At 41.0% G+C, this 144,179-nt stretch overlaps 5 protein-coding genes across 11 annotated transcripts; 1 reads left to right on the forward strand and 4 right to left on the reverse strand.

Moving 5' to 3' along the window:
• The first annotated feature begins 8,575 nt into the window (after window positions 1–8,575).
• RBIS (ribosomal biogenesis factor) lies at window positions 8,576–13,656 on the forward strand. The gene is made up of 4 exons (XM_061123838.1): window positions 8,576–8,732; window positions 10,994–11,110; window positions 13,145–13,261; window positions 13,528–13,656. Exons 2-4 carry the CDS (start codon window positions 10,997–10,999, stop codon window positions 13,597–13,599), a joined length of 303 nt encoding a protein of 100 aa, XP_060979821.1. The 5' UTR covers window positions 8,576–8,732; window positions 10,994–10,996; the 3' UTR covers window positions 13,600–13,656.
• E2F5 (E2F transcription factor 5) lies at window positions 13,641–46,380 on the reverse strand. Its single transcript, XM_061123837.1, has 8 exons — window positions 46,205–46,380; window positions 21,435–21,544; window positions 20,425–20,588; window positions 19,142–19,183; window positions 17,443–17,507; window positions 15,928–16,195; window positions 15,366–15,413; window positions 13,641–14,410 (listed from the first exon to the last, which is right to left on the reverse strand). Exons 1-8 carry the CDS (start codon window positions 46,340–46,342, stop codon window positions 14,301–14,303), a joined length of 945 nt encoding a protein of 314 aa, XP_060979820.1. The 5' UTR covers window positions 46,343–46,380; the 3' UTR covers window positions 13,641–14,300.
• A 9,055-nt stretch (window positions 46,381–55,435) lies between these two features.
• On the reverse strand, window positions 55,436–94,339 carry LRRCC1 (leucine rich repeat and coiled-coil centrosomal protein 1). 7 transcript variants are annotated; one of them, XM_061123840.1, is made up of 19 exons: window positions 94,153–94,339; window positions 91,651–91,856; window positions 91,331–91,396; window positions 85,070–85,237; window positions 82,969–83,144; window positions 82,669–82,875; window positions 77,384–77,580; window positions 76,966–77,113; window positions 75,712–75,860; window positions 68,585–68,789; window positions 67,698–67,837; window positions 66,596–66,797; window positions 65,825–66,010; window positions 64,906–65,080; window positions 63,804–63,967; window positions 60,610–60,818; window positions 60,384–60,521; window positions 57,478–57,613; window positions 55,436–55,639 (listed from the first exon to the last, which is right to left on the reverse strand). In XM_061123840.1, exons 1-19 carry the CDS (start codon window positions 94,239–94,241, stop codon window positions 55,517–55,519), a joined length of 3,084 nt encoding a protein of 1,027 aa, XP_060979823.1. In that variant the 5' UTR covers window positions 94,242–94,339; the 3' UTR covers window positions 55,436–55,516. The 7 variants fall into 7 exon arrangements, with proteins under 7 accessions (XP_060979823.1, XP_060979824.1, XP_060979825.1 ...); XM_061123841.1 differs by having other exon boundaries at window positions 68,585–68,678; window positions 94,153–94,336; XM_061123842.1 differs by lacking the exon at window positions 91,651–91,856 and having other exon boundaries at window positions 94,153–94,332.
• A 10,027-nt stretch (window positions 94,340–104,366) lies between these two features.
• LOC133042235 (solute carrier family 7 member 13-like) lies at window positions 104,367–124,272 on the reverse strand. Its single transcript, XM_061122770.1, has 5 exons — window positions 123,606–124,272; window positions 116,461–116,592; window positions 112,985–113,346; window positions 108,968–109,054; window positions 104,367–105,560 (listed from the first exon to the last, which is right to left on the reverse strand). The coding sequence occupies exons 1-5, from the start codon at window positions 124,270–124,272 to the stop codon at window positions 104,367–104,369; spliced, it is 2,442 nt and encodes an 813-aa protein (XP_060978753.1).
• Window positions 124,273–125,805: 1,533 nt separating this feature from the next.
• LOC133042236 (solute carrier family 7 member 13-like) lies at window positions 125,806–141,839 on the reverse strand. Its single transcript, XM_061122771.1, has 6 exons — window positions 141,155–141,839; window positions 139,098–139,229; window positions 131,312–131,673; window positions 127,512–127,579; window positions 126,316–126,375; window positions 125,806–126,022 (listed from the first exon to the last, which is right to left on the reverse strand). The coding sequence occupies exons 1-6, from the start codon at window positions 141,837–141,839 to the stop codon at window positions 125,806–125,808; spliced, it is 1,524 nt and encodes a 507-aa protein (XP_060978754.1).
• Between the last annotated feature and the right edge of the window lie 2,340 nt (window positions 141,840–144,179).

Below are 144,179 nucleotides of genomic sequence, written 5' to 3' on the forward strand. Positions count from 1 at the left end.
GGCCCATGTCCAAGGTGCTCTCACTTTGCACCCGTTTCCTTCAGTCACCAGTCCTGGGATTTGTGCCCCTGAGACTGATTAACCAAGAGACTGTCTTATCATTTGCTTTGTTTGATGTCTTGCAGAAAGTGTTGATTTTATGGAGCTGATATGGTATGCCGGTTTCGATGTCTTTAATTTTCCATTCCTAAGGTTATCCTCAGGTTAGAATTGCATAAGGCAGGCTCTCCAGGAGATTACACTGAGGCCCAAAGGGGCTAAAGGTCTTGTTCAAGGGATTGAGACTTCACACCTGGATGAGAACTCTCAGATCAGAACTGGAAAGGTGTCTATAAAGAGTCAGCTCTTAAGTCACTTCCCAGATTACAAGTTTCAGAAGCTAAACAGTTTGTCCCTTAGGATCAGAGAAGAGCACATTGCTAAAACCCTGCCTTCTACATTTTTGGTCTTTTGTTTAATCTCACAATGTTTTGTAAAGTAGTAGAAATGTATCCATACCCTATTTTATAGCATTTTGTGTCTTATTTGAACGTAGTATATAAGCAGATAAAGTGTGACAAAGGAGAGCCAAGATTACTTAAAAGAAAAGGAAGTTGCATAAACATCAGAAAGGTGTTGAAAAGTCCAGATAATCGACGCCAAAATAATTTAAGTGTCAAAGAATTTAGTTAATTATTCCTTGACTTTGAATAAGTCAATGTCACTCTATTCCTGCCAACATTTTGAAACATAATGACAGATAAATTCGGGTGCTAACAGACATTCTGTCATCAGCTCTTCTAAAGCTTATGTATCCTGTTCTGTCCTTTAGAAAAGGGCAGTCTATTCTATCAAGAATGGTACCCATAGCTCCATCCCAGTACCAAGCAAGGCTTGATACAGCCACACCTGGATCCCACCATTCCACTACTGAAGGTCTGATGCACTGCCCTTGCACACCTAACAAAACCTCCCACTCCACACACCATTATATCCTTCATAACCGACGTTACCAACCCCACGCCGTCATCATTGCCATCAGCATACTGAGTTCTAGAGTTTTCTCTCTTACGGGGAAGTTTCTCCCAGCACACACATAGAGCTCCCATTGGCTACCCATCCATCGTCTGGTGTTTCTTGGGTTTTTCTCTCTATGTGTGTTCAGTCACTCAGTCGTGTCTGACTCTTTGCAACCCCATGAACTGTAGCCCACCAGGTTCCTCCATCCTTGGAATTTTCCAGTCAAGAACACTGGAGTGGGTTGACATTTCCTTCTCCAAGGGATCTTCCTGATCCAGGGATTGAACCTGCGTCTCTTGCATCTCCTGCACTGGCAGGCAGATTCTTTACTGTGGCACCACCTGGGAAGCCCTTTTCTCTCTCTATTCAACTATACTAGTAAGTTTTATCCAGAGATACAGGACCACACAGTGCAGGTATGTCTGTGTCGTAAAGACATTTATGATAAGGAATTGGTTCACACAATTATGGAAGCTATTGCTGCTGCTGCTAAGTCGCTTCAGTCGTGTCCGACTCTGTGCGACCCCATAGACGGCAGCCCACCAGGCTCCGCCGTCCCTGGGATTCTCCAGGCAAGAACACTGGAGCTGACAAATCCCCAGATCTGCAGGATGAGCCAGCCAGCTGAGGACCCTGAAGAGTCAACGGTGCAGACGCAGTCTGAAGGCTGGCGGGTGTGTGACCCGGAAGAGCCAGGGTTTTGGTGCCTGGCCGAGGGAGGTGACAAGCTTATGCCGCGGTTCGTAGGCGGTCAGGCAGGAGGAAGTCTGTCTTCCTTGCGAAAGGCTCAGTCTTTTTGTTTTATTCAGGCTTTCAGTTGAAGGATGAGAGCCACACACATTAAGCAGGACAATTTGCTTCAGGCAATCTACTGATTTCAGTGACAACTTCATTCAAAAACATCCTCACGGAAACACCCAGGACAGTGTTTGCCCAAACATCCTGGCATCCTGTGAGCCAGTCAGGTTGACAGAAGAAACTAACCATCACACAAACCTTTAAATCTGGGGGGATTGGGTCTTCCCCCGGGATCTCTCCTCTCTCTGCACTCTCTTCCCAGGTCCCTCTATCAGTTTTGAGGATATCATCTCCAGAGATCAGATATCCACTTTTGCTAGATATACACTAATGATGGATAATGCTCTTCTAGCATGATCCACATTTTACATTCTCAGCTGTTTGCACTTTTTTAGAAAAGTGAAAATAAAAGTGACATTTGTTTAAGTGATGTGTCTTATTTAACTTGATATATCCAGAACCTTATTGTTTTAACATGAATTAATACAAAATTAATGTGTGCCAATTATCAATTTATTATTAGATTGATTAATATTAGATTAAATATCACTATGAAATTCAGCATTGAACTACCTGCTCTGTGAAAACAGAGCTTTAAAAAATCTCTTTGCAGCAAGCACAAGGATGTTTTCTCCATGGAGGGACACTGTAAGGGGGGAGACTGGCTTCCTGGTTCTGGCATGCTGCGTTTTTTTCTGTTTTCTTCTTGCTCCTCTTGGGCGCCTGGCAGGGACACGTGTGAGTGAGCTTGCACGGGCACCTTGCCCCAGCCTCACACCAAGAGCATGCACTCTCTCGGCAAGCCCACAGCCTCAGCCCCAGCCCAGCAACTGTCTCTCTGTCCCTCCTAGGACGGACCCCACGTGGCCCAGCTGCCAGGCCACCCTGTTGGCACAGAGATGCCCCCACTCGCTGTGCCCAGCTGCTCACCAGCCTTGGGCGGTCTGCACCACGGACAGCGTCCGCCACGGCGCTCTTACCAAGACCTGTTCCGCACACTCCAGGCTGTGTGTCGCCCTGCCAGAGCTGATTTCCCGGCTCTGAGTCCCTTTTGCCACCTGCACGCCAGACGTATTCCTCTGTACCCTGGAGGGGTGTTTCTGCTTGCCTGGCAACCATGGACCAGCTTGGTTCCGGGCCACCCTTGAAACTTCCCTTCCGTCCAATGGGTTGCAACCACGCTTCTCCATTGATCTGAGTCCTGACTTCAGAAAGGAGGCCAACCGCCAAGCTTGTCCTTCCTTGGAAACTCTCCCTTAGCCGTAGGGTGTTCCTGAGTGTTCTCTGACATCTTTAACTCCATTTTAGAGTTAATAATTCTTTACAGTAAACGTTTCCTGTTCAAGCGATTGTGTGATTTCTGTCCCCTGCTTGGATCTTAAGTGAAATAACATAGCTTTGACATTCTTTTTTCTTAGGAAGTCTTCCAAATCTGTTCTGTATTTTACTCTGATGGACTGTCTCTGTTCACCCCACCTCATTATAAGTGACCGCTGGCCGTATGCGGTCACTTAAATATTGGGCGGCTACTATCCTGGGCAGCACAGTTCTAGGTCCCCTGGACTGTACTCAGCTGCTGCAAGTTTATGTGTCCAGAAAGGAATGACTTACCCCCTCCTCCGCCCCATTCTCCTCCTCACAGATTTTGCTCTCTCATTAAATGGCGCTACCACACACTCAGCTGCGCAAGTCAGAAACTTGCTACTCATATTTCCAGCTTGTTTCTTTCTCCCCTCACCTCTAAATTTTGTCAATTTTGACTCCTAAACAACTTGTGGATATGACAAAAACAGAAAAGAAAGAAAATTGCCCTTTATTTTTTATTTTTTTGAAAACTGCCCTTTAAACATATAACGAAGTTCAAAAGACGTATAATTCTATAAAGGTCTTTATGCTCTTTCTTCCTAACCAAAACTTCAGTTTCTTAAAAGGCATCAACATTCCATATTCATAATGATGCTGTGAAACACGCATGTTCATACACTGTTTATAGAAACATAAAATACATGTTTCTATTTCTGGAAACAGTTTGATAACTTAAATCAAGTATTTTAAGTATTTATAATCTTAGATCTTATTCCTCGTCATGCTCTCCAAGAAAATGTTAGGAGATTGCTCAAAGGTTTATGCAGAAGGGTGTTCATCACAACGTATTCATAACAGAAGAAATCTACAAACAATGGAAATGCTAATGATAAGAATATTTAAATAATATCAAACATCAACAAGATGTAACTTTAGAAAGATACTAAGTATATTTTAAAATATGCTTAGTATGTATGTTTACATTTATAAATTATAAATTATCTAAAGAAAAATTCCAATTTTTAAGAAACAACATAGTTTATCTGTTTAGGAAAAAAGGCTGCAAAGAAATATACCTTTAGAAAGTTAAGTGGTGGAATTTATTCATTGTTCAAGAACATCTGTTGGGCTCCCTTACGTGCCAGGCACTGTTATAGGCACAGGGGATACAGCTGCTGCACTGACCAGCTTCCAAGATAGTCTTCAACGATCCTCACCTAGTGTTCAGCTCCTTCTGTAGTCTCCTCCACTGAAGAGGGCCAGCATGTGTAATTGTAAAAATTCAGTGGAAGCAAAGGTGTACAACTTCTGAGTCTAGGGCATAAGAGATATTGCAGTTTCTCCCTTGCTTTCTTGGATCATTCAGTCTGGGACTAGCCTGCTTCCACAGCAGAGGACCCTCAAGTAGCCCAGCAGGGAAGTTCAGGAGAGGATTTGGGGAAACCTGACAACAGCCAGCACCAGCTTGCAGCCATGTGAGTTGCTTTGCAAGGAAACCCTCCAGTCTCAGCCAAGCCCTCAGATGCCTGCAGCCTAGGTCAACATCCAACTGAATCTCGTGAAAGACCCTGAGCCAGAACCATCAAGCCAAGCCTCTCACAAATTCCATGCCCACTGAAATCATGAGAAAATAAATGAAGACTCTTATTTGGAGAAACTCAATTTTGGAGTGATTCATTATGCATTAGAGAACTAATACAGTAGCACACAAAACCAGATAAAATGCTCTGCCTTTATGGAGCTCACATTCTAGCAGGAGGAGACAGGTAATAAATAGGCAAAGTAAATAGCATGGGATGCTACGTGGTGATAACGGCGGAGAAGGAGGGCAGGGATGTGGGAGGACTTGGTATTTTACAGGGGTAGTCGTGAAGCCCTCACTGGAAACCAGGGCATATGAGAGAAGACCGGAAAGAGGGTCCCAGGTGCACAGAGGTGAAGAATCTGCCTGCCAATCCAGGAGACGCAGGAGTTGGGTAGGAGTTGCGGGCGGTGGGGGGGGTGGGGGGTGGGGAGCGGGGTTGCATCTCTGGGTCGGGAAGATCCCTTGGAGGAGGAAGTAGGAAGCCACTCCAGTATTGCCTGGAAAATCCCATGGACAGAGGAGCTTGGTGGGCTCCAGTCCATGGGGTTACAAAGGGTTAGACATGGCTGAGTGAGCACACACTGAAAGAGGGGAGGAGCTTTGCAGATATCTAGTGGGCGAGCACTCTGGGCAGAGAAGTAAGAAAACAGTCAGGGGTGGGCTGGGGTGCGGTGAGGGTGGGGAGAGGAAGGTTGTCAAACAGGGCTTCACAGGCCATTGTAAGTACTTTGGCCTTTATCCCGAGTGATGTGGGAAGTACTGGAACTTCTGAGCTAAGGAATGACATGATCTGATTAACATCTTAGCAGGATTCCTTCCGGGGTAGGTAGAGATTAAAGCAGGGGAACCGGTTGGGAAGCTATTACAGTAATCCAAACGAGAGAAAGACTGGTGAGTTAAGGCAGAATGCAGTAACTGCTGGCTGTTCACTTCCTTCTTTATACTTTTCTGAATTTTTTGAATTTCCTCAAGTACTCTTCATGACTTTTCTAATCCAAAAGGAAAAAAATCATGAAATCCTTATAGCCCTCAGCAATTTCTGTCTTATTTAACAAAATATAGATGATTATGTAATTCTTAGTAGGATTTCAGAACAACAGAGTTCTGAACAAACAATACACAAAGAGAGTCGGAAACTGTCGACTTTAATCTAGATATGATCTTGGGTGGCCTGGGCCTGAATGCCTTGGGGCAGGGCTGGGGTTCCCAACCAGAGATGGAGGCTGGGTCATGGCAGCAAAAGCACCAGATCCCAGCGACTAGACCAGCAGTTAGTGACAAGGGCCCCGTCCCTTTGGCATTGCAGAAAAGAACTTCCACAAAGACGGAAAGTGGTGAAGCAAGTAAAGTATTTCTTAGGAGGAACAAGTACAGTACATGCGGATAGACACATGGGCAGACTCGGAGAGAGAGCCCCTGAATCTCGCCCTTGTGGTAGTTTACATCACTTCTGCGGGGCATTTCTCCCAGATTTCCTCTGGCCGCTCATCTTGATCTGCCTGGGTTCACAGTCCATATTCAGTATATCTCAGGATCTTCCCACGTGTGTGCACGCATCTTAACCAAAAAGGCATCTGGGCAGAACAGCAACAGAGCCTTTTCTGTGCATGTGCGGCCAGGGAGGGTCTCCTGACTTTGGGACGAGAAATATGTGGTCTGTGCAGAGCCCAATCTCCTCCCTTTGATTGCCCTGCTATTCTTGTTTTAGAGTTTTGGTCAGTAGAGAATGAATCTCTGATTGCTTTACCCTGGGGGGCCCATCTGCCTCCTGCCTCATATAGACTCTGAACAGAACAATATCAATGGAAAAAAAATCTCAAAATCATTGCTGAACTTTATAGACAACTTGAGTGTTTACATTATCAACTAAACATGGTAATTACAAATCACAGCAGCCTTTAATTTTGCTTTAAACACTGTTGAAATTTGGAGTGCCAAATGATAATTTAATAGCTCACTGCCTCCTTTGCAGCTACCAATTTTCTGTTTTAAAAATGCATTTGCTAAATATTCCCCAATTCCTATAACTTTTAACCATTGCTTGCATTTTAACCTAGCATCACAAAAAATGTGAAAGGACTTCATGTACTCTTTGAATATCTTTATTGCCTTTGTGATAGGGATTTCACTGTTCCTCACCTTCAGATATTTCATACGCAAGCCATCCTTTGTAACTGTAATTAGCTCAGGTTCAGGATTTCTAGGCATTTTGCCAGGAGATTACTCTGAATAAAATCTGCTTAATTAAATTAAAAACATATTTGTAAAACACCTATCACTTTCAAGGAACAGTACTACAAAAAGCTAAAAAGAAGTCTTCTAGGTATTTTTCAGTCGTGCTAAAGACAGAGCTTTAAAGTCATTTTTAGTGTATTGGCTACAATCTCTTCTCTGCTTCTTATACTTAAGGAAATTTTATTTCATTCAGCAAATGTTTATGCCACACCTTCCATGCACTGGAAATACGGAATCCTGCACTGCAATATAAAGGTGAATGAGTAGTGAACCTGGCCCCTGAAGAGGGCATGTACTAGTTGAGAGACAAATGTACATACCAGTAATATGATATTTGATTTAAATTATAGAAAATAAATAATAAAAATACAAAGCCTGTGATTCACCTCCTACAGCTTCAGAATACCCTAAGGAAGTGTCGTTTTTCCTTCACTGCAGAGTGCTAATACAGATATTTCCAGGAATCTGACCTAGACAAAAAGATGGAAGGTCCTGTCTGCTCTGCTCTACTTTATTATATAGAATATGTTATAAATGCTTATTCCTAGTCTGAAAATAAATTCTTCTGTCACTGAGGGGTCAAAGGAATAAAAGACTCTGCATTCCTATAATCAATCATGAAACTTTTCATGATAATTGGCTCCTCACAAAAAATGCATTTTTCCTTGAAGGGTAGGTAGCTTTCAGTACTCTGGAGAGGGAAATACCCACTCCAGTGTTCCGGTCTGGAGAATCCCATGGACACGACTGGGCGGCTCTCACTTCATTCTTGCTGCACGGCTTGTTTACACTTTCTTGCGCGTCTGCTGTTATGTCAGAAGTTCTCATCTGCCTGAGGAAAGCACTGCAGCTCCGGCTCACTACAGTCTTCGCCTAGAAGTCCCAGTGCTAGCCCCGGATCCGCTCAGACCCTAGGCGCTCGGTGCCGCCCTGCGAGCCGGGGGCGCCCCCAGCGGCGCGCGTCCCGCGTCCCGGGAGCGCGGCCCCGCCAGCTCGCAGGACGCGGCCGAAGGCCGACTTCTGTGAGACCGCCCTCGCGGCTCTGGTGACCAAGAGGCGCCGGCTGGTTTCTGTACGCGAGTCCGCGCGAGCAGCTCGAGGCGCGCCGCGTCTTCCGTGTCTCCGCCGAGTAGAGATCCTCAAGGCAGCATTTGGCCAGAGACGCTAACCGGCGGGACTTCACACGGCGGGCGGGACTTCGCCCTGTGGGCGGGGCTGCGCGGCCTTCAGGGGCGGGAGCTCCGCGCGCCTCGGCCCTGTGGGCGGTCCTACGTTCGGTGGGTGGGAACCAGCGTGGGGCGGAACCACGCCCTGTGGGCGGGGCTTATATACGTCTGCAGCTCGAGCTCTGGGACAGGACTACTCTCTGTGGGCGGGGCTTATCCTGTCTACCCACCGAGCTCTGGGACGGGACCACGCTCTCTGGGCAGGGCTTACTCTGTCTACCCACAGAGCTCTGGGACGGGACTTCGCTCTGAGGGCGGGACTTCGTCCTGTGGGCGGGGCTGCGCGGCCTTCAGGGGTTGAAGCTCCGCGGGGCCTCGGCCCTGAGGGCGGTCCTACGTCGGGTGGGTGGGAACCTGCCCGTGGGTAGAACACGATCAGTGGGCGGGGCCTATCTCCCTTTACTGACCGAGACCCTGGACTGGACCGCGCTCTGTGGGCGGGGCTTCGCCCGGGGGCGGAACCGCGGCCAGAGGGAGGCCCTATGATAGGCCTTCTCATCCCGGAACTTCCGGGTGTCGCGTGTGTACATAGCGTCGCCTGGAACCTGAGAGGCTACACGAGGGTGTCGGAGGCCTGGTGAGAGGTTAGTGAAGGACACTTCCCGGGCGCTGGCGCGAAGCTTCGCTGGGCTGGGGCGGGCCTGGTGGGCCGCTGCCGTCCAGAGGTCGGCTCGGCCGCCCGCTGCCTTGGGCGGCTGTCCTCGGCCGCCGGCCCGCGGGCTCAGGCCGGAAGGCCCGGTGCTGGGCCCTCAGTCCGGGGCGAGGGACCAGAGTACAGTCGTTGTTTTGTCATTCGTCTCCACGGGGTCGTCACGGACAACCCCTGTACCCGCCTTGCCCCCCGCTGAGCTGTCACCTTCTGCACGAACCTTGCCCGAGTCCCCAGACCCGTTGGATCTTTCCGTCTGCTCACAACGCTTTATGTTACCAGACTCAGCCCCTGTCTATGCGTTTTGTGTTTGTATATGTTTCATATGATGCATGTGAGTTCTGTACCGAACTTGGCACGTAGTAATTCGTTAATGAATGATCGGATTCTGGTTACTTATTGGAAGGATTTTAGATTAATTTGGGGTGGCTTTTTATGTGTATTTTCTGCTTGTATAATACTCAGGTATTTTCTACTGTGTTCCTTTTTTTTTTTTTTAATTAGAAGGAGTACTATTCGGGTTCGGGAAGTTTTGCCGTCTCTGTTGTTTCCTTAAGTTGGACATTTAAGGAGGAGAGATACAGTGTGAGCAAAGGGAAGAAAGGAAGAATGTGCAAAGTGTCTTCAGAGATTAGTATTCTAAGGTGGCTACAGAGATATAGCAGAAGATACCTTTGACACATTTATGCTAGAATCAGCTTTCCTGCAACATGTCATGACAAAGAATATTGCTTCTTGTGGGTTGGAGGAGCCACTGAAGGATTTTAACATTGGGACGGTTCATTTTGTACCACTGTGCAGGATGGACTTGAATGCATGCATACGGCTTAAGCCAGGGCTTCACAGTCTTTCTTTAAAGGGCCAAATAATAAGAATTTTTGGCTTTTCGAGCCACAGTTGTGGCAGAAAAGCAACCACAGACAATACATACATAATTAAGTGGACAAAGCTGCATTCTAACAGTCATTTACAAAGACAGGTGCCTGACCTGATTTGGTCTGTGGGTAAAGTTTGTCCAACCCAGAGTCTAACCAAATAGTCCTAGGAACTAAAGCAATAACCCAGTCCTGAACTAGGCAGTACTAAATCGTGGTTTTGTGTTGCTCTTTATGTATTTGTGAGGCCATATCACATGAGAGCTCAGGATCTAGTCTTCCTGGCTTTGAACTGTGGCATACCCTGACTACTAACAGTGTGACAATGGGCAGATTAACTTCTCTTTGCATCAGTTTTTTTATCCACAAAATGAGGATGAAATAGTACCTCCCAAAGTGTTTTTGTAAGAAGTAAGTTAGTTAAAAAGCACATAAAATGTTAGCATAGTGCTCGTACATGTAGTCAAAGCTTAATAAATCTTAACAATTAATATTTTTGAAATTGTTCCTCACATGCATTGTTAAAGACAGGTTTGAGAGATGTTTCTGAAATAGAATTTATAGGCTTAGTGTGTTTAGCTGTGGAACAAAAATAATATGTAAAATTTTTAGGCAAGAGCCATTCACACAGAAGTGATATGGAAGTCATGAAAATAAGGCTGGGATTTGGACATGCAAGATTAAGTACTGATTTTGAGGAGCTGGGCTTCCCTGGTAACTCAGAGGTAAATAATCTTCCTGCAATCCAGGAGACCAGAGTTCAATTTCTGGGTTGGGAAGATCTCCTTCAGGAGGAAATTGCAACCCACTCCAGTATTCTTGCCTGGAGAATCCCATGGACAGAGGAGTCTGCAGGGCTGTAGTCCATGGGGTTGCAAAGACATGACTGAGCGACTAACTTTGAGGAGGTGCACACAGGAGTGAAAATGGGGCAAGTAAAAAGGAATGAAAGAAGGAAGAAGAAAGGAGTCAGTCTTAAGAGTATGAAAGGAACCCCAGTGGAATACCACCGTGTAAACTAGCGGAAGGATGGGTGGTGACGGTTAGCATTGTCAGAAAGTTGAAAAAAAAAAAAAAACAGTTGTTGTGTTGGTAATATTAGTTAATGACTCTAACTGGCAGAAATTAATGTGGAGCCTCTTACGGTCCAGGTGCTGGAGATGCAGAAAAGAATTAGATACTCTCTGCACTCAAACAGGAGAATCTGTAGGACCAAAAGACATGGAATTTGATACAAGTAGAAGTTTTAAAAATAATCTTTTAGTTGATTTACAGTTCATAAATGTGGGCAACTTAATTGAGCTCTTTCTTTTTTTCCTAGACAATGGCCAAGAACAAACTCAGAGGGCAAAAGTCCAGGAATGTATTCCACATAGCCAACCAGAGAAGCTTGAAGGTTAAAAATAAAGCAAAACCAGTTACTACTAATCTTAAGAAGGTGAGTGTCAATGAAGCACTCTGCCTTTGCTGCCTACAAAAGCAAGATGATTTTAAGTATTTGTTTTAAAAAAGAAAAATGATGAAGAAAAATAACATCCCTTTCTTGAGTCCAAATGTGTGAAAGGAAAACATTTTAACTGCAAATGTATGAGGCTCCAAGTAACAGTTAATTCTCAGAGACTGGAAATCAGAAAAAAACAAACAACAAAAAAAAACAAATGAACACATTATGGAAAAATTCTCTCTAAATTCATATATATTCAAGAAGCTCTCAACAGAGCCAGGACATGGAATGTCAGTCAGCACCCATTCTTTTTATCTTCAGTAATTCTTATTTCTCTGTGGAGATACCTAGAACTCAAATAAAAACCTGAAAATAGGAGATAAAATATTTTGTTTAAAATACAAAATGAAAAGAAAAGAGTTGCTTTATTTTTTCAAAATATTTGGGGAATGAGAAATTTCTTCAAGATTAAGTAGACGCCTTAAGAAGATTCAAGGAAATGTTTCCAAGCTTAAGTACTAGATGGAGTCAGCTCTCAAGGACTTACTAATTATTATAATGGTCCATAGAAATGTAACATTTTATCTTTCCATCTTCATGAACTAGCTGAATTAAACTTTTTGGTGGAGCAGTTTCATGTCTTTGGAAATGCTAAAAGGGAAATAAAGCTGAATGACATGACTGGAGTTTGGGGGTGACAAGTGTAGATAGGATTGTCTTCAGGGTTGATGCTGAAGCCAAGACCCGAGTGACAGGAGCTCGTGATGCCAAGAGCGGTGCAGTGTTGGAGCAGCAGCATGCTCTGGGCAGGAAGAATAGCAGGTACAAAGGCCTCCAGCTGGGGAAGAGCTTGGTGTATTTGAGAAAGATTACTCTGTTTAGCCAGGAAGTCCTAGAAACTTTGTGGATGCTACTGGAAAAGACCTGTGGGTAGGTAGCCTGGTTGGAGAAAGTATCAATTTTCTCAGAAAGTAGCTTAACTTATTAGGGTAAGATTGCCAGGCAGCACATAAAAGGTAAGTTGAACGGACATGAAGCCAGGCAGCCAGTTGTGATTTCCTACAGCTTCCGTGTCAGGCTCAGAAAAGGCTGATAGTTGAGTTTAACCAAGTTGCCACGCAAGTCTGATCAAGGGAGAGGAGGAGAGTTAAGAGCGTGTAAGGAGTGACTGACGAGTGGTCATGGGATCTGAGTAGGCTAACGCAAGAAGTGGAGATGGAAAATGTGAACAGTAGGCAACTTAGAAAAGGTTTCAGTGGGATTTAAGAATTACTAATAAACTAAGTGAACTAGAGGGACAGGGGGTGGTGCAGCCTAAGGTGCAGTGGTGGCAAGGTAAGTCATGGATAGATCCCTGGAGACGAGGACCTGAGAAGAGGAAGCGGCCCTGGATAGGTTCTTGTCGAAGCCACTAAGCAGTGCTGCCAGGCACGAGGCGGGTCAGTGAGCCAAGGTTTGAGATTGTTCACAGAGTCAGTAATCCTGGTGTTGGCAGGGGGCAGCAGTGAGGAGAGGGGGTCAGAATGTCCTGGCGACTAAGGTGCAGAGGAGTTGAGAATTTGAAGGAGGAATGCTCGGGAGCAGTGAAGACCAGAACACCGCCCCACCTCGTACTCAAGCACGGAGGGCTCCGGCCACGCTCTCAGGAGACCGCCAGGCGCTCCCGTCAGGGAGGGTCCGGAGGGGCCCTGCTGGGACCCTGGCAGGGTTCTATCCAGGGTCCTCGTTTCACAGATAAGAGACGGTAGCGTCATGGCCTGCAAAGATTGTAGGCACATGTTTTGGCCTGCTTATACCAGGAAAGTCAAGGTAGAAGGTATAGCTACATAATTCTTTTTTTAAAGCAGAACCTTTTGTCAAAAGTGTCTCAATAAGACTATAAGAATTTTAGTGTGAATTATCTGCACAAATTGGTAGGCTGGATAAGAGTTTATAGATTTGGGGGTTTAATAAGATTAAGGTTACCTGTATTTTATCTGTAATGGTTTTAAGATCATGAATTACTGCTCTTTTTTCTTGTTTTCAAAGATAAACATTGTGAATGAAGAAAAAGTTAACAGAGTGAATAAAGCTTTTATAGATATACAGAAGGAACTGGCAAACTTCTCAAAAGGCCTTTCCCTTGAACCTCTGCAGAAACAACTGGTGAGTAGAAATCACTTGCTCTTGTTCTGGCTAATAAATTCCAAATTTTCAAAGCCCATATTGATTGTAATTTTTAGTACTTGGCTCTGTAGTATGTGTAGCACATTCAGACTTTAAAACACTGAGTCTAAATATGGGAATTTACTGTTCTACTTCCAAAACTATGACTGGAAGAAATTATATTGGATAATAGATTATATGTCAGTAGACTGTGTCATTTTTGTTTGCAGTTCTGTAAATTTTTAAATGTAATTTCTTCTTTCTAGATATCTCAGCAGTGTCATGAAAATGTACCAGTTAATGTTGATGAGGCTACAAGATTAATGGCTCAGTTGTAATACACCAGTGATGCATCAAATTCCCCAAAAAGACCAATAAATTTAATCTTTTATACAGTTTTATTTAAAAAATCTTGTTAATGTACAGGCATTGGCACATTTTAAAAACAAACTACATAAACAGATCTTTCCTATAACCTAGGAAAGTGGAATGTCAGAACTCAACAAAATGTGATCAACTTAAAGTGCTAAACCAGAAGGCACTTCACAAACTCTGTTCACTGAAGCAGTTAACATATCCGAGTTCACACCCTTCACTTCATGAGTGGCAGTGAATGTCTGGATTGGAGGACACAGACACGGACAGTCTCGTGGCAGTAAAAATGGAAGACAAAACAAGTGATGAGCCCTTGGCCAACGTTCTTGTTTTTCACGACCTGAAGTCTGCTTTAACTTTCTTCTCACATAAGAAAAAAAAAAACAAGGGTTCAGAATGGGAAGAAAAGTTGAAATTTCAGAAAGTAATTACTTGAGGGTGGAGGGTTGGTGGATGTGAAATCATTTTTTCTCCTTAAACAGTCAGAATCCTTTGTTTTTATAGTTGAAGTTTTGTGAAGCAAAAAGAAAGTATTAGGGAAGAACATTTCAGAATCAGTGAACTAAAAAGGTGTTACATTCATTATTTTAAATACTTAGGTTATTAAGAAGTCTAAAATGTTACACAGTTAGAGGTAGATAACAGTCCCAAGTTTCCATGGAATCTAATAATTTAGTATCTGGACATCAAACAGATCACAGACGCCTTCATTATCATCTAAATTAAAGTTGTAGTCATCTGCTGGGGTCGGAGAAAGCCGCAAGAGTGGAAACACTGCAAGCGAAAACACAAATGCAGTGTTAAAGATGGTTTCTGCATACAGGTAATGATGTCTAAGATAAAATACTATCAAAAACATCAAGCCAAATTATGCTTCCCATGTTACATAGGAAATTAAAAAAAAATAGGAAATGTAATGATCAAATTAATCATTTGTATTTTGTGTGTATCTTCAAAGATTCTTATTTAAAGACATTTTATGCATTGATTATAGGTTTAGTTTGGGAAATAGAAGTTAAAATTTTTATTGGTTGAATTTATCACTAAAATGATTCAGAAACACTAGTCAGTATTTTCTCTGATCTGCTAACTAAGCTACCATTTTGAAAACAGAGACAGGAATCAGACATAAATTAATCAATATGCTGAAATTCTCCGCTTTTACAGAAACGTTTGCTAAGTCTCTTCAGTGGTTACTAGAACACTTGCTAATTTAACAGTTGCCGTGTGTGTTGTACATGTGTTAGGAATTCAAGAACAGGAGGGGGAGGCCCAGACAGTAACTGTTAAAGTAACTACAGTTTTATAATCAGTTGATTTTTAGGAATTATTTCAGGTTAGACGATGATGTAGCTATCACTGAAGTTGGCCATGATGGGCATATTTACAAAACTAAGTTTTCAGATTTCTTGTTGACTCAGATACATTGTTCTACTCTTCTTGGCCAGATTGTTCAGGTGTGAAAACGGCTAGTATGCCAACAGTATAGAAGTTTATTCTGTAAATGTGATTAAATATCCCCTTGTGAATTATTTTTCATAAAAATGCAGGCAAAGAAATTCTTCATGATGCCTGTAACTTAACTATAAATTTCATGAACCATCATAGTACATTAAGCAGTAAAAAAAATACAGGTTCTTCATGTCTTTTAAATCATAATGCCACTCATAAATTCTAGAAAAGCATTATTAATATATAAGGTTAGTTATTAAATTTTTTAACTACTTACCATCAGAAGACATTAACTCATCAATGATATCTCCACTAATAGATCCCGCTGGAAACAGAAATGTGATAAAGCTTTTTTACATTTCTTTTTATATATTTTAACAGCAAAAAGAACAAATAATGGTCTAATTCCAAAATGGAATCCTACGGAAAACTGTTTATACACACATATTTACCCAGCCTGTGAAACTAGTAGTAGTAGTACACAATTAAATGGAGAGGGAATTGGCAACCCACTCCGGTACTGCCCGGAGAATCCCACGGGCAGAGGAGCCTGGGGGCTACAGTCCGTGGGGTCGCAGAGAGTCGGACATGACTGAGTGACTAAACAACACAATGTAATTAAAGACAGGACCTGTTTTTAAATTTTCCTTCTAATACGTATTCCAGTGCTGGGCACGTAGGAGACACAAAATTAATACTTGTTGATTAGGTTTACTATTTTGCCTCCTATACTAGATAAGGGAATAACATCACAACTGAGAGATTCAGAAATGCTAACTTGTCCAATGCAGTCTTTGTATTTTCCCGTCTGCTTCTGAAAACAATGGCTCTGAACTCACCTGAAGACAAGTCTGTGGCTGGCGTGTGCTGAAGAGTCTGGCTTCGTTCGGAGACGGGTGGCTCAGGCGGGCTCTGAACGGCCGTGCTGGGCTTGTGCGGAGGCACTGGGGTGGGGGGCTGAGAGGGAGGCTGCGTGAGGTCGTCCGGCGGGGGCACGGGGAAGACCACGGGCTTAGCTGAGCTGGACTCTTTATTTATAAGCAGCACGTGGATAGGTCCTGAATGACTCTTCAGATTGATCTGGTATTTCTTTTGTCCATTCTGACCCTTTGAAGTTATTGGGCATAAACAAATGAACAAAGGTCAACATTTCTAACCAACATGAAACATTAAAAATAAGACAGGCAACTACTGTATCCTTCTATTTTTCTGTGTATTCATTCTAGAGAGTTTCGTGTTGAAACTCCCAACTTAAAGTCTTTATCTACTTAAAAAAATAACTAATGGAACATCCATACACAATGGAACTCTATGTAACCTTGTTCTGTATTTTCCAAGTCTACTATAAATGTGTTATCATATTTTCATTTAAAAAAAGGACAGGCAAAGCTACAGGGACTGACTAAATACAACAAAAGTCAGTAAGTCAAAATAGTGTAGAGACCAGAAGAATGGGATATTGAGGACTACAAAGCACTTGACCCAAAAAGTAAGCTTTTCTCAAATAGTGGTCATCAAAAACTCTCAGTTGTAGAATGCTGGAAGCTGTCTATTTTTGCTCTAATTATACACTCCGTGCTCAGAGCATTCCCCTCAGCTGTGGCAGCCATCTCCTTTGGCGCTGACTGCCATGCGTGTGGTGGTCATCTCAACATGTGGTCTTAAATAGCAAGTTTCGCAAGGCAAAATTTTTTTCCATTCAGCAAAGCACAAAGACAACTGATTTTTCCTACAGAGATATAAATGTAAATCCCCTCCATTTCAAAAAGGTAATTTGTATCCTGAGGCTTCAGAAACTATAAATGCCTAAATACAAACTTACAGAATAGCTGGGAGAAGTGAAGGAGGTAATAGGAGATAACAGTAATTTTTTTCTACGTTTTTAAATTGTTTTCAAATCTGTTTTAGGAAATTTGAAAATGAAAATAATGAAATTTATATTAGCAAAGAGTCAATAGATATCTTTGACTCAATAAGCCAGAAAATGTTTTTTAAAAGACCTAATTTAAAGCAGTATATTATTGTTGATACTTAAAGTGAACCTTTTCTTTAGGATTGTTACATTGGCTATAGATTGGTCAAACTGATTTTTTAAGGTTATTGACTGTATCATCACTCATTCCTTGATGTCTTCTAGCTCAAATAAGATTTTTTAAAAAGTAATATGTTAAATGATCAGTCACATCCATAATTTTGCAAAAGTACTGAAGACATCTAACTTCAGATATGAATACTTACAACTTAAAAGCAGTTACTTGAAAGTGTTTACAATTAGCTCATGTTCAGCTCCAGAAAATGTTTGTCCCTCGTGAAGCAGCAGATCCATTTTAACAAAAGCTATCCTACATACGTACCATTTCTGGAATAGGTACCTCCAGCTGTGTACCAGAAGGTGCTTGAATGGCCAAAAGTGTATCACCTGGTCAAGAAAAAGTTAAGAAATAGATTTTTACATTTTAGAAAACACTATTGATCTTTCAATACAATGGCCAAGAGAGTGGGCTGTGAAGTCAGAATGCTTGGATTTGGTGACGTGGGGTTCTGGTTCTTATTCTGTAAAATAGGGGTGACATAACTTACTGCACAGGGTTTTTGAGGGTTAAATGAGGTAATATATCTTGTCAGTTTTATATAGAGAGATACAGATAAATATATATAACGCCATTTAATCCTCAAGGGCTTTCCTGGTGGCTTAGATGGTCAAGAATCTGCCTGCAATGCAGGAGACCTGGTTTTCACTCCTCGGTCAAGAAGACCCCTTAAAGAAGGGAATGGCAACCCAGTCCAGTCTTCTTGCCTGGAGAATTCCACGCACAGAGGAGCCTGGTGGGCTACAGTCCATGGGGTCACAAAGAGTCAGACACAACTGAGCAACTAAACACACGTATGTGTTAGTAGATCTTACAACAGGGTAAATGTATTCACTCTATTCTCATTAACGAATTCTGCTCAAGTTAATTTTGCTTTCACCCAGGCTCATGTCATGTCTGAGACTCTCAAACTTTTAGCCTTAGTTAAATAACACTGTTTAGTTAAGTATTTATACTACTTAAATTGGTATGATACAGTGAAATCTTAAGCTTACATGAACTTTTGAAGCCAGATTCTACAGCAGTATCTGCCAGGCTGAACATTAAGAATATTTCCCCAAACTTTCTTTGAAAGCTTGGGAAATACGGTGACAAAGTAGAGCAGTGAGGCCGAGTATGAAACCAGTGCAGCCTGAGTCAGGTTCCACTTGGCAAAGCGTTTGGCAGATTTTTTTTTTTTTTTTTTTTGTATGTGCATGTTACAAGACTGTCCTTTTAATAGCCTATGCCTATTCTGTGTTATATATATTATGGGAATTCAGCCCCCACCATCATTTTAGTTATTCATAGTGGCAAAGATCCTGCCTGCCGGTGCAGGAGATGCAAGAGATGCAGGTTCGATGCCTGGGTCAGGAAGATCCCCTGGAGTAAGAAGTGGCAACCCACTCCAGTATTCTTGCCTGAAAAATTCCATGGACAGAGGAGCCTGGCGGGCTACAGCCCATGGGGCTGCAAAGAGTCGGACATGACTGAGCAACTGAGCACATCATCTTAAGGGGAACACATGGAAGCTGGGGAGGGAGTAAGGTGAGGAATAATTTTCCAGATTATAAATGGATGAACCTGGCTGTGTCCTCATGCTTCTTTTGAGCTTTTTTGGTGCATTTTTCACCAGCACATCTGCTACATACATTTTCATAAACAGTACCAATGAGAACCATGTTCTAGTTCAAGTTTAGTCATTGACTGTGATTCTGTGACTCTGAGGCTGTTATTTAATCCCTCTCTGACTTAGCTGCCTCTCCCACACAGAGTTTATACCTACCAAGGCAGGAAATGAAGTGAAAGCTGGGAAAAGCAGTTATTGTCATGAGAACAGAAATGAAAGCAGCCTAGTACTATAGAGGGAGACCAAATCCAGAAAATGATGACTTGAGGTGACTGCATGGGGAATTTTAAATCACATTACACTAAATAACATTGATCAAAGGAAGAACAAGAAAAAATATACAACAGTACTTACCATTAAAACAATTACAGATGTCTTCATGAGTTACATAGGAAAATGTACTGTCATAGAGTTAAGGAATAACATTTATATCAAGGCCTGGATATATAAATTAAGATAATTCTGAAGACCAAAGTGACCAAATGCATGAAGGGACTGTCATACATGGTCAGATAAAAAAGAACACAAGTCTTTTGTCTGAAAAGGCAATCAAATAAAGATCTGTAAGAGAAGTATCCATCCTTTGCTCTAAGAAGAAGCCACTTTGGGTTTGTGTCATCTGAGGACTCCTGGGGGAGGGAAGGAAACACATTCCATGGAGACGGGAGCTTCTGGGGGAAGGACCCTGATGGGGGAGGATGCTGTCGGAGGGACTGAAGAGCCAGCTACCGAAGTCGCTGCATCGAGACTTCTTGGGTCATGGTTTGGGGAACTGGGAGTGCCGCGATCTTGGCAAGTGGTGCAGCAAAGTGCGTGATCAACTAGTTCAATGCTTTTTGGAATCTCAGGGCTCCACAAGGCACAGCTGAAGACCCCCATTATTATCAAACTGTTAAGGAGTTCTGATTCTAGAAAGGAAATAACAAATGACATCATGGACTCATTCACCAAAGACAAGACAACATGAAAAATAAATTATATACACAGTCAAAAGTTCATGAGAGGTGGTACAAGATAAATGTAGTTAAAATGTTTCATGAGTACGGGTAAGTCACAAATCAACAGTCACATATCTGAAAGGACACAGTGGTCATAAGAAACACATGGAGTATATCACTAATGTTTTTCCCCAAACATGGCAGATACACCAGCCTTAGAACCCTACCCTCTGCTAAAGTTCTGTCTTTGGGTTAATATTAGGCAGAATGTATCCTGGACTGATTGCAGGCCTGTGATATTTCATTTTCAAACCAAAATTAGTTTTTTTAAAAGAGTTGCTGAACTTTTACCACTCTGAAACACTGAATGACTTAGGTTCAGGACAGTGACTTAACGACGACTTCCAATTCGCAGACCCCTTCTAGGCACACTTTGGCTGGTGTGTTGTATCCTGTCAATGGGCAGACCAAAGATAGGGGAATTTGCAACAGGCGCATCTATTTGATAACAGATGTACTATGTGACTTAAAAAAGTAAAAAATTTAAAATATTCATATAAATTAGAAGAGTGTTATAAAATTAAAATGTTATAATCACTTGCAAAACTGAAGTCTCTAAAAACACTAAAGTAACTGATGTTCAGACTGAAAGAACAGATAAATACATATTACATCTATGTATAGTTCATTTAAAAGGATATCTATTATTAATGGAGTCGTCCATCACATTTTTGATGCTTTGCTGTAGCCACAACTTCTGCTGATCAAGTTCTCTTTCCTTTAGTTCTAGGTCCTCAATTTCGGCTTTGAGATATCTTAATCTATCTATGACTTCTTTAGTGTTACAGCCAGCGCCTACACCTCTTAAAAACATATGAAAATTAATATCCCCAGTATCAAACCCAGGTTAACATCACTTAATTTTTATAGTAAAAATTGTAAAGCTCACTGAATATAGTCAAGACAAAAATCTTTACAGGCTTCTAAAATCTTTAACCATTAAAATCTTTAGAAAACGTAAACACCACACCACTGTCTAAACAAACACCCGAATTACAAAGTTCTGCATCTGTTCTGTTGTGCCCTTTGCCATCCAGAAGGCCGACTGGTGGCTGAGGCACCAAAGGATGCCAGAGTCGAACGGCCACACTGGTCGTCTCTACGTGGACTGAGACGCGGGTGAGACAGATTACAGTCTTTTAGTGTTTTGTCGGGATTTTTGGCTAAAATAAACTGAAAAGCTAAGGATAAGGGGGGCAAGTTTGTGGAAAAGAACGTGTTTGTCACAAACATACAAGTTAACAAATGACAACATGCATTCCCACTAATCATTATTTATAAAGTACATATTCTTGTATGTATGAGACTTAGTTCCTGTTTTCAAGGAGTTTATATTAGGTGAGTACCCAGAACACCCAGGCAAAGAAGGATTAATGATAGAAAGCAGGATGCAGTGTGTGCCAAGTAAGCAGCTGCAGGGAGAAGAGGTGAACTGTGAGAGTGTAAATTAAATAGCGGAGTGAGGCAGGGGCCACCCCGTGTCACACAGGAGGGACAGAAGCCCAGAGGTGTGCCCAGGGACACGCGAGGGGCAGTGTAACCAGTGTAGACGGCTGGGACAGAGGACTCGGGAGACATACGTGGCAGAAAGGTCAGCGTGTACAGAGCATTGGGAAGGAAAAGGTAGACTAGAGCGGTTTGTAACTTACTTCCATTGTATACTATTTTTTGACTTTTTTTCAATTAAGTCAATTCCTTCCAAGACATTGGTGATATCATAAATTCTTCTTTTTTGCCTCACAGCCAAAGTATCTGCAGCCTGTAAAAGGGGGGGGGGGGAGGGGGTAGGTGAACAAAGAAATAAATTACAATTCATATTTTAAGGCCAAAAAGGCTTTGGTTATTAAGGTCACAGCATGAGCGCCCAGTCTTAAATCTGACCCAGGCAGTTGCTTGGGAACAATAGCAGGGTATGTGCACAGCAACCCTCAGATACTGAAAATACCAAAGCAATGATTCCATTTAAAAGCCAGCAGATGCTGGAATGGAAAAAAAATGAAAAGGTCATGACACAAAGCCCATAAAAATAAAAGAACACAATGAGAATACTTCGTATCACCTTATGGGCTAATCCTTAGGAGGCGCTGCTAATTGTCTGCCCTTGTCACTTCCTATCTTATTTCTCTGTTCATGAACAGTCTTGTTTAAAGACAGCCTTACTTTTTTTTTGAAACGTTGAAAAATTATATCTCAGTGATTTTTAAATAGTGAAGTCAAGATACTTGGGAGAAAATTCTAAATTATACACACATTGTACAATACTTTGAAATACACAATCTGCATTTTCTAAATTCAATGATAATAAAGGATAATAAAGGAAAGCAAATACAAAAGCTTGGTAGTTTCACTTACGTCAGGTAAGACCAACAAAAATATTTCATGCTACCATGCATGTCATGAATGAATCAAGGAATGCTCTTATAGTTCCTCTAATTAGTTCTCACACACATTTCTTACATTTTCTTCCCACCAGTATAAACAGAACCTCAGAGAAGAGGTTACCTGAAAGCTCTTTTTTCAGAGTAGATTAGTCAATCGACTATTTTGAATGTGGAGTCACATTTTAAGATTCATGGTAATAACAAAAAAACACATGTACGTCCTTACTGACAATATCCAGTACATTATCTACAGAATTTAGTCTCAGATGATTAGTTACTGGCTACCCCAGGGCTTCACTAACTGCTTCATTCTATATATAAAAAGAGTTCCTCCAACAGAACCAGGGCAGCATCGTGTTTCCTTCCATGGGGAGCAAGTGTGACCAACAACGGCTCACTCTGCAGGCATCTGGAACCTGTAAGAGATCTGGTGGTTGCATTACCAGAAACACCAAGTGCCTGCTGCCAACCTCTGAGGCCTTCAGCAGGGGATTCAAGCCTTGGAGAGCGGACCAGAGGGCGACTGGATGTGGCAGAGAGAAAGAAGGAAGCAGGGTGTGAGGCTGTTTGAATCCCCAGCTCTGACTAGAGTTTGGCTCATCTCTTCTGGCCACGGTTTCTTTCACCCACACCCTCCTCAGTGTACTCGGCAGTTCCCTCCCTGTCTCATCTACCAGCAGAGTTTCTGTTCTGAGTGGGAGGCTGTCTTTCTCAAGAGTAATCGTCTGCTGCAAAGCTAAGTGTAAAAATCTTAAGTTGTGAATTCATGTCTCATTTCCCTCTTGAGAAGTAGCCAGAGCACTCCAAGCTCTGCGTCATCTGTAGCTAGGGACTCACACACCAGAGCCGTTACAACCTTAGCAACAGCTCACCAGGTATGAACCAGGTCACAGAGCTATTCTAGGTCACTAGGCAAAGAGCTATGAGATCTCAAGTTTAGTTCAAAATTTGTCAAAAGGATCTCATTTACAGTTGATTTGTTGTTATTGTTCAGGCACTAAGTCGTGTCCAACTCTGAGCCCTCCCGGCTTCTCCATCCGTGGGATTCTCCAGGCAAGAAGACTGGAGTGGGCTGCCATTCCCTTCTCCATTTATCACTGCTTAACAATTACAACTCCGGGAGTTGGTAAAGGACAAGGAAGCCTGGCGTGCTGCAGTCCATGGGTTCGCAAGGAGTCAGACATGACTGAGCGACTGAACTGAACAATTACAAAATTGAAATCCCTGGTTCCCAAAATGAAATACCATTTCTAAAAAATCTATTAAAGCATATATGAACCTAGAAATGACCAAAATTAAACAGGATCTCCAAGAGGCTTTTATTTTAGCAGCTGCATCAGCTGAAGTCTGGTTCTGGAGCTGGGCACACCAGTTCCAGATGCAATCCAGTCCTGCCACTTCCTGTCTTCAGCTGGCTTCAGGCTCTTTAAACCTCATTTCCTTTTCATAAAATGGGATAATAACATAGGCTGAATTGTGGGGGCTATGCAGGATAACCTTAGCACAGTGTCCTCTAGGTAATTTCTACTTAAATGTTGGTAACAGCCTCATCATCAAACAGAGGCTGAGACAAGGGATCAAGGGTAAGAGTTTGCGTGGATATGGACCTATAATATTTTTTATGTAGTGATTTAAAAAGCTGCATTAAATTCTTAATTTTATTAAGTAATTTAAGACCTTTGTATTCATAAACCCATACCATGAGTCATCACCCCCTTCATTCATGTCTTCAGCTCCCACGGGGTGCCAGGCTTGCTCTGGGTCTTGAGGACACAGCGGTGACAGAACAGTGCCCCTGCCCTCAGAAGGAGGCGGCGGCCAACAGCGCATTAACAGAAGTACTACCTTAGGAGGAAGGCATGCAGGGCGCTACTGTGTTTGCCGGACTGTTCAGAGAAGGGCTCCCTGATGGAGTGAGTCTGAACTGAAGACAGTGACCCCGGAACGCCTGGAAGAGGTGCGGAGGAGGAAAGGGAATAGTGCGGGACGGGAGGCGGGGGCAGGGAGAGAGGAGGGAGGGGGAGACAGGGAGAGGGAGACGAAGGCGACAAAGAAGGGGCGGCGGCAGGGGCCAGGGGTCTTCGAGCGGCCACTGTGAAGACGTCCGCTGTTACCCCCGCTGAAACAGAAAGCCACTGGAATGCTCTGAGTGCACGGCAGCTTGGCTCCACGTTTGAAAAGGTTCTCTGGGGCTGCTCTGGGTGAAGCAAGGAAACCAGTGAGAAGGTAGCGGTGACAATCGGTTCAAGAGATGGCGGTGGGGGCTGAGAAATGCTAACACCCCGGATCTGTTTGGAAGGTACGGGCAGCAGGCGATACTGAGAAAGGACTCGACAGCGACCCTTCCCTTTTTGACGCGGGCAGCTGGAGACGGGAAGGCCGCAGGAGGAGCAGGCTCGGGGTGCTGGAAATCAGGAACTCTGCTCTGGCCGTTTTGACACCGCAGGGGAGAAATCCAGACCACCACTGGACATGAGAAGTGTGTGGGTTAAGGGAGAAGTCCCAGTGGAGGTACAGGATCAGGAGGCATCAGTAAATAAGACACTTTAGGACACAGCCTGGCACCCGCTGGATTCGCCTAGAGGTGAGCATAGACGCGGAAGACGTCTAAGGGCCAACCCTTGGGTTTGGCAGTGTTTAAGATCCAGGGAATGAGAAGCAGGCTGCCACTGAAGTAAGATAAGTGGGTACAGCGGGGTCTTGAAAGCCAAGTCAAGAAACAGTGAGTGTGTTAAGTGCTGCTGGCAGGGGGACCCAGTTCTGCGAGACTGCATCCCTGGATTTGACTATGGAGACATCATGCCAACCTTGCAGCCAGTTTTGATAAAAAGCCGAAAGCCTTCTTGGAGAGATTGAGACAGAGTAAAGGAAAGCTGGAGTGGACAGCTGTTCTGAGGTTATTCACTGGGAAGAGGAAGAGAGAAGTGAGGCAGAGGCTGCAGGAAACTATGGGGCCTCCCCAGAAGTTTCTTCTTTCCTTCATCTTTCTTTCCTTTTAAAGATGGAGCGATTTCCACACGTGAGGATGCTGAGAGGAAAGACCTGGTCAAGGGGGAGGGGCATAATTCGTGATGCAGGAGAGAGAACGGAAAACCACCAAAGAGAACCGCAAGGTGGGCGGCGGGGGACGTAACCAGACGAGCGGAGGTGATCGGCCTTAGGTAAGAGGGCACGTTACCAACCGGAGCCCGGCCCGAGCGCGCGCGTGCGTGGCGGCAGATAGGTGAGAGGTTATACGGCAGTAGATACGGTGAGGGGTCAGGCACCTCCTTCTGGGTGTTTTTCCTCATCAGCGGAGAGGGGAGAGAGGCGGCTGCGAGAGGAGAAAGTGTGATCCTTGTCTAGCAGAGCCAAGGTAAGCCGTGGAGCAGCAATGCTGGGCCCCACTAAGGCGCCGTTGGACTCAGTGGTCCTGAATTTAAAGTGGGAGCCACTGGCATTACTGGGCATTTCCCTGAGGCCCTGCAGAACACCGGGTGTTGCCGAGGGGCAGGCAGAGAACAAAATGGGGGCGGCCTCATCCCACGCTGCGATGTAGCACTGAATAAACGCACATGTGTCAAATGCAGCAAATTTACTTTAAACGTTTACATTTACTATTATAACACCTGACCATAAGGGGAGCATAAGCCATAAAGGAAGCATCTACTAGATGCTTGACTTTTCAGGACAAACAGACAAACAGAAGCCTTTGAAAGACACAGATCTCCCCTCCAAATATTACATCTTTTTGTAAAAATGCCACCGCCAGTGAACAAAGCGATATCCACAGTTGGAACAAAACAAGAGCGTGAGATGCTTTTAAGTCAAACAGAACCCGGAGAGCTGACAGAGATCACGCCTAAGTGCAAACAGGGCTTCAGAAAAGTTCTGGCCCCGCCCCTTCACTTTGGCAGATGACTCCAGTAAGACCCGGTGCTAACTCGGGGGTGCTAACGAGAGATGGGGGTGCTAACGAGAGATGGCTGCTAACTTTATTTGGGTTAGGATTAGCTGCAGCTCATTTGCTCAAGGATGTTATCCCCATGGAGCCTGAAGCTGCGTTCAAAGGGGCTGACATAAACACAGTAAGGATGGAAACATACTGTCTTTCAGGTTCTCCATCTGCAAAGCAGAAACTTCACTCTCTTCAAGGACCACAACTGTTGACACACGTGCACTGTGCTTCAGAGACTAACATTACAGCGAGGAGGTCCAGATCCAAAAATCAAAACTGTGCAACAGAATCATCAAATTACAAAACATCAATTAATTATACACACATGCACCCAAACATGCACAAGTGATGGGATCCTGAAAATAAGGTAGGAGGACCTCAAGTGATGCATCAAGATGGCTTATAAAATATTTTAATGAGAATTTTTTAAAAACCTGAGTAAATTCATTTTCAACTGTGCTCGATAATGTTATTTTGCTTTATCTCATGATAAGATTACTCATTTCAAACATTGCTAAAGATAATTGAGATGTAAAATGTTTGATTTCAACCCACAGTTAAGAAGAACCATTTATAAGCCAGTAATGGGATAATTCTGTAATAGGATCTTGCACAGATATTATCTAATTTAATGCTCACAACTGCTTTGTAAAGTAGGTATCATTCTCCCTGTTTTTTAGGAAACAGATTCAGAAGGCTAATGAATAGTCAGATGGAATTTGGCATTAATTATACATTTATGAAACAAATTTGTGGCAAAATATTTCCACATGGGCTATCATTCTAAAAGACTCTAAGCACAGTGGCAGATAGTCAGAAGCTCCCAAGTATGCAGACGCACCGAAGCGCAGCTCAGGTGCCGCTGGTGGCCCCACTGAGGGCAAAAGCGGTCTGAGAAAGCAGAGGCCGTCATGTCCATGTACGCATTTACTTACTTAAAAATGATGACCAGTAAAAACATTATAAACACATTCAAGGCTTCGAGACCATGGCTACCACCTTCCAGAATGAGGCTGAAAAACTGAAACAGTTCTGGAAAGTGAAGTGTTACAGGAGATTGAACAGAGATTACTGAAGGTGGGGGCAAAAAGGACAGTTCCTGGAGGAGGCTGCTTTTGTGCTTTCAATGCATCTGCAGATGTTAAATCAAGAAGGAAATTAAACACCACAAAATAACATTCTTACTTTCAGGATACAAACCACTCCCTCCAGAAGCAGCACTAAGCATTAGGCAAGTGTTTCAACCTTTTCCTGAAGGAGTCTCTCCTTAAAAGTCTGAGGTGCTTTCAACCACCCCAAACTAACTGCTATTGTATATGATATTTCAAGTGCATAAGGCTTTAACTTTGTTCTAATTCTTAAAATGTTTTAACAGACTCTGCATAAGCCTTTAAAAAGAAGCTTAATTGTACTGTCTTACGAAAGTCACAAAAGAGTTCTCAAAAGGAAAAACAAGACAGTTGATAAAAATACCTATTTAAGTAAGAAAAGCCTACTAAGACTCAGTTCTAGAGATTGTTCGCTGGAGTCCCCAGCTGCATGCTTTGAAATTCTCATGTACGTTACGTTGTTAAACCAGGAACCAAACTAAGCAGCATCTGCTATTCTACCACTGGGCTCTGCATCTGTACATTTTTTATAGCCCTGATGGTTAGTCATGTATGGATGTGACAACTGGACTATAAAGAAAGCTGAGTGCTGAAGAATTGATGCTTTTGAACTGTGGTGTTGGAGAAGACTCTTGAGAGTCCCTTGAACTGCAAGGAGATCCAACCAGTCCATCCTAAAGGAAATCAGTCCTGAATATTCATTGGAAGGACTAATGCTGAAGCTGAAACTCCAATACTTTGGCCACCTCATGCAAAGAGCTGACTCATTTGAAAAGACCCTGATGCTGGAAAAGATTGAAGGTGGGAGGAGAAGGGGATGATAAGAGGATGAGATGGTTGGATGGCATCACCGACTTGATGGACATGAGTTTGAGTAAACTCTGAGAGTTGGTGATGGAAAGGGAGGCCTGGTGTGCTGCAGTCCATGGGGTCACAAGGAGTCAGACACGACTAAGTGACTGAACTAATGGTTAGAAGTTAGGAACCAGAGAAGTGGTGAAGAAGTCAAGGACATGGGCTAGGCTGTGAGATAGCAATTAAGATGTTGTGGAGAGTGAATGAGTATATCCAAAACACTTAGGAGACTGCCTTGCACAAGTATTACATCGTGTTAGCCATTATGACTATTATTGATCCAGTTTCTCACTTATAGTAAGAAAACACTGACCTTTGAAAAATGCATCATGGAACGTAAAGACCATCTTTATTTACCTGCAACTTTAACACTTCAGAACACAGTCAAGCACAATGAAGTAGGAGAAAGGACTTCTGTAGAAGCAAAAATAGATGCAAAAAGCTATGTTTTACTACTCAAAAGTAGTTCAGTCATTTGGATCCTATGTATTCCTCTTCTATGATTCCTAACAGTGGGGCTATTTAATTTCAGTGTGCATAAGAGAACTGGAAGTACCATCCAGGACACTGGTGAGGAATTGCAACAACAATCAAGAGATGTGGCAGAAATTATAGAAAGGATAAAAAACTCACAGACAAAGCTAAAGCCATTGGACACAGCAATAATCCACCATACTTAGAAAAGCTTTGGGGTTATCACCTCTAAGGGATACAAAAAATAATATTCATCATGACTAATCTGAGTTAGACTAAAACTAAATGCAGTCTTTTTAGCTTTAAACAGACATGTAATGGATTTTGGAAATTTTTCAAACCAAAATGGTTAAATGTTCTTCTATAAGAAATGTCATTAATAGACATAAACCCTTAGCTAATCAGAAAACTCCTGCTATGGACAAAAGTCTTATTATCTAAAGGATAAACAATGGTTTCAGAATACCTGGACTTGTCACATTCAAGGATACACTAGTTGGATTTTAAAATGAACCTAAAAATCTCAAAGGGATTACAGTGCATGTGACCATTGGCTGAGTTACACTCCACTTTCATGTCAGTTTCCTTCACAACTGTGACCGGCAGCCTATTCTGAAGACAGATTAACCCCCACCCCCAAGTAACTGGGGATCTGTCTCAAACACACACACACACACACACACACACACACACACACACCCAAAATGTTAAAAATATCCTTCACCGAGAACTTCTAAATGTCAAATCTACAGAAGAAATTAAAATGAAAAGATAAAGATTTGAGTATTTCAATAATTAAAACTAACATATAAGAAAGCATTAAAACCACAAATTAAAACAGACAAAAGACACATTTCACACCCCAAAATTAATAGCCTTAAAAAAGTTTTCAAACTTTTAAAGAGTCAACAAAAGAATAAAGAAATGCAAATTGAAACAAAATACACCTCTACACAAAGACTTGAACCTGAATAAAAGCCCAAAATTGGGGGCAGCAGGTGAATGGGTAAGCAAAGTAAAGTATAGGCACAAAACGGAATACCAATCAGGGACAGAAAGAAATGAACTACGGATACAGGTAACAGCAGGCGTGAGTCTCCAAAACTTCCTGATGAGGGAAAGCAGCTCAAGCCGGGGCGCATTCTGTGTGAGCGCACTCCCGGAAAGCTCTGAGTTTTAGTCCATGGAAAAGAAGACGGAGCGATGGTCATTAGTGGGGTGCGGAGGTCGGGGTGTGGCTGGGGGAAGGCAAAAGGGAGCTGCTTGGGGTGATGGACATGCTCTACACCTGGTTGTGGTGGTGGTTGCAGGTACAAGCATTTGTCGGACTCATTGTATCCTACACTTAGAATGGGAGCAAAGAGGCGGAGACGACGGAGCGACTGAACCAAACTGAATGGGTGGAAATCATACCTTTATAAAGCTGACAAAAAAAAAGCAGAGATATTATTATTCATCACCTTTCAAATCTCCAGAATATGAAAACATCAGAATACCCAGTTATCTACTTGGAAACAGCACTTAGAATGTGCCGGGCACTTTCAGTGTTTTAAAAGCAGGAACTCCCTTTAGCCATTCCTATAATAACAACCATTGTTACCATTTTTGTAAAAGCAGAAAGTAAACTCAGTAACTTGCGCAAGGCCACTGAACATGGTAAATAAAGGCAGGATGTAGGCTTCCCTGGCGGCTCAGATGGTAAAGAATCCACCTGCAGTGCAGGAGACCTGGGTTTGATCCCTGGGTTGGAGATCCCCTGAAGGAAGGCATGGCAACCCACTCCAGTATTCGTGCCTGGAGAATCCCATGGACAGAGGAGCCTGGCGGGCTGCAGCCCAGGGGGTTGCACAGAGTCGGGACACGATTGAGCGCCTAAGCAGGCAGGCAGACCTTTCAGCCACTGGGCTGTTCCTGATGTGGTGAGGGCTCCTAGTCATGACTATACGCTTCGAGTGGAGTATAAGGATCACTTTTTTGTAAAGCACTTTGGCAAAAGCCATCAAAGTTTTTTGCATTTTTAATATCCTTTGATCTAGTCATTGTTTAGATTATCAGAAGCAGAGATCATTCAAAATGTCTAAATGCCAAAAATGTTTCCTGCACGTCTGTTGCTAAATCCAAGGGATACTACAAAGTCTTGTACCCCCGAAGCACTTGACTGGTTCCCTCCCTCCTCACACACTGTCCCTGGCCTTGCTGCCACCAGTCCATAGGTTTTTTCCTCCTCGGTCTTGGGCTGTTTCCTCTCAAGTCTCCTTTTCTCTGGTGCTCCTGGGCTGTGAGTGTTTGCCACAATTCTGCTTAGTCCTCTGTCCACTCTAAACCTCATAAACCAATCATTTCCAAATCAAACTGGTAACCCTGGTCTCCTCCTCGGCTCCAGATTCATAAATCCCACAGGTCGCCAAATATCCACTCAAGGATGGCCTGCAGGCATCTCACACATGTCTAGAACTGAACTTTCCTTTCCTCCAAATTCCTTTTCTCTTTTTGTATAGTCTAAGTGAAAATCACCACCATCCACTCAGCTGACCATGGCATTACTCGGCAATTCTTTGCCTAGACTCAGCATCCCAGTTCTGTCCCTTCTACGATGAAACATTTCTCCGTTTCTTTATATTTCCACTGCCTGTACCTTAGTTCAGGCCTATAATCATGCCTAAATGACAACCATATTCTCTAAATGCAACAGTCATCTGATTTATAGCTTCTGAAATGTACCATCTCTTTCTCTGGCCTCTGGCACTTGCTGCCTTGCTGGGAATGCCTTGCCATCTAACTCAAACTTGATCACATCCATTCTGTTTGTTGGAAGCTGATGACAGACTGGCTGGATCAGTCCACGTACTGTGTGTACTGGTATTGTGTGTGCATAGCCCCGCGCCTCACAGAGCACTTGGTCTAGAGGGGAACCACAGGCAGATAAAGGAAGAATCAACCCCATTTGTGATAAAGAGTATTAAGAAAAAGAGCAGGTAACTGAGAAAGAGAATAAACGGGAACCCAATTCAGGCACTTGACATTAAGGGAGAAGAGTTAGAAAGTGCATCTGAGCCAGTCTCCTATTGCTGCTGTCCAAATCACCACCAATTTAGGGACTTCACCCAACGCAGATGTATTATCGTACAGGTCTGTAAATCAGAGCCCAAACATGCCTCCCTGAGCCCAAGATACGGTGAGGCTGTGCTCCTTTGGGGTGCTCGAGCGCAGACCCCGTCTCGGCTTCCAGAGTCTGAGGCACTCCTTGGCCAGTGGCTTCTCTCCTCCATGGCTTCCCTGGGGGCTCAGATGGTAAAGCGTCTGTCTGCCTGCAGTGCGGGAGACTAGGGTTCAATCCCTGGGTCAGGAAGATCCCCTGGAGATGGCAACCGGCTCCAGTATTCTTGCCTGGAGAATCCCATGGACAGAGGAGCCTGGCGGGCTACAGTCCGTGGGGTCGCAAGAGTCAGAGACGACTGAGTGACTTCACTTCCCTCTGTACTGCAGCAATGGTCGGGCGAGTTGTCTCCACGCTGCCATCTCTCTGGCTCCCTCTTCCACTTTTAAAGACCCTTGTAATTAACAGGGGGCTCAACTGCATAATTCAGGAAAATTTCCTCATCTTAATAATACCAGCTGATCAGCAACTTGAATTTCCCTTAAGTGAACATATTCATGGGGCTTCCCTGGTGGCTCAGCGGTAAAGAATCCGTCTGCCAATGCAAGAGACATAAGAGATGTGGGTTTGACCCCTGGGTTGGGAAGATCCTGTGGAGAAGGAAATGGCACCCCACTCCAGTCTTCTCGCCTGGGAAGTCCCATGGACAGAGGAGCCTGGCAGCTCCAGTCCACGGGGTCGCAGAGTCAGACACGACTGAAGCGGCTGAGCGCACAGTCACAGGTCCCGGGCATTAGGCCATGGGTGTCTTTCAGGAGTCATGTTCTATCTATCACAGCATCTAAGAAAACATTTAAACTGAGACCACAGGGTTTAGAGAATCGGACAGTGGGGGGGGGGGGGGGCGCAGTGTGTGTGTGTGTGTGTGTGTGTGTGAAAATGTGCTCCAGGCAGAAGGGAACGGGTGTGTGTGAATGCACTCCAGGCAAAAGGAAAGGGGGGGGGGGGGGGCAGTCTGTGTGTGCAAACATTTGCTCCAGGCAGAAGGGAAAGCCTGTGCCCACAGCCCTAGTGCAGGAGCAGAGGGCGAGGGAGGCCCCAGAAGGACTGTGGCTGGAGGGCCGGGTGCTGAAGAGGCGGGGGAAGGACGCCCCAAGGGGCCGGGGTCCTGGAGGCGCTGGGTGCTGCTCTAAGAAGAGAACTACCTGACCTTAAATGCTCCCCGTTCATACGTGAGAACAGCACCGGAGTCTCTGAGGCCCGTGGAGCCGGCTCGCCCCTCACTGCCCCCTGGAATAAAGCGGCTCTCCCGTCGCAGCCCCCGGGCTTAGCGGGTCCACACCCCTCTGAACCCTGAGAAGGGTCCAGCTCCCATCTCCCTCCCTCTGCCCCTCAGCTGTAAGCTCCAAGCTACTAAGGAAGGGGCCAGGGTGCACACTGGTTAACTCGTGTTTACTGAATGAAATGGAAAAACCTAGAATCAACTTACATACACCTACCTGTAAGAATGGTGAGTTTTTGAGGATAGCTCTAAACTGGGGCTCTCAAAATTTATGTTTACAATTTGAGAAAATAAAAGTTATCACCTCAGCTGTAAAAAGGTTAACAAATTGGAGAAATACTGAAAATTGAAAATAGTCGCTCACAGGGTAGTGGTGTACTGGGTAGTTTTCATTCCGGACTATATTCATTTTTTCCCAAGTTTTCTACTATTTGTATGCTATTTCAAGATATCAGTCAGTCAGTTCAGTCGCTCAGTCGTGTCCGACTCTTTGCGACCCCATGAACCGCAGCACACCAGGTCTCCCTGTCCATCACCAACTCCTGGAGTTTACTCAAACTCATGTCCATCAAGTCAGTGATGCCATCCAGCCATCTCATCCTCTGTCGTCCCCTTCTCCTCCTGCCCCCAATCCCTCCCAGCATCAGGGTCTTTTCCAATGAGTCAGCTCTTCACATGAGGTGGACAAAGTATTGGAGTTTCAGTTTCAGCATCAGTCCTTCCAATGAACACCCCGGACAGATTTCCTTTAGGATGGACTGGTTGGATCTCCTTGCAGTCCAAGGGACTCTCAAGAGTCTTCTCCAACACCACAGTTCAAAAGCATCAATTCTTCAGCACTCAGCTTTCTTCACAGTCCAACTCTCATATCCATACATGACCACTGGAAAAACCATAGCCTTGACCAGACGGACCTTTGTTGGCAAAGTAATGTCTCTGCTTTTTAATGTGCTATCTGGGTTGGTCATAACTTTCCTTCCAAGGAGTAAGCGTCTATTAATTTCATGGCTGCAATCACCATCTGCAGTGATGTTGGAGCCCAAAAAAATAAAGTCTGCCACTGTTTCCCCATCTATTTGCCATGAAGTGATGGGACCGGATGCCATGATCTTAGTTTTCTGAATGTTGAGCTTTAAGCCAACTTTTTCATTCTCCTCTTTCACTTTCATCAAGAGGCTTTTTAATTCCTTTTCACTTTTGGCCATAAGGGTGGTGTCATCTGCCTATCTGAGGTTATTGATATTTCTCCCGGCAATCCTGATTCCAGCTTGTGCTTCTTCCAGCCCAGCATCTCTCATGATGTACTCTGTATACAAGTTAAATACGCTGGGTGACAATATACAGGCTTGACGTACTCCTTTCCCTATCTGGAACCAGTCTATTGTTCCATGTCCAGTTCTATCTATTGCTTCCTGACAGGTTTCTCAAGAGGCAGGTCAGGTGGTCTAGTATTTCTATCTCTTTCAGAATTTTCCACAGTATATTGTGATCCACACAAAGGCTTTGGCATAGTCAATAAAGCAGAAATAGATGTTTTTCTGGAACTCTCTTGCTTTTTTGATGATCCAGAGGATGTTGGCAATTTTTTTTAATTAATTAATTTATTTATTAGTTGGAGGCCAATCACTTCACAACATTTCAGTGGGTTTTGTCATACATTGATATGAATCAGCCATAGATTTACACGTATTCCCCATCCCGATCCCCGCTCCCACCTCCCTCTCCACCCGATTCCTCTGGGTCCTCCCAGTGCACCAGGCCGGAGCACTTGTCTCATGCATCCCACCTGGGCTGGTGACCTGTTTCACCATAGATAGTATACATGCTGTTCTTTTGAAACATCCCACCCTCACCTTCTCCCACAGAGTTCAAAAGTCTGTTCTGTATTTCTGTGTCTCTTTTTCTGTTTTGCATATAGAGTTATCGTTATCACCTTTCTAAATTCCATATATATGTGTTAGTATGCTGTAATGTTCTTTATCTTTCTGGCTTACTTCACTCTGTAGAAGGGGCTCCAGCTTCATCCATCTCATTAGGACTGGTTCAAATGAGTTCTTTTTAATGGCTGAGTAATATTCCATGGTGTATATGTACCACAGCTTCCTTATCCATTCATCTGCTGATGGGCATCTAGGTTGCTTCCATGTCCTGGCTATTATAAACAGTGCTGCGACGAACATTGGGGTGCACGTGTCTCTTTCAGATCTGGTTTCCTCAGTGTGTATGCCCAGAAGTGGGATTGCTGGGTCATATGGCAGTTCTATTTCCAGTTTTTTAAGAAATCTCCACACTGTTTTCCATAGCGGCTGTACTAGTTTGCATTCCCACCAACAGTGTAAGAGGGTTCCCTTTTCTCCACACCCTCTCCAGCATTTATTGCTTGTAGACTTTTGGATAGCAGCCATCCTGACTAGCGTGTAATGGTACCTCACTGTGGTTTTGATTTGCATTTCTCTAATAATGAGTGATGTTGGCAATTTGATCTCTGATTCCTCTGCCTTTTCTAAATCCAGCTTGAACATCTGGAAGTTCACGGTTCACGTATTGCTGAAGCCTGGCTTGGAGAATTTTGAGCATTACTTTATTAGCACATGAGATGAGTGCAACTGTGCGGTAGTTTGAGCATTCTTTGGCATTGCATTTCTTTGGGATTGGAATGAAAACTGACCTTTTCTAGTCCTGTGGCCACTACTGAGTTTTCCAAATTTGCTGGCATATTGAGTGCAGCACTTTCACAGCATCATCTTTCAGGATCTGAAATAGCTCAACTGGAATTCCATCACCTCCACTAGCTTTGTTCCTAGTGATGCTTCCTAAGGCCCACCTGACTTCACATTCCAGGATGTCTGGCTCTAGGTGAGTGATCACACCATCGTGTTTATCTGGGTCATGAAGATCTTTTTTGTACATTTCTTCTGTGTATTCTTGCCACCTCTTCTTAATATCTTCTTCTTCTGTTAGGTCCATACCATTTCTGTCCTTTATCAAACCCATCTTTGCATGAAATGTTCCCTTGGTATCTCTAATTTTCTTGAAGAGATCTCTAGTCTTCCCCATTCTGTTGTTTTCCTGTTTCTTTGCATTGATCACTGAGGAAGGCTTTCTTATCTCTCCTTGCTATTCTTTGGAAATCTGCATTCAAATAGGAATATCTTTCCTTTACTCCTCTGCTTTTCGCTTCTCTTCTTTTCTCAGGTATTTGTAAGGCCTCCTCAGACAACCATTTTGCCTTTTTGCATTTCTTTTCCTTGGCTATGGTCTTGATCCCTGTCTCCTGTACAGTGTCACGAACCTCCATCCATAGTTCATCAGGCACTCTATCAGATCTACTCCCTTAAATCTATTTCTCACTTCCACTGTATAGTCGTTAAGAGATCTGATTTAGGTTATACCTAAATGGTCTAGTGGTTTTCCCTACTTTCTTCAATTTAAGTCTGAATTTGGCAATAAGGAGTTCATGATCTGAGCCACAGTCAGCTCCTGGTCTTGTTTTTGCTGACTGTATAGAGCTTCTCCATCTTTGGCTGCAAAGAATATAATCAATCTGATTTCGGTGTTGACCCTCTGGTGGTGTCCATGTATAGAGTCTTCTCTTATGTTGTTGGAAGAGGGTGTTTGCTATGACCAGTGCGTTCTCTTGGCAAAATTCTATTAGCCTTTGCCCTGCTTCATTCCATACTCCAAGGCCAAATTTGCCTGTTACTCCAGGTGTTTCTTGCCTTCCAACTTTTGCATTCCAGTCCCCTATAATGAAAAGGACATCTTTTTTGGGTGTTAGTTCTAGCTTGTAGGTCTTCATAGAACTGTTCAACTTCAGCTTCTTCAGCGTTATTGGTTGGGGCATAGGCTTGGATTACTGTGATACTGAATGGTTTGCCTTGGAAACGAACAGAGATCATTCTGTCGTTTTTGAGACTGCATCCAAGTATTGCATTTCAGACTCTTCTGTTGACCAAGATGGCTACTCCATTTCTTCTAAGAGATTCCTGCCCACAGTAGTAGACATAATGGTCATCTGAGTTAATTCACCCATTCCAGTCCATTTTAGTTCGCTGATTCCTAGAATGTCGACATTCACTCTTGCTATCTGTTTGACTACTTCTAATTTGCCTTGATTCATGGACCTAACAATCCAGGTTCCTATGCAATACTGCTCTTTACAGCATCGGACATTGCTTCTATCACCAGTCATATCCACAAGTGGGTATTGTTTTTGCTTTGGCTCCATCCCTTCATTCTTTGTGGAGTTATTTCTCCACTGATCTTCAGTAGCATATTGGGCACCTACTGACCTGGGGAGTTTCTCTTTCAGTATCCTGTCATTTTGCCTTTAGATATACTTTAACTTAAAAAAGGTAAACCTCCCTTGTACAAACATATTAAGTTTAAGACAGAAAGGGAGATCCATGAACTAATAATTGGGGAAATTCAGTCTTAAAATGGCAAAATCTAAAAGAAATGTACTTATAAGAAATATTTATCACACCCAAATTTACTATACTAATGTAGAACACATGTCCAGACAAATGCACGTGTGATCCATGTTGCTATGCACTATTTAAACAATGACTTTTACGATTCACCTTTGGATTATGATCTCTATCAGTTTATACCATTGAGTGCACCTGATATTAAGGTAGACTTTCTCTGGAAATTAGTACTTTTACTCCTGATTTCTCTTTGCCTGGTATACTACAATTAAAATTTTTGATTCCTTTCCTATGTTGGTGCTTTTCTTGTAGACAACAGATGCCTGAATTTTTTTCCATCTAAACCACCTTACTAAGAAAGGAATTGGATACATTCACATACTGGAGAAACTAGTAGGTTTCAATTATTACTCATTTGATGTTTTCTGTGTATTATGCTTTCATGCATTTTATCTTTTGATCCTTTTCACAGATTTGTTAAGCTTTCTGTTATTTTTTCCCCTGTAAGTGAGCTAGTAATTCTCTAGCTAGTGTGTCTCTAGTCTATTAAGTTACCTTTTGAAGAAGGAAACGGCAACCCACTCCAGTATTCTTGCCTGGAAAATCCCATGGACAGAGGAGTCTGGCAGACTAGTCTATGGGGCCACAAAAGAGTTGGATACAACTTAGTGACTGAACAACAGCAACGCTGCCTTTAAAAATTTAACAAGATACGCAAAATAATGCATCAAATTAACAAAAGCTCAATACTTGGGCACTCTGCTAATGAAATCTCTGTTAACTGAGGGTCTCAACTAAATCCTCCTTGCTCTTCCCCTAGATGAGAATATACCTAACATGTCTCCAGTTGTGCCTACACACTTCCCAGTCAAGGGAAGGCTCTCCCAGCAGTGGAGACCCTTGCATCATCTTGAGCATCCTTTCATTCACTGCTCAGTCCCCTGGACCACAAATGATGATTAGCTCCAATTATGCCAATCTTTTTCTTTTTAACAATATAAAATTTTAAATCTTAGAATTTTCCTATTCCCCAGTAAGTAAAATAAAATAGAATTTTACTGTAAAAGTACATTTTAATTTATTCCATTAAAGAAATGACTCTCAAAGCTTACTAATTTCCACTAGAAATTAGGTCCCTTAATTAAGATTTAAATGCCATATATGTGTGCATGATCAGTCGCTTCAGTCGACTTTGCGACCCTTTGGACTACAGCCCTCCAGGCTCCTCCATCCACGGGATTCTTCGGGCAAGAATACTGGAGGGGGGTTGCTATGCCCTCCTCTAGGGGATCTTCCTGACCCAGGGATCAAACCTGGCCATAATATACTGCTATTCAGACATAAGCAGAGACTATTCCAGAGTATATAAAAGAGGAATTTCTTCCATCCATAGCCTCCAACATTTCCCCAAGCGTAGCTCTCATCAGTCTTAGTGAGCTCCTAAAGGGTCAATTCTGTTCCAACATTAACTCCTTCTACTACCAGAACAGTGCTTTTTGATTCATGAATAAGGCAGAAAAGAAGAGGAACGAGAGTTCATTCCATGGTTCTCAGATGTCAGAATATATCAAAACTACCTGGGGGTATCTATGTAAAAATGCCAATTCCTAGGCTCCTTCTCTAGCGCTATAGAACCTGATTTCCCAGGTCTGATTTAGAATCTATTATCTTTAAAAATTCAGGAGAGGCTGATGCATTTGACCTTTGGTCTACACACCGGGAAAGTCAGTATAATCCCTTTCAAGGCCACCAGCTTTATTGAAGCACTGGGGAGGAGGGACTGTAGTTTTGCACAAAAATAAAATCTGCCTGGTGCATCTCAGTTCACAACTACTGCCACCACTGAGGATGGCTCATCCCTTCTTCCTCCTTCCACCTTAATGATAAAACAGAAAGGATATGGGACATAGCCAAGACACACTGCTGACAAGTGGCAGAATCAAGACCAAGAACTCATTAGCACTCTTTTAGCTCTAAGCCTGTCCAGAACTGGAAAATGAGATGGTCGGTTTCTTTTTTATTTTCTTGTTTTCTAGAAAAGTCATTCTTCACGTTATACCAAAACTTTGGAGGTAGGCAGGTACTTTACTTAACATGGCATCAGTTCTGACATCAGATTATTCGGCTTCTTACCTCCTTTTCTGCAGATACTGGCTGTGGCCAATTAACCTCATTAAACCTCAATCTCCTAATGAGCAAAATGAAGGTATAGTAACTCATTTATAGTTTTGTTACAAGGATGAAATGTGCTGTTAAAAGTAAAGCATCTGGTCTAGTGCCACTCACTTAGCATTAGCTATTAGTAACTGTGTGTATTAGCGCTGCAGAGCTTTAGTCTCCTAAGGACTCCCTTTTCCCATTTGGTCATGCATCTTGTATTCAACAGATGTTTAATAATTAGACCCTCGAATAGATGTATCCAGAGAAGCTTCCTATATGCATTTTAATATATTTTTTAAAGTAGCTTGAGGCTCATGGCAGAACTGTGTAAAACATAGAGATCTCCTGTATGCTTCCTGCCCCTACACATGCAGAACCTCCTTGATCCACATCCTCCCAGTGGTGCATCCCAACCGATGAGCCTACTCTGATCCATCACAATGACCCACATCCACAGCTCACATCAGGGTCCCTGTTGGCGTGGTGCCTTCTGTGGGTACAGGACACCAGTTTCACTGCCCTAAAAGTCCTGTGTTCCACCTGTTCATCTTGCTCCCTGAACCCCAGGTCTTTTCCTGTCTCCATAGTTTTGGCTTTTCCATATCTTTATATGGTAGGAGTCTTATAGGGCAGCCTTTTCAGATTGGCTACTCTCACTTCGTAATATGCATTTAAGGTTCCTCCATGTTTTTTCATGGTCATAACTCATTGTTTTCCAGCACTGAATACTATTCCATTGTCTGGATGTACCAGTTTATTCATTAGTTCACTTACGCAAGGACATCTTGACTGCTTCCCAGTTTTGGCAATTATGAATGAAGCTGCTATAAACATCCATGTGCAGATTTCTTTGTGAACATAAGTTTTCCACTCCTTTGCATAAATACCAAGTAGAGTGATAGCTGGATTGTATGGTAAAAGTATGTTCAGTTTGGTAAGAAATTTCTGTAACATTTTGCATTCCCTCTGACACCAAATCAAAGTTCCTACTGCCCCACGTTCTTGCCAGCATTTGGTGGTGTTAGTGTTTTGGATTTCTGCCATTCTGTTAGGTACACAGTGGTACTGCATTATTGTTTTGCCTTTTTTTAACTGCAGTAAAATACACATAATATAAAATTGGCATCTTAACCCTTTTTTAAGTGTACAGTTCAGTAGTTTTAAGTACCTTCACACTGCTGTGCAACCTATTCTCCAGAATTCTTCTCAGGTTGCACAACTGAAACTCTACACCCACAGTACTAGTTTGCTAGGGCTGCATAATGAAAATACTACAGACTGGGTGGTTCAAACAGGAGAAATTTATTTTGTCTCAGTCCTGGAGGCTTGAAGTCCAAGATCAAGGTGTGGGCGAGCTTGATCTCTTCTGACGTCCCTCTCCTCGGCTTGCAGACAGTGGCCCTCGCCTGTCCTCACCCGCTCTGCCGTCTGCACGGGCATCCCCGGTATCCGCGGGTCCAGCCTGCCTCTTCTCACACGGACACCAGTCAGATTGCCTTCGCTCACTCTAATGGCCTCGTTTTAACTGAATCATCTCTTTGAAGGCCTTGTCTCCAAATACAATCACATTCTAGTGTACCTGGGGTGAAGACTTTTACATAGGGATTTTGAGGGAGCACAACTGAGCCCCACAACACCCACAAAGCAACAACTTCCCATTCTCCCCTCCCCCAGCAACAATTCCTCTGCTTTCTGTCTCTATGAACTTGACTACGCCGGTTACTTCATGTAAGTGGAATCATACAGCATTCATCTTTGTGTGACTAGCTAAGGTATTAAAGGTTCACCTATGCATGTGTCAGGAATTCCTTCCTTTCTAAGGTCGCATAACCTTCATTATACATGTATATCACATTTTGCTCATCTAATTCATTTGTGGATGGACCCTTGGGTTGTATCCACGTTTCGGCGATTGTGAATTATCCTGCTATGAACATAGGTATACAGGTATCTGTTCAAGACCCTGTGTTCAATTATTTGGGGTACATACTCACAAGTGAAATTGTCCTGTGAAGATTTAAGCACGTACTAAAGTAATGGCTGTTCCACCTAAATCCCTCTCCTTAGGATAATCCTTGCTTTATTCTGTAACATCACATCTTTGCTCAATATCACAAACTAAGGCCTTAGAGTAAATCATGTATTTCTTGCAGGATGTGTATTAATCAGCTAATCATAAATGAGTATGAGTCAAGGACCTGTGAGATAAGAAACACCATAAGTATTTTATCATATGAATCCAGGTATCATTCAGGCAACTGATAACTTGAACAATTATAATAAAAGATAAGGAATCGAACATACTTTAAAAAGTTGATTATGGCATCAAAATGGCAAATATAAAAACCTAGTTATAACAGGAATTTTCAAAAAAACATATAGACAATCATAATTATCCTAACTTACTTAAATTCTTAGTTCTAGAAAAATAGAACTAGTTTAATTTATGAAATATTATGGAATTTGCCATCAATATCTTCATTTTCAATGCAGGAGATTAATACTTTCTGTTCTATCATGAGTAGAGGTATAATAAAAATAATCATGCATTTTTCTTTCAAGAAAGATTCCATGCCCTTATACAGATTTAAAACTTAATAAGAAATTAACTTTTTTAGGAGTACTGAAAGGCAGTATAGCACAGAAAATAAGAAAAAATGGTCTAGTTTCAAGTCACAGCTGTCCCTTTCTACTGTGTGACATTAGGCAAGTTACATAACCTACCAGTTTTCTCATCTGTGAATTGGGGATGATAAGCCCAAATTTCTAAAGTTAGGAGGATAGCATTAGTTAATATATGTAAAATGCCTGGCACATACTAAGCTTGCAATAAATGCCAACTACTAACAGCATAAATTGACAAACCACATAAATGGAGAGGACCATGACATAACTTGTCATCTCACTGGAATAAAGAGAGAGTAACTACCCCGCTCCCACTGTTGTAAAGGAGGCTATATGGTGGGGGTGTAGGAGGAAGACATTGAATAAAAATATCTTAAACTACTTCGAAGGTGTTTCCATTCCCTCCTTATGGTTAAATTATACTAGAATAGCCTTATTAGAATGTGTTTGCTTTGTTAAGCTATGTCCTCAATTAAATTACTAAGAAGAAAGGCATCACTAAGATATAGCATTATGTTCTTATTCTTCAGTAGTATATGTCCTAAGTTAGGAAAGAAACAGCATCTACGTGGTGTGGATATTTTATGGATATCTAAGACACTTGGATGTGATGGTTAATATTATTTTTTATAGTCATGATATTCACAGAAATCTTTCATTAATTGCTCTTAAAAAATATCAAGTGTATAAGGTTGAAATAGACCTCCCCCAAGTAAGAATGTAAGAAATACACTACTCCCAAGTAAGAATATAAGAGATAATGATTTTATAACTAATTTCAAATTAGAGAAACTTATCAAAGTTAATCCATCTTCAACATGTATCATCAAAAGTCGTTATGATCTTTTACAATGGTGCACAGTAAGAAACATCATTGGAAAGATTTCAATATAAGATTTTTATAATATAAGATTTTATACATATATAAGCAAATGTAAATAAATGAAGTTTACAAACATATTCATATATATGTTAAAAAGAATACCATTTTTTTCAAATTGCTTTCTACAAGTAAAAAGTCATTAATATAATGAGACCTACTGTTACTGCAGAAACCTTTGAACTTTTCGGAAAGTTTCAGGATGAATGAAACAAAGTTGTTATGAAATATTAAAACTCCACTTTCCACTCACTGCCTTTTTGACTTCTGGACAGCGAAATCTGACCACCGATGAAACACGAAGACCACAAAGACTTGAGGGAAAAGCAAGGGCAAAGTTCCATCCTATTCCAAGGAAGTTGTAGAAGCCCTCACAGTCAGCCCTCAGAGCTCAGTTTCATCTGGAAAACCCCAAATTTTCCTGATTCCGTACTGAAGGCACAGGCTACAACTGAATTTCTAGATTCTGAATAGCAGTTTGCAAGCTGTGTTGTGTAACATCCCTGGCTTTCACCGAAGACCTCATGATTTCCTGTGAAATTCTTTAAACAGAATCCAATTTAGTTCATAACAATTTAAATACTATTATATATGCCATAAACCACTTTGAGGGAGGGACAGAGCTATGGAGGAAAGAGCTGGCCATGGGGGGACGGCGGGGAAGAATAAGGACCAGAATTTCCAAAGGTGTGGGAAAATTCTAGGACTAACACTTCCAAAAGAAAAGACTGACTATAAATCACCTCCAAAAATGCAAAATTTGTGCATCATGCCTTGTTTGTGTAAAGTAGAACAATTCAGATAACTCAACAATCACTTACTGAACACCTACTACACCCAGGAGATGGAGAGGACATTCCAAGACACACCTCACCTCCTGGGGTAACCTGAGAGGAGGGCTCCTAGCAGGGGCCATCAAGTTGGCCTCTTTTTTTGAGTTTCAGGTCAGGGAGAACGAGAAGACCCTCTCTGCTCAGACGCTGCAGCCTACTTTCAGCACAGCCTTGATAACTGCAGCCTTCAAGGGAGGTTAGGTTGTTCAGCACTCCCTTAGGGGCTAAGACCAATCGCCCCGTGTCAGACCAGATTCAGGAGTAATGCTTAGGAAAAGCCTGCGATGCTTACTGACTCATTAGAAATGTTGGTTTGTTCTTCAAACACATGAAAAGATGCTCAACATCACTCATTATTAGAGAAATGCAAATCAAAACCACAATGAGGTACCATTACACGCCAGTCAGGATGGCTGCTATCCAAAAGTCTACAAGCAATAAATGCTGGAGAGGGTGTGGAGAAAAGGGAACCCTCTTACACTGTTGGTGGGAATGCAAACTAGTACAGCCGCTATGGAAAACAGTGTGGAGATTTCTTAAAAAACTGGAAATAGAACTGCCATATGACCCAGCAATCCCACTTCTGGGCATACACACTGAGGAAACCAGATCTGAAAGAGACACGTGCACCCCAATGTTCATCGCAGCACTGATTATAGTAGCCAGGACATGGAAGCAACCTAGATGCCCATCAGCAGATGAATGGATAAGGAAGCTGTGGTACATATACACCATGGAATATTACTCAGCCGTTAAAAAGAATTCATTTGAACCAGTCCTAATGAGATGGATGAAGCTGGAGCCCCTTCTACAGAGTGAAGTAAGCCAGAAAGATAAAGAACATTACAGCATACTAACACATATATATGGAATTTAGAAAGGTGATAACGATAACTCTATATGCAAAACAGAAAAAGAGACACAGAAATACAGAACAGACTTTTGAACTCTGTGGGAGAAGGTGAGGGTGGGATGTTTCAAAAGAACAGCATGTATACTATCTATGGTGAAACAGGTCACCAGCCCAGGTGGGATGCATGAGACAAGTGCTCCGGCCTGGTGCACTGGGAGGACCCAGAGGAATCGGGTGGAGAGGGAGGTGGGAGGGGGGATCGGGATTGGGGAATACATGTAAATCCATGGCTGATTCATATCAATGTATGACAAAACCCACTGGGGAAAAAAAAAAAAAAAGCATTTTGACAAATACCTTTGTGTAACAAAAAATAAATAAATAAATATCATGGGAAAAAAATAAAATAGAATAAAATAAAATAAAAAAAAAGAAAAGAAATATTCGTTTGTTCTTAAAGCTTTAGTTCTACTTAAACTGGGTGTGCTGGCTGAATTTTAATTCAAATGATCACATTCTCTTGCTCCTCAGCGCTGTGGAATCCTTCCAAATCCGGCCTGGAACGGTTAAGTCACTTTGTTCAACGGAACAGCTTTTGATGCATGTTGTTGTTTGAAAATTCTGAAACTGTAGTAACAGACCAAGCACACGGCCTCAGGAAACCGGAGAGTTTACAAGGCGCTTCCATCTCTTTTGGTGGAAGTTATTAAACATCCCCTCGTCGTGTGATGGCAAGTCTCACTTTTATAAGTGTGTATCAGATACCAAATTAAGTCGCAAATTAAACATCCCTTTTAGTCATCAGGGTTATGAAAAGAAGTGTAAGAGCGAGAGGTGTTTTTATTTACTATTATTATTTTAAGAGGAGAACTGAAGAGTTCACTTTGTTTTTGTTTCATCCAGGAGAGGTGGCAAACTCGGGTTTTGTTTGCTTGCTTCAGATACCAAATTAACTCACAAATCAAGCATCCTTCTTAGTCATCAGGATTGTGAAAAGTGTAAAAGAGGTGTTTTTATTTACTAAGAGGAGGACTGAGCGTTGACTTTTTTGTTTGTTTCATCCAGAAGAGGTGGCAAACACCGGTTTTGCTTGCTTGCTTCAGATACCAAATTAACTCACAAATCAAACATCCCTCTTAGTCACCAGGATTGTGACAAGAAGAGGGAGAGGTGTTTTTATTTACTATTATTATTTTAAGAGGAGGACTGAAGAGTTCACGTTTTGTTTGTTTCATCCAGAAGAGGTGGCAAACTCGGGGTGTGCCTGCTTGCGCGTTTTCAATAACCGACAGACGCCCTCACAGGAATCGCCCACGAAAGCCCCCAGTCTGCACCGGCGGAGACCCCCCGGGCGCCCCGGCCCAGGCCCGGCGCGCTGAGGTGAACGCCACGCGGGCGCCGCGGCTCTTTTGTCGGCGGCGCGGCGCGGCCCCTGCTCATGCCCCGCGCCCCTCATCCCCCCGGCCCTCCCTTCCTCCTCCTGAGACCGCGGCCCGCGCTCACCGCCTTGAGGTCCAGCACGCCATCCTTGGCCTCCTGCAGCAGCGACACGAACTTGGCGGTGAGCAGCCCCAGGCTCTTCTCGTGCCGGCTGCTGCCGGGCCCGGGCGGCGCGCAGCTCGCGGGCTCTGCCGCCGCCATCGCGTCCCCGCGCTCCGCCACCTGCCGGGCCGGACCCGCGGCGGCCCAGGCCGTCGCCGCCCGCCGAGGGCGGGACGAGGGTTCGCGAGCTCCCGGCAGCTACAGGTGCGCGGCGCCCACCCGCCTGGGGCCTCCGCCCCTCCCCTCCCCTCCCCGAGCCCTGGGCAGCTACAAGGGGGCCGCGACCGGGGGCGGGGTGAGAGCGCGAGCCGGCGCGCCGGGGGCGGGGCCCGCCTTTAAATGGCCGGAAGTGACGAGAGGCCCGCTGACGCTGGGAAACGCGCTTCTCCGAAGGCGGGAGGGGAGGGATGGGCGGGGCGATAGGGCGGGGTGTGAGGGGCGGGGGCAATAGGGCGGGGCGTGGATGGGGCGGGGCGATAGGGCGGGGTGTGAGGGGCGGGGCGATAGGGCGGGGCGTGGATGGGGCGGGGCGATAGGGTGGGTGGGGTGGGGCGATAGGTCGGGGGGTGGGGAGGGGCGGGGCGACAGGGCGAGCGGGGTGTGCCCGGTGGGGCGACAGGGCGGGGCGGGAGGCGGATCTCAAGACTGGGAAAAGGGGCTTCAGTTCAGTTTAGTTCAATCGCTTAGTTGTGTCCGACTCTTTGTGACCCCATGGACTGCAGCACGCCAGGCCTCCCTGTCCATCACCAACTCCCAGAGCTTACTCAAACTCATGTCCACTGAGTCGGTGATGCCATCCAATCATCTCATCCTCTGTCGTCCCCTTCTCCTCCCACCTTCAATCTTTCCCAGCATCAGGGTCTTTAACAATGGCTCAGTTCTTCGCATCAGGTGGCCAAAGTATTGGAGTTCCAGCTTCAGCATCAGTCCTTCCAATGACTATTCAGGACTGATTTCCTTTAGGGTGGACTGGTTGGATCTCCTTGCAGTCCAAGGGACTCAAGAGTCTTCTCCAACACCACAGTTCAAAATCATCAATTCTTTGGAGCTCAGCTTTCTTTACAGTCCAACTTTCTGTTTAACATCAATGATTTCCAATACCCTGTCTTCCAGGTTGCTGATCCATTCCTCTGTATTATTTAGTCTACTGTTGATTTCTTCTAGTGTATTTTTCATTTCAGTTTTTATATTCTTCATCTTTGGTTGTTATCTGTATTTTCTAGCTCTGCTGTTAAATACTTCTAGTTCTGCGCTAAAGAATTCCATTCTTTACCAAGTTCTTTGATCATCTTTAAAATCATTCATCCTGAGTTCTTTCCAGGTCGATTGCCTATCTCCACTTCTTTTTCTGGTGTTTTATCTTGTTTTTTCATTTGGAACATGTTCCTCTGTCACTTTATTTTGCCTGACTTGATGTTTTATTTCTGTGCATTTGGTAGGTTGCTTATACTTCCCAGCAGTAGCTTCTTGTAGGAGACACAGCTATGAGTCCCAGCAGTCTTCTCCCCTCTTGTCACAAGAGGTAAATGCTCTGGTGGTACCTCGATGTGGGCTGCTAGGGTCCTTCTGTTGTGGCAGGCTGATTATTGTGGGCAGTCTGCTAGGCTTGGTTAGTCCCTGGTCCAGCTGGTGGCCGAGCACTGCCTTGTGTGGAGGCTGCTGACCATTGGTTGTTGAGACCAGGTCATGAGGTAAGCTGGCTGCAGAAGCTCAGAGGACTAATACTCACTCACCAGTGCAGTGGGCTGGGTCAGGTTCCCGGAGACCCTAGTGTTGGTTACTGCCCACTGGTGGGTGAGGCCATGTCTTGGGGCTAATGCTAACCTTTTCGTAGGCATAACCACATCCTGAGGTCCACTTGCAGGGCCCGTGGAGTCCCAGAGCTGTTATTGGATAGCGCTGGTTCCTGATTCCCCTCTAATGTGTTCTGTAGCTGGTGTGGGCCTGCTGGTGGGCGAGGCCAAGGCCCCCCAGTCCCAGGGCTCGTGCTGAACTGTTGATGGGTGGGCTGGGCTCATCGACTGTGGGGGTTCAGTTGTCCTGGGGTTAGGATTAGCCTTCTGGCCTCTGAGGCTTGGTTCCAAGGCAGGCTCACTGGTGGGCAGGGCCAGGTGCCTGCTCATTGGTATTGGTGACTGAGGGCTGGTGGGTAGGGGCAGGGCTGGGTCCTGAGGCTTATGAGCTAGAGGGAAGATTCCAAGTGGGCACTAGGCCAGCAGCAGTGTCCATGGGGTAGAAATGAACTACCTAGAATGGCTTCTGCCAGTGCCTAGGTCCCTAGGGCGAGTTCCAGTTGCCTCCTCCCTCTCCAGGGAACTCTCCCAAGATCCCCATGCAGGTCTGACCCAGGCTTCTTTCAAACCCCTGCTTCTGCACTGGGTCCCCAGAGTGTATGAGAGTTTGTGCACACCCTGTAACAGTGGAGTCATTTTTATGTTTCTCTACCTTGGAGATGTGACTGTCTCTGCTGGCCCTCCTGGGTGTCCCCAGTGTCCTCTCCTCTCATCACCCAAAGGCTAGGGGCCAGCTGGTCCCAGGAAAGTGTCTGGCCTGCATGCGCGGACTCAGCCTGCAGGCTTTGGGACTTTAGTTTTTTTACTTCTGGTATCTGTGTCCCGGTAGTTAAGGCTGGTCTAGAGGCTTGTGCTTATTTAACTTGTATGCAGAGTACATCATGAGAAACGCTGGGCGGGAGGAAGCACAAGCTGGAATCAAGACTGCCAGGAGAAATATCAATAACCTCGGATATGCAGATGACATCACCCTTATGGCAGAAAGTGAAGAAGAACTAAAGAGCCTCTTGATGAAAGTGAAAGAGGAGAGTGAAAAAGTTGGCTTAAAACTCAACATTCAGAAAACTAAGATCATGGCATCTGGTCCCATCACTTCATGGAAAATAGATGGGGAAACAGTGGAAACAGTGTCAGACTTTAATCACTGCAGATGGTGACTGCAGCCATGAAATTAAAAGACGCTTGCTCCTTTGAAGAAAAGTTATGACTAACCTAGACAGCATATTAAAAAACAGAGACATTACTTTGTCAACAAAGGTCCGTCTAGTCAAGGCTATGTTTTTTCCAGTAGTCACGTATGGATGTGAGAGTTGGACTATAAAGAAAGCTGAGCACTGAAGAACCGATGCTTTTGAACTGTGGTGTTGGAGAAGACTCCTGAGAGTCCCTTGGACTGCAAGGAGATCCAACCAGTCCATCCTGAAGGAGATCAGTCCTGGGCGTTCATTGGAAGGACTGATGCGGAAGCTGAAACTCCAATACTTTGGCCACTTGATACAGGGAACTGACTCATTTGAAAAGACCCTGATGCTGGAAACGATTGAAGGCAGGAGAAGGGGACGACAGAGAATGAGATGGTTGGATGGCATCACCGACTCAATGGACATGAATTTGAGTAAACTCTGGGAGTTGGTGATGGACAGGGAGGCCTGGCATGCTTCAGTCCATGGGGTCCCAACAAGTCCGGCATGACTGAATGACTGAACTGACTGACTGGGAGGCTTGTGCAGGCTTCTAGGCAAAAGAGGCTGGTACCTACCCGAGGGTGGAGCTGGGTCTTGGTTCCATGGTGGGCAGGACCATGACTAGGGGCATGTCTAGAGGTGGCTGTGGGCTCAGGAAGTCTGTCTGCTGACAGGTGGGGCTGTGTTGTTTGGCCTGAGGCATTCAATCACTAGAGTCTACAGGCTGTTGGGTGGGGCCAGGTCTACTGATCCAAGCAAGATGTCTGCTTCCAGTGAATTCACGTAGATGAACACTGCCCTGTATCTCTGCCATCACTATGTATGTCCCCAGGGCGGGGCAGAGCTGCCCTTGCCTCCCTAAGAAACCCTACAAGACCAGCAGGTAGGTCTGGTCTTCAGTTCAGTTCAATCGTTCAGTCGTGTCTGACTCTTTGTGACCCCATGAACTGCGGCACGCCAGGCCTCCCTGCCCATCACCAACTCCTGGAGTTTACTCAAACTCATGTCTATCAAGTCGGTGATGCCATCCAGCCATGTCATCCTCTGTCGTCCCCTTCTCCTCCTGCCCCCAATCCCTCCCAGCATCAGGGTCTTTTCCAATGAGTCAGCTCTTCACATGAGGTGGACAAAGTATTGGAGTTTCAGCTTCAGCATCAGTCCTTCCAATGAACACCCAGGACTGATCTCCTTTAGGATGGACTGGTTGGATCTCCTTGCAGTCCAAGGGACTCTCAAGAGTCTTCTCCAACACCACAGTTCAAAAGCATCAATTCTTCGGCGCTCAGCTTTCTTCACAGTCCAACTCTCACATCCATACATGACCACTGGAAAAACCATAGCCTTGACTAGACGGACCTTTGTTGGCAAAGTAATGTCTCTGCTTTTTAATATGTTACCTAGGTTGGTCATAACTTTCCTTCCAAGGAGTAAGCGTCTTTTAATTTCATGGCTGCAATAACCATCTGCAGTGATTTTGGAGACCCCAAAATAAAGTCTGACACTGTTTCCACTGTTTCCCCATCTATTTCCCATGAAGTGATGGGACTGGATGCCATGATCTTAGTTTTTTGAATGCTGAGCTTTAAGCCAACTTTTTCACTCTCCTCTTTCACTTTCATCAAGAGGTTTTTTAGTTCCTCTTCACTTTCTGCTGTAAGGGTGGTGTCTGGCCTTGGCACCTATCAAATTGCTGCTTTCTCTGTTGGTCCTGGTACACATGAGATTTTGTGTGTACCCTTTAAGAATGAAGTCTCTATTTCTCCCCAACCCTGTGAAGCTTCTGCAGTCAAGCCTCAGTGGTCTGCAAAGCTGAATGCTCTGGGGGTTTCTCTTCCTGGTGCTGCACTCCCAGTCTGGGGGCCCTGATGAGGGGCTCAGAGGTCTCATTCCTGTGGGAGAACCTCTGTAATACAATTATTCTCTAGTTTGTGGGTGGCCCACCTTGTGGGTATGAGGTTTGATTATATCATGGGTCTGCCTCTCTTGCCAGTCTCATTTGGTTCCTTCCTTATGTCTTTAGCTGTAGAGATTTTCTGGTAGGGTTCGGTCTTTTTAAGTGATGGTTATTCTGCAGATTGTTGTGATTCTGGGATGCTCCTGAGAGGAGGTGAGCTTAGGTTCCCTCAACTCTACCATCTTGACTGCTTTTCTCCTGTAGTTTTCTAGTTAAGTTTTTAAATGAGGAAGTGTGAGTTTTCTAGCTTTTCCTTTTTGAAGATTGTTTTGGCCCAGATTCCTTGAATTTCTATATGAATTTTAGAGACATGTTGTCAACTTGTGCAAATAAGTCAGCTAGCTGAGATTTTGGTGGGGATTGCATTTAATCTGTAGATGAATTTGGGGGAGAATTACCATTTTGTCAATATTAAGTCTTCTAACCCATGAATACTGTCTCTTTTCAATAATGTTTTGTAGTTTTCAGAGTATGAGATGTGAACTTTTGTTAAATATAAACCTAAGAATTTTATGTTTAAACTTTATTATCAGTGGAATTGTTTTTTAAAAAAATTTAACCACTTTATTAAGGCATGATTGACATGTAAAAGCTGTACATATTTAATCTACACAATTTGATGAGTAGGAATAAGTATACACATGAAATTATGACCATCATAAGGAAACATATTCGTCAGCTTCCAAAGTTTCCTCCCCCTCTTACTGTTATTTCCTTGTATTCATTCTTGATTCTAGTCATTTAAGCCTTTTTTCCCTTCATTAATCTAGCTCAAGATTTGTCTATTTTTCAAAGTCAAAAATTGAGGTGCATTTTTTTTCAATTCTTTCATTAATTTTTGCTCTAATATTTCTTTCATTTTTTTTTTTTTTTTTGTTTTGGCTTTAGTTTGCTCCATTTCCCCCTGTATCTCATAGGTAGAGGGGCTTCCCTGGTGGCTCAGATGGTAAGAATCCACCTGCAATGCAGGAGACCCGGGTTCCATCCCAGGGTCGAGAAGATTCCCTTGGAGAAGGGAAAGGCTACCCACTCCAGTATTCTTGCCTGGGGAATTCCATGGACAGAGGAGCTTGCTGGGCTGTGGTACATGGGATCGCAGAGTTGGTCACAACTGAGTGACTAACATTATAGGTGGAAGGTTAGGATGTTGATCTCAAATATTTCTTCTTTTTTAATATAGTTGCTTGCAGATAAAAATTTCCTTCTAATTACTTTAGCTACATCTCGTATTTTCTATTTCCATTCGCCTCAAAGGATTTTTCTAATTTCATGATATATTCTTTGATCCAGTAGTTGTTCATTTCCACACTGTAAATTCCCCAAATTTGCTACTTTTCTAATTTCAGTGCACTGTGTTCAGAGAGCATACTTTGTGTTATTTCAATAATTCCAAATCCACTGAGGCTTGCTTTTTGATCTTGTATCTCATCTATACTGCAGAAGGTTCCAGGTGCACTTTGGAAGGACGTGAAGATTCTATTCTTAAAGTGTTCTACAGTTGTCTGTGAGGCCTCGTAGGTTGTGTTGTTGTCTTCCATTTTCTAGCCAATCTTCTGCCTCATTGTTCTGTCCGTTGTTGAAAGTGGAGTATTCGTACTGTTTCTTTGACTGCCCTGGGCCTTTGTTGCCGTGCATGGGGTTTAAGTTGCAGGGAGAGGGGTCTGCTCTCCAGTCGCAGTGCATGGGCTTCTCGTTTCAGACCATGATGGGCTCATAGTGCACAGGCTTAGCGGTAGCAGCACTTGGGTTGAAGTAGCTGTGTTCACCAACTCCAGAGCACAGGCTCGGTAACTGTGGCGCGTGGGCGTAGGTGACCTATGGCACATGGGATCTTCTTGGTCCAGGGATCAAACCTGCGTTCCCTGCATTGGCAGGTCAATTCTTTACCACTGGACCACCAGGGAGCTTCTGTGTTCCTGTTGAATAATCTTGTCCCTCACCCCACCCGCTGCCTTCAAGTCTTTGTCAGCTTTTCTTCATGAGTTTTGGGAATATGTTGTTAGGTGTATCCATGTATATACTTATTCTTCTTGATGAATTGACACTGTTTCATCTTTTTTCTTCTAGTACAATTTTTTAGTCTATTTTGTCTGATATTAGTATAGCTACTTTTTTGTTTGTTTTTTACTCTTATGGTTGCTGTCTACTGTCTTATGGTTGATTTTTTTATCCTTTTACTGATATTTCCAATCTGCATATTTGAAAGTGTTATATAGTTGGATCTTGTTTTCTTATCTATTCTTTTGATTGGATCACTTAATCCAGTCACACTTAATGTAATTATTGATGTAGTTAAATTATGCAAATTAAAAAATTTACCATGGCCATTTTACTGTTTTCCATCTTGTCTTTACTGCATTTAAAAATTGCTTAATACTTTATTGCTTTTTCCTACTTTTGTATTACACAAATATTTTCTAGTATAACATTTTAATTTGCTTTGACTATTTTTTGGTTATATATTTTGAGTTACATCCTTAATGACTTCACCAGTTTATATATACAACAGATTTATACTAACCCAATTTCAGTGAAATGTAGAAATATTTCTATTTAGTTCTACTTTCTTCCTCTTTTTGTTATGAAACTGTTTGGTTGTTGTATATAAAGTCTAAGTAGGACAGCAGGCATATATTCATAGTTAAATTAATTTTCATATTTACAACTCATTATTGTCCCTTGTTCCTATGGGTTTCAAGTTATACTATCTCCTATTTCCTTACTTCCCAATACAGCTTTGCTTCCATCCACCTTTGTGCTGATATGGAGAAATGTTACATTTTGTTTTACTTCCAATAATACAATTATATGCATTATTTTATGTATTTTGATTCTTTAATCAGTTAAGGGATGAAGGGAAAATATGAATTTATATTTTTTTATAATTATATATTTTGCTTTATGAGTGTTTCTTTCTTCTTCTCATGTTTATTCAAATTACTCTCTAGGGTCACATTCTGAAAGGATTTGAAGTAAGAACTTCCTTCAGCCTTTTTCGTTAAGGTGGGTCTGGTAGGAACATACTTTCCAGCTGTTAGCTGAGAATGACTTTATTTTGGCTTCATTTGAAAGACAGTTTTGCTGGATATAGAATTCTTAGCTGATTTTTTTTGTTGTTGAAAACTCTGTCAGCCTTGCAAAACATCTAGTGTTTTGCATTTTATTTTGAAGGATAATTTTGTTGGATGTAGAATTCTCAGCTTACTGTTATTTCCTGTACCTAAAATATGTCCTTCACTGCCTTCTAGTCTCCATTATTTCTCATGAGAAATTTCTCAACTGTTAATTATTCCTTTACATTAAATCATATTTTCTTGCTACTTTCAAGATTTCCCCCAACAGTTTGACTGTGAAGTGTCTAGGTGTGGTTCTCTTGTGTTTCCTTATCCTGGGTTTTACTGAAGTTCTTGAACATGTCGGTTCATCTTTTTCATCAAATTAAGGAAGGTTCCAGCTATTATTTTCCCCAATGTTTCTTGTCCTCCCATCCCCCCAGAGGCTCCTATTACATGTGCTGATATGCTTGATGTCCCACAGATTTCAGTATAAACCTTGCCTATAATAAATGGGGCCCTCTCTTTACATTTTTTTCTGATTGTAGTTAATTTTAAAAATCATAGTTCACTGGCTATTAGTTAGAGTTTGGTATTACGTTCTCTTTCTTTCAGAAATAGTAAGGAGAATAGTATTCAGATCTTTGTTCTGTATACACAGGAACGTAAGAGATGACAAAATTGAAATAGGAGTAAATGAACTGATATGAAATGGAATATAAGTGTTTTAAGTTGTAAAATAAGAAGTCTCCTCATAAACTAAAAAGGAGTCATTATGAGTGATGTGGAAACATACATATGCATTCTTAAAAATACCACATCTCTTATACAGATTTAAAATATTTTTTGGCTACACTTATGAGCATTTTAAAAGAATGGAGCTACCTCAACTAAAGGACAACCAGTAAGTATAATTAGTTCATCAACACAGTATGGTTAACAGTATTAAAATACTTTCCCTCATGTAGTCAAAAGACTAAATTTTCATTAACATACTTATAGGCAAATGTGTAATGACCAGACAATGTATATAGCACAGAAACAAGAAAAAGTGTTTTAAGTCTAGTTATTTTGATAGGTTTTTCTAATACACATAATTGTCAACAATTTATTATAAAAAAACCTACATATACAATTAATACTTGATCAAAAGTCTTTTAAAATATAATCAGAATGAAATGTGTAGAAAGAGACATTTCAAAGTCACAGCAGTTACTACTATTACAATATTTAATCATTTTTACAATAGGCCTGCCGATCCATTTCAATTAAATTTGTTCTCAGAACCATCAAATTTCTTGCTGAATTTGACTTAGAGCAAAAGCAAGTTGCTTAATTTTTGTTTCCATTGCTTTTTTGTTCTTGCATGTTTCTTCCAGAAGTCCACGCATTTCTTCTTCAACTCGATGAACCTAAATCAATATGTACATTTTATAACATTTAAATTTCTCAGTGAAAATGTATTTTAAAAAATGGAGAAAGTAAATTTATTTGTATACATTTTATAGTTTGTGATGTGATATTCATTTAAAACAAGAGGTTAATAAAATGTTAACCTATTCAAATACTAAAATGGAAAACAATGTCATACTGTATACAAAATATTCACACGTGTACCATCCATTTATTTCTCATAGGCACTTGTAATGAACACATGGTAATCTAACTATTTTGTAGTTCAGAAAACTTGTTCAAGGTTGTGGTGCTTCTCAGTAGCATATTTGGATGAAACCTAGTCTTCTGACTTAATCTTCTGACTTAACTGCTTTCTCATTCATAAGCAGTTATGAATGTCAAATCATGACTCTTGACTTAACCTTACAAACTTTCAAAACTGAAATCACCTCCCTTCCCAAAGAAACTCTTTAAACGCTGCATTTCTAAAACTGCTGGTGGTGGTTAAACATTATCATCTTTTTGAGAGGCAATTTTATGAGTTACTGTTAACCCATATTTATTCTCCTAGGATTCTATGTATTTGATACTATTAATTTCTCCTTGAAACATTCTCTCCTATTATACAACATTCCTGAGTGTACTAGCAATATAGTCATCCTTATCTGTCTACTTCCCTCTTCCTGATCTCTAACACAGACTTCCTAATTTTTTTTTTTCTAAAAACATTTCTCCTAACTTAAATGATCACTTGTATGTGATGCCTTTCTTCATGATTACCACATTTAAACTTTGGTGCCATTTTTCTAATTCCCTAACAAACACCTCCCTATGATATTACATCATACTGTAAGATGTCCAAAATCAAGCACAGTATTTTGCTTTGAGCTAAAGGCCTAATATCATACCTTATTTAATAATACCTAGTATACTCTTGTTCAACACTCAGTAGATTTTAAATATGTGAAACAACCACTGAAGTGAAATAAAGAACTAAATTGTGAACAAATTGTATTTCTTTATTAATTGTGATTATTTTCAAAGACGTAATTCCCGCTTTCTGGTTATACAGACTCCTTTAATGTCATTTAACTACACAACCTTGATTATAAAATATGAAGTATTCCTTTCCTTTTCTATTAACTCTTTTCCTTTTCTAGTTGCTGATTTCTGAATTTCCAGTCTTAAGGATATGTGTTTCTTATTAACACTTCAAAATCAGGGGAAAATGAAAGTTCATAACTGTCTCATTTAGTGGACCTTAACAGTGGAGTCACACGAGAATCACCTGTTGAGTTTTAAAAATATCTAGGTTTGAACCTAGTCTTGGTGAATCAAAGTCTGAGGGGAAAGCTCATACATAAGTATTATTAAAAAGCCTCATAAGTTAATTCTGATCTTTCCCTGTCATTTAGTATCATCCTAAACCCATTCATTTGTCAACAAGAAACTTGACAGGTTGAACCCTAATTCATAATAAAACAATCCTTGAGAACTTGTCCAAGGCAGTAACGGATTGTACTTAATACATTCACATTCTCACCTTGCCTATGTGTAACCAAAAGGGCTTCCAGCTGAAATTGGTGAGGGATATATCAATTTTTATCCAGAGCTCATGGAGCAGGTGTGTATCAGGATCAAATTTATAATCTTGGTTTCATTAAAATTCTGTTTTACAACTAATCTAAGTATTACCAACATGTTGGTCTGGCTTCATGATTGTATTAGTAACATTCTTCACACTATTTTGGTCATTCAATCATGCTGCCTTTTCTTCTTATCACTGTTGAAGATACAATTTACTTAGCTATAACAATTTAATACTGATTATCAAAGTGAATTTTACTTACGGTACCTTTAAATTTGCAGAATCAATACATTTCTGTTTTTCATTTGCCAGTTGTATTATTTCATTTTGATGAGCTTCAACAATTGCATCAACTTGTTTCTTAAAGGCATCATCCATACTATGAAGCTTTTCCATTGCATCCCTTAAAAACAAAACAAAACCACATATCTACCTGGATGTGTAAAAATTAGGATTTTTTGTTTTTTACATGGAAGCACTCATTCATATTTTAATGGAAGCATAACTCCATTGAATAGCAAAAGACTACCTTGGGTAACTAAAGTTATAAGTAGTTCATCATCCAACAGAATCTGTTAGTACCAGTTTAGAGTAGGGTAACCTAAGTGGAAGTTTGTTACATTATCCTCTGAAAGTTAGGATACATGGTTCTCACTTATTGTGAGTCTAAGGATATGCTTTATAAGAATCTTCACAGATGCTACTATCAATTTTTTTTTCTCCATGTATTAGCAGTATGATAATAATTTACAATGCAGGTTCAAGTTTATAATCATATGTCTGATTTTCCTGTTTATGCTTATCAGATAAAACCCTATGTTAATAAACATAAACAGTATTTACAAAATTTCACTGCTAAATGTTTCTTACAGGCAAAATACCCATTTCTTAATATTAAGTATGAATAATAATTCCTGGGCGTGGAAGCCTTTCTGTGTCCTCCGTTTCCTGTTTGCAGGGAATAGACTCCAGCCTCCAAGACTTTCCCTGAGTTTCAACGGGTAGATATGAACAGTCGCTTATCAGGGAAGGGAGGGGATGCAAAGATCAGGGAGTAGACCACCTTAGGCCTGATCAAAGGAGTACAGGCCCTGCACAGACCCTACTCTTTAACAGCAACTCCACCCCTGAACCACTGCTATGCTGCTGCTGCTGCTAAGTCACTTCTGTGCGACCCCAGAGATGGCAGCCCACCAGGCTCCGCCATCCTTGGGATTCTCCAGGCAAGAACACTGGAGTGGGTTGCCATTTCCTTCTCCAATGCATGAAAAGTGAAAAGTGAAAGTGAAGTCGCTCAGTCGTGTCCAACTCTTAGCGACCCCATGGACTGCAGCCCACCAGGCTCCTCCGTCCATGGGCTTTTCCAGGCAAGGGTACTGCAGTGGGGTGCCATTGCCTTCTCTGGAACCACTGCTATAAAACTCAGCAAATCCTCCCGCACTGGGACACAGGTTTTGAGGCACAAGCCTGCTGCGTCCCCCTTTGCCAGGCAAAGCAACAACGCGATCCTTTTCTACGTCACCCAAAACTCTGACACTTCGTTGGGCACAGGTGCAGGGAGACTGAACTTTCAGCATTATTAGGATCATGAATCAAAAGCCTTTCTTTTATTCCTGTTGCAACATTTGGTAGCTGTGTGACCAAGGGCAAGTTCACAACCTCTGGATTTAAAGTCTGTCAACTATAACACAATAATCCTGCCTGTTTGGCTAACCTCACAGCATTACTGCTGGGTTCAAAGTAAGATATAAGAAAAAAATCAATTTATATATTATAAAAAGCTATGCAAATACAATCTTTCTTATGAACAATGAGTTACTTATTTTATTAAAATTCCATTAAATTAAAAATCATACCTACCAATTTTAGTCATAATAGCATTAAGGTAAAAACCAGGCCTTTTTATTGTTTTGCTCTTAAAACCACAATAAACAATATAAGAGATTCTAAAAATTGTCAGGCTTTATGGTTTTTATTAAGTTTAGGAACTTCTAGTTATATGAAGTGATTGTGTCTTTTAGGATCAAAAGGACTTCACGCTGCAAAGCTGTGGCCAGCAGGAAAGAAAACAGGCTCTAAGTCGATGCTTCGTCGTATTCATGTTTGGTTGTAAAGCAAAGTATAACAGGGGCCATTAGCAGACAGCTGACTGTATTATCAATTAAAACTTCTGGGGTGTATAATAACACCTTTCACCTTTTCAGTTACATTGGGTTAAAATATGAAAAATCAAATTTTGAGGTTTTATTCGATTTGATATAATGGGGAACCTACCTCTATATGAAATTTTGGGGCTACCCACATGCCACATTATCTACACCATTCTATATTTTGACATGAGAACTGGTTACTAAACCATGCTACCTATTTTCTAGGTGAGTTAACTTTAAATTATTTTAACAAGTCTAGTCATATCGTTTATAAGCTAAAACCCTCATTTCCTCTACAGTATTTTATAAAATCCATACAACAATGGCATATGCGTATAGATTTTCTTCCCCTTACTTAAAATCAGCTCTCATCCTCAGCTGGTGCAGGCTAACTGCTACCAACATCTGTTTTAGATTCTTCAGGAGCTCTCTGTCCCTGGTAGTCAGTGATTGTTTTCCTCTAAACTTCACATGTTGTTGTTTAGTCGCTAAGTTGTGTCCAACTCTGCAACCACATGGACTGCCAGGCTCCTCTGTCCATGCGATTCTCCAGCCAAGACTATTGGAGTGGGTTGTTATTTCCTTCTCCAGGGGATCTTCCCAACCCAGGGATTGAACTCATATTCTTTAGTGCTGAACCACCAGGGAAGCCAAAACTCCACACACAACTCCACATACAACAGCCAAAAATATTAGCTGTTTCCATTCAAACAGAATTTGAAAACAATAATTCTAGTAATAAAAACTAAATATTTATATAGCAATTACTATGCATCAGGCACTATTTAAATGCTAAATAGCCCATACAAATCATATTCATGCATAAATACTCATATATACAAAGTTTAAACTTTCATCAAATATTAAGAGAGGAACTATTATAATCTTCATTTTATAGATGGAATGGAAACTAAGTACTTGGCAAATAACTATGTCCAAAATGTTTTTACCCTCCTCACACCTACCCATCCCAATTCAGTTTTCTTTAAAGATATCCCACATACTTAAGGACTCAATGCTTACTTTTGTAGTTCGATACTTTTGTCTCTTTCCGCTTTAAGTTTTCTTTCTTTGTTTTCAAAGTTTTCTTTCACTTCTTTTACTTGCATTTCAAGATGACATAGAAGTTCTCCTTTATCATGCCACTTCTGATTAAGTGTACTAATATGAAAAGAAATAATTAAAAAAAATGGTTACATGAAATTATTAAGCCACATGTTATTTCTCAATAGGAAATACTATATAATACCTGTAAGCTTTTCTGATTTCATCAAGTTCTAATTCCTTTACTTTCAACTGCTGTTTTAGTTTTTCTTTTCTTTCATTGTGTCTTTCTAGTTTCTCAACTATTTCATCCAGTTGTGAAGATTTTTCTTCAAGTTGTTCTTGAGTACATTTTTGTATTTCAGTGATTTTTTCATGTAATATTTTGATTTGTTCCTCTCTTTCCTGTAAACACTTCATTTTTACAGAAAATAAATCATCATTAAAAAAATATTTTTCTTAATCTTAAATGTCTTATTTCCAAATTCAACATGGTTTAAAATTATTATAAAAACTACAGAATACTATGGAATAGTGCCACCACTTTGTTTTAAATGCCATTAAGAATGATTCACTATCCACACTTTTTATTTCATTAGGTTACAACCAACCACACAAAGGGAGTACAGGGGAAGAAAAAGAGTACAATGGCAATTTTATTTAACACGGAATATAGCAAAGATTGATATTCATGATGCATGTATGACATAAAATACTATTTCTACTCTGCTAAACAAGTGTCTTCTGCATTAGAGTGAACAAATACTTTAAAGTATGACTTCATCACTATTGAAATGTCACATGAAAATAGGCTCTACCTTCCCCCAAACCTCCTTTCATTGTATCTCTGTCCTGTGAGGCCGACTGTATCCTCTATCTGCATATGACAAACCAGGATTAATGAAAGATCAAAACTACCTTTGGCACTGTTAAATGTTTGCAGGCATTGGGCCTCATCTGACTTATTTATGCCAACGACCGTATCTGCTTTAGAGGGGCATGGCTGGATGGATGGAACCCTGTAACATCAACTAGCGGTAACAGTCTCCACAAGTGAGAAAAAATGAAATTAGCAGTTCCTGCTTTCATCCTGTTTCCCCTGCTCCACCTTGCCTTTTTTCCCTTTTGGGAAGATGATGGAGGCAAACAAACAAATACTGAATGAGGCTAATTTAGGAATGAATTCATCAGTATTTTAGAAAATGTGGTTCAATTCCTCAGTGTATTATACATCTAAAAATTCTAAGCAACAATATCAGGTAGTCTTGACCAACATTTCCATAATTTATTTTCTCCCCACAACTCTCATACTTAAGTACTTAGGGGACAGCAGTCTTAATATATTATTAGGAATTCATAAAAGCTACCAAAGATTCTTATGAAATAACCCTGTTAATAAAAATAACATTGTAGCATCAGAGAATCTTGTGACCCATACTTAAAAGTACCAAAATAATACATATGAGAAAACCAAACCTCAAAAATCCTGTTTTAAAATCTACTTAATTGAAAATATCAAAGTCCAAATTCTACAGATTAGGTCATTATCCCTTTAAGTTATTAGCTATGGTGTAATATTTGGGCTTCCCTGGTGGCTCAGTGGTAAAGAATCCTCCTGCCAATGCAGAAGACACAGGTTTGATCCCTCGGTTGGGAAGATCCCTGGAAGAGGAAATGGCAACCCACTCCAGTATTCTTGCCTAGAGAATCCCATGGACAGAGGAGCCTAGTGGGCTACAGTGCATGGGGTTGCAAAAAGTCAGACATGACTGAGCAACTGAGCACATGGTGAATTTATTGCTATAAGAATTATACTTAGTTATCTCTGTATGTTCTGTGATGAGCTGGGATGCACCATTAATGCTCCTATGTTTGAGGTTGATACAATGCTCTTTAAAGTAAATGTACTAAATTGTGGAAAAAAAAGAAAAATGATGAGTTGAAAAACTGAAAACTTTTTTTTTAAACCAAAAATCTAGAAACTAAAAGTCATTTCCTTTTTGGCGCCACTGTGTTATTCATTACTAGTCATTTTCTCCCAAAACTCTGTTCAGAGACTGATAAGCAGCAGTCTTACTGCAGAAGTAGTTATGTCAAACATAGTGTTAAACTGAGTATAGAAAAAATGCTTATTGCTTAACAATTCTGAATAATTTTCAGTGTAGCTTGGCATGTATGACAGATATAATGTAAGTTTTGGTTTCATCCAAAAGCAAAAAAACAATATAACTGTTTAGGGTAATTATATTACCTAAACACAGTTCAAAAATCACAGTTCAAGCATTCATAGTCTAATTATGGATATAACAACATGGTGGTAATGTTTCTTTATTTTCTGTACTTGATGAAGTTCTGGTTCTTAAAAATGACTAAGGGGAAAAAAAATCAATTCTTAAGTAGTTATAATTAAAGAATGAGTTCCTTAAAAAAAAATTTAAAAATAAGAGAGAGAATGAGTTCCTAACTTTGTGGGTGATAATCACATTTAGAAGTTTCTTAAAATCTCTTTTCTTGGGCTATTTTTTTTACACCTTGAAGATAATCTTCAGAAGAAAATTTTGGAGTTCAAATTTCGTTCAAATTTTGGAGTTCACGCTAACTGTCAGAATATTTCTCTGGGAATTTTCACGTAATATACTTTGAAACAAGAGATCCTGTTAGTTTTCTCTAAAACAGGCCATATTAAAGAAGAGGGTAAAAACAGTGTCTCTTGGAAATAAGCAGGGATCTTTTACATTCTATTCATGGCATGCTTAAGTCCATGGGGTTGCAAAGAGCGGGACATGACTGGGTGACTGAACAACAAGGTTTTGTCACAGAGAATTCTGAGAATTGATTTAGCAATACTGGAAGATACTAAGCAACACAAAGTTTAAATAAAAATGCGGCCTTTTTTTATTCCTAACCCTTCATGGGGCTCTGAAGGCAAGCACACTGAGGTGGTTTGCCGTGTCAGGCCCTGCAGCCGCCGCCCGTGGCCAGACAACACGCCTGGCGCCCTGACGTCTCACTGCTGGTCCTGGCTGAGTGTGCAGAACTCTACCGGCCGCCGAGGCCAGGGAAGCCTGGTGTGCAGCGGAACACGGGGGCGCCAAGAGCTGGACGTGACTCAGCAACTGAAGAGCAACGACCACCCATTATGGACGCTAGTTTCAATTACTCTGAAGGGCCATCATAACACCCTCCATAAAATTTTGAGGTAAAAGTAATTTCAAGTTAATAAATGTTATATATAACTTTTAACAGCAAAGTGGCAAACATTATTAAAAAAACACGCTAGTATGGCTTAAACTCCACAACAGTTGGGATTCACAGAGACAAATATTTATTAGGTACTTTGATCCACAGATTTTCAAACTTTGCCTATGAGCTCTTCCTAAAATAAAATGTCAAACTTACTTCTTTTAATTTTCCAATGGTTTCAGTTTGGTCGTCTATGATTTTACATTTGATTCTGATTGTGTCACTGTCACGCTCACTTGCTTTTCGCAGACATTCATTCTCCCTACACAAACTTTCAAGCTGAGCCTCTACTCTCCCATGATTTTGGACTAGACAAGATCCTAAGAAACAGACATCACAGTAAAAAACTTAAGAAGACCTTAGAGATTTATTTTTAACAAGCATCTAATTTTACAGTGTATGATATAATAAATGAAAGAAGCTGAATAAAGAAACAAAATATGTAACAGCATAATATGAAGTGGAAAGAAAAGAAACAGGCCTTTTAAAAACTGTGGGTATTTGAGAACCTAAAACCACAGTAACCATGTAAGCAGTTACTTTTGTGAACAAGTAACTGAGACACAAAATATTTAATGGGTCATGTTATGCTGTCCATACAAACAAAATTAATTTGTAATCATATTACAGATTCCTACATGGAATGGTCAAATAAGCAATGTTCCATTTAGGCCAACATCTACTATTCATAATTTGTAAAGTCTCTGTTTTACAACTGTTTTATGCCTTAAAACAGTGTATATCTCTTGCTTTATGGTGACTGGAAAGGGAATGAGACTAAGGGTAAGTTTACCTGAACCTAAAATGGTTTTTATTCATGACTGATTTCACATTTCTCCACATGTAACAAGATAAATGTTAGCAACATTTATCTTGTTAGCAAAAAAATGAATGCTGCCTATGTACAAACAATTTAAAATCACTAGATAAGAAAGAACTGTTTTCAATAACTTATTCAGCTGTAGCATCATAAAGGTATACCTGTTCAGAAACATAACCAAATTATACTGGGAAGAAAACCAGAGACAGCAAAACATCTGAGCTATCACTATAAAATGGGTGTAATAAACTCCTTTTCAATGCCTTAGTATAATTTCATTACTATCTGACTGACCAATGGCCAGTTACCCTTCCGTATAAAGCATCACCTTCTTTCCTGGGATGTCTAGGAAGAGTTAACCCTCCCTTTTCTAATACACCGGTTTGGAGGATGAGCAGAATGGGCTATTTTTTCCCTTTGAAAATTTGAGAATTTTACCCTGTAGTGCCAACTCATGTCCCCATACTTTTCTTTCTGTTCTTAAACCATAAATTAGAGATTCCTTGGCAGCTAGCTCGGAAATAAGCTGCATTTTTTCCTGCTTGAGAAGTTCTATTTGAATACTCTTCTGCTTGTCATCTTCAATTAAAATTTCAAGTGTGTTGATTTGATTCTGTATACCACCAAAAAACATTGAAAAGAATGCAAAGTAATTATTATATTTAAGTACTTTTAAATTTTCTTTCTGTATTTTATAGTGAGAAAAAAATCTTATGTAAGCAAATACAAAGTAATGTTCCTAAATTTTACATAGAAAATGTTTTAATTTTATTAACTAAAAATAAATGTAGGTCATTAAATAAAAAGTCAAATTTTAAGAGGCTATTCCTGTAAAAACTCTGAATTTTATTTAATATTTTAAAAGAGCAGCTACACATTTATTACTCAAAATTTCTCACCAAGGATTTACATCAACAGTCTAAAGGTCACTTATATAAAGTGAGTCCTTTTGAGCAAAATATCACTAATATTTAAAACTGAGGCAACAGAAATAAAGTAATTAAAAATTATTATAGTTAGGTATATTAATATGTAAAGAAGTCTACTACCACAAAATTAATATCAATAATTCCTTTGATATTTTCCAAACTTCAACCATCTGTATCACTGTAAAACTGGTATCTATTTACTTAGTATGCTTCTTAAAATTAATTCACTTATTTAAATATGATTTTAGTATAAGTAGTACAACCTGAGCAGCCATGGTTTATCTCCTAATTATATTAGTCTTCACACACATAAAAATATACTTAGTGTTATCTAGTTTACAATTGTATACTTCCTAAAATTATCACAAAATACACTTGAAAAAATGACATAAAAGTTAAAAAGGAAATATAACGGTACAGTGTCTTACCTGTAAATTTGCTGCTGTTTCCTGTTTCAATTTAGAAACTTCTGCAAGTTTTGTTTTTTGTTCCTTCACCATACTGGTTAGGTCTTTAATTAAAGAGGAAGACTCATTTTCTTTTCGTTGAGCCCAAACAAGAGCATGCTTGCTCTTTGCTAATTCAGTTGCAACATTTTCAAAACCATCTTTAACCTATATTTTAAAATTGCATTATAAATAGCAGTTCTCCGAATATTTAGAAAATACCAGATTTTGGAAACAGCTTACTTTTTTCATTTTTAGTATCTGAGTTTTAGCAATAGAATGAAATTCACAGATAACTGGCTTCGCAGGTCAGCCAGGCCATATATGTTTATGTTTTAAGGTCTGGACCCTGCTATTTTGACACAAAAGCAGCCAGACACTGTGTAAACAAGTGAGCATGGCTCTGTTCTCATAAAACCTTACAGAAACAGGTAGCGGGCCAAAAATAGCTCAGAGACTTTAGTTTGCCAATCCCTGCTCTATAGCACTAGATTATTAACAGAGAACGCAGGTTTCCCCATTCCTATTTGAGTGCTCTCTTTACTTGACCATTTATAATGTCACTTAGCTTTGGCAACAGCACTGAAGATTAGCTATTATTTATGTGAAGAAATAAGGCTCTAAGAACCTAAGTAATCTGCTTTAGATCCTATAGACAGCATGCAAATACAGCTAGAATTCTAAAACATAGTCCTCTTATCAAATCACAACTTGCTGACTGTTTCCAATAAAAAGCTAGATGCCAGTTCTTACATCTTTAAATCTTCTGGCTTCAACAGTTAAAGCAATGCGGAATTCATTTTCTAAATCCATATACTGTTGATTTAATGCATCGATTTTGTCTTGATATTCTTTTATAACTTGCTCATGCTTTCTCTCTTCTTTAGCAATTTCTTTAGCTAAGGCTTCCTGGAACTCAGCTTCACTAAAAAACTCCCTTGTTTCAATGTCTTTCCTGGAATGAAAAACAAAAAATCACAGGATGCTATTTACATGGAAAGAAAAACTTTAAAGGCCTTTAAGTACTAAATATTCTATATTCCCTACTGTTAAAGATCAGCTCCTTACTTTCAAACACAAAACTGGGGACAGGATGGTAGATGCAGAAAGAATATGAGTTTTATTTGACTGTTCATTCAGTGGTGACAGGGATATGCCAAGTCTTAACTTCACTGAGAGAGTTCACAGTCATTTTATGGTTTCTAATATCCTTTGGGTGCATTCACAGGAGTCAGGTTCTGCTTCACTGCATCTTCTACGTTGCTTGAGTCTTTAATATACAGTAAATACAGTCTACTGGGCAAAACTACAGCCCTTGGACCAAATCTGGCCTGGTGCCCTTCTTGTGGGGAAACAAACTTATTGGAACACAGCACGTCCATTTGTTTACACACTGTCTATGGTTACTTTTGGGCGACAGATAGTTAGGCATGACCTGAAAAGCCTGAAATATTTTCTATCTGGACCTCCACAGGAAAAAGTCTGCTGAATCCTGCTTTAAAGGAGTAAAGTATACTGATAACTTAACAAGTAGTTACTTGGAAGTCAATTAAAACAGTTTTCTCTATAATGATCAACTTTTGGTTGGGCTTAGAGAAACGCAAAATGAGCTTCACTGCTGTAAATTCATACTTCAACCTTAACAAAGTCACTGATTTGTTTCTAAGTTACAAGTTCTTACAATAAGACTGATTCTAAAGTATACATAAACACGTCATTTTTCACCAGCTAATTCTGTCCGACTTCACCATTGCTGAATCACTGTCTAGTTCTGGGGGGAGGGGCAGAGAGAACCAAGTGACTTTTCCTGTTGTTAAATTTCCGTATTTTCCTGATATACACGTATTTCACTGACCTGTGTTCTTGTTCTTTCAATGCAAGCAGTTCATGAAGCTGTTGCACCTGTTCCTTCTCCTGATGAAGAGAACTCCTAAGTAAGTTTATTTCTCTATCAGCAGCGGCAGCTTTGAGTTCCACCTCTTGGATAAGTCGCATCTGAGTAAAATACACACAATTACAGTATTTAGATAATCTCCTCTGCTTCTATTGTTAATGTCAGTTCCCCAAAGAAAAGTGTCTTCTAAGTAACAGGACCTAGTGACTAAGCTGATTTCCAAAATGAACTAAATAACGGTGTGGTTACATAAAGTTAAGTCTTAGAAGCATCAAGGGTTTCCCAGATGGTGCTAGTGGTAAGGAACCCACCTGCTAATGCAGGAGACGTAAGAGAGGTGGGTTTGATCCCCGGTTCAGGAAGATCCCCTAGCGGAGGGCAAGGCAGCCCACTCCAGTATTCTTGCCTGCAGAATCCTATGGACAGTGGAGCCTGGTGGACTACACTCCATAGGATCACAAAGAGCTGATCACAACTGAAGCAACTCAGCACGCATGCAGACGCATCAAACGTATTAGCATGAAATCTTATTTGCACCATGAACCTTAAAAATTCTATTCAGAAAACACAAAAATTGAAAGCCTTCAAGCACCCCTAAGGAGTCATTTAAAAACTGGCTCTAATAAAACACAAGCCTAACAACTAGCAGTATATCCACCAACCCTTCTTGTAACTGCTTTGTGAATGCTGGCGGCCTTAATTCAAGAAATACTTCCGCAGGTTAAACGACTGGCACGTGTAACTTCTGCATCCAGCCCGACATCTCTGTCTGCGCATGGGGATGGAGCGCGTTTCGGGAGAGGCGCCGTGAGCGTGGGGCCCACGGGCGCGCAGACGGCAGAGCGTACCTGTGCGGCTTGCTGCTGCCCTTTCTGTCTCTCCATTTTCTCCAGCGCCTTCTCCAGCGTTCTCAGGTGTCTAATGTGGTCATCCTGTTGATCTCTTGCTTTAATTAATTCAATAGTTAGTTTTTTAATTTCATTTTGAAGTCTGTGAACCATAATTTCCAGCTGCAGCTTGGAATTTCTCTCTTTAAAAATAATTTCTTTTAGCCTAAAGCATAAATCACATTTTAAGTATACTATACATGTAAAAAAGACGAAAATTGTACTAAACACTAAGCTAAGAGAGTAAGTAAAGAGGAAGATTTGTAAGTAGGAACATAGCAGAGAGCAAGATTTGAAGTATCGTCCAAATTCTCATTAGATTAGAAAATGGCTGAAAAACAGTATACCATCCCCCTGATCCCTGAAACTAGCATTGTGTCAAAGGGAAAACATTTTACATAAATTAATGAATCTTTATCTTTTGTGAACTTTACTCTACTTGACAGCAAAACTTAAAAACACCTTATTTGTTTCAGGCATTGTGCTAGATGTGGGCTTAAAAGCAAGTAAGATAATAGAGATACAGCCTGGCCTGCAAGGAGCTTAACATCTGGCAGAGTACACACATTCATTTATAAAGCTACAGAAGAGAAGCAATTCTGAACAGAAGCCTGCAAGTCAACTCTGACTTTCCTGCATCTTCCCCAAACATTAAGTACCACATCCTAGTACTATACTAGCTCTGTGTTACTCAGAGTCTTTTGACTGAAAATTCTCAGTTTTAGGAAGAAAGGAGAATTTAGTGAAACATGTAACTAACAAATTCAGTGCCATCAGGCAGGGATGGCACTATTCTGAGGGACCACTGAAAAAGGATATGAATACCATAAGGTCTCTCTGATTCCCTACAGGCTGGTCTGAATTCTTCCCATGGTAGGTTTTTTATAATGCACTCAGGGGAGACAGGGAAGGCTACAAACATCTCTAGACTCATGTTCTGACAGCAGTGAGAACCAAACAGAAGAGATTACCTTTCTCTAGCTCAACTTTGAACTGAGTTCTGGGAAAAGCCCCGGTTAGTCCAATTTGGTTCATATGCCCGCTTCATGCACCAGTCACTGTGGCCATGGCGAAGGTTTACCTTTACCCATTGTGGTCAGGGGTTCCTCTCTTGACCAATATTATAGGTAGAGAGGCAGTTCATGACAGAATAGGAGTGTCTGAAGAGGGGACAATGAATAGCAAAGACAGAGCCTCATGAAGGAGTTTCTGAGCCAGGCAGCCACTCCAATGTGTAATTTCCAAGTCATAATTGAGAAAAATCCCTGTACCTATCAACTCCTATACAAGAGTCACTGCTCCAATTTTCCTTCTTAATATCTCTCCTCTTGCTTTTGAGAGTGGTCTCCAAACTGGTCTTTCAACTTCAGTTTGGTATGTTATGAGAGAATATCAGACTTTAGTCTGTGAAATATATGGTGGAAGGGGCAGAGAAGCTACAAATCGAAAGAATTATAGTAGTCCTCTGAGCAGGAGATAAGGGCCTAAACTAATGCAACAGTTTGGGGATAGAGAGAAGATGGTTCAACACCTTTTAAGTAGAATGAAGAGGGTATCAATTCCTACTGGTAATGAAGTCTGAGAAAGGAAGGAAGCAAAAAAATGATTCTGAAATTCCTAGCTTTGGTGGCTGATGATATGTAACGTCATTTATTAGAACAAGGAATATAAAATAAGGGAGCAGGAAAAGTTGACCTAACGATATGTTGATCTTAGGAACTTAAAGCAAAGTACACAAGGAATTTTTAGTAGATGATTAGATGTACAATCTGTTAATCAAGGAGGCCTGGATAATAGATAAGAGATTTAGGAGTTTATAGATTAGGTATTAAAAGGCATCAGGTCAGTTCTCAGTTGCTCAGTCGTGTCCAGTTCTTTGCGACCCATGGACTGTAGCACGCTAGGCCTCCCTGTCCATCACCATCATTACTCAAACTCATGTCCATCGAGTTGGTGATGCCATCCAACCATATCATCCTCTGTTGTCCCCTTCTCCTTCTGTCTTCAATCTTTCCCAGCATCAGGGCCATTTCAGATGAGTCAGTTCTTCGCATCAGGTGGCCAAAGTATTGGAGTTTCAGCTTCAGCATCAGTTCTTCCAATGAATATTCATTGGAAATCCTAAATTTCTTAAGGATTGATTGGCTGGATCTTGCAATCCAAAGGACTCACAAGAGTCTTCTCCAACACCACAGTTCAAAAGCATCAATTCTTCTGCGCTCAGCTTTCTTTCGTAGAAGGCAGTGGCAACCCACTCCAGTACTTTTGCCTGGAAAATCCCATGGATGGAGGAGCCTGGTAGGCTGCAGTCCATGGGGTCGCGAAGAGTCAGACACAACTGAGCGACTTCACTTTCACTTTTCACCTTCATGCACTGGAGAAGGAAATGGCAACCCACTCCAGTGTTCTTGCCTGGAGAATCAATCCCAGGGACAGGGGAGCCTGGTGGGCTGCCATCTCTGGGGTTGCACAGAGTCGGACATAACTGAAGCAACTTAGCAGCAGCAGCAGCAGCTTTCTTCATGGTCCAACTCTCACATCCATACTTGACTACGGGAAAAACCAAAGATTTGACTAGACAGACCTTTGTTGGCAAAGTAATGCCTCTGCTTTTTAATATGCTGTCTAGGTTGGTCATAGCTTTTCTTCCAAGAAGCAAGCGTCTTTTAATTTCATGGCTGCAGTCACCATCTCCAGTGATTTTGGAGCCCAATAAAATAAAGTCTCTGTTTCCATTGTTTTCCCACCTATCTGCCATGAAGTGATGGGACCAGATGCCATGATCTTAGTTTTCTGAATGTTGAGTTTTAAGCCAACTTCTTCACTCCCCTCTTTCACTTTCATCAAGAGGCTCTTTAGTTCCTCTTCAATTTCTGCCACAAGGGTGGTGTCATCTGCATATCGGACATTACTGATATTTCTCTTGGCAATCTTAATTCTGGCTTGTGGTTTATTCAGCCCAGCATTATGCATGATGTACTCTGCATATAAGTTAAATAAGCAGGGTGACAATATATGGCCTTGACGTACTCCTTGCCCGATTTGGAACTAATCTGTTGTTCCATGTCTGGTTCTAACTGTTGCTGCTTGACCTGCATATAGATTTCTCAGGAGGCAGGTCAGGTGGTCTGGTATTCCGATCTCTTTAAGAATTTTCCACAGTTTGTTGTGATCTACACAGTCACAGGCTTTGTAGTCAAAGTCAAAGGCTTTGGTGTATACAGTAACGCAGAAGCAGATGGTGTTCTGGAATTCTCTTGCTTTTTCTATGATCCAATGGAGGTTGGCAATTTGATCTGTGGTTCCTCTGCCTTTTCTAAATCCAGCTTGAACATCTGGAAGTTTGCGGGTCACATACTGTTGAAGCATGGCTTAGAAAATTTTGAGCATTACTTTGCTAACGTGTGAGATGCGTGCAACTGTGCGGTAGCTTGAGCATTCTTTGGCATTGCCTTTCTTAGGGACTGAAATGAAAACTGACCTTTTCCAGTCCTGTGGCCACTGTTGAGTTTTCCAAATTCGCTGGCATATTAAGTGCAGCACTTTCACAGCATCATCTTTTAGGATTTGAAATAGCTCAGCTGGAATTCCATCACCTCCACCAGCTGTGTTCATAGTGATGCTTCCTAAGGCCCACTTGACTTCACTAGGTGAGTGATCACACCATCGTGGTTATCTGGGTCATGAAGATATTTTTTGTATAATTATTCTGTGTATTATTGCCACCTCTTCTTAATATCTTCTGCTTCAGTTAGCTCCATACCATTTCTGTCCTTTATTGACCCCATCTTTGCATGAAATGTTCCCTTGGTATCTTTAATTTTCTTGAAGAGATCTCTAATCTTTCCCATTCTATTGCTTTCCTCTATTTTTTTGCATTGATAACTGAGGAAGGCTTTCTTATCTCTCCTGGCTATTCTTTGGAACTCTGCATTCAAATGGGTATTTCTTTCCTTTCCTCCTTTTCTTTTAGCTTCTCTTCTTTTTCAGCTATTTGTAAGGCCTCCTCAGATGACCATTTTCCTTTTTTGCATTACTTTTTCTTGGGGATGGACTTGATCACTGCCTCCTGTACAATGTCATGAACCTCCATCCATAGTTCTTCAGGCACTCTATCAGATCTAATCCCTTGAATCTATTTGCCACTTTCACTGTAAAATCATAAGAGATTTGATTTAGGTCATACCTAAATGGTCTAGTGATTTTCCCTACTTTCTTCAATTTAAGCCTGATTTTGACAATAAGGAGTTCATGATCTGAGCCACAGTCAGCTCCCTGCCTTGATTTTGCTGACTGTATAGAGCTTCTCCATCTTTGGCTTCAAAGAATATAATCAATCTGATTTCAGTGTTGACCATCTGGTGATGTCCATGTGTAGAGTCTTCTCTTGCATTGTTGGACGTGGGTGTTTGCTATGACCAGTGCATTCTCTTGGCAAAACTTTGTTAGCCTTTGCCCTGCTTCATTTTGTACTCCAAGGCCAAATTTGCATGTTATTCCAGGTGTTTCTTGCCTTCCTACTTTTGCATTCCAGTCCCCTACGATGAAAAGGACATCATCTTCGCATGTTAGTTCTAGGTTTTATAGGTCTTCATAAAACCGTTCAGCTTTAGCTTCTTTAGTATTACTGGTTGGGGCAGACTTGGATTACTGTGATATTGAATGGTTTGCCTTGGAAATGAACAGAGATCATTCTGTCATTCTTGAGATTGCACCTAATACTGCATCCCAGAGTCTTTTGTTGACTATGAGGGTTACTACATTTCTTCTAAGGGATTCTTGCCCACAGTAGTAGATATAAGGGTCATTTGAATAAATTTGCCCATTCCAGTCCATTTTAGTTCACTGATTCTTAAAATGTCAATGTTCACTCTTGCCATCTCCTGTTTGACCAGTTTCAATTTACCCTGATTCATGGACCTAACATTCCAGGTTCCTATGCAATATTGCTCTTTACAGCACTGGACTTAAGTTCTATCACCAGTCACATCCACAACTGGGCACTGTTTTCACTTTGGCTCCATCCCTTCATTCTTTCTGGAGTTATTTCTCCACTGATCTCCAGCAGTATATTGGGCACTTACCGACCTGGGGAGTTCATCTTTCAGTGTGCTATCTTTTTGCCTTTTCCTACTGTTCATGGGGTTCTCAAGGCAAGAATACTGAAGTGGCTTGCCATTAAAAGCACAGTAGAGATCAAAGATTTGGCTTCTCAGGTGGCTCAGTGGTGAAGAACCCGCCTGCCAATGCAGGAGACGTGAATTTGATCCTTGGGTTGGGAAGATTCCCTGGAGAAGGAAATCGCAACCCACTCCAGTATGCTTGCATGGGAAATCTCATGGATATAGAGGCCTGATGGGCTATAGTCCATGGGGTCACAAAGAGTCAGATAAAACTTAGGGACTCAAAACAATAGAGAAGATTCAGCTTTTGAGATAATATTGTACTCATAGCTTGGTACCTAGATGTCAGACCCTGTATAGGTATGAGGAATACAGAGTCCCTACCAAGTCACATAAGGGAATAGGAAGACTGGTAAGGGTCTAATCTCCAAAACCCATTTTGGGGGATAGATGAATCAGTACAAACTGAAGCTAAGTTTGCAAGAAAACGATGAATATGTAACATTGGAAACATGACACAACAACAGAGAGGTTGAGGAGGATAAAGATGAGGCATGTCCAAAACTTTCCAATTAAAATAGGACCTGGCTCGAAATCCCAGACACAGCTTCCTTTAATATTCCACCGGATAATACTTACAAAGCGGAGTAAAACAAAGCTGCACCTACAAATGACTCTAAACAAGAGAAACACAATGCCAAAATCTGGGAGGAATTTCAGTACTAAGCAAAGGAAACTAAATGAAAAAGGAAGATAAATCCCTCTCTTTCATTGTCTGATTGTGACTCATCAAGTCACACAGTCTGTATATATCTATCATTAAACTGCTGGCTACCTATGCACCTCCTGCAAATAAAAGTGCTGTTTCTTCTAAGTGGTTATAGGACTGTTACTCACCCATTCTGTTGTTACATTTGTCCAGCATCTTATTCTATCAGGAATAGCAACCTCCAAAACATATAAGGTAAGAAATTGATGGGTAAGTGGTGGATTGTCTAGTAATAGCATAAAGAATCATAGTTTGCCTAATTACAGAGGTTTTCATAGAACACATGGTGCGTATTGAAATTTTCCTTATATTCCACAGGCACAAAGAATGAGAGAATCTGCTAGAAAATACCACATCAGGACCACAAAACTTTACTAGTTATATGTATAAACAGAATCTGGGAATTGGGCTGGGGCCCATGTACACAAACTTACTAATCAATGAAGACTGTAGAAAAGGAATTATCTACTGTATCCGTAGGTAGGAAATGGAACCAAGAGCAACTTCCTAATGTCTATTTGTTGGCAAATACCAAGTCTAGAAATCCGGTGCTTGTTCAAGGGTAAGAAGAGATAAAAATCAAAAGGAACTCCATGGACAAAATCTTTAACCTTTTGAGAAAAAGCATAACTTTAGAAATAATTGCCTACAGGAAACCGAAGAAAAAAGTTATTGTCATTTCAGAAAAACTGTGTGGTATTCTCACATATTAGAATAAGACATTCCTGTATTACCTAATACAATACAGAAAAAAAAGGATAAAATGGGAAATGAAATAAGACTGAATAAAAACATTAGAATTAAGAAACATGGGTTATCTGATACCAAAGTCCACTGTGGAGAATAGCAGACAGAGACTGATCATGACCCAGAAAATCTACAGAAAAAGTATGCCAAGACCTGTCACTTACAGAACAAGTCTGCCAATCCTTGCTCTATGCTTTTCCTGTTTTTCACTTGTAATACTTTATCTATCTGACATCTCCCACCTTGAGGGCTCAAATTAATATCCTGAATCCTTTGTTTATATAAAAAGCTGATAAAGCTCGAAGTCTTTAAACAAAACTCGCTCAATTCAAATTAAAACCACATGCAGTTTTCGATCATACTGCAGCTAGTTGAAGGCATTTCCAGTTCCAAGTTCAACACTTTTTTGTCCTACGAGATAACCTTAGGTGTACAGACTTTTCCCTTACCTGTCTGTAGCAAGAAGAGCCTGGCTATGAATATCTTTTTTTTCATCTGCATGTTTATGCAGTTCATCAATATAATCCATAAGCTTCTTTTCAGTTTGTTCAGCTTTCCATCTCTTCTCTCTCTCTTCATCTAGTTCCTCAACAAGTGCCTAAAAAATACACCAATATATTTGTTATGTGAACTCAGAAAAGTTACGTAGCCTCTCACTGCCTCAATTTTCTCATTTATAATATGGGAGTAAAAGTATCTAACTCAAAGGGCTATCATGAGAATTAAACAAAAGATGGAAGTAAAGCATGCAGAATAGTGGCTGGCATAAAATAACCACTCAAAAAATGTGTGAATGTGTGCTAAGTCACTTTAGTCGTGTCTGACTCTTTGTGACCCTATGGACAATAACCTGCCAGGCTCCTCTGTTCTTGGGATTCTCCAGGCAAGAAATACTGGAGGGGGTTGCCATGCCCTCCTCCAGGGGATCTTCCCAACCTAGGGATGGAACCAGCATATGTTACATCTGTACTTGCAGGCAGGTTCTTTCCCACTAGCACCACCTGGGAAGCCTTCAGTAAACGTTAACTATTATTACTGTCATAATGACTATTACTATTTTCTAAATACTAAGGCCTTTATAACCGAGAATAAGAGGAAAAAACCAATAGCATAATATTGGAAGTAAAGTGTACTTTACAATGAAAAGTATAACCAGCTGTTCACAAGTAAAATAAGGGAAAGTAAATAAAAATTATAAAATAAATCAATGTGTACTAAAAATTCCTAAATGACTCTAAATCTGGAAACCATGGGTCCAAAATTGGGTTTCAAAAGAGTCCATGAAAACCCTGAAATTATTTTCAAAATATTACTCAAAATACTTTATGAGTTTCTCTAAGAAAGTTTCTCTGAGAAGACTTATAGATTTCCTTAGATACTTAAAAGACTCTAAGACTCCTAAGTTAGGAATCACTGTTTTAGGAAGAATTTGAAAATTTAGACCTATTTTCTCCTTCTGAAGCATATGACAAAATGATTTCATTAAAATCTGATCTAAAATGTGTAATTTCCATTCCTTTAAAAATTATAAAAATAGTGACATTATGCAAAATCTGGAAATCAGGACGGGGAAAATAACCCAACTTCATCCCCTCAATAAAATATTTTGTGCTCAAAAAAACACGCATTGTTTTTCTGGGACTAACTTGTATTTAAAACTAAGATTATTCATATTCAATTTCTCTTCATCTCTTGAATCATACCCGGTAAGTGGCACCTTCTGAGCCATCGTTGTTTACTTTCATTATTTCAGTCTTCTGGTTTTCTGAGTCTTCTAATGTACTATTGTTTGGCAAAGATGAACTTATATATAATTCTTTAAGGAAAGGTGGTTTCATTTTACGATTACAACTGCGAATAAAAAACACAGTTAATAACCCAAAGAAATGTATGACACTTACAGTTTTTACAACTTAGGTAATGACAATCTAGCATAAAGAGATCCTTTTATATACATTTATATGAATATACTGACCAAACCTGAGCTGGCAAGACTGAAAAGTCAAATGTTTGACATTAGGAAAGTAAAAAGAAATAAGACCACGAGGCAGCTTTAAGGAAGGAATCGGGAGTATAAACGTCTGTGTGTCTTATCTGAATTTCTAGAACTAAAAGAAGTACCTTATAAAAGTACTGTTGTTTTTACTGTGGTGTTTAATAGTCTGAATAGTTTTGGAATAATAGGGGATTTTTGATCTTCGAGAAGTTTTCTTACTACATTCTTTTCTGTTTCCATAGTCACTTTCAGAAGTTACATCTGTGTCTCTTTTTGGTCTGGGATCTTTCTCAGGAATATTATCTATTATAGAATTAGAAGTCTAGAATAAAAAAAAAAACAACAACAAAGTGTTTTAAAAATTCATTTTGGTATAAAAGAATATAATTTGACATTTTCTAAAATTTTTAAACTTTTTATAAGTTTAAGGGTTTATAAACTAGGTATGTTTGCAATTAAAGACAAGAGATTCAGCTTCTAGTATGGACAAGTATGATCCTATGAAATTTGATTCTCTCAAGATCACAGTTACAAACCAGGGCAGAAATACAAATGAAACAAAAACTACTTAGAGATCCTGGAAAGTGAACAAGAGCAGGCTTATTCTAAAGAAGAGCTGACTCTTGAAAAAATGACCAGAATTAATTGTTTCTGCCTTATGGTTTTTAGCCTAAGAACATATCACAATTGGCACTATGTAGGGAGTCTTACAATTCAAGTGGAAAAACCACAAACTTTACAGTCTGAAGAATTAGAGAGTATGGAGTAGACTGTAGGAAGTTCAGTAAAGGATTCAAAAGAGCAGCAGTTAAATCAAAGCAAATTAAATGCTTGTTATAACAAAATTATTAACACTCTTTGGAGGCCTACAGCAGCATCTAAAGTCTCCACAAAATGACATTCACTCTGTCCAGGACAAAATCCAAAACTACTCACAATAGGAAGAACCAGGAAAATATGACCTATTCTCAGGAGAAATGGCAATCAACAGAGACCTAAATGTTAAAATAAGCAGAGAAGAACTTTACAATACTGATCATAACTATGTTCAATGATATAAAAAATGCTTATCATGAATGAAAAGAAAATTCAGCAGAAAAGTAAAAATTATTTAAAAAGTGGAAATTTTACAACTAAAAAAATACAATGTCTGAAGTAAAAACTGACTGGCCACACTACAGAGAATGAGATGATAAAAGAATATGTAAACTTGAAGATAGTTCAGTGAAATTATTCAATATGAAGAACACAGAGGAAAAAATTAATAAAATGTACAGAGCCACAGGGGACTGTGGGATACATCAAAAGGCCTAAATGAAATTTGAAAGAAGAGGAAGAGAATGGGACAGGAAAATATTTGAAGCAATGATGTCCAAAAATTCCAAAACTGAGGAAAGACATAAATGTACATTTCAGAATGATAAAAGGGGTCAGTTCATTAGGAAGAAAAAGTAGCCATAAATGTGTATGTGCTTAGTAACAGAGCTTTAAAATATAAAAAGCAAATGTTGAGAGAATGCCAGGAAACAGATGAATGCACAAATAGACCCAAAAAAAATCAGTAAAATTAAAACTGCTGCTTATCAAAAGACCATTAAGGAAATGAACATACAATTCACAGATTGGGATAAAATGTATCTGACAAAACATTAGTATTCAAGATACAAAATAGATTCTTATAACCCAGTAATAGACTAACAACTCAATAAAAATATCAGCAAGATTTTTGAACACTTCACAAAAAATTCAGTAAGCACATGAAAAAGTGTTTAACATCACCATTCATCAGTGAAATGCCAGTTAAAATTACAACTAATACCAGTGTACGCTCAGCAGAATGGATAAAATAAGATCAGAGCTGACAGGAAGCCTGCTGAGTATGTGGAACCACTGAACGGTCAGTCATACACTGCTGGTGGGTGTAGGATGGAACAGTCACCCTGGGAAAGCACGTGCTGCTTCTTATTTAACTAAATAAACACCTACCCTGTAATCTAAAGTCTGGTTCTAGGCTATTTACTGAAGAGAAATGGAGCACAAGTTCACAAAACGACTTGCACTGTATTGTTCAGTTTTATTCACAAACCTTGAAAGAATCCAGTGGCATATCAATAGAGATAATGGAAAAATAAACTTTAGAATACTCATACAACAGAATACTATACAGCAATAAAAACTACTGATACACGTAATAACAGACTGATTTCAAGGTTATGCTGAGTGAAAGAGGCCTTACACAAAAGTGTTACATACTGTATAATTACATTTACATTAGGTTCTGGAAGAAGTATTAAATAACCTATGGTAAAAAAGAGGAGAAAAGTGATTGTGTGGTGGGGATGGGGGTGGAATGCAAGAGAGGACTGCCTGTGAGAAGCAGCGTGAGAGGACATTCTAAGACAGTGATGTTTATCTCCACGTACGTCTGGGAAACACGCGGTGTCACTGCTGCTGTTCAGTTCCCTTCCTGGACCACATCCCTGTCATGGCAAAGGGCGTGGTGTAACTCAAGGAAGCCCTCGGCCACGCAGGGCCACCCAAGTTGAACGAGCCACCGGGAAGAGTTCTGACAAGTGTGCTCCACTGGAGGAGGGAAGGGCAAACCACTCCAGTTTTCTTGACACAAGAATCCCATGAAACACTGTGAAAAGGCAAAAAGACATGACACTGGATGATGAGCCCCTCCAAGGCGGAAGGTGTCCAATATGCTACAGGCAAGAGTGGAGGGCAATTACTAACAGCTCCAGAAAGAATGAGGCGGCTGGGCCAAGGGGAAATGACGCTCAGTCATGGATGTGTCTGGGGGTGAAAGTAAAGTCTGATGCTGTAAAGAACGGTATCTTCGTAGGAACCTGGAATGTTAGGTCCATGTTAGGTCTAAGCTAAGTTGGACGCAGTCAAGCAAGAGATGGCAAGAGTGAACCTCGACATTTTAGGAATTAGGGATTAAAATGGAAGGGAATGGGCAAGAATTCCTTAGAAGAAATGGAGTAGTCCTCGTAGTCAACAAGAGTCCAAAATGCTGTACTTGGGTGCAATCTCAAAAACAAGAGAATGATCTCGGTTCACTTCCAGGGCAAAACATTCAACATTATAATAATCCAGGTCTATGCCCCAACCACTAATGCTGAAGCAGCTGAAGTTAATCTGTTCTATGAAGACCTACAAGACCTTCAAGAACTAATACCAAGAAAAGATGTCCTTGTCATCACAGGGGATTGGAATGAAAAGCAGGAAGCCAAGAGATCCCTGGAGTGACACACAGTTTGCCCCTGGAGTACAGAACGAAGCAGGGCGAGGCTAATAGGAGTTCCGTCAGGAGAACACACCGGTCGGAACAAACACCCTTTTCCAACAACACAAGAGATGCCGCTACATAAGGAATCACCAACGATCAACACCAAAATCAGACTGATTATACTCTTTGCATTAACAGGCAATTCAGAGAATTGTAGGGCCAATTCAGAGAATACAAACGTCTCTATTTTACATCAGAAGTAAAAAAAAAAAAAAGTAAATGTAAATACTTTAAAAAAAAACACTGAACTCTATAAAGATATAGAAGCTTAAATAGAGGGAAGAATACTGACATGTGCAATTCACTTTGAAATGTGTCATAGAATAATAGTTTGATAAATGGATAGACATATGATGAAATAAATACAGTAAAATGTTGATAGTGGAATCTAATTGGTGGATATACTGGTATTCACTAAGAAAGTCTCTTATATTGCTCTAAGTTTTAAAACATTCATAATAAAATGGTGTTGAAAAATGAAAACCTAAAGACAAGTCTTTCACAGAAAGAATTCTCACAATTAGTATAATGATTAAAGTACAATAATTAGGAAGAATAACTGTATTACAGCACATTTTCAGTAACTTTATGACTTTACTTATAATTTAAGTGTATATATCAACTGAAATTCAAATTGCATGTTTACCCTTTATACTTAGGTAGTGAAAAAGAAGGGCTCCCCTGGCAGCTTAGCTGGTAAAGAATCCACATGCAATGCAGGAGATCTGGGTTTGATTCCTGGATCGGGAAGTTGCTCTGAAGAAGGGATAGGCTACCCACTCTAGTATTTTTCGGCTCCCCTGGTGGCTCAGATAGTCAAGAATCCACCTGCAAGGCAGGAGACCTGGGCGCAATCCCTGGGTTGAGAAGATCCCCTGGAGGGCATGGGAACCCACTCCAGAATTACTGCCTAGAGAATCCCCATGGACAGAGGAGCGTGGCAGGCGACAGTCCATGGGGTCACAAAGAGCCGGACGTTATTAGCCAGCTTAGCACAGCACAGCACTGCACAAGAGGCCCTTCTCGCAAACATTTTTACACGTGTAGCAGCAAATCATCCTCTCCCCCGCTGCCCCACTGTCCCCCACAGGCTAGACTCCTATTCTCACTCATAAAGGAGGAAGAATGACCACTGAGACGCATGATTGTGGAAAGGATACCAGAGTGGGTTTTAGGACATTTGAGTTTGAAGTTCAACTCTGCCTCGCTAAAATAAAGGACTCAAATAAACTGAGTTTCTATTCTATTTTACAATAACAACATATTAATCCTTATCTCCTTGATTGAATTGTCATGAGAATGAAATGAGGATGGCCTAAGAGAAGCTGAAAGTTCACTTCGAATGAGGATGTTAAGCTTAAATCTAAGCTCTGACACGGGCAGAAGAGGCGGCCATTAGAAAGGATGGAGGACGAGCTCTGAGGAGACGAAGGTCCTACCAGCTCAGTGGGGTGTTATCAGTGATGCCAACGAATGCATCTGCCAGCACTCCCGTCCTGGCTCTCCTCTGACCTACCTCTGTGGCCCCAGCTGAAACCTCCAGGGATTTCTGGCACATGGGATCCTTACAGTCTTATGCACATACTCACTTAAGGTAGCTCTCATGTTTATTAAGCATTGCTAGTGTTAAAGATAATAGTTCAAAACTATTACAAACCAGTGAACTATAATCATTCCATAAGCATTTTCTATTACCCGCTCCCAGGAACTGAAGCAGGAATTTTAACTTGCCACTTAGGTCTAAGTTCTAGAAGTGGTTTTGACTATAAAAACAACTGAAGAGAAAGTAGAGGCCAAAAGTTGCTCATACATCCTCTGTGTTAGTAAGCACTGAATCCAAAGGTAGGTGGGTGGAACTAATGTGAAGTACAGCAGAACACCCAATGAAATTACATACGATTTGAAGATCATTGAGGAAAATGAGTGAAAAAACTGTGTTACCACCACTACTACAACAGAATCCTATTTTAAAGAAAAAAAATAAACACACACACCAATGCAATAAATACAGATTGTTTCTGGTTGGTCAGCTTGTATGCAATTTTATTGCCCATTTTCTTAATTTTTTTCTTCAACAAACACACTGCTTAGAAAAGCAGGAAAACTACTTACTTCACTGAGAAGCTGTAAAATTTGGTCATCTAATTTCTGCAGTTTCATCTCATTCTGAAGATCATTTTCATGACTGACTTTCTCTGGCTCGGAAGAGGGACACACAGACATGAGCGATGTCAAACCGGTATCTGTTGGTGTGCTTGCAACCTGATCCAAAGGCGCTGCCTCATCGATGGGGGGCGCCACTGGCATCCCGTCAGCGATCTGGGACACGGAGGCAAACCAGAACCCTTTACACTTACATTTGTTAGAATCTGAAAACATCTTTTACATTAGAAAAACAGAACAGTACTATACCTCATCTTCACTTATGTTTAGGGGAGAATCAGAAGAAACTAAATTATCCAAAAGACCTTCAAAGCACTGTAGGTGTGATGAGTTTATTTCTGCCATGTTTATTGGCTCACCAAATATGTTCTTACAATCTAGGATTCTGAGCTGTGGCAAAGTCTGGAGCATAACTGCTCTGTATCCTTGGAAACAAATCATTCAAATGAAAACTCAAGCATAAAAAAAAGGTTAATTACGCTTAGAATAAAGTAAACTTATCAGCTACCACATATATCACCTGAATGATAAAGTAAGTTCTGGAATGCAACTAATAAACTAACAAAAAACTACTCAATTCTTCTCCAGTGTGCAATCATTAAATACAGAACAAACAAAACTCTATGCCCAAATCCCTCCCAAACAATCCTCCTGATGAAATCAGAAAGTTAGTATCATTTCTGCATTGTTCATAAAACTGCCTTAAAGGTATAAATATGCATGAAACCAGTAGCAATGTACTCTAGACAGGAGGCCAAACATACCCCTTGCTTATCCGTAATACAACTAGTACAGATGTAAATCAGGATGATAAGAATAACAATCAGAGATCAAAATTTTGCTAGTGAGGCTGTAAGTATTAACCAGCTTACACATTTCTGCTTTCTTCTCTTACACTACATATAACTAGGATTAAAACAGGCAATCTATTGAGTATTTAAAAATACGATCATCTTCCTTAAGTACAACTAAATAGGAGAAATCTGGCAAATGAACATAAATTTGGTTTTTAGGCTAACAAAAATGTTTTAATTAATTTTGCTCAACTGCAAGTAAAGTGGTTGGATAAAACTCCAAAAGAAAGAAGTCTAGCAAATTAACATTAGAAATTTTAAGGAAAGAAAAGTAATTTCAGTAATAAATAACTCTGGGGAGTGAGCAACTGTGTTCAGAGAAATACCTCGTCTAGGAAAGAAAGTGAAAAACAAGGGTTCAAACTATTGGAACTAGAGGCTCTTGAGATGAGATTATTAGAAAAAATAAATCCAGCTTCTGGGTTAGTAAAGGAAAATAAATTGTCTTAGGGATAAGGTTTTCTTCTAAGAAAAGGGTTTCCCTCCCAAACAGAAATCTGTTCTGATTTTCAGGGAGATTCTATTATTCTGTGGGCTTAGGAAAACAGGTGATCTCAAACCTAACATAGTCTTCTGAAAGTAAAACTATGAAAGCAGGTTTCCATTCTGGGAAAAGCCTTCTTATAACTGCATATTAATGAGACTACAGCCTCTTCAGCCAACTTCTATCCAAAAAGATCTTAAGAATGTATGTTCATATTCTACATTTGAATCCTATTGTTAGGTTAAGCAATTTGAGATAAATGAGTTCTAGAAATGGCAGTCTGGTCCACTTTATCTTCACAGATCTCAATGATTTTGAATAAGATCAAATGGCATTTCACTAGCATCTTCTATACATCATATTAAGTTTAAGCTTTCTTCTTAAAAAAATCATTTACTTATTAATAATTTAAGACATTCACATGTTGTAAAATTCAGAAGACAGTAAAAAGTTTTTCTAACATTTCCTGATTTTCAGCTGCCCTTTTCACATTTCCTGATCCCTACCCACCAAATACTGAAGCTAATTATTATTATCAGTATTTTTGTGAATCCTTCTAGCTATTTTATATGTATACTCAGCAAACACACAGTTATCCTTTGCACACAAATAGTAGCCTATTATACACACTGCTTTGCAACCTGCTTGCTTTTCTTTCTCTTAACAGTGGTATATCTTGGAGATAACTACTTATCAATAGCTATAGAAATTCTATATTCTTTTTTTGTATGGTTGCTTAGTATTATATGAATATATCATAAACACAATTTAATTTTGAAGCATCATTTATTAAATATAAAACTGTCTAAATACAATTACTTATCTGTTCAGTCTGTATCCCTCTTTTAACAGTAATTTAGTCTTAAAATAATTTATTTGTAATTATATTCTTCCAAAAATATTAAGCTGCAAAGTTTAAGACAAATTAAAGGAGGTCATAAACAGTAGTTGCAGAAAATAAAGAACCTTTTAATATCATTGTTACAAAAAGTATTAAGTGAATCATTCATACCTGGTAAATGACAGACAGGATTATCCTCTCCATTTTTTTCCAAAATAAGATTGGTCAAGAAGTGTAATCCTACTGTACACTGAAGTAGGTGATGGATGCTATCGATACAGTTACTATGCAGGTCAATATATCTAAGTTTATGTTTAATTCCATGAAGAGGCATCAAACCTGCAATACGAACAATGCTCTTGTGATGTCACAGCAGTCATTTTTCTAACAACTCATTAAAAATAACTTTCATATTCGTTCTGTTTCAAGAGGCAAAAGAGCTGCATTAATAAGACTCTGCTGCAAAGAGTTATCTAGTGAATAGGCTATCAGCAAAGTGAGCTGTTGTTTTGAAGAAATGAGGGTTTGGCATCTCTTGAGGCCAGAGCCTGGGGTACCTAGGCTCTGGTTCTCTTCCAACCAAAAAATGGGCCTCCCCAGACCCATGCACTTTTATGAGAATAAGAATAAGGCAATGGCTTCCAAGTTCTCAACCAACACATCTTTTTAAATGATCAGACATAAGCTAATACTCCAATTGTATTGGGTTGAGTATAAAACAAACACCAATAGCATCCCTTTGATTTAGTTCTCACATAAGCTCACCTAGAGCAAGGTGACATCATAAACCAGGTTCGCAGTAGAGGCTCCTGGTGCCGGCACAGCCCCTGGCCAGCCTGACTTCAGCCGCAGCTGCAGCACACAGGGGTAAGAGTTCTACTCAAAACGGAGTGTGCTGAGCAAGGCTTAACCCCGAAGTGTGAGGCAGTCAAAACACCTCCAGGAGCACCCCTCAACAAGAGGAGAATCACCTGCGGCGGCAGGCCCTAGCTTCCCTTCTTTTGGAAGGGCCATTCTTTCAAAAGGACCTCTCTACTCTGCTCCACTGAAGGTCTTAGTGTTCAAATTTTGCCTGGCTTAGTACTCTCCATTCATAATTACACAAACTTCTAGTTGTTTGAAAACATTAACACAAATAGGAAGAAAAAATATAAAAATTAATATAAAAACTGCCCTAACATAATAATAAAAGGATAAGTACACAATATAGTACCGTGCTTAATTGCTCAGTCATGTCCAACTCTTTGTGACTCCAGGGACTGTAGCCCGCCAGGCCCCTCTGTCCATGGGATTCTCCAGGCAAGAATCCTGGAGTGGGCTGCCATACCCTCCTCCAGGGGATCTTCCCGACCCAGGGATCAAACCCAGATCTCCTGCATTGCAGGGGATTCTGGAAGCCCATTACAGTGGTATACTAACACTATTGATAATAATGTAAGAGGACTCACCTTTCTTTTCTTCCATTTCTTCAACCTGACTGGAATACTCTTTTCTCCTCAATGATCTTTGTTTCTTGCTAACTTCTACTTATCTTTTTTACAGAGCTGCCTCTTTTATTTTCTTCATAGGCTTTATCACTAACTTCTGTTCATCTGTCACACCCTCAGAAGTCTTCTTTGACCACTCACTACAAGATCAGATTTCCTGTCATGTATTCTCATGCGTACTCAACATTTCTTCTTAATTTACCGTCACATTTCCGAGTTCCAGTTCCCTGTTACCTGTTCTTTCTCTTAAGTTGCAACTTCACACCCTGTTTATGTTTCAATTTTAAAGTGCCCCTAGGGGCTCATTTCTGGTCCTCTTTCTCTAGCCACAGACTCTCAGAATCTCCCAGAGTCATGACAACGAAGACCACTGAAGTGCCGAATCTACAACACCCACCATGATGCCTTACCCCCAAACCGCAGATCACACACACACACACCCCCGATGAGGTTCTCAAATTTAAGACAGAATCCTTAACTCTTCTTACCCCTGGCACACGTTTGTGTGCGCACACACACACACACACACACACACATATATATACCTCATGAGGGTCTCAAATTTGAGAATCCACAATTCTTATCCCTGCTCCAATCTTTGCCATGTCAGGAAATAGCACCATCTTCCACTCATTATTACAAAGAAAACTCTTAAAATACCTTTTGATTCCTTTTCCCTTCACTTCCTCATCTTAATCAACAAATTCTATGAACTTCACATGCAAAACCTATTATTTACTTCTCTATACTATTTCCATACTAGTCCAAGGCCCCGTCATCTCACACCCAGACCACTGAAAGAGCTTTCTAACTGGTCACTGGCCTTTCACTCCTGTCCTACTAAAGTTCATTCTTCTTCACTCACTCAGTAGCCAGAGTGATTCTTTAAGCAGATGGATTAAGCACTTACTGATTTTTTAAAGCCTTTCAATGGCTTCCTATTGTTCTGAGAATAACGTCAATTTCTCACCCGGCTTATGAAGCTGCATGTGATATGATTTCGCCTCTTTCCCAACTCTTTTCTTAGTACATTAAGCCACCATTTGCTACGCTGTAGCTGCAGCAGCCTTTTTCCTGTTCCTTATCCTGGCAAGCTTGATCACACCTTGGTGTCTCTGCATGTGCTTAATAATATAAACTGTCATTACCTACTGAAGTGCTTTTAAACATATCATTTGAAGAATTATCTATCAGAACTTATAGTTCTGCATATTATACTTTCCTTTGGACTGCAGACAGATAAAATTAGTCAATCCTAAAGGAAACCAGCCTTTAATATTCATTGGATGAAATGATGTTGAAGCTGAAGCTCCAATACTATGGCCACCTGATGTGAAGAGCCAACTCAATAGAAAAGACCCTGATGCTGGGAAAGATTGAGGGCAGGAGGAGAAGGGGATGACAGAGAATGAGATGGTTGGATGGCATCACTGACTCGATGGACATGAGTTTGAGCAAGCTCTGGGAGATGATGAAGGACGGGGAAGCCTGGTGTGCTGCAGTCCATAGGGTCACAAAGAGTTGGATACAACTGAGCGACTGAACAACAACAAAATTATATATTCTATGCAGAAAATATATAAATAGAATTTGATGTGCTTTAACAAACATATATGGTTATGTTACCCTTACCATGGAGATGAACATTTTCATCACTCAAAGCACTGTGTCCCTATGTAAATCAATCTTTTCTTGTCTTCAATACCTGGTAACTATCTCATTTCTGCCTCTGTCAGAATATCATACACATGCTGCTGCTAAGTCACTTCGGTCGTGTCCGAATCTGTGCGATCCCATAGATGGCAGTCCACCAGGCTCCGAGGTCCCTGGGATTCTCCAGGTAAGAACACTCGTATGGGTTGCCATTTCCTTCACCAATGCATGAAAGTGAAAAGTGAAAGTGAAGTCGCTCAGTCGTGTCTGACTCTTCACCACCCCATGGACTATAGCCCACCAGGTTCCTCCGTCCATGGGATTTTCCAGGCAAGAGTACTGGAGTGGGGTGCCATCGCCTTCTCCCGATATCACACACATAGGATCATACAATATAATCTTCTGTGATTTGCTCCCTTCAATTAGCTTGAGTTCATTTCAGTCCCTCACTGTGTCCAACTCTTTGCAACCCCATGGACTGCAGCTTTCCTGTTCATCACCAACTCCAGGAGCTTACTCAAACTCATTGAGTTGGTGATGCCATCCAACCATCTCATCCTCTGTCATCCCCTTCTCCTGTCTTCAATCTTTCCCAGCATCAGGGTCTTTTCCAATGAGTCTGTTCTTTGTATCAGGTGGCCAAAGTATTGGAGTTTCAGCTTCAGCATCAATCCTTCCAATGAGTATTCAGGACTGACTTAAGATTGACTGGTTTGATATCCGTGCTGTCCAAGGGATTCTCAAGAGTCTTCTCCAACAGCACAGATCAAAGGCATCAATTCTTTGGCACTCAGCTTTCTTTATGGTCTAACTCTCACATCCACACATGACTACTAGAAAAACCACAGCTTTGACTGGACGGACCTTTGTTGGCAAAGTAACATCTCTGCTTTCTAATATGCTGTCTAGGTTGATCATAGCTTTTCTTCCAAAGAGCATCTTTTAATTTCATGGCTGCAGTGATTGTGAAGCCCAAAAAAATAAAGTCCATCACTGTTTCCCCATCTATTTGCCATGAAATGATGGGACCAGATGCCATGATCTTCATTTTTTGAATGTTGAGTTTTAAGCCAATACAAGTCTCCCTCACTGCAGGTGGATTCTTCTCCAGCTGAGTCACCACGGAAGCCCAAGAACACTAGAGTGGGTAGCGTACCCCGTCTCCAGGAGATCTTCCCGACCCAGGAATTGAACCGGGGTTTCCTGCATTGCAGGCGGATTCTTTACCAACTGAGCTACCAGGAAGTCCTCACTTAGCATAACTTACTTAATATTTCTAGATTTACCTATGTTGCTGCATATATCAATAGTTCACTCTTTTTTTTTTGGGGGGGGGGGGCTGTACATGTGGGATTTTAGATCCCTCATCAGGGCTCCAACCCACACCCCCTGCACTGGAAACATGGAGTCTTAACCACTGGACTGCCAGGGAAGACCCAATAGTTCATTCCTTTTTATGCCAAGTAATAATCCATCCTGTGGATGTAACACAATTTGTTTATCCATTTACCAGGTGACAGACATGTCGGTGTTTTCTAGTTTTGGAGATTATAAATAACCATATAAACATGATAATTTAAAATAGAAATATAATCATTTTACCATTCATATACAAGTCTTTATAGACATGTTTTCATTTCTGCTGGGTAAACACCTAGGAGTAGAAACGCATGATTATATGCTTACCTTCAAACTATTTTCTGAAGTAGTTTTACCATTTTGAATTCTACTAGTAATGCATGCAAGCTTTAATCTATCTCACCGACATTTTGTATTGTTAAGTTTTTCAAACTATATCTAGTCTAGAGGTATAAAATGGATCTCACTGTGATTTTAATTTGTATTTCCTTAATTACTAAGGATGCAAAACTTTTTTTTTGGTGCTTGTCATTTTGATATCCTCTGGAAAAGAGTCTGTTCAAATCTTTTGCTTATTTTTTTTAGGGGGCTGACATGATCTCATTTATTTATTTCCCCACTATAATGTAAGCCCTATGACAAGAAACTTAAATAAATATTTGTTGAGTAAAACTATCTTATCCAAGATTCACATTTTTAAGTTAAGGAAGCTGCATCCAAAGAACAATATACTTTGCCCAATATCACACAGCAGAGACAGAGCTATGGTTAATACTCAATTCTAATACTTTCACATTTTGGGGGAAAAAATGTTTTTACAAATTAAAATATTTTTGCTGCTTTGCTTAAGGGTAGGGACTAGGTCACTGTATTTTATTTTTTGTGTACTAAATTCTTGGCATAGGATAGTATTTTCCTAGCAGGGGAGAAAAGCAAACAAATGAAATAAGACTGCTTCAAATACAGTATTGATAAGGATTATGAAGCTAATTAGGGGCTTCCCAGATAGCTCTGTGGTAAAGAATCTACCTGCCAATACTTGAGATGCAAGAAACGGAGGTTTGATCCCTGGGTCAGGAAGATCCCCTGGAGGAGGGAATGGCAACCCACTCCAGTGTTCTTGCCTGGAGAGTCCCACCTACAGAGGAGGCTGGCGTGGACTGGGTTTGCAAAGAGCTGGACGAGACTGATTCACCAACAGACAAGAAGCAGCATGAAGATAATTACAGAATTTCCCTGGTTCTGACAGATTATTTTAAGAATCATCATAAAACTTTGCTCACTCTGTTAGTGTATCACTGTAAGTCATTTAAAAAAGATTAACAGTTTTTAGTGTTCTTAAGACATGGAAATGTCAAAAAGAAAAAACCCTTTGTTTGACAGTCAATTTGCTATAGCCTTTGGAATGCTACGCACCTATGTTACATTGAGCATGGTAGTGCTAGCCACATGTGGCTTTTTAAATTGAAATAAAAATTTAATTAAAATTAACTAAAATTACAAATTCAGTTCCTCAGTGTACTAGCCACATTTTGGGAGCTCAAAGGCACACCTGTCTATTAGCTGCCATACCTGACAGCACACACACAGAGTGTTCTCATCACTGTGAAAAGTTCTATTGGAACTGTTCCTCTCTATATACTGGTAACAGATAACTCATCAATTCTCTAAGATTAAAAGTACATCCCTCCCAAAGTATGTCCTTTTAAACCAGATTTTTTTCTGTAACTCATTACTCTAGTTTTTATTCCTGGTTTTTTATTCATCTATAGCTTCAGCTCCAGCAAAAAAAATATGACTGAGAAACACTCTCTAGATGAGATTTTAAGTCAAAAATTATTTTATTATTCAGTTCTACAACATGCAGAGCTGTATCACTCATTACATGTGGTCAATATTCAGCTTTATAGAAAACAGAAGCTCATCTACTTACCACTAAGATCATTTATGTGGTTGTAAGATAAATTCAGTCTAGTCAGATTACTCAGTGCTTCAAGACCTAAAATAAAATAAAGTCATTATAAGATTCAAATAATCAATTAGGATTATATAATATTACAATACTATTTCAGATTGCTTTGAAGCAAATCTACAGTCTGATAACAATGAAATCAGTTTTACTGGTACTTTGCAAAATAATTTTTTAAAAAATTGGTAACGTTTTTAAAAAAACTTTTTATATAATGACTTAAAAATTTATGAATATTTATCATCTTCCTTACACAAAGTAATACATGAAAAGCACTTACAAACCTTCTATTCTTGTGATCAAATTACAGGACAAATTTAAAGTGCATAGTTTTGTCAGAGTGTTTAGTCCTTCAATTTGACTTATTTGATTAGATGACAGATCTAAATGTTGTAAATTCCAAATGTGATCAATGGATGTGATCTTTGAGATGTTATTGCAATGCAGATTGATGGCATGAAGAGCTGAATCTAAAGATAACTCTGATATGCTACAAAGGAAAATATATAATATTAAAAACAAGTAAAAAATGGACTTAAAAATCATGACTAAAAAACTAAAATTAACCAAAGAGCATGTAGATAATATGCAGGTACTCTATTCATTCTATAATAAAATTTTTCCTACTTATGGTAGCTTTGAAATGTCTCATAAGGTGCAATGTTTACAACCAGCCAGTATTTGGTACTATTTATATAGATAAGTAACTCAATCAAGAAAGGAAAGGGATGCTGGGCATTTCTCGGTTTTATATGCAGTCATCAGTATAAAGCAAAAGCAATATTTATAAAAGTTCAAATCTGCACTTTTTTTGCTATGTTGTTTGAGTAAATGAATTAGTCTCTCTAAACCTGTTTCCCCTTGCTCATTTAATCCTCACAACTCCAAGCAGTAGGTATTTAAGGATACAATTTATAGAAAGTAGGTAACTTGTCCAAGTTCTTGTGCAAATTACCTAATTGAGCCAGAATAAATATGGATCTGACACTTGAGTTTACAATCTTACTCTCATCACTGTCTGCAATGTCTGTTTAACCCAGAATGTAGCTGATTTCAAAATAAATCACTAGCTACAGCCATTCGTAGTGAAAAAGTCCCTGTCCTCCCTTGCTGAAATTTGGACCGCATCTCCTCTAGACAGAACTCATCTTTTCATTCTCTGAATTGCTGCCATTTTTAACTAGAGTCTCTTCTGAAGATAGGAGTTCCAGGAATATAAGCTACAGTAAACATAATTCAGAGATGCTGGAACTGGGGCACACAAAATCAGGGGCATCTCTTCCATGTTTTGTAGAAGCCACAGTAAAGCTGGAGGAAATCTCACAGCGGGAAAATGAGTTAGCAGTCAAAGAGTAAAAACGGAAAACAAGGAATTCAGGTTTGCTTGCAAATTAGTATTAAGAATCTCAAATTTAAAATTGAAACACATAAAGTTTGAATACATTGTAAGATCAGTTTATGCTTTACTCTTCATACTGAAGCTCGTAAGAACCCCTGGCAGAAAAAGATTATGTGTTTCTAAATTTCATATAGCACTCTCTGCATGTAGCTATTTCTAATATTTTCCAATTATCTAGCTTCTGTCATTTACTGGGTATTCCCTGGTAGTTCAGACGGTAAAGAATCTGCCTGCAATGCAGGAGACTCAGGATGAGCTATTATTTAGTGCCAGACCGGATGCTAGTAACACATGCTGTTAATGACAGCCATTTATTTTCTGAAACATTGTTTCTGGAAGATAATTTGTGCAGATATCTTAGTATAGTTATCTGTCTTAAAAGCAGACCGTGAAATTAGACAGAAATGATTTTGAATTCAAACTTAGTCCACCAGCTGCATGAAGTTGGGAAAGTTATAAAGATCTTCTGAGTCTCAGGTATGTCCCCTGTAACATTACTACCTTGCACAATTCTGAGGATTGATGATAATACAGTCACACACATACATGGCATTCAACGTGGCAGCTATTATTAAATATAAATAGTCCTTTGGAAAAAACACCTTCGTGAAATTTTCTGGCAAATTTTAGATCGAGATCCAGAACAAGCTATTTTAATTATCAGCAGGGTGCGCACAGAGCGCAGGCAACAAAGAAACCACGTTTGGGAAAGGCAAAGACAAGCCCACAGTGGCACAGAACTGCCTGCCTGGGGCTTTAGTGTGGCTAATTACAGGGTGTCAAATGGAGAAGGGGAGAGGGGTGAGAATGAAAAAAAGCACAGGGGCCAATTAGCAACGCAAACCAAGAGCCTACCATCGTGCACACGTCTGGGCTGCATGAAACAAGGAAACGGTAAACTAAATAGGGTTAGCATTTTCAAAAAGCGTGAACAATACACGTATCACAGCGCTCTGCAAAGGACAAATCAGAATGGGGGCAAAGAGAACCGAGGCAAAACCAATGAAGAGCAGCCAAGTCTCACTTCACAGCTGCCAGAGACACTCCGCTGCCACTTTCTGTCACAGGGAAGGGGCAGAGAGGACAGAACCCGAGAGGGCCAGGAACGACAGAGCGAGCAAACGAACAGCAGCGGTGAAGAAAGGACCCGCAAAGGCTGGCAGGGACGCGGGCAGTCCCGGGAGCGGAGGGCGGGCGGCCCGCTGGACACGAGCCTGGCTCCTCAGCAGCGCGGCTGTGGCGCGGAGCGGCGGGCGAAGCCAGACGCCTTCGGCCGCTGCCTCGGAGAAGCCCCTCCGCACCTCCGCTCTCCCCCGAGGCCGCCCGAGGCCCACGACCCCGGCCCGGGGCTGCGCGGGCCGCTCCCGGCGGCGGGAGCGCCCTTTACCTCCGCAGGCCTTTGTCCATGAAGCACAAATCCCCGCAGGTGCTGTCGCCGTCCTCATTCTCGACTTCCGCCTCCCCCGGCACCTCCATGGCACCGGCGAAGGGGAGCGGGGTCGTTACCGGCGCCCAGCGCAGGGCCGAGAGCCCGGAACACGCCTCCCGGGTTGGCGGAAGCCCGGCCCGAAGGGGCGGAGCGAAACCCCCCTCTCCAACCGACGGAGAGCCCTTTCCCGCCCGGACGGCGTCGTGAAGCCGGAAGCCGGAGATTCTCGCTAGAGGGCGTCCTTCCCTTTTACGACATCTATGGCGAACGCTTGGGACTTGCCGTAAAGCGAGACATCTTGCGGGCCGTTAGGTGTTTGGGGAAAGAATAGGTCTTTTCTGTGTGGCTCTTCTGTATGGTTTTTGCACTGTGGGCGATTGACTTCTGAAGGCGATTTCACAGCATCTTGTTCTTACAGATGTATAGGCTTTCAGTTCAGTTCAGTCATTTCAGTCCCTCAGTCGTGTCCGACTCTTAGGGACCCCATGGACTGCAGCATGCCAGGCCTCCCTGTCCATCACCAACTCCCGGAGTTTACCCAAACTCATGTCCATCCAGTCGGTGATGACATCCAACCATCTCATCCTCTGTCGTCCCCTTCTCCTCCTGCCTTCAATCTTTCCCAGCGTCAAGGTCTTTTCCAATGAGTCAGTTCTTTGGCCAAAGCATAGGCTTCCATATCTATAAGTTGTTCCCCGGGGGCAACTGGCTCTCCTGTTGATTCCACAGACATTTGTGGGATTCCTTACTTGTGCTAATAGAGTTTTGTCAAGAGAACGCACTGGTCATAGCAAATACCCTTTTCCAACAACACAAGAGAAGACTCTACACATGGACATCACCAGATGGTCAACACTGAAATCACATTGATTATATTCTTTGCAGCCAAAGATGGAGAAGCTCTATACAGTCAGCAAAAACAAGACCGGGAACTAACTGTGGCTCAAATCATGAATTCCTTATTGCCAAATTCAGACTGAAATTGAAGAAAGTAGGGAAAACCACTAGACCATTCAGGTATGAACTAAATAAAATCCCTTATAACTCTACAGTGGAAGTGAGAAATAGATTTAAGGGACTAGATCTTATAGACAGAGTGCGAGATCAACTATGGACGGAGGTTCATGACATTGTACAGGAGACAGGGATCAAGATCATCCCCATGGAAAAGAAATGCAAAAAGGCAAAATGGTTGTCTGAGTAGGCCTTACAAATAGCTGTGAAAAGAAGAGAAGCGAAAAGCAAAGGAGAAAAGGAAAGATACTCCCGTTTGAATGCAGAATTCCAAAGAATAGCAAGCAGAGATAAGAAAGCCTTCCTCAGTGATCCATGCAAAGAAATAGAGGAAAACAACACAATGGGAAAGACTAGAGATCTCTTCAAGAAAATTAGAGATACCAAGGGAACATTTTATGCAAAGATGGGTTCGATAAAGGACAGAAATGGTATGGCCCTAACGGAAGAAGAAGATATTAAGAAGAGGTTGCAAGAATACACAGAAGAACTGTACAAAAAAGACCTTCACAACGCAGGTAATCATGATGGTTTGATCACTCACCTAGAGCCAGACAGCCTGGAATGTGAAGTCAGGTGGGCCTTAGAAATCGTCACTAGGAACAAAGCTAGTGGAGGTGATGGAATTCCAGTTGAGCTATTTCAAATCCTGAAAGATGATGCTGTGAAAGTGCTGCACTCAATATGCCAGCAAATTTGGAAAACTCAGTAGTGGCCACAGGACTGGAAAAGGTCAGTTTTCATTCCAAACCCAAAGAAAGGCAATCCCAAAGAATGCTCAAACTACCGCGTAATTGCACTCATCTGCCACGCTAGTAGAGTAATGCTCAAAATTCTCCAAGCCAGGCTTCAGCAATACGTGAACTATGAACTTCCAGATGTTCAAGCTGGATTTAGAAAAGGCAGAGGAACCAGAGATCAAATTGCGAACATCCACTGGATCATCAAAAAAGCAAGAGAGTTCCAGAAAAACATCTATTTCTGCTTTATTGACTATGCCAAAGCCTTCGACTGTGTGGATCACAATAAACTGTGGAAAATTCTGAAAGAGATGGGAATACCAGACCACCTGACCCACCTCTTGAGAAACCTATATGCAGGTCAGGAAGCAACAGTTAGAACTGGACTTGGACCGACAGACTGGTTCCCAATAGGAAAAGGAGTACGTCAGGGCTGTATATTGTCACCTTGCTTATTTAACTTATATGCAGAGTACATCATGAGAAACGCTGGGCTGGAAGAAGCACAAGCTGGAATCAAGATTGCTGGGAGAAATATCAATAACCTCAGATATGCAGATGACACCACCCTTATGGCCGAAAGTGAAGAGGAACTAAAAAGCCTCTTGGTGAAAGAAGAGAGTGAAAAAGTTGACTTAAAACTCAACATTCAGAAAACTAAGATCATGGCATCTGGTCCCATCACTTCATGGGAAATAGATGGGGAGACAATGGAAGCAGTGTCAGACTTTATTTTTGGGGTCTCCAAAAATCACTGCAGATGGTGACTGCAGCCATGAAATTAAAAGACACTTGCTCCTTGGAAGGAAAGTTATGACCAACCTAGATAGCGTATTAAAAAGCAGAGACATTACTTTGTCAGCAAAGATCCGTCTAGTCAAGGCTATGGTTTTTCCAGTGGTCAGGTATGGACTGTGAAGAAATCCGATCACCGAAAAATTGATGGTTTTGAACTGCGGTGTTGGAGAAGACTCTTGAGAGCCCCTTGGACTGCAAGGAGATCCAACCAGTCCATCCTAAAGGAGTTCAGTCCTGGGTGTTCATTGGAAGGACTGATGCTGAAGCTGAAACTCCAGTACTTTGGCCACTTTATGTGAAGAGTTGACTCATTGGAAAAGACCCTGATGCTGGGAAAGATTGAGAGCAGGAGGAGAAGGGGACGACAGAGGATGAGATGGTTGGATGACATCACTGACACAATGGACATGGGTCGACTCCGGGAGTTGGTGATGGACAGGGAGGCCTGGTGTGCTGTGGTTCATGGGGTCACAAAGAGTCGGATTCGACTGAGCGACTGAACTGACTGACTGACTGACTGACTTGTGCCAGGTACTTCACCTTGTGATAAGGAATAAGATGAAAACCGTTTTCGTTCCTGGAAGCATTCATATGAAGAACTGCTGTGCGGCAATGCTGTTGCTTGGAATAGCAAAATAGCATTTACGGCCAACTGCACATTTCCTGTGGGTAGTGGGGAAATTTTCTAAAATGAGGTCATCAGTAGACACCCGAGCAGGATCTTACTAGGTTACAGTGTGTTCTGTACAGAATGTCATTCCAGGTAAGCAAATAGGGCCCAGATAAGGTCAAAAAACACTCCTGGTTATTCTATGTGGCATGGGAAAAATTTTGTTGCTTTGTGTTCAGTCACTCAGTCGTGTCTGACTCTTTGTGACCACACAAAGAGCCCTCCAGGCTCCTCTGTCCATGTGATTCTCAGGCAAAAATATTGGCATGTATTTCCACGCCCTCCTCCAAGAGATCTTCCCAACCCAGGGATGAAACCTGCATCTCATGTCTCCTGCAGTGGCAGGCAAATTCTTTACCACTGTGCCACCTGGGAAGCCCTATACAACCATAGTATAGCTAAAATGACCATGAGATTCAGTTCAGTTCAGTTCACTGCAGTTGATCGGTGTGCCTAGCTGCTTCAGTTTTGTCCAACTCTGCGACCCCATGAACTGTAGCCCATCAGGTTCCTCTGTCCATAGGATTCTTTAGGCAAGAATACTGGAGTGAGGTGTCATTCCCTTTTTCAGGGATTTTCCCAACCCAGCGATTGAACTAGCATCTCCTGCATCTCTTGCCTCGGCAGGCAGATTCTTTACCACTGTTCCACCTGGGAAGGCCACTGGGAATATCTTTAAATGGAGACAAAAGTTATAGCTCAACCCTGGACCTGTCACTGTCCTGAACTAAAATCTTCAGTGATTCCTCATTAGTGATGGAAGAAATTTTCAAATATTAAGTTATGCAGAAGTCATTCCGGCTTTTATATGATTTGTCTTTATGCTAACTAGAACTTCTGTGTTATGTCAAACATGCAGTGTACATCTGCTTTCACCATTAAATGAGAGTGTGTTTAAAAATCGAAATGGATTAACTGATTCAGACAATCAAAATGGAGCTGAATGGCCATTGTGGATGTGGTTTCAAACACATTCCTGCATCTTTAAGTATTTGAATTTTCTGTGCTCTGTCAAACTCTAGGACACCACCAGTTGTTTTCAAAACAGTATCTGCTACCAGCTACCAGCTGCAACATTATGGTCACAAGTCTCCCCTTGTAACTATGCAACCACTTCAGACCCCAACCAATCCTTGTTTGTTAAGCATCCATACTTCTTGCCAGCTCCAATCCTAATTCTGGACAAACAATTTATATAATTTTGCTGTTTTTGCCTATATAGACTTTCCCCATTTTGTAGCCCATCAGAACATTGTTTAAGTTCTTCTTGAATCTGTGCCTACTGAGCTATAGTCCTTAGTTTGGTTGTAATAAAACTCTTTCCTATTCTTATTATAGATCATTTATTGATTATCAGTGTCAACATTGGCCATCTAAATAAAGGCCTAACTTTCTAATCTAAAATGCAAAATATTTACAGACGTAACTGTCATTAGTCACACACTGTATAGGTGTACCTAATATATTCTAAAGCTTGTAGCAACAATTAACTGTGTCTTACAGTTATGCACTTGACCGTGTGTCCGCAGCTCCCCTCAACAAAAGGTGGAGGTATGAACTCTTTACTAGCTCCTTGATTCTGGGTTTATATGTGACTTTTTGTTTTAGTCAGTAGAATTCATTGAAATTGTAGTGCTAGTCCCAAGATATCAAGTGCTGGGCCTCAAGATGTCTTGCATGCTTCTGCTCTGTCTCTTGGAAGACTGCCTGAGCTGCATTTGAGCAAGCTACCTGGAGCAGAAATAAGTCACCCCAGCTAAGGACAGACAGATGCATGCATGAGCCTGGAAGCACTTAGTTGAACAAATGCAAATTGCCAAATACTGGAAATAGAAGCTAAATAAACAGTTTTGTTTATAAACAGTTTGTTTAGGTCAGTAAATTATGGAGGAGCTAGGATTAGATGACACATAAGTCACTTATACAGTAACTGAATATCAATTAAAATAGAGATTTTTTTCAATTAGGATAAGTACTATAGTCTAACCTTAAACAAACAACAGATATAAGAAATAAATCACTTTAAAATTATTTTAAATGTACCAGATCTTTCCTCCAAAATTAAGTGCACAATTAATCAAGATATTTATTATAGTTAGTCAATTTTAAAACTTGTAGATTGTATCTGAATTGCCTCAGCACTGAAAGATTGATTTTTTTCAGAATGATAATTTGGTGAATTATATTTCTATTATTTGCCTGTTAAAATCACTAATTCTTAGAAACCTGAAGTTTTGCTTTTCTCTATCTGCAAAAAGGATTGTTAAAGTAGTTTCTATAGGATATCTCAGTTCTAAAATTCAAAACAACAATATCATGGTAAATAATCTGTAATCAACTCTTTTCAGTAATGACACTGTAATTTTATTTTATTTTTTACATTGAAAAAAAATTCTTTTCAGAGAACATGTATTTATTTGTTTATTTTTGGCTCTGCTAGGTCTCAGTTTCAGCGTGTGGGCTTCTCATTGCTGTGGTTTCCCTTGTAGAGCACAGGCTATAGGCACACGGGCTTCAGTAGTTGCAGCACACAGGCTCAATAGTTGTGGATTGTGGGCTCAGTAGTTGAGGCTTGCCAGCTCTAAAGCCTTGCTCAGTAGTTGTGGCACTTGGGCATAGGTGCTCCACGACTTGTGGGATCCCCCTGGACCAGGGATTGCATCCCCTTTCCCCCACTGGCAGTCGAATTCCCACCCACTGTATCACCAGGGAAGTCCCTATATTTTACATTTTTGAATTGCACTTCAGTCTGCCTTTTACTTGCTTTACATGATATCTATGAAGTGTTTTTGGTTGCAAAATGGGCAATATATTTGGAAGCAATCTTATCAATGTGTAATCAAGCAAGAGATAGGCAGTCAGGTTGATGAGCTGGTATTATGGGAAGGTAGAGATAATAGTATCTATTCTGTAAATGATAAGTTATGTAGAAAGGCTGGTGTGTGATGAGGGTTTGTCTGTTTGTGTATGTGTGTGCATGCAAGAGAAGGCAAGAGATGAGGACAGAAAGGTAGAAAGTTAGGCTTGAATCAGATCTTGGAGAACCTACAATGGTCAGCTTAGGAGTTGATATTTGGTCTGAAGAAAGGTGATGGTGTGGTGGTTGCACAGTTGTGAGTGGGAGAAGATGCAACAAAATGAGAAGGTGGAATAGTTAAGCAGGAAGGTGATAGGATTAGATTTATGTTTTATGATATGTATAGAAGTGGAGTGGAGGCTGGATCGAAGGGAAAATATTGGTTGCGGGTGCATAAATTAAGATACAGTTGCATGAACTAGGTGAGAAAAACGAAAGCCAGGTCGAAGGCACTAGGGGTGGGACTGACAGGAAAGAAAAAGACCCGAGATGTTACAAGCTTTGTTGACTGATTTGGATGCAGGGTGTAAGACAACTATAGTTGTTGACTTTTTCTTCATCTTGATAGTTTTTAAATCCTCTTGTGTTTTACCGCCTTCCTATGAGACCAAAATGTAATGGTGGTGTTACACATCCTGTAATTTACATTTGTCTTTTTCTGGTTAGACTCTACTGGCACTTTTATGATAATTTTTTCAGACAAGATACAAAACCATTTTTCTTTTTAACCACATAAAATGCTTACAAGCTTTTTGCAAAATAAAACCCAAAGCTTTTAAAACGTTATGATGACGTGATACTTCCAGATCGCAGTAGAGAACATCAGGTCAATGACATGGGCACAGAAGATCAGTCTCCTTTGTAACTTGTGGCCTTGAAAAAATTTACATCACTCAATGAATTCTAGTTATGCTTAGTTGTGTACATCACCCCCTCCAAACAATGGACAGAGCATGCCAGAATATCCTGGCCTTTCATGGAGCTGCTAGAGGGGCTGGCTTTGGCATTCTTTGTGGGGCGGGGGTGGGGTGGGGAGCTAAGAACAAAAGAAACAAGACCAGAGGCTTGTTGTGCACCCAGGCACAGTTCTGCTAGGCTGGGAGAAAGCCCAGACTTGAGGCTTCTCACAGGAAGTGAGGAGAACTGTGCAACTGCCTTCCCAACCTGGCCTTCAGTTTGTACAGAGGTCATACACCAGAGGGAGTAAGAGACTATGGGCTCCTGAAGAAAGAGAACTAGGGACTAGAAAAACTGTAGGAAAACTACAAAACAGAGTTGGTGGTTTTTTGTTTTTGTTTTTGTTTAAGATAAAATAGAGAAACTGTTGGACTAACAGAAAAAAAGAGGGAAGACTCATTAAGCTAAAAATGAGCAAAATATATCCTACATTAGTTGATTAAGAAGAAACCATAGTTATCTTCAGGGAGCCAAGGGTTGTTTAGTAGATTCAATATTTTTTCATAATTAAAATCTTAGCAAGTGAAGAGTAGACAATGGTATAGATAACTAAACAGCATTTTCTAAACACCTATAGCAAATATCATGCTTAATATGAAACATTAGAAATATTTTTCTTTAAAGTCGTGAGCAAATTCAGGATTTCTGTTTTTCTTTTGAAATTAACTAGAACTGATTCTGTAAGAAAGAAAAAATGTCTTAAGAATTTAAAAATAATAGATAAACTTCATTTGCATAAGATATAATTTTCTTGGATTTTCTAAATCAACATAGCAACTAAAATTGTAAGCTGTGACATAAGTCTAACGGAAGTATGCAAAGGTTTGTGTAAGAAACTGAAGCTTAGGAAAAAGCTTCCCCCTGCTCCCTCAAAAAGTTTAATCAAGAGAAACCTTTAATCATTACAATAAAGGTGTCAATTTTCCCTAAATACACTTCAAATAAAATTCCATTATGAGAGTCCCAACTGAATCTTTTATGGAACTTGACAAAATTATTCAAAAATGCATATGGTTTCAACTAAAGAGCCTCTTGATGAAAGTGGAAAAGGGGAGTGAAAAAAACTGGCTTGAAACTTAACATTCAGAAAACTTAGATCATGGCATCTGGTCCCATCACTTCATGGCAAATAGATGGGGAAACAGTGACAGACTATTTTTGGGGGCTCCAGAATCACTGCAGATGGTGACTGCAGCCATGAAACTAAAAGACACTTGCTCCTTGGAAGAAAAGTCATGACCAACCTAGACAGCCTATTAAAAAGCAAAGACGTTACTTTGCTGATGAAGGTCCGTCTAGTCAAAGTTCTGGTTTTTCCAGTAGTTGTGAGCTAGACTATATAAAGAAAGCTGAGTGCCAAAGTATTGATGCTTTTGAATTGTGGCATTGGATAAGACTCTTGAAAGTCTCTGGGACTGCAAGGAGATCCAACCAGTCAATCCTGAAGGAAATCAGTCCTGAATATTCATTGGAAGGACTGATGCTGAAGCTGAAACTCCAGTACTTCGGCTACCTGATGTGAAGAATTGACTCATTTGAAAAGACCCCGATGCTGGGAAAGATTGAAGGTGGGAAGAGAAGGGTTTGACAGAGGAGATGGTTGGATGGCATCACCAACTCAGTGGACATGAGTTTTGAGTAAGCTCCAGGAGTTGGTGATGGACAGCGAAGCCTAGCGTGCTGCAGTCCATGGGGTCACAAAGAGTCGGACATGACTGAGAGACTGAACTGAACTGAACTGATATGGTTTCAAAAATTAATTTTGAAGCTAAAAGAGATTTCATATTGAAAATGAGCGGGTAAAGAATCTGCTTGCAATACAGGAGACACAGGAGATGTGGGTTCAACCCTGGGTCTGGAAGATCCCCTGGAGAAGGAAATGGCAACCCATTCCAGTATTCTTGCCTGGGAAATCCCATGAACAGAAGGGCCTGGCGGGCTACAGTCCAATGGGTCTCAAAGAGTTGGACACAAGTGAGTGACAAAGCACACACACTTAACATTTTAATTCAAAAACTTTTAATGGTAATCTCTTCAAGTTCTTACTGGTTACCATCAATGAGAAACCTTGCTCACATGAGGAAACAGTAAAATAACTTTACAAAATTATTTTTGTCCCCATCTTCTGTTGCTATACTTTTCACTGCTTCCCTATCTGTGCTCCATGGACACCTAGACCCTGTCACAGACATTGGAATATATAGCAGATGGTAATAAGGTTTGAGCAGCCATTCTTAAGGGCTAAACAAAAGTTTGATCCAATAACCAAGGAAAGCAACAGAGGATCCAAAAGATCTTTTGAGGAAATAATACTGTGCTCCACTTCTAGGGCAGGTCATCCCCAGCTCTGTGTGGCTGAGAGTGGAGATCAAAGTCACACCACACAAGCTGCCCAGATACTCAGGGAGACAGCTACCTTCACTAAGTTTTTTTTTTTTTTTCAATTTGGGAAACCTGGATTTAATGTAGTTTACTTCCCTGGTGGCTCAGATGGTAAAGCATCTGCCTATAATGTGGGAAATCCGGGTTGAGAAGATCTCCTGGAGAAGGAAATGGCACCCCACTCCAGTACTCTTGCCTGGAAAATACCGTGGACAGAGGAGGAGCCTGACAGGCTACAGTCCGTGGGGTCGCAAAGAGTCGGACAAGACTGAGCGACGTCACTTTCACTTTTCACCTATAACAAAAGGGTATTTTATGTTCCTGTAGGAATAGAGGGCTCCCCAGGTAGCTCAGTGGGTAAAGAATCTGCCTGCAATGCAAGAGATGCAGGAGATTCAGGTTCAGTCCTGGATTGGGAAGGTCCCCTGGAGGACAGCACTGCAACCCACACCAGTATTCTTGCCTGAAGCATCCCCATAGACAGAGGACCCTGGCGGGCTACAGTCCATAGCATTGCAAAGAGATACGACTGAAGCAGCTGAGCCCACACACAGTCATAGGAATAGAAGACCTGTACACTAAAAAAATAAATAAATAAATAAAGGTTTTACATCCCTTCCTCTTCCCTTTCTTTCTAAAAAAATAATTTTAATTTAAATTTTATTTTTAATTAATTAATTATTAATTTAATTTTGTACTCGGTGTTTGTTGCTATTTGGGCTTTTCTCTGGTTGTGGTGAGTGCTGGCTACTTTTTAGTTGCGGTGTGCGGACATCCCCCCGCGGCGTGTGGACTTCTCCCCGCGGTGTGAGGACTTCTCCCTATGGAGTGCGGCCTTCTCACTGAGGTGTGCGGCCTTCTCACTGAGGTGTGTGGACTTCTCACTGTGGTGTGAGGACCTCTCCCTGAGGTGTGTGGCCTTCTCACTGAGGTGTGCGGACTTCTCCCCGCGGTGTGCGGTCTTCTCACTGAGATGGGTGGACTTCTCCCCGCGGTGTGCGGGCTTCTCCCCGCGGTGTGAGGACTTCTCACTGTGGAGTGCGGCCCTCTCACTGTGGAGTGCGGACTTCTCACTGAGGTGTGCGGCCTTCTCACTGAGGTGTGCGGGCTTCTCACTGAGATGGGTGGACTTCTCCCCGCGGTGTGCGGGCTTCTCCCCGCGGTGTGAGGACTTCTCACTGTGGAGTGCGGCCCTCTCACTGTGGAGTGCGGACTTCTCACTGAGGTGTGCGGCCTTCTCACTGAGGTGTGCGGGCTTCTCACTGAGGTGTGCGGGCTTCTCCCCGCGGTGTGAGGACTTCTCACTGTGGAGTGCGGCCCTCTCACTGTGGAGTGCGGCCCTCTCACTGTGGAGTGCGGACTTCTCACTGAGGTGTGCGGCCTTCTCACTGAGGTGTGTGGGCTTCTCACTGAGGTGTGCGGGCTTCTCCCCGCGGTGTGAGGACTTCTCACTGTGGAGTGCGGCCCTCTCACTGTGGAGTGCGGACTTCTCACTGAGGTGTGCGGCCTTCTCACTGAGGTGTGTGGGCTTCTCACTGAGGTGTGCGGACTTCTCCCCGCGGTGTGCGGGCTTCTCCCCGCGGTGTGAGGACTTCTCCCCGCGGTGTGCGGTCTTCTCACTGAGGTGTGCGGACTTCTCCCCGCGGTGTGCGGGCTTCTCCCCGCGGTGTGAGGACTTCTCCCCGCGGTGTGCGGTCTTCTCACTGAGGTGTGCGGACTTCTCCCCGCGGTGTGCGGGCTTCTCCCCGCGGTGTGAGGACTTCTCCCCGCGGTGTGCGGTCTTCTCACTGAGGTGTGCGGACTTCTCCCCGCGGTGTGCGGACTTCTCCCCGCGGTGTGCGGGCTTCTCCCCGCGGTGTGAGGACTTCTCACTGTGGAGTGCGGCCTTCTCACTGAGGTGTGCGGACTTCTCCCCGCGGTGTGCGGACTTCTCCCTGCCGTGGCTTCTCTTGAGGTTTCCGGGCTCTAGTGCTCAGGCTCTATAGCTATGGCACATGGGCTTCGTTACTCCCACGTGGCATGTGGGATCTGTCCAGATCAGGGATCAGTCTTGTGTCTTCTGCGTTGGCAGGAGGATTCTTTTAACTGAGCCACGAGGGAAGCCCCAGTTGAAATTTTTTAAATGGGAGTTAATTGCTTTCCAATGCTGTGCCGATTTCTGTCGTGCAGCAGTGTGAATCAGCTATAAGTAGACATATATCCCCTTCCTTCTTAAGTCTCTGTCCCATGCACACCCCCAACCCATCCCTCTAGGTTGGCTTAGAGCACGGAGCTGTCAGTAAGGCATATTTTAATACACCTTTGGAAGACACAAAGATTCCTGCTCCTGTTGCTGCAGTCAACACTAAAATTGCCTTCAGGAGTTGCATGCTTTTACCTTTTGCATTCCCCTCCTTTTTTTAAATCCTGAAAAATAATTTTAAAATTTCGTGTAAGTTACTGTGTTTTTACATTTTCCTTTCACATTCCTGGAAGGCACCCCAAACAGGGACATTCCCTTAATTTCACCATCTCATCCTTACCCAAGCATTTTATTATTAAACCTTACTTGGTTTAAGACATGATTGACTTGCGAATTGTTATAGGATGTTGTGACCTCTTTGAAGGCCAGAGTTAAAATGTTTCTCATGTTAATTATTATTTTTTTTAAATGACTTAGGCCGCTGAAAAAGTTAGTCACGGCTAATTAAGAAAGGAAGATTTCAAAAGTTCTGGGTGGAGACGTCTGCTCCGGAGGTATAGCAATGATATTTAACTCTGAAATAGTCCTTTGTAGATGAGTATCTAGGGAAGAAGTTGTAGTTTAAAGGAAAGAATGTAAGCTTTGCATTCAAGTCAGCAGAGGTTTGAATTCCACTCTGCCATTTATCTGCAGCATGGTTTTCAGCAACTTGTGTGTTTGTTTTTTTTTTAAGAATGCACATTTCATCATCCATGAAATGAGGATAACACTTTAATATTGTAGGATCAGCTCCATAGTATTGAATGAGATAATATATGTGACATACCTACTAATTTCCTCACATAGTAGAGATAATTACTCCACAGTTAGGATTAATTAAAATATCTTTACTGGCCCTGAGGATATATGCACACCAGTCTAGTATTAAATTTATGTAAGGCTACTGCTGCTGCTGCTGCTAAGTCACTTCAGTCGTGGACTCTGTGCGACCCCATAGACGGCAGCCCACCAGGCTCCCCCGTCCCTGGGATTCTCCAGGCAAGAACACTGGAGTGGGTTTCCATTTCCTTCTCCAATGCATGAAAGTGAAGTCTCTCAGTCGTGTCCGACACTTCTCGACCCCATGGACTGCGGCCTACCAGGCTCCTCCGTCCATGGGATTTTCCAGGCAAAAGTACTGAGTGGGTTGCCATTGTCTTCTCCAGTAAGGCTACTACTCTTCCCCTAATATATATGTGTTAATTTAGCCAATGTGTATTTATTCATTAATTCAAACATTTATTCCTGCCCTAATTTGGTCGCAGGATCAGCCATAGAGAAATTAAGGTGTACTGATGTTTTGTCCATTTCACTCATGTTATATGAAGGAGCCAAAGGTGACCCATGCATATTGGATTCTAGGTTGTTTGGTTCCTTGTAGCAGGCTGAGACCCAGTAGCCCTAAAGCCAGCAAGCACCAAACTCAAGCTTTCAAACATTTGATTGCTTAACACATAGCCCAAGAAAGGATAGGTTTAACCATTTAGAACTTGCCTGCTTTGCATGCCCCTTGAAACTGCACGGCACATCTGTAAGCCACAAGTAGGATAAGCTGAGGGCAGTAAAGACCCCCATCACTGCTGCCCCCGGGGGCTCTTTGACGCAGAGACTGCCTGCTGCGCTGCTGACTGACGCCTTCTAGACAGGCAAGCCCCCTGTCGGATTCTCCCTCCTCCCAGGAATTGTCTTGATTTCCCATCCTCCTGCATGGTGACTTGCTGTGGCCTCTGGCAAATGTCTTGCAAGGCAGAGGATTGCCCCAGTAAGGCTTGTGTGTGCTATCACAGGCTGCAGGCAGTGGCAGGCAGATTCTTTACCACTGAGCCACCCGGGAAGCCCATTCAACAACTTAAAAATGTTTAAAAATAGCCTAAGACAATAAAAAGTGCAAGTAACTCAGAAAGGTGCACTTTACCGGATATCCAGTAATCCTCCTCTCATCCCAATTTCAAAGTCTTTACCAAGTTTTCATGTCACTGTCCCCATTTAAAAATATATATATAATGTTTTATTTTAGTTTATAATAGAAATAGAATAAGATAAAGTCATGGTCAATTCAGTGTTATCAGACTTGAGAAGCTTTAGTGTTGTTATGTTCTTCTCTTCCCCTTTCAATGCCACTTAATGCATTGATTTTAGGATCCCACAGAATTTGGGAAACATTTTGACAAACTTCTCTTACTAGTTATGAACTTAATTCACATGGGCATATTTTTGAGGGCCATGATTTAGCGTTTCCTGCTTTACAAAGGCTGAACACAGAGGCCTAAATTAAAATATTTTCTTTTAATTGGTATCACTGTGAAGAGTTTAGACCAGTGAGTAGGAAGCAATATATTTATTAATATAAATTTCAGATTTGCAATATTTTCTGTTAGTTTTGCAGATACACCTTACATTCATTCATTCAACAGATATTAACTGTCTGCTGTATACTAAGTACTGTTCATCAACGAACTTCTCTTACTGGAACTGATTCTTTGTGTTTTTTTCTTGCTTGCTTATTTGTTTATTTTATTGATATATAATTGACATACAACATTTTATTAGTTTCAGGTATACAATATGATAATATTTCAGGCATACAGCGTTATAATATTTTCTACACACAGAAGTAGGCAGTAATTAAGTGATTAAGTCATATTATGCCCTTTTAACTTTGTGTGTGTTTGTGTGTGCATGCATTCATTTAAAATTTCTGACCAGGAAAATAGTGGTGAGAAACATACTGGACACTAAGGAGCTAAAGCTTCGATTACAAGGGAAATAATTTGAACTGTAAAGAATTTGAGCACATAACCGAATGGGAGGTAAATCGGCTACGTGTAGCTGGGAACAGGGCAGGAGGTGGCAGGCTTTGTGTTTGTGAGTGCATAGTTTAAAACAGAGCTTACCTTTAAGAGTGCATTCATTCACTACAAATTTTACATTGCAAAATTTCTTATCTACAAAAAGATTTCTTTAAGATCATTTTTTTCTGTTGAAATGCCTTCATTGTGGTCTTCAGGTGGTGAAACATTAAACAGTAATTGTAAATAACAGGTGACTTTGACAAAACACACAGAATGTTGATTAAGATGAACATGAATCCAGTAACACAGGAGTCCACTGAATATAAAGATAAGCCCATAGACATGTTCCATTTTAGGAGTTTTAATCAATGGCGTCAAAATCAGAAACAAAGATATAGCTATGGATCCAAATATAAATGGCAAAGGCACCTGAAAGTTAAAAAAAAAAAAAAAAAAGGTTAAGGTTAGTGATGCCATTGTCTAAAAGTTTCTATAAACAACATGAAAAAAATCTCTTTCTTTTGGAGCAAGTGTTTCCAAACACCAGAGAGAAAACTACAAATATATTTTCAAATATATTTAGAGAGAGAGTGTCAGTATTACATTATAAAAAGTAAAGAAAGTCAGACTGAATGGAAAAAAGTTATTTAATTTTATTCATTTTATACTTATCAAGAATGCCTACTCTAGCCATCAGATATTGTCATTTATTTACTAAGATTAGTGCTTTATTTTCAAGCATAGAAAAAATACATTTTAAGCATCATCATCATAGACAAAAATTAGCTGTGTCATCCTAGTGTTAGTCATTGAAGCACTTCTACTTTTGGGAATATGGAAACCCAGTCATGTCATAACTGTAATATTTGTTTATAATGCTTCTTTAATGGGGCGTATGCCAGTCTTTCTTAGTGAAGCATCAAGTAATAGAAATAGCAGGAACGCTGGAATCAGAAAAGTCTGGTTAGAAATGCAACCTCTATTACGTTAATTGCTCATTCTTTTGAGAAGTATTCACTGAAATTCTAAATGGCACATGCTGTGCTATGGATTATTGTTATTATTGTTTAGTTGCTAAGTTGTGTTTGACTTTTTGCAACCTCATGGGCTATAGCCCGCCGGGCCCCTCTGTCCATGGGATTTCCCAGGCAAGAATACTGGAGTGGGTTGCCTTTTCCTTCTCCAGACATATTTAAAACAGATAAAGAAGGTTCTTCTCCAGGGAGCTTAGTGCCAGTATCTAGCAGTGTAACTTTGGTCTACCTAATAATCTGATCTTCAAACCCATTTGCAGAGAAGAGCCAACAGGTGGCTCCCCAAGTGTCCATCCCAAGGAGACCCCAAACACGGCACAGTGAGATCCTCAGGGCCTCACGTGCCCCCAGCCCCTGAAGAAAAGACGTGGTGGGTCAGCAGATGCTAAGGGATAAATATGTTCAGGGGTTTTCAATCAAATATTCGTGAAATGTGTATTTTGTGTGGAGAAGGAAATGGCAACTCACTCCAGTGTTCTTGCCTCAAACTTCCCATGGACAGAGGAGTCTGGTGGGCTACAGTCCATGAGGTTGTAGAGTCAAGACACGACTGAGTAACTAAACACACACACACACCATTTAAACTCTGAGTTTCAAAAAAAAAAAAAGAGTCCTCTTAGACCCATTTGCAAAATGATTTTTTTCTGGTCTTCTAAAGTCTTTGTCAGAATTGCATACAGTGTACTTCAACAGAATGTGCTCAACAAAATAACATTTATTAATTAACTTTATAAAAATAATTTGTATACACTTCTTACTCTTCTATGAGACTAAGAAGATTCTTGATGAAAGATTCATCTTTATTTTTCTGAACTGCCTAATAAAGTAACTGATACACAGCAGGTAGTCACTGCGTATTTGTTGAATAAATGGATGACTGAAATCCAAGATATTGTTCACTCTTTTCAACATGAAGCATGGCCAAGAGGGATCCATTGGCAGGGGAAGAATGTCAAGATTGTCTAAACAAGTGTTTCTTAAAATAGGATCAGTCGACCTCTCTGCATAAGAATCCCCAAGATAATTGATAAATGCACAGATTCCTAAGGCTCGATTAAGATCTACTAAATAAGAACCCCTGGGGTGAGTCTGGGAATTCAGAAATCAGTAAACATACTCAAGTGGTTTTATGGTCAGTGGCATGAAATAAGGGACTATCATTTTATTTTCTACACAATCTCTACAACCAGGAAGTATCTTAATTATATTGACCACTGGATTATAATTATAACACAATTAAAAAGTAAAACAAAGACTACTTGGGGACCTCCCTGGCAGTCCAGTGATTAAGAATCCACTTTCCAATGCAGGCCACGTGGGTTCAGTCACTGGTCAGGGAACTAAGATCCCGCATGCCAGGGGATGTAACCCAGTACGTGGCAACTGGAGAAAGCCCGTGCACTGCAATGAAGACCCAGCACAGTCAAGAAACCAAACAAAACAAAGCAGAATATTACAAAGACTGGTACCTTTTAGGATTTACTTTATAGCAAGGTATGGCTTAGTTTATACCAAGGCGAAATAAATGAAAATAAGAAAGAGAAATGAGGGAAATAAATATGGGTAAAGAATGAATTTGGCTCACAAAATGCATGCCACGTAGCCCCATATAGAATCTGGAAGCAGGCCACCAAAAGGCATAGGCTAAACTGTTGTTTAGAGGAGGCCCAAGTATTCCTGATGCTAAAATCAGAGAAAATTTCCTCAGTGGATCTTTCATAGGATACAGATTTCATCACTATCTTTTCAGTAAATATAACAAAATTTTGGTTTCTGAAATCAGAACGTGTGGTTTAAATCCCATCCCTGATCCTTTCCACTAGGGTAATTTACCTAGTCTCTGAGCGCCAGGATTCTCCTGAAGTTAAGTGGAGTAAAACTAAGAAAACCTACGCCAGCTGTTTGACCTGAACAGGCCGTGCTCATGCCTCCTTCTAACACACTTCCTACACTATTGTCAGAATGGGCTTTTTTCCAAGTGGGGGTTTGATTTTATTGCTTTTACATATGGCTGCTTGCATGCATGCTCAGCCGCTCAGTCATGTCCAGCTCTTTACGACCAGCCAGACTCCTCTGTGCATGGAATTCTCCAGTCAAGATGACTGGAGTGAGTAGCCATGTCCTCCTCCAGGGGATCTCCCTGACCCAGGGATCGAACGAACCCACATCTGCTGCATTGGCAGATGGATTCTTTACCACTGTGCCACCTGGGAAGCACATGGTTGCTTAGGTAGCTCATTACTCATACCCCGCTGAGGGGGCAAAAGGAAGCTGTTATCTAGCTCGTGCTCTGCTCACCAGGCTCTGTGTCTGGGCATGGAGCTGTGTCTGCCTAGAAGCAGGGGTGCTTTATTGTTTTTTGCACAAAGACACTTTAGGAAGCTACAGTAGCCCTGCCGACATTACTTACAGGATGGTGGTTGCATTTTGTTAGCTAAGTTCAGGTTCAAAATTTTTAGAATCAACTAAACTGAGGCTTAGAATACCATCTTGTTGGATAAAATGAAGACCCTTCAAGGACATACTCAAGAAGAGAATGCCATGTCATGGGTCGTGGGTCGACCATGGTTGACATTGGGTCATGGACTGAGGGGATGCTTTTGAACAGGGCCAGGATTCTTCCCTCAAAAGTGTTATTGCCTAACTCCTGAAAGATGATGAAAAGGATAACATTTATCTTCCTCATAGAAAATCAGTTTCGACATTATACTCTAGAAAAATCAAACCAAATGCACCCCATACGGCCAATTACACATTCAGTTCAGTTTAGTGGCTCAGTCGTGTCCGACTCTTTGTGACCCCATGAACTGCAGCATGCCAGGCCTCCCTGTCCATCACCAACCCCTGGAGCTTACTCAAACTCATGTCCATTGAGTCGGTGATACCATCCAACCATCTCATCCTCTCTTGTCCCCTTCTCCTCCCACCTTCAATCTTTCCCAGCATCAGGGTCTTTTCCAATGAGTCAGTTAATTACACATTAGTAAGCTGGGAACTGTAGGTCTGGTTCAGATGTTTCAAAGTTTGACTCATGATTGGTTAGAAGCATCCCATATAGAATAAAAAAGGCTTCCCTGGTCCCTCAGATGGTAAAGAATCCGCATGCACTGCTGGAGACCTGGGTTCGATTCCTGGGTTACAAAGATCCCCTGGAGAATACCCAGTCCAGTATTCTTGCCTGGGAAATCCCACGGACAGAAGAGCCTGGCAGGCTGCAGTCCATGTGGTTGACTGAGTGACTAATGCTAACACTTAATATAGAATAAAAATTATATTCTTAAAAAGAGAATAGAAGTTTAATACTAAGTTTTTAGACTTGATTTACCTTGTAGGGTCTAGGTAGATTGGGTTCCTGGTACCTTAGTTTAAGTAAACCTATCATATGTAGCCCTCTTAAAAACCATAATGCTAATCCTGAATATCTTATTAAATTGATTAAATCTGAGGTGATAATAACAATGGAAGTTAAGATGATTATCTGGCTCACAGCCAGGGTTGGACAGGAGTGGTTATTGAGCATTGAGAAGATCGAAGGCAGCTGTCCTTCTTGGCTTGCTGTGAAGATCATCCTTGACGCTGAAAGCACTGTACAGCACATGTTGCTAAATACTGAAGTTGAAATCCCAAAAGAAATGACCCACTGCATGGAAGGGATGATTTTGTCCGTCCAGGTGAGAGCAACAGCATCTACAAAAATTTTAGACAAATTTCAAAATGGTCAGTCCCTTTGCTTGATTGGAATTATGGCAATAATTCTTCACTTCCTCCTGCATCCATACCCTTTTTAATAAATCTTGTCGCTTATTCTAAGAAAGGGAGTCTCTTTACTTATTCTTGAATACAGTTTGACCTTGTGGTCTGCTTTTGGCCAATAGAATGCATTGGATGGGGTAGTTTGCTTCTGCAGTTCAAACTTTCTAAGACTAGCTTTTGCATAAGATTTGGGAGGCACTTTTCCATACTTTTCAGGGCTCAAAGTGTATTGAAGTGAAAGTAAAGTGAGTGTTAGTCGCTCAGTTCTGTCTGACTCTGTGACCAAACGGATGGTAGCTGGCCAGGCTCCTCTGTCCATGAGATTCTCTAGGCAAGAATACTGGAGTGGGTAGCCATTCTCTTCTCCAAGGGATCTTCCCACCCAGGGATCGAATCCAGGTCTCCTGCACTGCAGGTGGATTCTTTACCATCTGAGCCAGCAGGGAAGCCCGAGTGTATTGAACTTAGAATCAGTCTTATTAGTGGGACATCAGGCAGGAGATAGGCATCCCACTCAGGCTGAGGAGGGTGAGATGACATTGTGGGGGAGGCAGAGAGTATCTGTTCTGGAAACAGCAAACTGTTCAGAAAGACTGTTGTGTGGCCAGGGTGTATGTGTGCACAAAGAGACAAGAGTTGAGGATGGAAAGTTAGGCTTCACTCAGATCTTGGGGAACCTGCCACGTCAGCTTAGTGAAAGTGAAGTCGCTCAGTCATGTCCGACTCTTTGTGACCCCATGGACTGTAGACCACCAGGCTCCTTCATCCATGGAGTTTTCTAGGCAAGAGTACTGGAGTGGTTGCCATTTCCTTCTCCAGGGGAGCTGATACTTGGTCTGAAGGAAGGTGATGATGGGGTGACAGTGAGCTTAGGAGGAGACGTAAGAAAACAAGATGGCAGAACACTTAAGCAGGGAGGTGACAGGATTACATTTGTGTTTTGTAGAGCCCCACTTTTTGTGACCCCATGGACTGTAGCACTCCAGGCTCCTCTGTCCATGGGATTCTCCAGGCAAGAATACTGGAGTGGGTTGCCATTCTTTCTCTGGGGGATATTTCCAACCCAGGATTGAACCCAGGTCTTCTGCACTGCAAGCAGATTGTTTACTGTCTGAGCCCCTCATAGAATTATTTCTTGAGATTGAGTGGAGGCTGGATAGAAGAAAGTTAAAGGTGAGGGTGTAAATTTAGAGGTTGTTGCTGCGAATGAAGTGAGGAAAATAGGGGCCTGGGCATGTGGGGTGGGAAAGAAAAGGAAAGAACAGCTGAGGAGATGTGAGTGAGGTAGGTCTTCACACAACTGGCAACCTGGTTTGGAAGTGGGGTGAAAGGCAAATTATAGCTCTCCCCTTCAGTTTAATAGTTAAAAGAATTCTCCTTCAGCGTGTTACTGTTTTCCTGTGAGACCAAGTTGCGGCAAGGAGCACGTTTTTTGTTTACTTTTAAAAATTTATATTTCTCTTTTCCTTTTAGAATCACCACATTATTTTTATACTCATCCCAGAGAAGATGCAGAAATACATCTTTTGGTGCTTTTGAGCTGTGTATAGGTTTTTTGTTTTTTAAATGAATTTCAAATCTTCTGATTTTGGTGAAGGCTTTGAGTGCGGACGACAGTGGGGAGCTCCAGTTCAGAGGGGCAGCACATCAGACTGATCCTTTGTGGCCTCTGCCTTGAGACCACACCCAGGGCAGGGGACCCAGGTCACTGGAGTGACCCCGTCAGCCCCTCCACGGTCACACACACCACACGTGGGCACCTATGCCTGTCTGTAGGTACAGTTTTGTAGTCTGTGTTTTTGTTGATGTGTTATTTGGCCTTTATCCAGAATATTTGAAGAGCTAGTCACTATCAATAAATGAGTTTTCTAGATAACCAAACTTCTTTTGGGAATAACTATCTTTTCAAAATTAAAATTTGGTGAAATTTTTCTAATATATTTCAAACACTACTCGACCTTTTTAAAGTAAGATGAACATAATTTAACACTTTTTTGGGGAAGACCCAATGTTGTCATTAAAAATCATCAGTTAATTCTGTGGAAATATAATTATCTAGTATTAGAAAAATGATTTTTTTTTCTGATCATAAGATGCTAATTGTGGGAAATATGAACAGTATAAAAAAAGAAATAAAAATTTCTTATAATCTTACCATTCAGATGGCACCATTTACTATTAACTTTTTGTTATATTTCCATTTAGTCATGTCTGTGTGTGTATGTTATAAAATTATATGTATTAATAAAATTTACCACCTGATGTATATTAATATGTATTCATACGATTGCTTGCTTTGCTTTCATTTCACTTGCTTATAGTGAGATATTTTAGTATGGTGATTGAGAACATAGTTTTTGGAGTTAACATGGATTTGAGTCTGTCTTTTTCAGTTACGAGCTGGGCAGCTTTGAGCACCATAGTGGTAGAACTGGGAAGAATATATTTTTTGAAGGTCAGATCTTGTGAACTGCTGTCAAGATTTACAACCCATTGCTAGCAATAAGCTGGACAAGAAGCAATCTTTTATCATGAGAAGGGCATGACTGAAGCCTACATTTGAATCCTATCAAGTTTGTTCATTACTTAACTCCCAGGCACTACGGTTTTCTCATCTGAAAAAAGAAGATGACACTGCCTGTTCCAAATGACTGCTTTGGGGGTGGTTATCCGGGCGCACCCTGAAGAGTGGAGCATCTCCTAACAGAGTGTTTCTTCTCTGCCGTCTCGCCTGGCTGGCTCCTGTTGCTCGTTTCTCTCTCTCCTCTATGTCCCACTCCTTCTCTTTTTCCACCTCCTTCTCCTCTTTCTCTTTCCAGTTCTTATTGTTTCACAGTCTTCTACCCTTTGATTTTGGTCTTTAGCATGTACTCATCTTTAATAGATTTTTAGATTATTGTTTTTCCTTTCCTTATAAAAACCAAAGCAGGAACCCATTGTATTCGTACTCTTATGGGTGTACTGAACAAACCAGTACTATATAGGAGTCCTTGTTTATTCAGAACAGACAGTAGTGACTATTTCCTCTTTGTCTAGATACATTCATACCTGCAGAGACGATTTCCTTGGGAGTCAAAACTGCCAGGTAGGATACATTGGCCAGTAAGTAAACCACAGCCACCATGGGAATGGCAGTAATCAGAGATTTGGGGATGTTCTTACCAGGATTTTTTATCTCTCCTAAAAAACACAAATAAACTCATCAGAAAAGGACATATTATGAGACTTTTGAAGACTTTGTGATAAAATGTATGAAAAAGTATTATTCATGTATCTGTTGTTTCCTTATCTGCTTGACTGTTTCTACATTGGTCCTGTGCAAGTTTTGCCCGAAAGCTTGGATTTCTCACCATCTTATACTAAAAATCCAATTATTCCAGTCATTTGATGATTATGGGTTTACAGTGATGGAAAAGACCATGTAGTTAGTACAAGCTACTGTGTACAAAATGATAAGCTACAAGGATATGTTGGAATGTAGCCACTATTTTAGAACTATAAATAGAGTATAACCTTTAAAACCCATTCTGTTGTACACCTGAAACTTCTACAATATTGTAGATCAACTATGCCTCAATAAAAGAGAGAAAGAAATGAAACAGAGATGAGAGCAGAGTAGGGGAGAAAGTTTGCATTAAATGAGACAGTGGGGAAATGACATTTGAGGGAAGATCTAAGGGAGGTGAGGGAGGGAGATATGTGAAGATCTCAGTAGGGAGCCTTCTACGCAAAGGGAACAGTAGGTGCCAGAGGAAAACAACTCCCCTCCCCCGCCTCATCCCAGCAACTTTTTGTGAGCACTTTTATGTCTGCCTGTCACAGAGGCTTCCACCGTGTGGTATTGAATACCCGCCATAGCGTTAAGGACATATTGGGCTGTGTCTGCATTTCAAACACAGAGGAAACTGCAAGGTCTCAGAGAAGTTAAGAGACTCGCCCAAGGTCACACAGCCACCAAGTGGTGAGGGAAGGATTTGAAACCGTTTAATCTGACACCAAACAGTAAGCACTGCGCCCTCCAGCCTGGGTGTAGCTAGATCTCTTGGACCTTGGGGTGATGGGTTTCTTGGACAGAAGGTGCAGAGTCCATTTTGACACTTACTCCCAACCTCTTGGATAGAAGTCCTCAGTTGGGAAAATCCTTGAGCTCTGATACATAATAATGTTTCCAAACCAATAGTAGGGATGAGCTCAAATCACCCAACAATGTCAGTTTCTGTCAATCTCAGGGGCCTTATTTCAGGGGAGGACACACCACATCACCAGTGAATTCTGGAAATTGGCATATGATCTCAAAATTTCTAGAAATCATACTGTTTTTCTTAAAAAGGAAGTTCAGGAAAGTAGTTAAGAACATAGGCTCTGGAGGTAGTGGGTTCGGGGCTCGAACCTGGCTCTAACCCTCACTAGTTGTTGGACCTTGGGAAGCAGGCTTCGCAGTTGGCAAACAAAGATTGCCGGTTCACAGATCTGTGCAAATAAAAAATGTACAACTGTTAAAGACTCTTTAGTATGTAGCCTGTCTCTTCATCTCGCCTGAGATATGTCATTTTTTCCCCCTTTTTTCAGAAGTAGTGGTTCTCTTGTCATCTTTTTCCCTCAAGCAAATAAATGGACCTCTGAGGAAGTTCCTTTCTCTCCCTTTCTCTCCCAAGCAAGCTTTTCTTTACCTAGTCTTAAGTGTGAATGGAATTCATCTTATGGAATATGAATGAAATAAGAAGAGGAAAACAATTCAGAGCCCATTAGGCAATCAAGAGGTTGCTTGAATCTACTCAAGTGGTGAAGGAAATTTGCTGTAAGCCATGCAGAAGAGTCTGTCCACCCAAATTCCGATTGGGAGGAAATCAGGAGATGGTAATATGAAATCAATGTTAGGTGACTTGTGAGTTCTCGGGTTCCCCTATTACCATAGCAACAGGGTGACGGAACCAGTCTGTGCATATGCGACCTGAGGCCTGAAGTGCTCGGATCACATGTTCCGTCTGGAGTCTGGGCGGTGTAAGTGACTGTGTGCGCTGGCTTCTCCCCACGGCAGCTTCAGTCACCGGAAAGTGACCCTGAGCCCCGGCGTGAGCAATGACTCTATAACACGGCAGGCAGGCGCGCCCCTCCTCCAGCTTCAGGGAGCAACGGCTGCTGGCTCCCCACAGCTGACCCCTTCTTCTGGGATTTGCCCTTGGTCCTTGGGTGGCTTGGCAGGGATGGGTAAGCTGCCTTGCTTAGAAAAATCTACAAGTTTACTTTCTCCCATCAGAGGCAGCCCCCAGTCATTGATTAACTGATAAAAGGTACAAAAGTCCATCCCTAAGGCCACTACTTGGGAACGTTTTGCATTTTTCCTACTCTAGCAGTACTGTCTAATCAAAATATACTGTGAGCCATTTATGTATTTTAAAATTTCTAATGACTACATAAGAGAAAAACAGGTGAAATGGAATTAATGATATATATTTATCCCCAAATATCCAAAATGTCATCTTTGCAGTATGTAACATTTGTAAAGAATTAATGAGCTCTGGACAATGGACAAGGTTTTGTTCATTCAAGATTTTGATTTCTGGTGCGTATTTTATGTCTGTGGAGCCCCTCGGTTTGGCTGACTACATTTCAGATGCTCACTGGCTCCGTAAGACTGGTGGCTACCAGGCTGGGCAGTGTGGCTCCGTAGGATCTGGCTGAGGCTAGACTCCAGCTGAAACCACGTCCTCAACAGCTCTCCTTGCCCTGTCCTGCTTCCCTCGCTCCTCGCGGCTGTCTCTGGGAAGCAGGTCCTCAACAAAGTGCTGGCACAAGGATCCCCATCTCAGGCTTTGCTTCTCATTAACCCAATATAAGATGGGAATGTGTCAAATTAAATACAACAATGATCAGCCCCTGACACCGTTTATTTTCTGCTAAATTATACAAATTGTGCCAGTGTCTAATCTTTATGAGAATCTCGCGTGTTAGATAATCTGAAAGAACAGCCTTGTTACTTAAATTTGAAATGTAAATAAATTTTCAGATGTGCGATTTAAAGTTGCAAGTATAGGAGACATTAAGTTTATAAACCATATTTAAGTGTTTAAGGAAATAAAATTCATCTTATATGAGGCAATATTTTAGCATTACGGGATATGAGATTAGAAAGGTTTTTCGAGTCAGACACTTAAAATGCTTAAAAATTAAGTACATTTTAACACGCAATTGAAAGAGTTTAAAAGAATGAGGTTATATTCTTTAGTGAAATTTAATATGTTCAATATATTAGTCAACCACTTAATAAAGAACAAGAAAAAGTGAATTTTATGGAAAATATTTAGTTTTATATATGTATATCGTTATTTATAAGTTAATGGTTTATGAAAACTTATGATTTTGAATTTATACTATAAGAAAATTGACTAACAATTTTAACTCTAACTTTGGGAAGTTCTAAAACTCACATTAACATCTAACATGGATTTTTTTTTCTTTGAGAAGGGAAAAGTAAAAGATAAGAAAAATTTAACCTGTGCCTTTAACAGTTCTTTCTTCTTCATCCTACCTTTTCCCCACCATAGTTCAGATAAACAGCATCCTTTATAAAGAGTCCTTTGGGAATACTGTCTCTTGGTTCAGCCTGGCTGTTTTTAGTGTGGAAAATTCCTTGTCCTCCCAAACAGATCCCAACTTTGCTCAGATCCTTAGGACCTGGGAGTATTATCAAATTTTAAGTATGTCCAGGGAGGTGGTAGACTCTTTAGGTTGTGTTTCCTGCCATATTCCTGTCTTGAGTGTGAGCTGAGACCAGGGCCTCTGATTTCCAACCATAGGAGAGGGGATCTGCCTGCTTAGACCTCCTGCGTGGTGGCCCATAAAGGGAGGGAAGATTAGGCCTAATGAGCCTTTTTTTTCTTCCATGTGTGTACAACTTCAGTTTCTGGAGGACTAACGGGTCCTCTTGAGGGTGAATGAAGTCTGTCATAGATTTCCATCTTGCAGCAAATTAAACAAGAGAATGGGTGCTTCAGGCTCACCAGTCCCCAAGAAGTCTGCCTTTCCCCCTGAAACTGACATACTGCACCCCACACCCCCCACATCCAGTTTCATGATCGATGGTTTCATTTACATGCAGTTAACCACAATCTGAAAATATTAAATGGAACATTCTAGAAATAAACAATTCATAACTTTTAAATCGCATGCCATTCTGAGTATCATGGTGAAAGCACACGTCTTCCTGCTTGTCCTTCCCAGGATGAGAATCACCCCTTTTTCTAGGGTCCACACTGTATATGTATTGACCTGATCCCTTAGTATAGCAAAAAGCATAGTATATTTAGGATTCAGTATTAGCCATGGTTTCAGGCAGCCACTGGGGGTCTTGGAACGAATCCACCGTGGATAAAGGGGAACTACTGTATATTGCAACACGCTTAATGTCAGGAGGAGGGTTTCCTGGTATTTCTGTGTATTCTGTCTCTGAAAAGTTCCTCTAACAGGCAGCCAATCAGGGTGTTGGTCTGGTCAAACATGAAGTTGTTTTGGGCAACCTTGTGTGCAGCTGGGGAACTAGACTTTTCAAGTCTGCTTTCAGGGCTTTGGAAGAGGAGTGGATGCAGATCTAAGCTAGTGGGGTCATTATTACTGTAGCTTTCTCTAGGGGTCAACCAAAACTGCAGCTATCAATTTCTCCTCCTAAATTACCTTCACTAACAATGGTAATGCTGGGCAGCTTATGAAATCTGAGGCTCTCTTAAATTGCTCCCAATATTAATGTATTTTATGTGATCCTGATTTTCTAAACAGCATACCATGGTTCCTCGCAAGGATTGTTCCTTGCAAAAGTCACACAAGTCATGTTACAGAAGCAGACCTTCTGTCCTTTTGTAGTTGCATGGATAGAACTCAAGTCCAGCAATTTTCTACATCACTAGAGACTTCTCTGAATATTGTCAGACCTGCTACTGAGGTGGCTGCACTGATGGCTTTGAGACCTAATGAAAGTGAAAGTGAAAGTCTCTCAGTCATGTCCAACTCTGCAACCCCATGGACTATACAGTCCCTGGGATTCTCCAGGCCAGAACACTGGAGTGGGTAGCCTTTCCCTTCTCCAGGGCATCTTCTCAACCCAGGGATCGAACCCAGGTCTCCCGCATTGCAGGCGGATTCTTTACCAGCCGAGCCACTGCGGCCGCTGCTAAGTCGCTTCAGTTGTGTCCGACACTGTGCGGCCCATGGACAGCAGCCCGCCAGGCTCCTCTGCCCACAGAACTCTCTAGGCAAGAGTACTGGAGTGGGTTGCCATTTCCTTCTCCACGCTGAGCCACAAGGAGACCTAACAAAATTCCTTATTTCAGAATTAAATATAAGGATGTCTAGTGGTGCTTGGGATTCAGTGTTATTCCTTCAGGAGGCCCTGGCACAAGAATCTAGATGCAAGCTGTCTATTCTGTTTATACTTTGTCAGGAATATGACAGCTCAGAAACTCCGAGAACCAAACCTGAGGCAGCTAGTTCTTTCTAGCCAGGATCACCCTATTTTGACACAGAAGAAGCCAGATCTCTAAATTTGGTAAGTTAATGAAGTGCTGGTTCTGCTAGCCAGCCCCACTCAATTAGCCCCAAGTTCTGACCCTATTACTGCACTCCTGGCATTCGACCTTCTGCTCTGAGAGTCAGACCTTACTGAGTGACTGAGCACACACTACTCGTCTGCAAAAAGTTCACCGGGCCTTTCAAACACAGCCACATTCACCTGACGTTGCTCACATTTCTCTGACCGGCTCCAGTTATGAGATTCTTGTCCTACATTCAAGGTTTCACTTGTTTGATGACAAATCCAACCAGGGAGCAGGAGGAGAATGAGCTGAGTACTGCAAACAGAACTGAGTCTCAAGCTGCACTGTGCTGTGTCTTTAGGCAATAATCACTCTCAGGAACACCTCTGCTTGCTCCCATGTGATACTTTTCTTCAGAAGGGGTGCTCCAACATCTCGGTATTTAATTTTGCAGAACCGCACCCCCCGCCCCCCACTGACCAGGTGTCCTCTGGAGGAAGCAGTTGAACAAGCAGTGACCTGTGAAACTCTGCCTCCATGTAGATCCAGGGTTTCCACTTTCTACTCAGGTACCTTTTAATGGCCAAGCTAGCAGCAAGGTGATTATGTCATAATTAATTTGTGCTAGGTAAATTCAGGTCTCATCATTATTTGAAAAGCCTTGATATTCAAAAATCCATTAATTTTATAGTGAGAAATTTCAACATTACATTTGCCAATTAAAAAAGAAAATGTTAAAGTACTTAAGAATCATATCAACTATTAAATTTTAGTAACCTACATGAATGAACAAAGCATCTCATTGACCAACATAAAAAACATAAAAAAAACATAAAAGTTTCGGTAATTCAAAGACTGAGAGTTTGTATAAAGATTTTGTTTGGAATTTTATACAACTGTGGTATGTAATATGTCCTCAATATTTTATATTCCTATAACCAAAAAGTAATATAAAGAATTATTTTCTGTTTAGTTCTTTTGTTTACTCTAGACAGCTGTGTAGGTATTACCAAAGTATTTTGGCACCATGATGTCAGGGGAACAGTACTACCCTGCAGAAACAACAGTGCATACAAACAGGGAAGCGTTGGTATTACACCAGTCCTTGTAATTATGAAAAACGGGAAACATTTCAAGCGTCCACTATTGTGAAAGTGCAGCAAAGCCATTCTAGGAATATTATGCAGCAGTTAAAAGAATGCTGGGTGACTAAGGACTGCTATGGAAAGTTCTCTAAGACGTACTGTGGATTCAAAATTAGGACGCAGCATTTTACCAGTGCAGTAGGGGATGTATAAAATCGGATGGTTTCATTTTTTAACACTAACATTATATTAACATATTTCTAATATCATTGATATTTAACTCAAAGTGTCTTGAAAAATTGCTAGAATAAATTACAGTAGAATCTGAGAGTGATCTTTTCTCCAGCAAACTTTCCCCATGTTTGTTTAAATGGGGTGACCAGAAAAGCACTAGATTCTCAGTATTTTAGGTAGATAATTATCTGCCAAGGCTTAATGATGATTAAACTGTGCTACTTGCACGTAGTGCAGAGCAGATTCAATTCAGTGTCTCCCAAAGAAACAAACTGGGTATTGTTTTTCTGCAGAGGGTTGTAGACAAAACTTCATGCCTACAGCAGAAGTATGTCAGAAAGGGATTTACCTGCCATGCTGTTTAGGATGGACGTGCCAGAATACGCAAACAGTCCTTGCAGGAAGGCTTCTGCAATCTGTGAGACGTCAGGAAGCTCAGCGTCCAAAGCGTTCTCGAACCTGGCCACATTCTCCTTTTCCCCCATCCCTAACAGCACAATCCCAGTGAGGCAAATGAAGCAGAGGACAGTCATCTTCGCCAATGTACTGACAGTTTGAAGCCAAGCCACAGTTTGCACCCCTCGAGCATTTAGAAGTCCCAAAGACCACAGAACAGCCAATGCTAGACATCTCTTTGGTAGCTCTGGAGCTGGGCACCCAGCGTAGAAAGGCTGAATTGTATAGGTAGATAATAACAAACTTTCAGTAGCTAGTCTTAAGGGATGAGTAAATAGTTTGATCCAAAGATTGAGGAAAGCAACAGAGGAACCAAGAGATCTTTTGAGGAAATAATACTGTGCTCCACTTATAGGGAAGGTCGTCCCCAGCTCTGCATGGCTGAGGGCGGAGATCAAAGTCAGCACCGCACAAGCCGCCCAGATACTCAGGGAGATAGCCACATTCAGTGAGGAATATTTTAATACCCCTTTCGGAGACACAAAGATTCCTGCCCCTATTGTGGCGCTTAAGATTAAAATGTTTCCTCGGAAGAATCCTATTGCCCTCAGGAGTTGCATGTTTTTGCCTTTTCCCTGTTTGTTTTCTTAATCCTGAAAAATAATTTTGAAATCTCATGTGGATTGCTAACTCTTATACATCCCTCTCACGATGCTTCTGCACCATGCTTTCGTGATTTAGCCATGGTCCTTACATAAGCATTTTATTACTGCACTTAACTTGGTTTTAAAAATGATTAACTTGTGAAGAGTTCTAAAATTTTGTGACCTCTCTGAAGGCCCAAGTTAAAATGTTCCACACGTTAATTATTTAAAAATTCAGTTATGCCTGTTGACGGTTGCACAATGCTCTGAATGTGATTACTGCCACTGAATCGTACACTTCAGAGTGGTGTACATGTTGTGTTCTCTGCATTTTGCCACAAGTTTTAAAGAGTCATAACATACAAAAAACCCATACAATTGTACACTCTAAATGGGTGAGTCGTTTGGTGTATGAATTATATCTCCACCACAGGCAACCTTGAGGGAAGTTTAGCCCTGAATTGAACTTACTGCAATTGGAGCTAAATGAGGTTTCTATCTACTGATTCCTGATGCAAGGATGTTCCTAAGCATGCAATAACTGGCTGTCTGGATCATCTATTGTGTGACTTGTAGTTTTGGAATTATACCTTCATTTTAGGAAAGGAACTGAGGATGACCACTCCAAGTACACAGAACTAGCAGGTATTTAAGCTTAGGGACAAGAATGTTGGCACTGGAGGCTTGAGGTGATTAGACTCTTGATAGACTTTTGAATTAGATGTGGGGGTGTGAGAGACTGATAGGAATAAGAGTCACCAAGGTGTGTGGGCCTTGCAACTGGAAAAATGAAGATGACTTTACAGTTTTCTACTTACATCTATGTAAATAGAATATAACTGCAAATGTAATTATAGATGTTACATTTACATGCTATGTCTATAGAATGTGTAGTTTTCTATTTATATTTATGTAAATAGAATGGAATTACAAATGTAACTTCATTACATTTATTACATTTACTTCTGTGTCATTACAAATATTACATTTACTTCTATATCTATAGAATGGATCTATCTGCCTTTTGATAAACTTCTTTTCACTACTAAATTCAGTGTGGCAGGAGCATTCTTTCTTCTGCCAGGAGCATAGTTTCTTCTTTAATATATGTTGATTTTATCTACGATAATCATTGGAGAAGGCAATGGCACCCCACTCCAGCGTCTGCCTCCAATGAGGGAGGCCTGGGTTCGATCCCTAGGTCAGGAAGATCCCCTGGAGAAGGAAATGGCAACCCACTCCAGTATGCTTGCCTGGAGAATGCCATGGACGGAGGAGCCTGGTGGGCTGCAATCCATGGGGTCGCGAACAGTCGGACACGACTGAGCAACTTCACTTTCCCTTTTCGCTTTCATGCATTGGAGAAGGAAATGGCAGCCCACCCCAGCGTTCCTGCCTGGAGGATCCCAGGGACGGGGGAGCCTGGTGGGCTGCCGTCTACGGGGTCGCACAGAGTCGGACACGACTGAGGCGACTTAGCAGCAGCAGTTAGTACTACTTTGCATTTGCTCATGCCTGCTGGACCGACGCCTTAACTGCTAAGCTCAGAGTCCTTCTACACAGGCGGCTCTGCTCGCTCGCAGCCTCCCTGTGGAAGGCCAGGCGGAGGCCGTCAGGAGTCTCCCAGAGCGGGGCCCTCCGCGCCTCCAGCCCGCTTCTCCTGGCAGCCAGGCGCGCCTTGCTGGCTCTCCGGAGTGCGCGTGGCCGCCCGCAGTCCGCCAGCCTCCTGCCTGCGAGTTATCGTGAGTCTGCAAGGTTTTCCTCTGACCTGCGTCCTACAAACCAGACTCGCTAGCTATTTAAAATGTCAAATTTTAAACTCAAAGGCCTATATTCTAGAACATTTGAATCAACTTTCAAACAGATTATAGACTACACACCGTTCAGACACCTACCATGTGTGAGTTTCTTTGCCAGACACATTTTGTCAAAAACCTCATTGAGACAAAATTTGAATGGAAGAGAGGGCTCTGTCTTATTAAGTGTCCACTGGGTCGTAAGTGAGTATATATGCTATACCTAGTTTTGTCCTCAATTACCCACAGGTTGTTTTTTTTTTTTTTTCTCAGCTTAGGTTCTCTGTTACCTATTTGCCCTCTCTAGGATTTCATTTTCATTTTGTATGAATCCTTTCAATACTATCACTAAAAATGGTTTGCAGTTATGTTTAGAATAGTGATGTCAGGTCCCCAGAGACCATTGTGATAAATACAAATGGATACATTTATGTTGACACTGGTAGGGTCATATTGACAAAAGCAGTTTCAGAGAAGTCAGGTAAGAGGTGAAAGAGAATAAATATTTGATAAGAACTAGTTAAACTCTTCTTTGGTACTGTCTCTATATAGCGCTCCAGCCTCAGTCATGCCGAAATGTAGAGCTATAATCATTAATGGAATACTTCTGAGGTGCTGCCAAGAACCCAAACTGAGACAAGTGATCAAGGGAGATGCCCTCTACAAGGATGTGTCCTGACAGTCCATTCACTTACTCACTCACTTGCCTGTGCATTCAGATATTTATTTTATAGGCTGTCTATTTTTATGCACACACTGTCTTAGGGAGAGAGTATACAAATTTAAACAAATGAAATGTAGTTAAAAATTTTTAAATGGCTAAGGAGTAATCCCTAGCTTTAGGGCGCTCACTGTCTTTAGGGAAAAAGTAAGTAGACAATTAAAAAAGGGTGTGGACTCTGACATATTAATAATAAACTCAGAAGCATTAGTGCACAAAGAGGGACATCTACTACACTCTTGGGAAATTGGGAATCGGCATGATTTATTGGAGAAGTAAGGTTTCGTTTACAAACAACAAGAGTTAAAGTGTTAAAGTTCTGGACATTAAGTATTTTGTGCTGGTTGGGTGTTACATATGTGGCATGTGTATACATATGCATAAGGAGTATGTATATGTATTAGGAATATTCTAGTTGAAAGGGAAAGATACTTTTAATAAGTCAATAGTTTGCCAAATATGCATAATTTATTTATTCTTTTTTGGTTGCAGTTGCAGGTGAATTTTTCTGTACATTTTCTCCTATTGAAATATATTCATCAATGTCATCAGTAGGTGAAACATTTAGTAGTAACTGTAAAAAGCAAGTTATCTTGTTGAAGTATGTAGAACCCAAATTAAAATGCACAAAAGGCAAATAAAATAAAAGTCCACTGAAGATAAAAAGAATAACATAGATATGGTACATCTGAGGAGACTTGATGATGGGTGTCAAAACCAAGAACAAAGACATGGCCATGGTTCCAAATACAAATGGCAAGCGTACCTGAGGACAAACATAAATTTGTGTTAGAGTGGACTTGGAAGTGATTACAAATAATAATGTGAAATATTTTATATACAAACATTTGTTTAATATGGAGGAAGTTGGTTTCATTGATAAAAAAATATTTACCTACCAGGTCTTCCTTAGTTTTATATAAGAGAAAACAATCTGCTGGGAATCTCCTCAGAGTGTGAAGTAGCAGAAGTGAAAGCTTTTTCCTAATAGTTTCACCATTTTCCTCTCCCTTTGATTTTTTTCATAAGTGCGTGCCACTTGTCCATTTAGCTCTCTTTATTTATTTTGGCCGTGTGGGTCTTCGTCGCTGCATGCAAGATTTTTCTAGTTCTGGCGAATAGGGGCTGCTCTCTAGTTGCAGTGTGTGGGCTTCTTATTGTGGAGACTTCTCTCATTGCAGGGCACACAGGTTTCAGGCAGTTTTGGCACACAGGCTTAGTGTTACAGCTCGTGGGCTCTAGCACACAGGCTTAGTTGCCTTGTGGCATATGGAATCTTCCTGGACCAGGTATCCAACCTGTGTCCTCTGCATTGGCAGACAGATTCTTAACTACTGGACCACCAGGGAAGTCCCATTCTGATCTCTTGAATAACGACCCTCAGAAACATTCCATACTATTACCATAAAGCATTTTTTCATTATAAATTTTTTTGAACTTTTTATTTTTAAGCAATATAAAAATTAATATTTTTTGTACCTCAATCATAATGACATAATATACAACCTACATATAACCTAATATGACAGACTTCATTTTTGGGGGCTCCAGAATCACTGCAGATGGTGACTGCAGCCATGAAATTAAAAGACTCTTGCTCCCTGGAAGTAAAGTTATGACCAACCTAGACAGCATATTAAAAAGCAGAGACATCACTTTGCCAACAAAGGTCTGTCTAGTCAAAGTTATGGTTTTTCAGTAGTCATGTATGGATGTGGGAGTTGGACTATAAGAAAGCTGAGCACGGAAGAACTGTGGTGTTGGAGAAGACTCTTGAGAGTCCCTTGGACTGCAAGGAGATGCAACCAGTCCATCCTAAAGGAAATCATCCTGAATATTCATTGGAAGGACTGATGCTGAAGCTGAAACTCCAATACAGAATATGCAGAATATTCTACAGACAGGCCACCTCATGCAAAGAACTGACTCACTGGAAAAGACCCTGATGTTGGGAAAGATTGAAGGCAGAAGGAGAAGGGGACAACAGAGGATGAGATTGTTGGAATACATCACCGACTCAATGAGTTTGAGTAACTCATGACATGAGTTTGAGTAAACTCCAGGAGTTGGTGATGGACAGGGAGGCCTGGCACACTGCAGTCCCTGGGGTCCCAAAGAGTTGGACACAACTGAGTGACTGAACTGAATGGAACCTATATATAATTCCTTTGGGGAACGTTTATATCGTAAAAGGACCACAGGTTTGGATTCATTTTCTCTGATGTTCACTTTTTCCTTAATATGGATCTTAACAATATATACCTTTCAAATTTGTGTATCTTAATTTGGATAATTAAAGAATACACAAGCATGCACATTTATACATAATTAAAGAGTGGTAATTGCAAACAGTAAAATGCTTAGTTAAATGCTGTTGATTCTTGCCTATTACTGTATTTTGTGTAACTCTTCTCTCTCCTATCAGACTAGGAAGTTATCGATGCATTATTAATGGGCAATTTATCCATCTATCTTTAAAGTGTTTAGACTAGTGTCTTCCACATAGTGGTTCCTTAGTAGTTGCTTCAGTATTTATTAGATCATTAAGTGACTCAGATGCAAGATTATCATTATCTTTCCTTCTTTTCAATCTTGAAATGTGGATTTCTGGTCCTCACCCTAAGCATTAGAATCCCCAGGGGTGATGTCTAGGAATCTGAATTTATACAAGAAACCCAAAAGTTATTCTTTTTCACAGTAGACTTTAAAAGTCTAAATTATGAAACTGTGTTGATTTTCTTTTTTAACCTTCTACTTGACCCCACAACTTTGTATACTGCTGAGGTATTTCTGCCGGTATTCTGCTACATCCTTTTACCTTATACAAGGTCCATAATAAAAAAGGCCCCTTGATTTATTTAGAATATGATTCATTGATAAAACAACGATTATTTGAAACCTACCCCCTTTAAAAATGACTTATAGGCCTAACAATAAAAGGTGATATAGCAAGACATGCATGCCATAAGCTGACCAAGTGACTGACCGCTAACTTAGCTTGGCGCGTTCTAGCAGCCTACATGAAAAGGGAAGCAACAGCTTACAGTCTAAGTACTGAAGCTGAGCAGGAGAACCCTGTGGACTCCTGGGTACAAAAGCCTTTCTGTGTCCCCCATTTCTTATTTGTAGGAAACAGGCTTCATTCAGCCTCCATGACCCTCCCTGAGTTCCAAAGGACAGTTCAAACAGTCCTTAGTCAGAGAGGAGCGGGGATGCAGAGACACGGGAGAGACTGTCGGGATGCGGGAGGGCGGCGCCGGGCGGGGCGGCTTCCCCTCAGGGGATACGCATAGCAGTATCTTTGAGCTCCTCTGAAGAACTAAAACCACCACCAGATGGAAGATTTTTAACTGCCTGATGAAGCAGCCTTCATTCCAGAGAGAGGGTCTTAGAGAGAAAGTCATCACGAAACCCCCAGGTGTCAGAGGATATTTGGATTGAAGGAAGGCAGGCCCTGCAGGCCCCCTGACCCTTCTCAGCAACCCTGCCCCCTGACTAGAAGACTCCTCACAGGTCTCCTGATGTCGGGTTGGGACACAGTCGTGAGGGAGTTAGCCCACTGTGGCCCCCTTTGCCTGACAAGGCAATGCAGCTCTTCTTTTCTACTTCACCCAAACTCTGTCTCCAAGATTCTCTTTGTTACCAGTGTATACAGGCTGATTTTTGGTATCAGGATCTGTAAAGAAAACTAAATAATCTGCATAGAAACCCAAGTATTTCTGATATAAATATTAGAAGTAACTTTCTTTGGGGCTCTAATAGAGAGAGTAGCATAATGTAAAAATAAACCACTTACTCTCTTTGCAGTGAGTACAGGAATGAGTTGCTGGGGGTTGTTTGGTTAAACAGAATATTGATTAAATCCACAATATAGATGGATGGGTTATAGTAGACAATTAGAAGAAAAAAATTTTCCATAAGCTTATATGAAACATTTCAAATGCAGTTAATGGTAGACCGAGGTTTTGGTGGGTTGAGGCATCAACAGAGAACGTATCCCTCAGTCAGTCTTTCATAGATACTCTGTCTCTGAGGTGAGATTTTAAAAGACGAATGAGTTTGTGATCATACGACTTCACAGATACCTAGAGTGTAGTTCTTCTGTGTTGGCCAGTTAAAGCTGGAGACTTATACATCCATAGATATTTAAAGTGATAAGCCTGGAAAGCCCTAGGCAAGCCTACAAGGTAATCTAAGGTAGTGCCATTAAGAGTTTGCTCAAATAATCCTCGGCCCTGGACACTGCTCAGTCTCACACACTGAGACGGAATACAGACCTTATGCATCTCACATATGGTCCTTCTTGACTCAAGTGTCACTAGCTGTAATACAGTAGAATATCCTAAATATAAAATCTGTTCTCAAATGTTCCTAAAATGGGGTCACAGTGGGTTAGAAAGATTTTTCATGTAGATATAAGGAAAAAGCATTAAAAGTACAAAATGCTCTTTAAAAAGATATAGGATTTTTTTTTTTCCCTCCCCCTGGTTTGACTTACCTTGTAAGGTCTGGGTAGGTTGGGCTCCTGGAATCTCAGTTTAAGCAAGCCCATCATCATTAGCCCAAGCTGAATCCAGTCTGTGAATCCCACATAATTTATTAAAAGGATTAAGTCTGAGGGAATAATTAAGATGGAGGCAAAGATGAGCATCTGAATCACAGCTGCAACTGGACAAGAGTGAATATTCAACGTTGAGAGGATCAAAGGTAGCTGACCCTCCTGGCTTGCCATGTACCATAACCTTGATGTTGAAAATACACTGCAGTTGAGGGAGCTAACTATTGAGGAAGAAACGCCAAGTGAAACGGCCCATTGCATGGAAGGGATTACTCTATCCATCCAAGTAACAGCAACAGCATCTGCAAGAGAGTAGAGAAGCCACTAATTACATGCTGATGTAAAATTCATACTGCATAATATTTTTAGTTGGCTTAGAAAGTATTAAATTATCATCTCAGCAAAGACACAGGACTGGTGTAAGTAGTAGGTTGAAACTGCCAACGTTTTCTAAAAGTCACAAATGAGTCTCAGATTTTGTCAAAAGCATTTTGTGACTCTCTTAATATTATAATGTGATTTTTGTCTGTTATGAAATTAACTTAGTAAAATATTAATTGCTTTTGGGATGCTAAACCAACCAATGATAAATCTCACTTGTTCCTGGTGTATGCTCCTTTTTATGTGTTGCTGGACTCGATTTACCGGTGTTTTTAAGAACTGTGTGACATTGTACTTCACGGAACAATACATGTTGGATGTAACATGTGTATGTAATTTCTTTCTTTGTGTAAATAATTATTCTGGCTTTGGTATCATAGAAATACTGGTTCCATAAAATAAGTTTGGATGTGTCCCCTCTTCCATTTTCTGGAAGAGATTGTTTAGGAGTGGTATTGTTTCTTTCTTAAATGTTTGATGCAATTCATCAGTGAAGCTACTAGGGTCTGGGATTTGATTTGTGGGGCGATTTTAGATTATTAACTCAATTTTTTAAAAAAATATAGATTTATTCAGATATTTTATGTCTTCTGGAGGCAGTTCTGTTAACTGAGGAGTAATAAAAAGTACTCAGTGGCACATAGCACTCTCTTTTCCACGGCCTCTTCCCTTTTGCTCCCCAACCTCTGGTTGAGGAGAAAGATGACTAGGGGTTGACTGAGGTCTCCCTACCCTGAAGGCTATACCCATCCGAGTAGGCTGGGAAACTTTATGACGGTTCTTAGATATGGGTTCCCAAGTCACCAACAAGCCCTTCAGCTAAGGGGATCTGGGTTGAACTCACAGTGCGGAAGGGAAGCCCTCTACCCACAGAGGTTCCTTTGTGAATAAAGCCCTTTGGGTCCACTCAAAGTGTTATAGTTTCATGGCTTCCACTGTTGGCTATTTGTTGGTATTGCTATTTTAGGAAGAGGTGTGTGTAGAGTATAATGGGACATGTGAGTTCCTCCGAAACCCCTCTCCTTTCTCCTTCCTTGTGTGGTTCAAAAAACAATGTCGAGTCTCAGTGGGAGAAAGATCATAGACCTGATGGAAAACTTCGAGGCAGCGATGGTGGTGGTAAAAGATGCAATATCTCAATCTAACTATGATGTGCCCAGTGACAAAAGCTACTGGGAGCTGGAGGTTTACAGGGGATTGTTACTAAGTGATCACTTGTCCTCAAGCCCCAGTTGTGGTTGTTCCAGACACTGGGACTGTAATGGAGACATTGTATAGATTGATGCCAGTTGATATCCTGTCTCAAACATTGCCAGCACTTCTTTTCTGTCTCACTTGCCCCTGAAGACCAAGACTAATTCACATTCAAGGCCTGCAATAGGCTTTCACAGCACTCCACTAGGGATTCCTAAACTCCCCTGCTATTTGCCACCAGCTGGTCTTCAGGATTTTTCAAGAGTGCCTCTGCCACCTGAGATCCAAAATGTACACTATCTTCTTCGTGATCGGTTGGTTGACAAGTTAAAAGCCTCAGTCTAAAAAGATCTGAATTGGTATTATTAAACTTCTACCAACAGGCTGTTGAACACCAATAAAATTTAGGGTACTGCTTACCAAGTAAGTTTTCTTGGAAACATGTATGTAAATTTGCAACACTTAGTACCTCTGGTAGTCAAAAAAAATTGTCTCTGGTTCCCTACCAGTAAAAGAAGACTCAGCACCTTAAGAATTCTTTGTGTGTTATAGTTAGCATGTGTCTCACTTGGGATTCTACCTAGTCTTCCATATCAGCTAATTCACAGATCAATGTCCTTTAACTGGAGGATCAAATCAACAGACTGTACTGAAAGCTGTCCAGTAAACTCTGGCACCCTCTCTACCAGTCGGGATCCACAACCATAACTGCTGCTTTGACTTGGAAGTCTCTGTGACTGATGATGCTCTTCTGCATTGCAGGCAGATTCTTTACTGTCTAAGCCTCCAGGGAAGCCCCTTTTCTACTGCATTTTCCGGCAAAGAGAGGCACCTTATAGCTGGAGGTGCCCCTTGAGGCTTTTTACTTGTTTCCTCCTTGATACAACTATCTGGTAATTTCCTTTTCAAAAAAATAATACTAGCTTACCAAGTAGCACTGGGATATTGTAAAACTGAACACCTCACTCATGGAGGCCTTATGATTTTCCAGCCTGATAGTCTCATTTGGGGATGAATCAAATTGAATTCAATTATTGAAAAGGTATGAAGAGCCCCCCAAATCTCTCTTATCAAGTGGAAATGGTATATTCAAGAACACAGCTCGCCTGGCCCAGTGGCCTCTTGGTTTTGCATGAAAAATTGCAAATTACATGCCAGTTTGCTGACTGCAGCAGAGCTGCTGGTTCAGCAGGGCCCTCTGTTCACAAGGGCCCCTGTAAATATCGGGTCACGGTCCACCGACGGGTTAGCTGAACTGAAGCCCTGTGATGCCTGCCAGGCTGCTGTGGCTGCGAGCATCAGCACCAGCTTGCAGAATGTTCTACAGACAGGATATTCTGCTCGGGAACTGGTGATCAAAAGCAGATTATTCAATCAGCAGCCTTGATTTCTTTCTATAGTTTATGGCCCCGGAGAGGGGTGTCTTTAGTCTGCCAGTCTGTGGTTTTCCAAGTGACAGACCAAACACCCAGGCCTCTGATAATAGTTCATGTCATTAGAAATATAAGCATGGTTCATCAAGGGGGGGAATTGGCCAGAGCTATGAGAATAACCTTAAGTTCTGTCCATGGAGCCCATTCTCTGATGAGAATAATTGGAATAAAACTGCTGATTGATACTGAACTATTCAGATTGCCATGACTGAATGTCTGAATCCATCTTTCTAGATATGGCAACACTGACTATTATATATTGGACATAAGAAAAAGGACTCCATATTTTTGCTACAAAGGCTAACACCAAATGTCACACTGTGACTTCTGTCAAGATTTGACCATTTGTTCACAGTGAAGGAGGCCATTTACACAAGATTTTGTCCTTGCTCACTTCTGGCAAATTGACTGCGTTGCACCTTTGACCCTCTCTTGGGACGATAGCGCATAGCTGTTGGCGCTTTTCCAGGTTGCAGTATTGCTGCTCCAATTTGATCAGCCCTCTGTGGCCACACCACTGTGGCCCTTGAAACTAATCTTTGTTACGTGTTTGGCCATTCAAAATGTGACAGCTGACATCACAGAAGCACATCAACGTGCTGAAGGCAAAGGTATTCAATGTATCTTTCGTATACACCGTTTGAATGCATCTGATATTGTTTAATGTTTGGATGGCTTCCTCAAAAGTCAACCCAGAAATATTTCTGACTCTACCTCCCTCACATTCTTCTGGTCTACGCTTCTTGGTCAGGTAGTTTGGTCACTGAATAAACCCTGAGTGTTTATTCAGGGAAGAGTGATCTTCCCTGGTGGATCAGACAGTGAAGAGTCTACATACAATGCAAGAGACCCGGGCTTGATCCCTGAGTTGGGAAGATCCCCTGGAGAAGGAAATGGCAACCCACTGCAGTGTTCTTGCCTGCAGAATCCCATGGACAGAGGAGCCTGGTGGGCTACAGTGTGTGGGGTCACAAAGAGTCGGACACGACCAAGTGACTAACGCTTTCACTCTCAGAGAGTGATCACCTACTCTTGGCTGCTTCCTGAGTGATGGTCAGGGAGAGTAGCATAGGTAGTTATATAGTCCTATTTTGGAAACTCAGGACGCTTTCCTGATCATAGCTGGATGTTATGCTTCTTCTTTTCCTCACATAGCAACCCCAATCTACCTGGTTGGTATAGCCTCTGGGCAGCAACCTGACCATAAAGAAGCCAAGAGGATTCAAAAATCAGTTTTGGTTCACACACCTGGATCCTCTTTTTGGACTGATGTGATCATAGATTATACAGATAATAACCACTTGACTGAGTACACTCTTTGCTAAGTCCTCTTATAGCGGCAATTGTGGCCTTCTAGAAGGGAATATTTAGACTGAAAAATATAGGGATAGAAGGACAATAATGATCTTTTGTCTTTTAGAGCCATTCCTGGGACCTGTCTTCTGAAGGAAGACTTGTAAAAGATTTAGATTCCCTAAGCTTGAGGATCTTCTACTGTTATGTGGAGATATCACTTGGCCTTCCTTGCTTTGTCTTTTGGGAATCAGGGTTTGGGGGACAGCATAAATGACATTCTAGCTACTGCTATTATATGAAAAATAAATTGTCTTTGTCTCCATTGCCAACACCTATGAAACTGTGCCTGACTCCCTTACGAGGGGTTAAATCTCAGACTTCTCATAGTTGTTGAGAGTCTTGTGATTTCTTCCTTGACCCATGGGTTGTTTAGAAGTGTGTTGTTTAATTTTAAAATATGTGCGATTTCTCAAGTTACATTCTGTTGTTGGTTTGTATTGTGCATCTATTGCTGTTGAAGGAAGTGTTTCGTATGATAGAAATATTAAATTTTTGGAGACTTGTTTTATATGCTGACATTATGTCTATCCTAGGGAATGTCCCATAAGTGCTTGAAATAAATAAATATTCTGCTTCTGTTTGGTGGAGTGTTCTATAAATGTCAATTAGATTAGTTTGATTGATAGTGATGTGCAGATCTTCTATATCCTTTCCATCTAGTTATTGAGTGATGTATGGACATCTGCAACTATAGTTGCTGAATCATCTATTTCTCCTTTCAGTTACATTAGTATGGTTTCATGTATTCTGGGGCTGTGTTATTTAGAGGTGTATACATTTATAATTGTTATATCTTCTTCATGCATTGATCCTTTTATTAATATCATTACAAAATACCTTTCTTTGTCTCTAGTAATCTTTTAGTCTTTATTTTGTCTGAATAATATTATATTCTAGCTTTCTTACAGTTAATGTTTGCATGATAAACTTTTCCATTCTTTTACTTTATACTTGATTGTGTTTTGAATCTAAAGTGTGTCTCATATAGACAGCATATAATTGGATTGATAATTTTATCCAGTGTGACAATCTCTGCCTTCTTATTGTGTTTGCATATTCTCATTTAATATTATTGATATTGTATATACCTATGTCACTTTGCTATTTGTTTTTTATGTCTTATGTATTTTTGTTCTTCTATTTTTCCTTTATTGTTAAATAGATTTTTTTTTTTTTTTTCTCTGCCGTATGGCTTGTAGGATCTTAGTTCCTTAACCAGGAATCTAACCTGGGTCCTGGCAGTGAAAGTGCCTAACCACTGGGCTGCTCAGGAATTCCTTAAAGAGATATTCTTAATGTGCCATTTAATTCCTCTGTTGATTTGTTCAGTTATTTTCTTAGTTAGTTGGTCTGGTAATTACAGCATCCACCTTTAAAGTCATCAAAGTCAATTTCCAGTTAATTTCAGTAAACTATGACAACTTTGCTACTATAGCTCATTTCCTTCTCTTTTCTTTGTACTATTATTGTCATATAGGTTATATTTATATATTTAATAAACTCTACACTTAAGTTTCAGAGTTATTACCTTAAATAATCTAAGGTATTTTTAAAGAATTCAAAAAATGTGTGTATACACATATGGAGTCTTTTATATTTACCCATATATTTAATATTTCTGGTTTTCTTTCTTCCTTCCCTTTGATTCACATTACTTTCTTTCAGTCTGAAGAATTTCCTTCAGTAAGTCTGCTAGCAATGAATTCTTTCAGTTTTTGTTAGAGTAACTTCACACACATTTTCACATTCATTATTACTACTAATGTGGGAAATGAACAAATAATATACTCTCATTTTACTTTTTTACATTTTTAAAAAATTGCAGTATAGTTGATTTAGAATACTGTGTTACTTTTTTGATGTCCAGCAAAGTGATTCAGTTATATATATATATTTTCCAGATTCTTTTCCATTATAGGTTATTATATTGAATATCATTCCCTAAGCTATACAGTAAATCCTATCTATTTTATGTGTAGTGGTGAGTATCTGTTAACACCATACTCCTAATTTATTCCTTCTCCCTTTCCCCTTTGGTAACCATTATTTGTTTTCTATGCCTGTGAGTTTATTATCTGTTTCATAAAATAAATTCATTTGTGTGTTTTTTTAGATTCCACAAATAAGTGATATCATATAATATTTGTCTTTCTGTGTCTGACTAACTTTACTCAGTATGATAATCTCACGTCTATTCATGTTACTGCAAATGACAATATTTCATTCTGTTTTATGGCTGCATAGTGTCTGTCTGGGGCTTCTCAGGTGGCACAGTGGTAAAAGCTGCCTGCCGATGCAGGAGGCAGAAGACACACGAGTTCGATCCCTGGGTTGAGAAGATCCCCTGGTGTTAGAAATGGCAGTATCCTTGCCTGGACAAGTCCGTGGACAGAGGAACCTGGGGGCTACAGTCCATGGGTTCACAGAGAGTCAGACTTGACTGAGCACACACACACAGTGTCTATTTATCCATCTATTTACTACTTCTTCTTTACCCATTCATCTGTTGATGGACACCTAGGTTGCATGCATGTCTTGGATATTGTAAGTAGTGTCATTTAGAGTTGAGATAACTGAGGAGCGTCAAGCTTGGATGTAAGATAAGCCTAATTTTTCTTTTCAGGGAAAGCTATTACTGATTTTCTTTTATTTTTCTGATAACTGAAAGTGTAAAGTTTAAAAAATATTTACTTTATTAATATAGTTATATAGATATATTAAGTTCAATTGAGAAATCAGCTTCTTTCAATTTGTCTATTTTTAGATCAAAAAACCAGTTTCTTTACCATAAGGCAGTAATTTCTGAAAATCTGAATAATTTTTATGGTAAACTGAAATTCTCTCTCTCTCTATAGATACACACACACACACACACACACACACACACACATAACATGATTCATGTCCACTTCACTAATAGGAAAGGTTAAGTACTCAAACTCTGTATAGATTTTGGGGATATGTCTGAAGACAAAATGTATGAGTTGTATTTCCTGGAGGCAAATGCTGACCCAGAGTGCCCACCTGCTCCTTATGAAGTATATCATAAGAGACTTTGATAAGTATTCTCATATTTTCTATTCTATTCTATCTATTGTGTCCTGCTTTTTTTTCCTTTTACGTTTCTTGGTGTTTTCCGTATTTTTGGCTGCTAGACCTTACCTTTTACTATATGCTCTAAAGAAATTGCTTGACCTTTTGAATGTCTACCTTTACATAAATAGTTAAATAAATAACCCAAAACATGAACCAGATTAGCATAATTCTTTTAAAGTCTGCAAAAAGATCCACTGTATACTCGAAACTCCCTTTATTTAGGACAATGAAATAGAGCATCTTCCTTCTGGTTCTTGCAACCATACCTGAGGACACGATTTCCTTCGGGGTCAGGACGGCTAGGTAGGAGACGTTAACCAGTAAGTAGATCAGTGCCACGAGGGTAAGTGCAGTGACCACACATTTGGGGATATTCTCACCAGGGTTTTTCAGCTCTCCTGCAAAAAAAAAGTGCCACTCAGAAAAAATGACTAATCAGATCATCTTTGGAAGTAGGTTCATTATAACATACAATAACTAAAAGAAGTAGACACGACTACACACAGCAAGAGTTCATTTGGTTGAATGCTTATTTACCAAGTTTAGACAAAGTATTAACTTTAGCCGCAATGGAATTTTGCTGAATTCTGGGTTTTACTCTTGTTTCTTTGATGTGCCCAACATAAGCTTTTTGGATAAGAAAACAACTCAGAAAACCTGGATTCTAGGCCAGGAGGACTGGAGCAAATATTCCCTTACCTTACGGCTCACACTATAGAAGTAAAAGTTTGTGATAATGAAGGGTTGGAATAGCTCATCTGTTAATCTGGTTACGACAGTCTAGGACATTAGGGTAGATTCTCCTGCTCTTTTCACTCCTTGGGTTAAGTTTCTAGACTAGCTAAATCTTAGATTAAACTTGACTGTATATTGCCAACACCAGTTTGACACAGATGTTTAACCACTTGGAAAAATTTTTAACTTACAGTATGCAACTCCCTCAAAATAACTCACATGTATTAAAAAGAAAAATTTAAAGACCATAAAGATTTAAAGAAAAAAAGCTCAGATACATATTTATCTAAACCTTGAGATGGGGAAAGAGTTTTCAAGTATGGAGATAATGAAAAGTTAAAAGATAGATAGTTTAATACTTGTAGGTATTAAACTTCTAGTCTTTAAGACTGAAATTTTTAAAATCTTATGAACAAAATGAAAAAAGAAGCCAAACAACAGGGACTTCACTGGTGGTCTAAATGGTTAAGAATCCACCTGGAAATGCAGGAGACATGGGTTTGATCCTTGCCAGGGAACTAAGATCCCACGTGCTGCAGGGCAACTACGTCCACATGCCTGAGCTACTGAGCCCACATGCGCAACTAGAGCGCCCACGCACCACAAAAGATCCTGCAGGTCGCAGCTAAGACTTGACAGACAGATTAATGAAAACAAACAAAGATAGCCATTTACCTGTCCTACAAGGAAGAAATTGGTCATTAACATTTGCAAAACTCTGCCCTCTCACTAGAAATTGAAGAAAAAATGAGTTCTGAAATTTTATTTTCACAACTTTAAGTGACTAAAGAGTGAAAAAGGTTTGATGATTTCAGGTGTCATCACTTTAATTCACACTAATAGACATTTGTAAAGCCTTTCTGGGATGCATTTTGGCAATATTTCTCAAGACATTTCTGAATATTTGTATGGTTCACTTAGTAATTTTACTAAGATTTTTCAAGACTTTTTTCCTAATAAAACAATGAGAGATCCACAAAGATTTATATAAAAGGATGCTGACTGGAACAATAACTATAAAATTTTAAAGTGAAAAACTAGAAAAAATTCTGGTAACCAACAATGGGAGATGCTTGAAAAATGGTCAAATTGCATATGATAGAATATTGTGTATTCATTTAAAGGCATTTATATTTAATAATGTTTATGAATTCTCACTATGTGCTTTAAGTAAAATAAATGATGAGTATATGTACAAGTGTGACCCCTGCAAGTGTGTATATACAAGATAATTGGTAATCTTTATTTTAATTTATAATTTCTGTATTTAAATTTTTCTCTGATGAGCTTTTGCTATTAAAATATTTGTTCAGTAAAAAAAAAAAAAATGCAATTGTTGTTGAGTCCTTAAGCTGTATCAGTTCTACACTTACTTGTTTTAATTTGTAAACACCTAGAAAATATTTTGCCTTCCAAAGTTAGAAAACCACATTTGTAGAGAGTTTAATGCATTTCCACCCACCTGACAGAAGAGAGACACACGTCAGAGTGAAACAACGTTGTGTTTTTTCCTTAGAATTAAGCTGATTAACCCTTGTATGTTTATAGCCTGGTGGAGCTCTTTATAATTTAAAAATAATAACTTTACCTGCTATTCGGACAAGGACTCCCCAACCAGAATATGCATACAGTCCTTGTAAGAAGGCTTCGGCAATCTGTGAAGCATCCGGAACTTCAGCATCAAATGCTTTCTCAAACCTGGCTAGGTTCTCCCTTCTTCCTCTCACCAGCAACACGATTCCAGTTACAGAGATGAAGCCGAGAACTGTCACTTTCACAGCGGTACTGACAGTCTGAAACCACGTCACCTCCTTCACTCCCCGAGCATTCAGAATTCCCAAGCACCACAAGATAGCCAAAGCCAAACATTTCTTTGGCATCTCTGGAACAAGACACCCAGGATAGAAAGGCTGCGTAATGTACCCCGCTAGCAGCAAGCCGCGCGCAGCAATTCCCGCGGGAGTACTGAATAGATTGATCCAGAGGTAGAAGAAAGCAACAAAGGGTCCAAGAGACCTTTTGAGGAAATAATACTGTGCTCCACTTCTAGGGAAGGTGGTCCCCAGCTCTGCGTGACTCAGGGCAGCCAGCATAGACACCACAGCACAAGCAGCCCAGATACTTAGGGACACCCCCACGTTGAGTGAAGAGTATTTTAACACCCCTTTAGGAGCAATAAATATTCCCGCACCTATGATGATACTGAATAAAAAAATCGTCCCATGGAAATATCCTATTACCCGCTGAAGCTGAGTGCTTTCTCCCATCTTCATTTTCTCAAGTCTGACACTTAAGGTCCAAAGCTAACATAAATTCACTGTTTACTCTGTGACACTTGTGATCTTCTTACAGTTAAATGTGTTGGTTCCCTCCTCTTCTCCTCCTCAAATAAACTTCCCCACAGCACTTAGCCTAATAAAAAAAAAAAAAAGTTAACTTGTAAACTTAATTAAACTAAAGTTTATGAGATCTTAAAATTAGGGTTAAAATGTTTTACTGTTAAACATTTTAAAAGTTAAACACAATTAAACAAGTTAGACACAGCTAATTGGGAATAAGAGATGAAAACATCCAGGTCAGGTTTCCACTATTGATATGTAACCACATTCATTTCGATCCTTAAACAAGTAATTCTTTAAAAGTTTGTACCATAAGGAAGTTTGTAAAGAATGACAAAAATACAAGGTCTGAATCATAAGTTTGCCCCTTGTTAGCAGATCTTGGTTTGAATCACACACACACCTGCCACTTACTAGAAAATACACGTCACTTTTTTTTTTTTTTTTGAAAAATGGGACTGATAATCCTTATCTTACTTTTTCTTTAATAGAATTAAATAAGGTAATTTACTGATGAAGCAAATACTAATACAGAGCTCCTAGTACTATACCTAACACAGTTTGCGTGCCTGCCCAGTTGTGTATGGCCCTTTGGACTGCTGCCCAGCAGGCTCCTCTGTCCATGGGATTTTCCAGGCAAGAGTACTGGAGTGGGTTGCCACTTCCTCCTTCAGAGGATCTTCCTGACCCAGGGATCGAACCCACATCTCCTGCATCTCCTCCACGGGCAGGCTTATTCTTTACCACTGAGCCACCTGGGAAGCCCGACCTAACATATTTTAGGGATCCATAAAAGTTAGTTTTGTCATTTGGTTACTTTCAGTTCAGTTCAGTTCAGTCCCTCAGTCGTGTCCAACTCTCCGTGACCCCATGGACTGCAGCACGCCAGGCCTCCCTGTCCATCATCATCTCCCGGAGTTTACCCAAACACACATCTGTTGAGTCAGTGATGCCATCCAACAAACTCATTCTCTGTCATCCCCTTCTCCTCCTGCCCTCAATCTTTCCCAGCATCAGGGTCTTTTCAAATGAGTCAGCTCTTCGCATCAGGTGGCCGAAGTATTGGAGTTTCAGCTTCAATATCAGTCCTTCCAATGAATATTCAAGACTGATTTCCTTTAGGATGGACTGGATCTCCTTGCAGTCCAAGGGACTCTTCAAGAGTCTTCTCCAACACCACAGTTCAAAAGCATCAATTCTTCAATGCTCAGCTTTCTTCACAGTCCAACTCTCACATCCATACATGACCACTGGAAAAACCATAGCCTCGTCTAGATGGACCTTTGTTGGCAAAGTAATGTCTTTGCTTTTTAATATGCTGTTTAGGTTGGTCATAACTTTCCTTCCAAGGAGTAAGCATCTTTTAATTTCATGGCTGCAGTCACCATCTGCAGTGACTTTGGAGCCCCCCAAAATAAACTCTGTCACTGTTTCCACTGTCTCCCCATCTATTTACCATGAAATGATGAGAACAGATGCCATGATCTTAGTTTTCTGAATGTTGAGTTTTAAGCCAACTTTTTCACTCTTCTCTTTCACTTTCATCAAGAGGCTGTTTAGTTCTTCACTTTTTGCATAAGGGTGGTGTCATCTGCATATCTGAGGTTATTGATATTTCTCCCTGCAATCTTGATTCCAGCTTGCACTTCATCTAGCTCAACATTTCTCATGATGTACTCTGCATATAAGTTAAGTAAGCAGGTTGACAATATACAGCCTTGACGTACTCCTTTTCCTATTTGGAACCAGTCTGTTGTTCCATGTCCAGTTCTAACTGTTGCTTCCTGACCTGCATACAGATTTCTCAAGAGGCAGGTCAGGTGGTCTGGTATTCCTATCTCTTTCAGAATTTTCCAGAGTTTATTGTGATCCACAAATGCTTTGGCATAGTCAATAAAACAGAAATGTTTTTCTGGAACCCTCTTGGTTTTTCAATGATCTAGCAGATGTTGGCAATTTGATCTTTGGTTCCTCTGCCTTATTTAAAACCAGCTTGAACATCTGGAGGTTCGCGGTTCACGCATTGTTGAAGTCTGGCTTGGAGAAATTTGAGCATTACTTTACTAGCGTGTGAGATGAGTGCAATTGTGTGGAGTTTGAGCATTCTTTTGCATTGCCTTTCTTTGGGATTGGAATGAAAACTGACTTTTTCCAGTCCTGTGGCCACTGCTGAGTTTTCCAAATTTGCTGCCATATTGAGTGCAGCACTTTCACAGCATCATCTTTTAGGATTTGTAATAGCTCAACTGGAACTCTGTCACCTCCACTAGCTTT

This window comes from Dama dama, chromosome 21, assembly GCF_033118175.1.
Source record: "Dama dama isolate Ldn47 chromosome 21, ASM3311817v1, whole genome shotgun sequence".
Taxonomy (NCBI): domain Eukaryota; kingdom Metazoa; phylum Chordata; class Mammalia; order Artiodactyla; family Cervidae; genus Dama; species Dama dama.

Bases quoted from the DNA above. Each gene is read 5' to 3' on its own strand.
- RBIS (XM_061123838.1), top strand. From the start codon at position 10,997: ATGGCCAAGAACAAACTCAGAGGGCAAAAGTCCAGGAATGTATTCCAC. The intron at 11,111-13,144 runs GTGAGTGTCAAT...TTGTTTTCAAAG, and splicing joins TTACTACTAATCTTAAGAAG to ATAAACATTGTGAATGAAGA. The intron at 13,262-13,527 runs GTGAGTAGAAAT...TCTTCTTTCTAG, and splicing joins AACCTCTGCAGAAACAACTG to ATATCTCAGCAGTGTCATGA.
- E2F5 (XM_061123837.1), bottom strand. From the start codon at position 46,342: ATGGCGGCGGCAGAGCCCGCGAGCTGCGCGCCGCCCGGGCCCGGCAGC. The intron at 17,508-19,141 runs GTAAGTACTGTT...TTTCTTGACCAG, and splicing joins CATCTGTAATTGTTTTAATG to GTGATACACTTTTGGCCATT. The intron at 14,411-15,365 runs GTAAGTAGTTAA...TTTCGCTTGCAG, and splicing joins TGAGTTAATGTCTTCTGATG to TGTTTCCACTCTTGCGGCTT.
- LRRCC1 (XM_061123840.1), bottom strand. From the start codon at position 94,241: ATGGAGGTGCCGGGGGAGGCGGAAGTCGAGAATGAGGACGGCGACAGC. The intron at 91,857-94,152 runs GTAAAGGGCGCT...TTTCCTTTGTAG, and splicing joins ATGGACAAAGGCCTGCGGAG to CATATCAGAGTTATCTTTAG. The intron at 63,968-64,905 runs GTAAAATTCTCA...TCTGTTTCTTAG, and splicing joins ACATGAGTTGGCACTACAGG to GATCTTGTCTAGTCCAAAAT.
- LOC133042235 (XM_061122770.1), bottom strand. From the start codon at position 124,272: ATGCAACTCCTGAGGGCAATAGGATTCTTCCGAGGAAACATTTTAATC. The intron at 116,593-123,605 runs GTAAATCCCTTT...TGTGTTTTTTAG, and splicing joins CATCCTAAACAGCATGGCAG to GAGAGATAAAAAATCCTGGT. The intron at 109,055-112,984 runs GTAAATCAAGTC...TTTAACTTTCAG, and splicing joins ATCTACCTAGACCCTACAAG to GTGCCTTTGCCATTTATATT.
- LOC133042236 (XM_061122771.1), bottom strand. From the start codon at position 141,839: ATGAAGATGGGAGAAAGCACTCAGCTTCAGCGGGTAATAGGATATTTC. The intron at 139,230-141,154 runs GTAAAGTTATTA...TTTTTTTTGCAG, and splicing joins AGTCCTTGTCCGAATAGCAG to GAGAGCTGAAAAACCCTGGT. The intron at 127,580-131,311 runs GTAAGTCAAACC...GTTTGTCCTCAG, and splicing joins ACCTACCCAGACCTTACAAG to GTACGCTTGCCATTTGTATT.